A 144179-nucleotide genomic window follows, 5' to 3' on the forward strand; every position below is an offset into this window, starting at 1 on the left:
AAATGATTTGTGCTATCAAATTTTAGTGAACGACAATTTGAAAACGTTTAACTTTTAGAAAGAATGTCATTTGATTTGAAATGCAGTGAACAAAAACGATGAGCATATTATTGTGTAAGTGAAAAGTCAAACCTTTTCAAAGAGATTTGTGCCAAAGCAATGACAGATTTGTTTTCGTAATTGGAATTCAACATTTCAAATATTCATATTCTGAGTAATAATTAGATTATTTAATGAAGCTGACCTTGCAGTAGTTGCATTTTAAATGCTTATGCTGCACTAAATAATCAGATATTTGTGAGTATTTACAATGGGAAATAATTGGATCCTGACTTTTATTCGCATCAGACACATGATAGATTGCAAAACCTTAAAGTACAGGAGGAGGCCATTGGCCACTGTGTGTGCATCAGTTCCAGGAATGTCTCCCAAGCCCCTCCCATTTGCCAGCCCTATCTCTGCATCCTGTTAAATTCATATTTCCAAATGCATATCCGGTTCTATTTTTTAATGTTCATCCACATCTCTCCCAGGCAGTTCCATTCCAAATCCTAACAACTCTCTCAATAAAGAAGTGTTTCCTTATTTCATTCCTGGCTCTTTTGCTGACAAGCTTGAAATTAGAACTCCTTGATGCTGTAATGCCAACTAACGGAAACAGAGTATTCCTGTTTTACTCTACAACGTTTTTTCATACTTTTGAGCACTGCAATAAGTTCACATATTTGTCTGTTCTGATCAAGCAAAAATAATCCTTGCAAGAACTGTTACAAGCACTACATCGGAAAAACAGTCAGAAAACTAGCCACCTGGATACATGAACAACAACTGGCCAGAAGAAAAAGACATGACCCACTATCACTAGTATCCTTACTTAGAGATGAGGAAGTACACGATATAGACTGGGTCTGCATATCCATCTAGGACAAGCCAAACAGAGACACGCACGAGAATTCCTAGAAAAATAGCATTCCAACCTGAACTCTATCAACAAACATATCGATTTTGATTCCATCGAACACTCCCTGACAAAAAGAACTGGCCATAAAATCACCAATACTGGAAATTACATCACTGACTCAAGGAAACCTAAACACATAAATAGCAAATGGGACATAATACCAGCACTTCACCGAAGGCTCACTGATAATGTTCCCTAGTACAGTGATGAACCATCTGAAAATGAACTCTCCAACTCAGCGAGCAAACTGACATCCAGAAGAAGCGCAATTTCTCTCATCCTCCCTTTAACTAAATACTTCATTCCACTTGTCATTCCGATTATTTTAAGGTTATTTGCATTCTTTTGCAAAGTAATATAGTGTCTTTCTGTGTGTGTTTGAATGTGTGTGTGTATATGATAGAGAGAGAGAGACAGCGAGCGAGAAAGAGAAAGAATAATCCTCTGTAATCCCTGGATTACTCCCCGTGCCATGTGGAAAAGAGACAAGGATGAGGAAGACACTAAAGCTTAACATGTTGTTAAAAATCTAGTTCAGGGGTGAGAGTTCCAGATTGTTGTATCATTGGGATCTCTTCCAGGACAGGTGGGGACCTGCAGAAAAAAGACACATTGTATCTTAACTGTACAAGCACCATCATCCTTGTGGGGATGTTTTCTAGTACAAGTCAGATGGATTTGAATAAACCAGGAGAGTGAGAACCAAAGCAGAATATCAGGAACTGAGCAGAAGGTTAGGTGAATAGGACATCAGGCACGGCCAGTCTAATGACCATGCCGAGAGAAGGAATCAAAACAGTGAGTTGGGAGTTGGAATAAATTATAGAGAGGAGGCGCAGGTTTTTCAGAGATTAACAAGTAAGGATGGAGAGTGTGGGGGATGTGAGGAGTGAGGTGTGTGGGATCAGGGAGACAGTGCACAAGAAAATGTTAAATGGGAAAGAGGTTGGCTGGGAAATTCCATGATAAACGACTGGCAGCAAAACACAGGAAATCTTGCTGCTTGTAAAAGTGAATACCTGGGAAAGAATTTATTATGCTTCAGATAAAGAACACCCTTATTGCTAGAGGTCTGTATTATAATGGAGGAAAAACTGTCTTCATATTATGACTGTAGCTTTACTAATGGTTGCATACAGCTAGAATAGTGTCAGTGTTGTTGTTAGACAGCATCCACTGAGAATATGAATTCCACTGGATGGTCCCAGAGATGGCTGGGCTGCCTTTGGTTGAGTGAGTGCTGAAGATGCATGATATGATGCTGGTTTGTAATATAACCACTTACTGAGTACAGTCAAAGGAACAAAGCAGCAACTGCCATTGTCAATTGTTTCAGAATATTCCAGAGTGTTCATGGCTGCCACTGCAAAGAATCATGCAATGAAAAACAGGCCTATCACGTCTGTGCCAGCAAGTGCATATCCAAAGACATTTTAACCGTTTGTGAGGTTACCTGCCTCAACCAACCATCGAGACAAAGCATTCCAGATTCATACCATCCTCTCAGTTCGAAACACATTCCACAAATCCTCTCTCAATCCCCTGACATTCACTTTAAAAGTGTGTCTCTTTGTTTTTGATCCTTTGACGAAGGAAAACAGCTGCTGTCTGTTCATCCCCTCCATACCCCATTTGCTCTTGTGCAGCTGTACCATATTCCCTCCTTAACTTTCCCTGCTGCAAAGAAAAAAGGAGCAAATTTAGCCCTCCTCTTTCATACTCACTTTTGAGTACTCACTTGTCTTGTTACTTCTGACTTGCATCTTCCCAAATTATCGGTGTTAAATTTCATCAGGCCATTGATCTGGCTATCTGAATAATCTGTTTCTGTTCTTCTGTAGCCTAACACCTCCCTCCTGACTGTGATCCACCCAGCCCATCTTTGTGTCATCCACAACATTGATCACCATTTCACTGCTCCCCACCTCCACATTCTCACAATCGTCATTTCTGAATATCACAAACAACCAGTGATTTCCTTCCTGTTCGCCAGATATTATTTAGATGATGATTGGACAATTACAGTCTCTTGCTTTTCCTATTTTGGTGAATTTATGAGTGATGTAGTTAACGCATTTTATGAGGGATCCACTATTAACATTTTCGACACAGATTTGAATTCACCTTTTACACTCCGCCCCTCTGCATGTTTTGTTTATAAACATTGTAAATAATTTAGGATAAACTAGGATTTGGCATTTTGCGTTAGAACATTAGCATTTTGCGTGGCACTGTTCTTTGTAACATTCCCTGCAAGAGCCAGAGCTGAAGAAATTTTTCATCTGCAGGATGGACATGCACTCATTCATTGTTTGTTTTAATCAGCGAGTGTGATGAGGATAAATATTCAAATAAATTCTATATTATGGGCAAACTGCAGAAGATCAAATCATATTCTCATATCCACCTTGAATTGGAAGCAAATATATACTGTAAAAATAAAATCAAAAATATTGAAACACCACCGTAGGGGAGAAAGAAACATGTCTTCTGTACTTGATGGAGATATAGAAATATATAGTACATGTACAACCTGAACAAGAATCAAGTGATAGAAGAGAAAGTACAAGAAATCCTTTCTTAATTTTGAATGGAAACCAGATCCCGATTTTCTTGTACAGTGATGTTTTCTCATCCAATCTCACTTCCTCAAAAGCAAGCTTTTCCCTGTCACTAAAACTTCATCTGCCTTTCTTCCTCCTCTGTCCTACTCTTTTCTTACAGTCCTACTTCCCTTGCATTGCCCCTCCTGCTGCTACATTCTCTTCCACTGATGATCTCCCTTCACACTCTTCTTCTGCCACTCCCACTGTAAGTTACACCAATTCCCCAGTTACTCCCACTTTCTCTGGCTATTCCTTCCCCATTTTGCTTTCCAACTGGGTTGATGGGAGCTGCTGGCTTTTGGGCTGCTATTGAGCATCAGTGAATGATGAAATTGAGATGATCAATGTCCAATAGGAACTGACAATAGTTGTTTCTGTCACTGTCTGATGCACCGTAAACAGGGTGGTTTTGTTCCCCATGGTACAGAGTGGAGTGTCTTTCTGTCTCTCTGTCACAGCGCTTAACCAAACAGCCTCATCACAAATAGGACAAACCTCTCCTCACAGTCAGAAATCCATGCATCAGTTTTACCTTAAACATTGTGAGTAGAGTGAGCACATTGTTCTAACAGGCTGTGTACTGGCCTTTTATTCTTTATTCATTTAACTGATCTTCCAATATCAGTTGAGGTGAGATCAGAGTAACTTGCATTGCATTAAAGTAGTATTTGACTCCTGTGACATCAGAGATCCTGAGTAAACTGTGGTCACTGGGAATCGCAGGAGATTTTGCGCTGGTAATTTCCTCACTAAACAATAACACCTTCCCCAGAGCTATTGGGAATGCCAAATAAACTCTGCCCTTGCTAGTGCCTTCCAAAACCATTGATAATTTTTTCTTGTTAATAACATCAAGACTTATTATATTTTAAAGTTTGGTCTAAAGTGTCCGAAAAAAAAAGACCTTGCTGCTTGAGTGTCACTCCATTGAAATAAGGATGTTACAATAAGTATACCTACCCAATTATAGTCAATCATTTACTTTCTGAGGTCTGATCGTGCGATATCAGTACCACTGAGATCAACGTTTTCTCTGTCCAGCAGAATCGCATTATATTGTCTAAAGACTGCACCACTCTACAATTCTAATTTATTCACCGGCTCATTCGTCATGCTAAACAGATGCACTGGTCACACAATTTGCAACAAGGTAGAGATGCCCTTGACCCTCTGGAACCTTCCTCCCCTCTCATACCTGCCCACTGACTCCATGCCCTCCCCCAGCTCCACCTCCTATCGTTTATTCACCGTCCCTCCTTAACTTCCACTCTCTGATGCTGAATGTTCTGTACTCAGCAAATATCTGAACATTACCTCTCTGTGCCCCCACTTGAAGGAATTTTAGGCATGACATTTAGTTGAGCTCTTCCACTGCGTTCGCCTCAGTGCCCATTTCTTTCAGCAATATTCCTCTCCCTGTTCCAAATACGCCGTTACCCAGCTCCAACACTCTCCCTCCACCTGGACTCCTCCCTCTGGCCTTTACCTGAACTAAATCGGTTCGTTGATAAATCTCAACTTGACATTGGTTGTCGTAATTTCTCTGCACTTGCCTCACCAAATCCATACTATCAATGTCCGAACAGCCTATACTCCATGTGCTTAGGTCCAACTCTGACTGTGTTATTCAGCCTGTGCTGACAAGGGTGGTGCTGCTATAGTCTGGTGGACTGACCTCGACATTGCAAAGGTTGAACGCCCACTCTCAGGTACTGCCTCTAATCTCCCCCTCGACCATGACCCTACCATGCCACATCAGGCAATTGTATCAACTATGATAACTGACCACATTTCATCTGGAGATTTCTGCCCCACTCGCCCCACGCCCCTAACTGCCCCCGAGCTGATAATCCTCTGATAGCAGAGCTCGCTTCTATCTCCTCTCAAAAGTTCACAAACAGAACAGCCCAGGCAGACCCATTGCTTCAGCCTCCTCCTGCTACACGGCGGAAGTGCACGGATACACACTTGGGCCCCAGTTATGCCTGTTTCTTCCTGGGGAACATCGACCATTCCCTGTTCCAGTTCTACTCGAGCACCCATCCACAAATCTTTGTCCGATACACAGATGATATCATCGCTGCTGCATCTCTCTCTTGTCCGGAATTTGAAAAGTTCACCAATTTCACTTGGAATTTGAAACTCTCCATCACTTTCACCTGGTCGATCTCTGGCTCCTTACTTCCTTTCCTCAACATTCTTGCTTCCATTTCTGGGGATAGCCAGGCAACTGATATCCAGTATTAACCCACCGACTCCCACAGGTTCCTGGAGTATTCATCCTCACATCTGGTTTCCTGTTGTAGACTCAATTCCATTCCCCCAGTTCCTCAATCTCCACCGCATTGCTTCTGATGATACTAAATTCAACAAGGAAGCCTTTGAAATGTCCACCTTGTTCCTCAATCAAGGGATTCCCCATCACTGTTGACAACAGGGTCCTCAACTGAGTCTGATCCATCTCCTGCACTTCTAGCCTGCCCCTCCCCTTCCCTCTCGCAACGGAGTTTCCCTTGCACTTGCCTACTATCCCAGCAGCATTCACATGCAGAGGATCATCAGCCCACATTTCCCCCACCTTCAGCGAGATGCCCCACCTGCACATATTCACCTCTCCTCCCTTGTCCACCTTCTAGAGGGATTATTCCCTCCAGGATACACTGGTCTACTCTTTATTCACTCCCACCACAGGTCCACTTCACTTTCCCCTGCCGGAGGTATGACACATTCCCATTTAGATTAGATTACTTACAGTGTGGAAACAGGCCCTTCGGGCCAACAAGTCCACACCGCCCCGCCGAAGCGTAACCCACCCATACCCCTAGATCTACATCTACCCCTAACCTAACACTACGGGCAATTTAGCATGGCCAATTCACCTGACCTGCACATCTTTGGACTGTGGGAGGAAACCGGAGCACCCGGAGGAAACCCACGCAGACACGGGGAGAACGTGCAAACTCCACACAGTCAGTCGCCTGAGGCGGGAATTGAACCCGGGTCTCTGGTGCTGTGAGGCAGCAGTGCTAACCACTGTGCCACCGTGCCGCCCATTTACCTCCCTCCTCATCAGTATCAAAGGGCCCAACTATACCTTCGAGGTGAAGCAGCACCTTACCAACATTTCCCACAATCCAGTCTACCTCATGCGCTGCTCACAATGTGGTCTCCTCTACATTGGGGAAATGAAGGGTAGACTGGGTGACCGCTTCACAGAACATCCAAGTTGGACCGCTGCAGATGACTCTGAGCTTTCAGTTGCCTGCCAGTTTAACAGCCCATCCTGTTTCCTGACCAATATCGCTGTGTCAGGCTTGCTGCAGTGTTCCAGGCAAATTCAACGCAAGCTAAAAGAACTACACCTCATTTTCCATGTGCGGACTCTGCAGTCCTTTAGACTCAAAATCAAGTTCAATAATTTTTGGGCCTGAAATCCCCAAAGTCCTAGCCCCCTATCCATACACCAGGCCGAGTTGTCACATAGCCTTCCATTACTCACACCCTATTGTTAGCTACTAACAGTCTCCATTAAGAGCTATCCAGTCTCTTCTGCATATAAAACAACATTTTCCGTGTTACGATCAGTTCTGAGGAAGGGGCACTGGACCTGAAACGTTAACTCTGATTTCTTTCCACAGATGCTCCCAGACCTGCTGAGCGTTTACAGCAACTTCTGTTTTGTTTCAACATTTTCATCGCAAGGTCTCACAATGCAATACGTCATCGATATTTAGAGCCCTGTCAAACATAGGAACTTTGTAATTTCTCATTTAAAATCAATAACAAATTACTCGAGATTCAACTAAGATAACAGCTTTGCTGCTATCATTCAGATCAGACACTTTGTCACAGTTCAGAAAGAAGAAAGAAATCAAAAGAGCTGGAGCGAAACTCAGTAAATCTGGCAACATCTGAACAGAGATGCAAAAAATTAACCTTTGATTCTAATAGGACTTTTCAGAACAGTGTCACATCATATTACATATGTTAATTGTGCTGCTCTCTGCAGACACATCCTCACGTTTTTTGTTTATCCAGGATTTTCTGTTTGCATTTCATGTTTCCATTATCACTTTATTGCATGTTTCTTGACAGGTCTACATGTTGACCTTGGTAATGTTTGGACAATGTGGTACTTTCCTGTTTCTATTACTGTTGGTGTGTCTGTGATACCTGAATTACAGCCGAAATCTGTCTCTTCTTTAAGATCAAAAGTAAAAAGAAAATCTCAACATCTTGTAAATCTCAGGAAATCTATTTTGTTTGACAATACATTTTAGAGGCAGCTGAACTTCATGAAATAATAGCAATAGATTTTTGATGATGGAACACTTGTGTCCTTCATTGAACAAGCTTGTCTCCCCAATCTCCAAAAGCTTTCAATGCATAACATAGAATTATTACAGCAAAGGTGGTGAAAACTCAGCCCATTGTCTTTTCCAGTTTGGAATGAGCGATATTTCTACAGTCATTCTCTTGTATTGTCACCACACCCCTGTACAGTTTGTTTTTAGCATCTGCTTTTAATTGCAAGCATCCTGCCAGATATGAACAACATGATCAATCTCAAACAAAAACAGACGTTGGAGGGAAAGCTCAGCAGGTCTAGCCGTATCTGTGAAGAGACATCAAAGTTAATGCTTCAGATGCGGTGACACTACTCAATCTGTATTCCCAATGATGAAATGGTGTGTATATATAATATAGTTCACTTTATCACATTTACAATTATCCGGTTCAGTTCACATTGTCATTGAGCATTACATATCCCAAGCGTTGGCTCGTTCCTTGTTGTGAACTATATTTAATTCTATCTGACGTTAAGAGTGATGATGACTGGGGAATATCATTGTACTCCCCATGCAGTCTCCACAGCCACTATCCCCATTCCGCCCGATCTACTCGGTAAGTCTGACTTATTAATTCATAAGTCTTAATGAATAAGTTCACTTTTGGTTTTGGGCTGAGGGGAAAAAAGGTGAAAAATTATTGCTTTACAGCAAATAAAACTGCATTAAGATGTTTGTCAATTTGTATAAATTAATTACTGAAGCATATTCTATATGGAAGGTCCAACGTTTCTTTATTAGAGCAGTGAGAGGACCATTCAGAGAAGTCCACACTTCCTGTCTATGTTCAGGGCAATTGTGCCCAGTGACAGTCTGTTGGCTGGGGTTTGTTCCCGTGAAGGAGAGATCAGCACAGTAACAACATCCTGACTGTGTTTCTTTATTTTGTGGAGGGGCAGAGATTCCGGGTATGATGACGACAGCATTGCAAACGTACATCAAGGCAGAGTATTCTAGCCTGCGATCAGAAAACTTCCATCATTCTCCCTCACAACTGACTTCACTCGAGGAATTGGCGATGGGAGATGTGACCAATAGCCAGCAATGTCAGAATCCAGTCCAGTCCAGTCCAGTTATATTGTGAACTGAATGTGCTGTATTGAAAGCTAGACCTGTTTGCTCAGTGACCGCAATTGATGTCAGTCTCCATACATTGTAACTGTGCCCTATTGGTGAGGGGCTTCACTCAGTGCGCTGTCCCAGCCGAGGAGCCAATGCATCAGCTTCAACAGTAACAGAGATCAGCAGCTGGAGAGACGTGGAGAGGACTGATCTGAATCTGCGAATAATGGACTGGATAATTACACAAATGGAGAGGAGGCTTTCCTTGGGTCTTTACAACATTTCCCTCTGTCGGAAATGTTTACCTTATCGGATATTAGTGGTGCTGATTGGGCGGAGTGGAGAGTGTGTTACTCCTGGTGGAGGAGCGACGCTCCGAAATCTAGTGCGCTTCCAATTAAACCTGTTGGACTATAACCTGGTGTTGTGTGATTTTTAACTTTGTACACCCCGGTCTAACAGCGGCGTCTCCAAATCATAACCTATTCTCGCTATTGTTGGTGATCTCTACCTCTGTCCATTCATTAAGCCCATAAACAATTTTGAACTTCATTGCAATTTCTATTATCTATATTTGCCAATGAAAAAAACTTTTATCTTCAATTTCAATTGCAGTTTCCATTCATCTGAATTGCAGACCACTCCCTTACAAACATCTGAGAACAAAACTGTGCACAACCTCGAGATCTCTTATTGCCCTGAACTGATTTATGTATCTTGTTCTCTCTGTCACGAACCCTGTCCACTACCAGGTCATAATATCCCCAGTCTTCATCTCTGCGTCAGTGCTGTGGCTGAACAAACCATTGTCTGCTCGTTGGTAAAATTCAGACTTTATGTTTCAAGCTCTCTTCTGGCCACTTTTCCAGTTACAAGTATTTCAATCACAAAATTGTTCTTGTCTCAGACGTTCCTTCATGATTAGGACAATGTATCAGAGTAGGAATGTCGCTGGATGTAATTCAGGAGCAAAGCTTATTAAACGAAAGACATTGTTTCAAGCGATTTGTTTCAAGTCCTACCACAGCTGATGGCAGAACTAAATAAAAATAATAAGAATTGGAATAAAAGTGAATTTCACGAAAAACAACTATAAAACCATATCTTGTCTGAACATCTTCCTGTTTCACTGATGACCTTCGGTAAAGAAATCTAATGTTACTACCCATCTGGGTTAAGTGTGACTTCAGACCCATATCAATGTGCTTGACTTTCTATTGGCTTGTGGAATGTCGTCAGAGTCAGGACAATTAGTGATGCTTAACAAATGTTGCCCTGGGCAGAGATGCCGACTTCCCATGGAATAAAAAATTTGAAGGTTAAACAAATTTGAAAGATGCTGGAGATCTGAAATTGCATAAATAATGCAAGAAAAAGATCAGAAAGTTCTGGGAAGCTTTTCTGAACTGAAAGCAGCTGGAAAATAGTGTGAACAATGCTGGTGACAGGGAAGTCAGCTTTGAAGGGCAGGAGGAGTGAGTTGAATCGATAGAGAGAGAGATAGAAGACAAAGAGCAAACAAAGGGAATGATGATCAGCTGGGGTGGAAATAAAATGTGAGAATCACCTCATTTATTTTTAACTTTTCAAATCTTCCTGAATATCACGCCCATGCTGCTACACGTATCCCCCGCTTTTAAAAAATTCGCATTTTGCCATTTCTTTTTCCGAAAATCCTCCATTACGTCCTGTTTTCACTAATCAAAAGAAATCCGAAGAGGATTTTCACTTTTAACAAGAAACGTAAATTTTCCCCACATAAATTAATGATACCTCACTTTATGCCATATCAGCTTATGAAAGGCTTTGTCGGAACACTTTACTTTCAGATACCGAGGGCAATCTCTATCTATCTAAGATCATGTTTAAAGCGATTTGATCCAACCTGTCTGTGTTCCCTGAGTGTCGGCATGTTTATTAATGGGATATAGGTATCGCTGGGTGGGCCAGCATTAGTTCACTGTTTTGATTGCCCTTGAGAAGACCTTGAGCCTCACAGGGCACTTACACAGAGTGAGGCGGACAAGGTGACAGCAACACAGGAGCAGTGCGATTCAAGATCGAATTTAGCAAGATTAATATTATTTGAAAAGTTAGAGATGTCAATTCGCCAGTGTAATTAGGGTGGGGAAGAAGGTGTTCCTGAGCATTCTGGTCCATGTTTTCAAGTCTCTGTATCTTCTCCCTTTTGGAAGAGGTTGTGGGAGATCATTACCAGTTTGGGAGAGATATTTGATGTTGCCAGCCATTCGCTGACCATGAGAAGTATAAATGGATGGAAGGTTGTCCTCCATGATAGTATGGGCTGTGCACAAAACCGTCTGTAGTTTCTTATGGTCCTGGGAAGAGCAGTTACCGTCACACTATTATGCACGTGAATAGAATGCTTTCAGTTGCCAGTATGCAGAGCACTGGGAGAAGGCAGTTCCAAAATATTTAGATGTAACAATTGGTTGTTAAATGGATATCTACATTCTGGTTGCTGTTTTGACAACAATTGAAATTTAACCAATAAATTTAAATTATGTTTAAGATACCAAAACATAATTGAATTTATTGTATTGCCAACATCCAACCAAAGAGCCATCACATGCTTCAAAAGAATAGAGAAGCCATCACCATCACAACGAGAGAGAAAGAGATGGACACGTAGAAGGAGAGAGAGAACACAGCGAGGCAAACAGAAGGACAGTCAGTAAAACAGAGAAAGGAAACAAAATAAGAAACAAACATTCACAAGAACAGGGAGAAGGGGAGATAGTAAGTTATGGGAAAGAAACAGAAGAGAGATAAAAGGATAATACTAGGAAACAGACAGTGTGAGAGAAATAGTGAGATACAAAGCACACAGGGAGTGGGGATGGGGTCACAGTGTGCTGGGGGTGGTGAATGGGAGGTTCTGGGGCTGTGGACCAGAGACAGGTGGAAGTGAGCACTGTAGTAACTGGGGGAAGGGAGGTGAGGATTTACTTTGACCTTTACCAAGAAATGCAGACAAAGCATAGTAAACAATGATGTACAGAACAATGGCTCTAAAATATGTTTGAGAGCCATGCAGGTTACGATGCACAGGGCGTGTGCGAGGCGAGATCAGCAGGAACAAGATCAGCATTATCTGAGAATAGGGAGTCCACTCATCAGTCTAATAACAGTCAGGAAGAAACTGTTCCTGAACCAGCTGCTCAGTGATTTCAAGGTTTTGTACCTTTTAGTCTGAGGGAAGAGGTTGGAGGAGACCATTACTGGGGTCTGATGGGTCATTGCTAATCTTATAACAAAGAACATTCCAGCACAGAAACAGGCCATTCGGTGGTCCGAGCCTGCGCCGATCCAAATCCTCTATCTAAACCTGTCGCCTATTTTCTAAGGATCTCTATCCCTTTGTTCCCAGCCCATTCATGTTTCTTTCCAGAAACATCTTAAAATAAACCACTGGTCACAGTTCTCCATTTTGAGAAACTCCCTCCCCTTACTATTCTCTGCCTCCTGTTGCCCAGCCAGTTCTTTATCCACCAGCTCGTGCATCATGTGACTTCACTTTCGACATACCTCGACCATGGGGAAACATACCAAACGCCTTCCTGAAGACCACAACATGACATCTACATTGCCTCCTTCGTCAATCAACTTTGTCACTTCCTCAAAGAAATCTATTGATTTGGTAAGACATGACCTTCTCTGCACAAAACCATGTTACCTATCACTGATAAGACTATTTTCATTCAAATAAGAATAATTCCAATCTCTGGACCCTGTTTTTGTGGAGTTTATTTACAATCTCCCCGTGTCTGCATTGGGAGAATTAACTCTTTTCTCTCTCCACAGTATGTTTCTATGTTTGTTTCAGGTTTCTGCCATCTGCAGTATATTTACTTGTATTTGATGGAGAATTGATGCAAATATGACGGGTTTATTGTAAAAGTGGCACTGGTGCTCGGGCTCCCCGAGTACATGGGAATCTTGCCCAGCTACTGATGTGAGTGCATGTCTCTGATTACCTACTCCGTCTCTCTCGAGCCCTGAGTCCATCCGTTATTGCATGCAGCCTTTCACCGAGCCATCCCGGGGTTCCCCAAACCCCATCGCCTGGCACTGGATGCTCCCTATGCAAGGGGCGCACAAAGACACTGGGCACTTTCTGACACGCTAGGGATCTGGGGTAAAGCCCCAGCCATTAAAAAAGGAACAGAATAGCCAAAATCCAATTGAACAGCAAAGCAAACAGGCTGAATGACAGCCATCTGTTATGACATTTTCAGGTCTTTTAGACTAATTTCTGTTTATCCACGTCCATCTACAATAGATACTCCATATGTATACCTTGTCACACAGGTTTGGTGAAGGTGTAAGATATCAGATCCTATGGTCATTGCGACTGATTCGTTGGGCTCCACTTTCATAGTTAATGAGATCACACTAAGTTTTTATTGTCAAGTCTATCCATTTCAAAGTAAAGATCGTGCCGGAGTTATGCTGAAAGGATTTTTGAATGTTGGAGAGAATAGATTATGCCACGTGCCAGTGAAGTTAGGAATAGGAAGGCAGTATAGTTAAAAACATGGCCAAAGAGCTGGTAGGGTAGGCAGCACTTGCAATATGTGGATCATTGGGATTCCCGGGTCAGTAGGATATAGACAGGAAGGACTGGATGCATCTGAACTGGCAGCAATCTCCGATATGTGGGTCATTGGGAATCCTGGGTCAGTATGAAATACACAAGAAGGACGGGATGGACGTGAACTGGCAGCAATCTCCTGGCAGGCAGGTTTGTTATTGTCACTCAGGAGGGTTTAAACTAGTGTGGGGGGGGGGTGGTGGTAGGGGGGGAGTACGTCCACAAGCACATGACTGAAGAGTAGGTGGCGACTAATCCCAGTACAGCTAAGACCAGCAACAAACTGGCAGTGTGGAGTGAACACAATGGGACTGGCAGTCGGAAGTATGCTGATTTTAATATGAGCAGTATGACAGGCAAGACAGATGAGCTTGGAGTTTGGAGTTTGAATGAGTATATATAACTATGATATAACTATTACAGAGATTTGGTTGAGAGAGGGAACAGAAAACTGTCAATCCAATGGGTCAAGAGAGAGTTGAAGAATGTGCATTGAGAGGTTGGAGACTGTTGTTTGAAGCATAATAATTATCCAGTAGTTTATTGGAATTGGACAGTGTGTGATGAAATGTTCATATAGAAGGGACAATGGAGGAAACAGAAATTGTCTGTTTGCAATATTTTCTGCTTTACTGACAGTCTTTTCTAATCTCCTAATACCAGAGAATAGACAACGAGAATTTACATCAGGGAAACACAAACCAAATATCAGGTCAGGATCTGATGGAGTTGGGCTGAAGTGTTTTTATTTCAATGGAAGAATTATTATGGTTAAGACCGATGAACTGACAGCCTGAATCCGTGCATTGGACTATAATGTTGCAGCTTTACAGAGACTTGGTTGAGAGAGGGAAAGAACTGGCCATTTAACATTCCACGGTTTCATTGTTTTATGCGAGATGGAGAGGAAGGTAAAAGAGGTGGACGAGGTGTTTTAATAATCGGGAGAATGCTACATCTGTACTTGAAGAGGACATACAGGAGGGACTATCCACTGCAGCAATATGGTTAAAGCTCAAAAATAAGATGGCTGCAAGCACTGCGTTACTATAATCCCTCCAACAGCCACGGAGGGTTTGAGGAAGAGAAATGTACGTCGATTAAGGAAAGGTGTATTAAAAACAGAGTGGTCATAGTAAGTGACTTTAATATCTCCAATAATGACTGGGAGCCCCTTGGAGCAAGAGGCTTCGACGGGGCAGAATTTATTAACTGCAACAGTTTGTGGATTGTCCAACCAGAGGAAGCGCCAGACTGGATCTCGTATCGGCTAATGAGCCTGGCCAGGTGACTGACCTTTCAGTGGGACATAATTTTAGAAACAGTGGTAACAGCTCCTTCAGATTTAAGATAGTTACGAACATGGATAAGTCAGGACATTGTGTGAAGCTACTGAATTGGCGGAAGGCAAATTACGTGAGCATCAGGCAGAGCTAGGCCGTCTCAATTGGGAGGAGCTGCTATCAGGCAAAGCCACATTTTGTTTTTTTTATGGGGAAATCAAAATTTTGTATGTGGGATCTGCTTGTTAAATCCTGACAGCATAATCATCTGGTGATCGTCCTCCCGCCTGCACGAATTTCAATCTATTTTGTTTGAACAGATATTTCAAGGCCACTGCACAACAGGCAACAGGAAGAGATAAAGGATGATTCTGCACTGTGTCCTTCGCAGAACCAGCTTGTCTCTCCAGGCACCTGATGTCTTTATTGTGCTGAAGTCTTCATTGTGGTTCAGAGAGCTTCAGAATTAGTAGAGCACTGAACGAAGCCGTTTAGCCAATTGTACAACGATGAGCTCTCCAACATCACAATTTGAAAACAGAGTGAACTGTGTGTGCGTGAGAGAGAGAAAAATTAACAGAGAAAAAGGAAGTGAAGAGAGATAAAAGGAATGGAGGGAAAATGGAGCGACAGAGTGAGTGAGAGCAAGGGGTGTCAGACGAGTATGAAGTTAGATCAGAAGACAGCATGAGGACAAACATACAGAAATTTTATTTAGAAATTCCCACAGACTGCAAGCCCTTTGTCTGGTGCCGTACCCTGTGAGCACTATGCTGTCATCCCAGATCATTTATCGGCAATAATTTCACAGAACCGGGTTGCTGACTGCTGAACAAGTTCCAAAATAACAATAGATTGGTTCCAGGGAGAAGGTGAATTAATTTAAGAATTCTGGGCCAACTAGACAATGTGTGAGACAGGGCGAGAGAGTCTCAGTGAGGTGGATCACTGACTGGGGGGAAATCAGTACCTCAGCTGTGGGTCAAATAATGACCAATAAAGCTTGAATACCTCGTCCGTGGTTTTGTAATTCACATTTCAATTCATATAGCTCCACATCGTAAGTGAATTTTAACAGACTTGTCTCTTTGTATTTTTCATGTTTTGGTATGTGCTGAAACGCTTGTTTTTTGTCCCAGTATTTTGTGTTGAATAAACACATTTTATTGTTGTGGTTCTGTTCGCCAAGCTGGGAATTTATGTTGCAGACGTTTTGTCCCCTGTCTCAGTGATATCCTCAGTGCTTGGGAGCATCCTGTGAAGCGCGTCTGTGATCTTTCCTCCAGCATTTATAGTGGTTTGAATCTGCCGCTTCCGGTTGTCAGTTCCAGCTGTCCATTGCAGTGGTCAGTATATTGGGTCCAGGTCGATGTGCTTATTGTTTGAATCTGTGGATGAGTGCCATTCCTCTAGGAATTCCCTGGCTGTTCTCTGTTTGGCTTGACCTATAATAGTCGTGTTCTCCCAGTCGAATTCATGTTGCTTGTTATCTGTGTGTGTGGCCACTAAGGATAGCTGGTCGTGTCGTTTCGTGGCGAGTTGGTGTTCATGGATGCGGATCATTAGCTGTCTTCCTGTTTGTCCTATGTAGTGTTTTGTGCAGTCTTTCCATGGGGTTTTGTACACTACATTGGTTTTGCTCATGCTGGGTATCGGGTCCTTCGTCCTGGTGAGTTGTCTGAGAGTGGCTGTTGGTTTGTGTGTTGTTATGAGTCCTAGTGGTCGCAGTAGTCTGGCTGTCAGTTCAGAAATGTTTTTTATGTATGGTAGTGTGGCTAGTCCTTTGGGTTGCGGAATGTCCTCGTTCCGTTGTCTTTCCCCTAGGCATCTGTTGTTGAAATTGCACTGGATCATCAACGCCACACTCTCAGGAATCCGATTCACTACAGAGGAAGAAAAGGGCAACCAACTCCCATTCCTAGACGTGATGGTACAGAGAACACCGAACGGAGAATTCACCACAAAGGTTTACAGGAAAGCCACACACACAGACCAAATCCTGAACTACGAAAGCAACCACCCCAACACACACAAAATAAGTTGCATCAAGACACTATTCAAAAGGGTCAGAACACACTGCAGTACACCAGAACTGCAAAAAGAGGAAGAGGAACACTTATACAAGGTATTCGCCAAAAACGGATGCCCCCGCAATTTCATCAACAGATGTCTAAGGGAAAGACAATGGAACGACGACATGTCACGACCCAAAGGACTAGCCACACTACCATACATCAAGAGCATTTCCGAACTGACAGCCAGACTACTGCGAACACTCGAACTCATAACAGCACACAAACCAACAGCCACTCTCAGACAACAACTCACCAGAACGAAGGACCCGATACCCAGCATGAGCAAAACCAATGTAGTGTACAAAACCCCATGCAAAGACTGCACAAAACACTACGTAGGACAAAGAGGAAGACAGCTAACGATCCGCATCCATGAACACCAACTAGCCATGAAACGACACGACCAGCTATCCTGAGTAGCCACACACACAGATGACAAGCAACATGAATTCGAATGGGACAACACTACTATTATAGGACAAACCAAACAGAGAGCAGCCAGGGAATTCCAAGAGGCATGGCACTCATCCACAGATTCAATCAATAAGCACATCGACCTGGACCCAATATACCGACCACTGCAATGGACAGCTGGAACTGACAACCGGAAGCGACAGATTCAAACCACTATAAATGCCGAAGGAAACATCACAGAAGCGCTTCACAGGAGGCTCCAAAGCACTGAGAATGTCACCTGGAGAGGCGATGAAACGTCTGCAACACAAATTCCCAGCTCGGCGAACAGAAATACAACAATGAGCACCCGAGCTACAAATCTTCTCACAAACTTTAAACACATTTTATTACTGAGGAAGAAATAACCTGTTCTGATGGGACAGTCTTCGTGTGAACCGTGCTGGGACCAGAGTCCAAGAGAATCCTAACCAAGGATGTCGACAGAGCTTTAAACTGATTAGGAGTGTGTGTGTGTGTGCGCGCTGGGTAGGGGTTTCCTTATAGGGTTTAATAAGAAAAGAGGAGGTAAGAGCACAGAGCTCAAGAGAGGTTATTAAAATCTTCAGCATAGACGCAAATAGAACAGATTGTATGGGAAGTGTAAGCAATCAAACTTCAATCACACTGAACAAACAAATGGTAATAGAAGAGGGAACGTTAACACAAGATTGAAGGGTTATATCTGAATGCGAGCAGTATAAGGAATAGGGCATACGAGCTTGTGGCATAGATTGAAATTGGTAGGTATGACGCAATGGGCATTACAGAGAAGTGGCTGCAAGGGGATCAGGATATTCAAGGACATATATCGTATCGAAAAGATCGAGACAGTGGATTTACATTATTAATAAGAAATGAAATTTAATCAACAATAAGAAAGAAAGTAAGGTCAGATAGTGTGGAATCTGCATGGTAGAATTGAGGAACCACAAAGGTAAGACAACCACAGTTGGAGACTTGCACAGGCCTCCAAAGAGTAGTCAGGAGCTGGGGCACAAGATACACCAGGATATAGAAAAGATCTGTAGGAAAGACATCGTTACAGTGATCATGGGGGATTTCAATATGCAAGTGGAATGGGAAACCAAGTTGGTAGTGAATCGCAAGAAAAGGAATTTGAGGAATATCTAAGGGATGGCCTTTTGGAGCATCATGTGGTGGAGCCCACTCGGGAACAGATGACACTGGATTTAATGACGCAGGCTAGACAAGGGAGCTTAAGGTGAAGGAAAACTTCAGAAGCATTGATCAGAACATGGTTGAATTTATTCTGAAATTTGAGAGAGAAGATAGAATCAGAGATAACAGTCTTTCAGCTGAATAAAGGCAACTGGAGAGGCATAAGGGAGAAGCTGGGTAGAATTGACCTGGACAGGCGTCTAGCCGGAAAGACAGGGTAACAGCAATGGCTGGAGATTCCATGATAATTTAAAAGACACTGCAGAGATGCGTGCTGAGTAATAGAGGTATGGTACAGGGAGGATGAGGCAACCAGGGCTGACAAGGGAAGTCAGGGATTGCATATAAGCAAAAGAGCAAGCAGAGTGAAGGGCAGTGGGGAACTGGAGAATTGAGGCCAACAGAAGACAAGAAAAAATAAATAAGGAGGGAGAACATTAAGTATGGGGCTAAGCTAACCAGTAATATAAAGGAAACTGTAAGAGATTCTTTCGATATATAAAATGCAAAAGAGACATAAATGTGAATATGGACCACTGGGAAATGATGCTGGAGAGACAGTAGTGGGAAGGAAAGGCATGGGTGAGGAATTTTGCATCAGTCTTCATGGTGGAATACACGAGTCATTTCCCAAGAATTGAAGAGAGTGAGAGGGAAGTCCTAAATACAGTGGCCATCACCAAGAAGAACATGTTAGAAAACGGATGGCCTGAATGTGGATAACTCACCTGGACCAGATGGATTACACCCCAGCCTTGTAAGGGAGATCGCTGAAGAGTTAGTACAAGCGAAAGTGGTAATCTTTCAGGAATGACTAAAATCAGGAAAGGGCCAAGTGGCTGTATAATTGCTAACATGACACCCGGTTTAATAAGGGAGTTAGGCAGAAGATGGAAAACTGCAGACTGATTTGCAGACTTGGTTGTGGGTAACATCATGGAATTAATCGTGAAGAATGGGATTTCTGAATACTTGGAGGTCTTTGGTAAAATAGGACAGAGTCAGCATGGTTTCATCAAGGGGAGGTCATGCCTGACAAACCTGCTAGAATACATTGAGGGAGTAATGTGCAGATTTGATGAAGGAGAACCAATAGATGTTATCCATCTGCACCTCAAGAATCCTTTGACAAGGTGTCATGCATGAGGCTATTGAGAAAGATATGCGTCCATGGTGTTAGAGGCAAGGTGGAAGTTGAAGTTTGGCTGTCTGACAGAAAGCAGAGAGTGTGGATTAAAGTGTCCTTCTCAGGATGGCAGCCAGTGACAAGTGGTGTTCCACAAGACTCAGTTTTGGGACCACAACTTTTCACTTTGTGCATTCATTATCTATATGACGGAACTGAGGGCATTCGGGTTAAGCTTTCAAACTGTGCAAAGATAGATATAGGGACAGGTAGCATTGAAGAGGTGGTTTGGCTGCAGGAGGGTGCTCTGGCGCATCTCCTCAACTGCCCAAAACTCCGGCCTTGAGCTTCACCCTTCCATCTACAACTAGTTAGAACCTCTCTGGTGCATGCCTTCCATCCCACCAACCTCAGTATACAACGCATCATCCTCCGCCATTTCTGCCACCAACAGTCAGACCCCACCACCAGAGATATACTTCCCTCCCTACCCCTATCATCATACTGCTGAGACCATTCCCTCACAGCTCCCTCATCAGGTCCACGCAACCCCAACAAGCCACCTTCCACTCCCAGCACTTTCCCTTGCCACTACAACAGGTACGAAACCTGTGCCAACACCTCCCTCCTCACCTCCACCCAAGGCCCCAAAGGATCCTTCCACATCAGCCAGATAGCATCCTGTGCATCCAAATACCTCTTCTAGTGTGTCCATTGCTCCTGGTCTCCACTACATTGGCGAGACAAGACGTCAACTTGCAGAACAGTTCAGGGAACACTCTCAGACACACACACCCAACAACCCCCCTGACCTGTGGCTAAATACTTCAACTCCCCCTCTGACTCGGCCAAGGCTTTGCAGGTTTGTGGCCTCATCCACTGTCAAATTCTAGCCACCTGACGTCTGAAGGAAGAACGCATCATCTTCTGCCTTGGGACCCTTCCAACACACGGTATCAAGGACAATCTTACCAGTTTCCTCATCTCCCCTCCACCTTATCCCAGATCAAACCCTCCAACTCAGAACCGCCCTCTTGAACTGTCCTAGCTGTCCATCTTCCTTCCCATCTAGCCACTCCACCTTCCACTCTGAACTATCACCATCACAACCCACCTTCATCTAGCTGTCACCTTCCAAGCGACCTTCCTCCCAGCACCAGCCCCTCCCATTTATCTCTCTGGCACCTTCCGCCCACCCCACATTCCTGATGAAGGCTTTATGCCTGAAACGTCAAATCTCCTGCTCCTCGGATGCTTCCTGCCAGGCTGTACTTTTCTATGACCACACTTTTTGACTCTGATCTCCAGCATCTGCGGTCCTCACTTTCACCTGCTGAAGGATTTTCACAGGTTCGGAGAGTGAACAAAGAAGTGGCCGAGGTAGTACAATGTGGAAAAGTGTGGAAAAGCATTTTACCAGGATGAATAGAGGCATAGACTATTTTATAAATAGCAAGCAAATTCAGAAATCTGAAGTGAAAAAGACTAGGGCATTCTAGTCCAGGAGTCTTGAAAGGTAAACTTGCAGTTTGTCAGTAGTTAGGCAGGCAAATACAATGATGGCATTTATTTCAAGAAGGCTTCAATATAAAACCAGGGATGTACTTCTAAGGCTCTACAAGGCTTTGGTCAGGCTCCATTTGGATTATTGTGCGCAGCTTTGGGTCCCATATCTCAGGAAGGATGTACTGGTCCTGGACCGTTTTCAGACGAGATTCACAAGAATGGTGCCAGGAATGAAAAGCTTAACATATGAAGAATATTTGAGGGCTCTGGGTCTGTATTTGATAGAGTTCAGAAAGATGTTAGGAGGTCTAATTGAAACTTACAGAATACTGCATGCCGTGGGACAGAGTGGATTTTGGGAAGAGATATCCAATGGTAGGAGAGACGAGTACCCAAAGGGACAGAGTAAAGAGAAGATCTTTTCAAACAGAGATAAAGAGAAACATCTCCAGCCAGACAGTGGTGAATCTATGGAATTCACTGCCACAGAAGTCACCGAGGGCTGTCGAGTCCAGATCATTGAGTACATTTAAGAGTGAGACAGATAGTTTCTTGACTGTAAAGGGGATCAAGGATTACAGGTAGAAAGCGGGAGAATGGGGTTGAGAAGCTAAACAGCCATCATTGAATGGTGGAGCAGGCTCAAGGGGCCTAATGTCCAAATATCTGCTCCAATGTCTTCTGGTTGTATGGTTAATATTGGCTCTCCTCATTCCTCATTGGAGCTGTATCCTGAAATTTGATCTTCAAATTTACAAAGAGTAACGTTTCACTAGTGATGAGTGGGAAATATCATGTTTCCTCACTCCAGTCTCAGCAGCCATGTCCCCAATATCATAATCACACTGCAATTGAAATCCAATGGAAAATAATCACAGTTGATTGACATCGATAACATTAACATCATGACCCTCACCTGCTCTCTCTGATTCTCGAATAACCATCTGAATTGTGTGTCACGTCATATTCTCTGTTACCATATCCATGTCATTTGTCTGTTATAACTCATGTAATCGGAGGCACATTTTCCTGTCAGATTCTGGACTAGAAAAGTTCTCTCCATATTTTACTGACATTATAATCACTGATCAGTAGTTACAGATTGTATGTTTCCATTTATAAACGTAGAAACTTGTTTATGTTCTGACAATCCTTTGTCATTATTACCATATCCAAGGCAGATTGAATGATTGCACGCAATCAATCTACCATCTCCAATATTCCGTTCCTCAGTCTCTCCCACATATCTCATGCCAAATGTATAAATTTTATACGTTCTTTAGAATTTTAATAAAATCAATGTTAAATTGAAAGGGGTTAACTGGAGCTATTTGTTCAGTGACTGTGATTAATGTCAATCTCCGTGGATCCTAATTATCCCAGTGGAGCGTTTCCATCATTGAATGATAAATGGGCTCTTTTCAGCGTGTTATCCCATAGTATGAGTTGGAGCATCGCTGACAGTACTAACACGGATCATCAGCTCGAGAGAGAGGGGGAGTAGAGATCAGAATCTGAGAACATTAGACTGGAGCGTTACAATAATGGTTCAGAATGGGAGGACCTTGGATTGAAATGTTCTAATAGTGGATCAGAATCAAAGATTAGTAAACTGGAATGGTACAACAATGGATCAGAATCTGAGAATATTAGACTGGAATATTACAATAACAGTCAGGAGTTTATCCTTGGGTCTTTACTACCTTTCTCAGCCTTGGATATCATTAGCATCACGGATCCAGGATATCCTTTGGATTATTCAAGGTGGTTACTATCCCATCCTCGCTATAGTTGGTGTACCTGGTAAGTCATTATATTTGTCTACTAAACTGGGTTGAACTGAATTTCTGCTCATGATATATAAAATTTGAAAATTGCAAGACAATGTCTTCAGTTACAAACAAAACCTCCTTTCCTTATATTAATCAGTGTCAAACTACTATTTCTAAATTACTCACTGATATGCAAGAAGGAACCAGACTGTTCTCAAACTCCATAACCCATTTTGTCCTTCACAAATTTACATCCCCATCTCCTCCCCACGCACGAATCCTGTCCAATATCGCCGTCATGATACTCCAGTCCCGTCTCAGTCTCATTGCAACTTCTGAATAAACCAGAATTTATGCCTTTGTTTAACAGTTTCAAGTTCCTTCTAACCATATGTCCATCACTAAAAAAATTGCTCTGCGGATGTTTAACTTGTTCTCTGTACATACGGGACGGCAGTGTATGGTGTTCAAGACTCATACTCTAGAGCCACAGAATAATAGTCTGTTGAAATCTCATGAGGGAAATTAAAAGCAACAATTTTCATTTGCCACTAAAGCCCATCTGTTTGCCCCAAGTCCTTAAGCGAAGTCAATGGGTCATTCTTCTCTAGTCAGGTTTCAGTGTGATTTCTGTGAGGAACATGTGGGTGTTCTGCACCTTTAACAGAATTAAAAGCCAGCAATAACTACCTGACAGCACCAAGTCTTCGAAAAATAGATTTAATGTAACATTTGGTCGATTAGTTTATTTTCTCAAGACAAAAACAAATTCAGCCAAACTGTTTAAGTTATAACCCAAAGTGCCCACCTCCAATCAAGTGTGAATTTAGTGTATTGATAATCGTAAAAGCCAATGACACAGTCCAATGGTTTGGGGGTACAAGACCGCGGGAAATTGACAGTTGAGAGGAGATCTGCCAAGTTACCAGCATGCAAAGACTGCCTGAAAAATAGTTTTCCTCTCGGTAACTTTATTGATTAGTAACTTGGAAAAGCAGAATCTCAAAGAAGAAAAGAAGAACGGAATATGGAGAAGAACCGACAGCTTCTCGGTTTTGAGATAAGAAGTTTTGTTTTGTAAATCTTAATTAGGAGTCTAATCGAACTAATATAGTGGGGGGGGGGGGAGATAAAATATTGCTTAGAGGAAGAAGCTGTAAATATTCATTCATCTATTATTCCCTATTATGCTTTAAGAAATAAAGTTGTTAATTTTTACTTCAAATAGTTATGGATTCTAGAATTATCATGGATTACTGCAGTGGATAAATCATTTCCCTGTTGTTGGTTTTACATTAAGCTGGAGAATGTATCCTGTGTTGTAACACTACAATCCCACAGGAATGTGCTTTTCTCTTTACTGTCCTGTGGAACAGCTGAACCAAACATTCAGTTCAAGATCGGCATAACATGCTGCCCCGACCAGCACTGCATACATCCTGTGAGAGAAGAACAGAAGTAAAGATAGCTCCCTTCCTATGTCTGTTTCCCGTATTTGTACAGCTTATTTCTATTCAGGTCGGTGTCATTCCCTATTTTAGGTGTATTCAATCTCATTGAAATTCTCCTGAGAGTGATGCACATCTCCTACGCATCTCTGGTGTTGGCTTTATTGATGCTGACGTACAGATGTAAGGGAGTTATAAATTCCATGTCAGTCATAGTGCATAGAGAAAGAATGGCTTTTTGTGGCACAGGAAAGAAACGGCGATGTCTAAGTGAGAGAAAATGATTATTGCGATCATCCCCGAGAGTGTTGTTGAGGCAGTATTTGGTGTACTGTGGATAGACTTTCTCTCAAGTTTCAACAGACTAATCCCTGGGATGATGGCACCATGATCAGAGAGTGAAGCTCAGTGAGAGAATAAGAGATGATTGTATTGAACCTGAAGGGGGATGGACAGTCACTCATGATGTTCTAAACAGGCACTGATACGATGATAAATTCCATGGGTTTTATTAACTCAGGTTAAGTGATTCTCAATAGGTTAAGAGCCTCCGAGGACATTCCCCTCATCCCACCCCCACTCCATATGTTGATTGAGAGAGACAGAGGGTCAGTCTTTGAATTAATTCTCCCCACATTAATACAGTGCATTTAGGGTGTGATCCTGCATTAAACGTCATGTTATCCACAATCCCGACAACAGCCACAATACCTTCATTCTAAAACAGTTAACTATTCCCACCAGCTTCTGACATCCATGGAGGACATGGGTCTGTCTTCTCAGAGATGGAAGATGCCTCTCTGAGATTTCAGACAAAGCATCTGGCTACCTTCCTCACTGGCAGCAAACCATATTAAAGTTTCAAGTGTCCCACAGGTAATGGAGCCATGAAGAACATCGTGGATCCAACTCAGAGTGCATTCTCTGCTCCATTGATTTGTCAGGTTGGAGCATCAATGGCACCCTCCTGTTCCTGTATAAGTGTCCCGAGGGGCTGAATGGTCTCCTCCATGTCCCATGGAACAGGTTCATGGGCCGGACTTGGCCCTGCCTGTTCCTGTTTAACAGCTTGATGTGGTAATCAGACCTCTTCTCTTCCTGTGGAACAGGCAGGAGGATTGAATCGGCTATTCCTCTCTTTGTTCAGTAGTTTCGATGGGCTGAATGGCTTCCACATATCTGTTTCTAATGTGCCTGAGATGCTGAATGAGCTCTTCATTTAACTGTGGAAATGTAGAGTGTCTGGCATTGCTGTTACATGAATGTTACTGACACTTTAACAGCACAAACCTGAATGCTGTCCAAGTCTTACTGCACATGGACACAGACTGTTTCAGGAGCTGAGGTGTGGCACATTGTTGTGAACATTGGGTGGTCTTCAGTGACGATCGCCATTTCTGATCTTATGAAGGTGTTTGTTTTCCGGCAGCTACCCTGAGGATCTCCTGCAGAGATGTCCCAGGACTGAAAGGATTGTCGGTCACCGACCATAAACATCTTTCTTTGTGCTCTGAAAGACCCCAAACCAGTGGGGTGGGTATACCTAATTCCCATTAATCTCAAATAAGTAGGTGGTCCTGATGTCATCCACAGTAAAATGCTACCGTGTCATCAAGGCCATTCACTCTTTCCTGAGCCCCTGTGTTCACCTCTTGTTCACATCAATATATGATGGTGTCTGTGTTGGGAATGTTTTCCTCTCATAGAGGGTAATCAATGCCAGGAACTATCTTGGCTAGATAGTGAGGGGAGTTACATCACGGAAAGTATTCAAAGAGGTGGTACATGAATTTTTTGGCCTGTCAGAGTGCTAAAGGGTGTGAAGAATTGGACATTAAAGACCAGTTATTGATAACAGTAAGTCAGCCATGATGGTATACAATAGGTTGATCATCCGAGTCACCTAATCTTGCTTCTTATGTTCTCATATTCTGTAATTATAAAGTTAATAATTGTAATTTTCCTGAACGTTCTGTTATTGAATGTTGCAGTCACAGAGAGTAAAGTATTTTGTGAGTAATCTCAGGGTGAGGTATGGGGGCTGTATTCACAGTGAATCTGAGTCTCCAACATCACCAACAAATGAAGCACAAATTGCAGAGAGGAGATACTCTGTAAAGAGACCAGAGCTGTCTTTCGAAACCAGCCTAGTTTTCCAAATAACATTTTCCAACCCACACCAAACCGTGTGTGACAGTCTTGAGGATGACATCCTGTGTTCTGGTGGACCAGGTATTTGGAGCAGGTGGCCTCCATCTGCTAATATCAGGAGCTATGAGGAGCTGAATAGAACATAGGCACATAGGACTGAGCGGCAGGAGTGGGCTATTAGACACTTTGTCACCGCTTCACCACTCACAAATTCCATGGGTGATGTGCATGTGGTCTCAAAAGCATTTTTCTGTCTGTATGCCATTTGTCTGCATTCACTTGTCTGTCAAATGTCACCAAATATAATTTTGAATAAATGCAAGCATCCAGCACCACAAACTTCTGGGGAAGGGAATTTCCACTTGAACAGCCCTTTGAAAATTTCTCATTTGTGTTTCAACCAATGTTGGAAGGTCACTCCGTCCTTTTCCAGTCCCACTCCTCCACTGGTTACACCAATCTTAAATGGAACCATTTTTGTGATGTGACCAATGATGTAGGTCTCAGAGTAGGTCATTTACTAGAAAAGTGTGAGACACAGAACGTTGGACTCATAACAAATGGTAAAATGATAGAGTGCCCCAAACGTTATTCTGCCTTTGAAGTTATTCTGCTCACACAAGTTACTGGTAGTGGGGTTTCACTCTGGAACAGTTGAATTTGGCTGAATTCCCTTTGTTTCAGGCAGTGGAGAGATTCTAGTGAATTCTCACCAGAAATCCTTCACAAGTGGTAAAGATAACACAGGGATTTTATGGTCTCACACTTTGCTATCGGATGGAACAACGTAAGAGAGAGAGATCAATAGGCTGCTGCTTCTCAGGCGGGGGACATTTTTCTCCCTCTCTGTGTTGAAACATACGATAATGTCAACTGAACACCAAACTGGACCAGGTGTGCTCTTCTGGAACATTCTCTGGAAAACCCGATTATAGATTATATGCAAGTGCATTTGTTTCAATCGCAAAAAAGTCCCCACTTTATAATTTGAAGACATGCTTACATGTGTCTGTGTAATTTGTAAATATTGGTAGGTGTCTTCATAGTATGTGTGTTAATATAAATGCATCTTTTTCTTAAAATTTATTCTCTAGCTTTAGTCTCCCTGACAAGAGATAATGTGCATCCAGTTGATACACTCTTCAGAACGTCATGGATGGTTGAATTCTATTTCTCAGCTAAGATCAAAACTGATAATCCCCGATAACAAAAGGCCGGCATTCCAGGAATGAGTAAAGGGAAACCTCTTTGAAAATCTTCGAAAAGAATTAAATCCTTTCATTTTAGTTTCGGGGATCAAAACAGCACACAGTGCATCAAATGTGGTCACAGCAATGCCCTCGTACCGATGCAGTTAAACATTCCTGCGATTAACCCTGATACCTTTTGCCAAAAACAGCATCATTCCACTTACCTTCCAAATCACTTGCTGCATCTGCAGACTGAATTCATATGATTCATGTCCCAGGAACATAGAAACCGCCTGAATCACAGAGTTCTGCAAGCTCTCTGCATTTACGTTGTTTACCATTGTTTTATTCTTCATGCCAAAATACACAATCTACCTTATGCTATTTCTGCTGAAGGTTTGCTCACTAACCTTCCCTGTCTGTTACACATTGCAGACTCACTACCTTCATTTGATGACACATTAAATAACCATCTTGGATTACGAGCTAATTGAGCTCCAAACAATTCCCTCCCCTTCCTCCAGATCTTGGATACAAATTGTTGATCATTGATGACCCTACAGTGATCTCTGAGGCACTCCATCAGTTACAGCTTTGCAGCCTGAAAATAAACATTTGTCTCTACTCTCTATTTCCTGTTAGCGACTGATCTTTGCTGGACAGGAGAGTCAATGTTCCCTGCTCCTGGGTAGCCGTTCAGGCGGGTTGAATGGCCTCCTGCTGGGCTGTGTAATGTACTCAACGAGCTGAATGACTTCATTCTATATTGCTGTGCATTTCCTTAGAGTGACAGAATGGTCTCCTCCTGTCTCATTGTATCGATCCTGTCTGATTGAATGGGGTGGTCCCCTACCATGTAATAGCCTCGAGGGTGGATTGAGGGAAAAACACACGGGGTAGGGGTAACAGTTGGTCATTTGCCTGCACCATTCAGAATGCTCATGGCTGATCCGAGTGTGTCTGTCCATCCGTCTCCTGTCTGTTCCCAATAAACATTGACTCTCCTGCCCAACACAGATCAGTCGAGCGCAGACTTATACACTTAATGGCAAGGTCCTCGGGAGTGTAGCTGAACAAAGAAACCTTGGAGTGTAGCTTCATACCTCTTTGAAAGTGGAGTCGCAGGTAGATAGGATAGTGAAGAAGGCGTTTGGTATGCTTTCCTTTACTGGTCGAGTATTGAGTACAGGAGTTGGGAGGTCATGTTGCTGCTGTACAGGACATTGTTGAGGCCATTGTTGGAATATTGCGTGCAATTCTGTTCTCGCTCCTATCAGAAAGATGTTGTGAAGCTTGAACGAGTTCAGAAAAGATTTACGAAGATTTTACCAGGGTTAGAGGATTTTAGCTACAGGAAGAGGCTGAACAGGCTGGGGCTGTTTTAAATGGAGCATCGGAGGCTGAGGGGTGACTTTATAGAGGTTTACAAAATCATGAGGGGCATGGATAACTTAAATAGGCAAAGTCTTTTCCCTTGTGTCGGGGAGTCCAGAACTAGAGGGAATAGGTTTAGGATGAGAGGGGAAAGATACAAAAGAGACCTAAGGGGCAACAGTTTTCACCCAGTGGGTGTACTTCTATGGAATGAGCTGCCAGAGGAAGTGGTGGAGGCTGGGACAATTGCAACATATGAGAGGCATTTGGGATGGGTATACGAATTGGAAGGGTTTGGAGGTGTATGGGCCAGTTGCCGGCAGGGGGGACTAGATTGGGTTGAGATATCTGGTCGGCATGGGCGGGTTGGACTGAAAAGTCTGTTTCCATGCTGCACATCTCTATGACTCTATAAACGAGTCTTCACTACTCCCTGAGGATGAGGACACCACAGGTAGCACAACACTAAAGTGAAAGGTACGTCCTTATTTCTTTGTGGAACCTGTTATTTTAAAACTTTGTTAACTGAACATCAAATCACCACCTCTTTGCAGATATAAAGGCAGAATAATTAGGAATAAACATAAACCATTCCGGACTCCAAACCTGTCCCACATTCCCACTGAACCTTTCCAATCGAATATGTATAAAACCCAGTCTCTGCTGCTGTCACAGGAAGAGAATACATGTTAGCATAGCACCACATGAAAAAAAGGAGCAGAATGAGGCCATTCGGCCCATCTAGTCTGATCTGCCATTCAATAATTTCTTTTCTTTTCCTCAACCTCATTCTCCTGCCTTCCCCCAAGAATCCTTGATCCCGTTATAAAACAAAAACTTATCAATTTGTATCTGTGTCGACGTGTGCATATGTTTGTCCATCTGCTTGTCATCTGGGTATTTGTGCTTCTACGTTTGTCTTTCTGTGTATCAGCCTGTGTGTTTTTATCTATGTTTGTGTCTATTTGTGTGTGACTCTATATGTCTGCGTGTGTTTCTACGTGTGTGTATGTCTATTCCCTTGTATGTATTGTGTTTGTTCGTATAATGGGGTGATACCAATAATTCTGTGTATTTCTGTGTCTGCATCTCTGTGCAGTGAGGTAACTGTATTTGGGGGTGGGGGGCGTGGGAGTTAAAGGACTGTCGTTTGAAATGCCAATGTGTTTACAGTGAGAATTGTCTTTCACTGAGCACTGCTCTTTAATCGGTCAGTGGGACATGGATGTTTCAGAAATTTCACGCGAGGCATCCCAGTCCGCTTCATCTTGTACTAGGTTCCTCCCACATGGCGGGTGTGGGGGAGGGGTGAGGGAATGGATATTGGGCACTCCACCACCCGGCTTGGCCATTTCTGTCCTATTCCAGACTTTTTCTCTTGGAATAGAAGAAAGGGATGGATGGAGTGAGGGCAGGAGTGGATGGCCTTGCAGTTAGTGCTGGTGGAGGTGTATCTGGGAGGAATTGTGAGTCGTCTGGAATGAGACAGTCGACAGTTTTGAATCCATATAGTATTATTAATGTGTGGGCGTATTGCTAAGGTGACGGAAAAAGTGTGGGAAGGAAGTTGCTGAATTCAATAGTGAGTGAGGTAGTGGCTAAGCCTTATTTGGAGATAGAGCATGAGGATTTTCTAGGGATAGATGCTATAACAAATATACAGAGAGGGTGACGGAGCAGAGAGAATTTGGTGACCATTATCCTGAGACAGCCGGGAGGATATTGATGCTTGTCCTGTATTGATGGAGATATCTTTAGATCATCTCAGCGTCAAGGTGAGCCTCCCCGAATGTCCTTTCCAAGTCTGTCACTAATAATGACACAGACCTCTCCCTCCCAGTCTACGGAATCAGTTTATGTAGAACTTACAAAGAGCAAGGCACAGCAAATATTGGTGTGTTATATATCGGTTGCAGAAAATCTGAACATCATATGCTCTGGGAATTGATATGCAAGTATCAAGGATACTGCAGTTTTGTAGGATGTTCTCAAATTGCATCTAAACTGTATTAACTAAGTGACTGCTTATGCTGTGCAAAATAAATTCTGTACGTGTATGTGAGGTGGGTTGAAGAGTATGTTGTGAAGCAAACTATAGAGCAGTTTATTTTGGGTTTGTTGTGTGATCAGAAGGAAGAGTTAATGACCTTGCTCTGAATCAGCTTTGAAGGAACAGAGACATTAATAAGGTGCAGTTTACACGGTGTCTGCATGAATATAGAATGCTTGAACGTTCTGGTTAAAAATCATGGTAGCCTGGAGGCTAAAGGGTCAAGTTCCCTCCAGTGAATTGGGAAAGTACAATATAACATACAGTGGGAGGCAAGCCATGTTTGTTGGAGTCAGAGAGTCAGGCAACACAGAGACAGGCCCTTCAGCCCAAACACGTCCATTCCGACCAAACTGTCCATCCACGCTAACCCCATTTCCCTGCTGTTGTCCTGTATCTTTCTAATCCTTTCCTGTACATGTATTTGTACAAATGCCTTTTAAATGTTGCGAATGTGCCCGCCTCAAACTCTTCCACTGGCACATTATTCCATATGCGTATCACCCCTGTGTGAAAAGCATTTGGTCCTCAGGTTCCCTTTTATTGTTTCCCCTCTGACATTAAACTGATGCCCTCTTGTCCGTGATTGCCTAACCCTGGAAAAAGGAACTGAGTGCATTCACTCTGTCCGTCCTTCCCATGATCTTATACACTTCTCTCAGATTCCCCCTCAGCCTCATACATCTTAAGTAAAAAGTCCTAACTTGTCCAACCTCTCCCAATAACTCAAACCATTGAGATATTTGCAACATTCTTGGAAATTTCTTCTGCACTCTTTCCAGTTTAATACCATCCTTCCCATAGCAAAGTGAACACAGTTGAACATAACGCTCCCAGTATGGCCTCACCAACATCCTGTATAATTGCAACGTAAATATACACTGATGAAAGCCAGTGTGCCAAAAGCTTTCTTCACTGCCCTGTCTACCTCTGAATCAAATTTCAGAGAACCATGCACATGAATTCCAAGGTCCCTCTGTTCCACTACACTCCTTAGGACCCAACCATTCAACATGAAATTCCTACCTTGATTTGACTTTCTTAAATGCAAGAACTTACACTGATCTATATTAACATCCATTTGCCATTTCTCAGCCACTTCTCCAGCTGATCAAGGTACTGCTGTATTTTCTGAAATTTCTGATAACCTTCCTCAGTCTCCATGACGCTGCCTATTTTAATGTTGTCTTCAAACTTACAAATCTGCCTGTTCATTCTCATCTAAACCACAGATATATGTAATATGTAGTGGGCGAAGCAGTAACCCGTGAGGCTTTCCATTAATCACAGGCCTCCAGGCTGACAAGCATACTTCCACTATTACCCTCTGCTTCCCACCAACAAGGCAATTTTGCATCTAATTTGGCAGCTCCTCCCCAATTTCATGCGATCTAACCTTCCAGAGCAGTGTACCATGTGGAACCTTATTGAAGGCCTTACTGGAATCCATAAAGACGACATACACCATCCTGCCCTCCTCAACGTTGCTAGTCACTTAATCAAAGAATTCGAACAAATTTGTGAGCCATGATCTCTCATGCACAAAGCCGTGCTGAGTTTGATGTTGGGCTTTTCCCCTAAATGTTGGTTTTCCTGTTCCTCGGATGCTGCTTGCTCCGCTGTGCTTTTCCAGCACCACTCTAATCTTGCTCCTAATCACACCCTGTCTTTCCAAATGCATTTATAACTTATCTCTCAGAACCTGTTCAAGTAAATTACCTACAACAGATTTTACATTTACTGGTCTATAGCTCCCGCGTTTTTCTTTGTAGCCCTTCTTGAGTAAGGACACAGCATTCGCTGTCCCCCAGTCCTTCGTGACTTCGCCCGTTGGCCAGCGATGATGCAAAAATATCAGCCAGTGCTCCGGCAATTCCTTCTATGTCCTCCTGCAGTGTTCCTGAATATATATGGTCAGGACGAGGAAATTTATAGAAATATTGCAAAGTCTTTTTATTTCAGGTACAAACACCAAAGAAAGGAAAAGTGACACAATGATGTTGAACATAACAAATTCGAAAATGTATTAATCATAGGAAATGCCTTCAGATGAATTTCAGTCATTGTGGAATCCTGAGAATTCTCAGAAATTCACGATCCAGAAACAAGGATCATGAAACTGATAAGGAAATCAAAAATAGAACATGAATGCTCACAAACAGGAACAAACACACTGCAGAAATCTACAATGTGTATTTCAAAGGAAACAAAGTAAAAGCAAGGTCAAATATGGAAATTGGTAATTGGGAGAGGAGAGTTTATTGTGAAGAACAGGGAAATGGCCAAGAAAATAATCAGCTGCTTTGTATCTCTCTTCAAGGAGGAAGATCCATAAAATCAGCCAGTAATACCAAGTGATCATGTAGCGCTTGTGCAACTGAAGACAAAAAGTCAATTTATATCAGTAACAAGGTAGTATTTGAAAGTGTAACTGGATTGAGCATTGCTCAGCCTGACAAACCTGAAGTACTTCATATTAAAATGTCAGACATAACTCATCAACAGAAGTATTAATTGCACTGTCGACGACTGTGTATTATTTTCCTGTGTATTCTGCAGAGGCCGGAAGCCATTCCGGATAAATGGAAGTTAGTAAACGTAGTCCAAGCACTATAGATTAATAGAAGGGATCCAAGCATCTATGAAGGGAAGAAGACATAGTTTGGAGAATTGCCGAACAATTAACTTGACATCTGCAGGGAAACTGTTGTAATCTATTATGCAGCATGTGATAATGGATATTTAGAAATTAATAGGATCAATGGAGAGAATCCACATGTATTTCTGGCAGACGTCTAACTCGATGTGCTATTAGTTGTTAGACCCCATCTACCACCCCCTGAGAAAAGGAACAGAAAGTGACTTCGCCACAGGAAGTGATATCAACAATCCAAAGAAACCCTTAAAAAGAAAGCAGGAATGTGTAGCATCACTTCGCCAGAGGTCCACTGAAGATGTTACCTAGTAAGGTAAGGAAACGTCGGGAAATGAACCTGCCAGCTCAGCGAGCGAACCTACATCCATTATGTACAGTATTGGTGACCCAATCTGAGAAAAAATATACTGACCACAATAAAATTGCAATGGACGTTGTCCAGATTAATCTCACAGATGGCGGGATTGTTGGATGAGGAAACTCGGCCTATGTTCTCCAGTGTTTCAAAGAATGAGAAGTGGGTCACAGTGAGATTTACAAAATTCACAAAACATATAACAAATGGGAAATTAACAGGACGCTTCCCTGGCTCCCCAATCCAAATTCAAGGCAAATAATGGCAAGATAAGGGATTGGCCACTTAAGACTGTAACTTTGAGGAAATTCATCACTCGGTGAGAACTGCCTAAAACAGGGTCATAGAAACCTGCTGGCAATGTAAGATTAAGGAAAATCTCCAGATATTCTGCAAATGTGTCAAGCAGAAATGAATAACAAGGGAACAGATACGAGTCATTAATGACTTGCCAAGTTGCATCCAAATCAACTTCGTGTTAGGAGACAGAGGGTAGTGGTTGAAGGCTGTTTGTGTGACTCGAGACTGATGTCCAATGGTGTATCACAGGGATCAGTGCTGTGATTCGGAGATGTTGGTGTTGGACTGGGGTGAACAAACCTAAAAATCACATAACACCAAATTATAGTCCAGCAGGTTTATTCAGAAGCACGAGCTTTCAAAGCACACAACCACCTCATGAAGAAGCAGCGCTTCGAAGTTAGTGCCTCCAAATACACCGGTTTTAGTATAACCTGGTGTTGTGTGATCGTTATCCTTATTATTTGGGGTATTCATAAATGATGCAGCTGTGAATATAGGCGGGGGTGCTGGGAGTGTGACAACTAATTTTGTGTTTGATACAAAGATTGGCCGGGTGGTTGGCAGTGAGGAGGAAGGTCTTATGTTGCAGCAAGATACAGATGGAATGGTCAGATGGGCAGAGCAATGGCAGATGGAATGTAACCTTAATAAATATGATATGATACACTTTGGAAGAAGGAACTGGACATGGAGTACTCAATGAATGGCAGCACACGAGGAAGCTCAGAGGGTGTTTCTCCACACTTCCCTGAATATGACTAAATGCGTTAATGCACAATTTTGAAAAAACATAAGGGACTGTAAACGTAATCTTTATTCATCAAGGCATAGATTATAAGAGCTATGCAGAACTTTGGTTTGGCCAAGATGGAGTACTGTGTGTAGTTCTGGGAACCACATTACGGGAAGGATCTGATTGTAGTGGAAGGGGCTCAGAGGAGATTCACCAGGATGTTCCCAGGGATGGAACATATCAGCTATGGAGAGAGGCTGGATAACCTCAGGTTGTTTAGTTTGGAGCAGAGGAGGCTGAGGCGGCCGTGATTCAGAAGGATAGGATTCTAAGGGACATGGACAGGGTGGATAGACAACAGCTGTTCTTTTTAGTCAAAGGGCCATGAACAATGCAGCACATTTTAAAGTGAAGGGAATTGAGGTTTGTTTTTCATCCAGAGGGTGTTGGGGTCAGGAATGTCCTTCCTGAGAGAAGTTGTCATGGTAACTTCACAACCATTAGAAAATACACGGCTGTGCACTTGAAATGCCATAAGATTAACTGCTACGGGACTTGTGTCGGAAAATGGGACTAATGTAGACAGTGCTGTATTGTTGATGGGACAAAGTCTGTGCTTCTGTGTTTGTATGGCTGTGGAAGGTCAATCATTGAGTAGTTTAAGATACGAATTGATGGGTTTCTGAAGAGTATATTAACAAGGGTTTAAGATTGAACTTGTAATATCTTATGAAAATATGTCAGTGGCAAAATTAAGTGGACAAATGTGCAGCTTTCTTACAGTCTGATAGCAGTGAATTGAGGACTGGGAAAAGGCAGAACTATGGAGCAAATACTTTAGTTATGTCTTCACAGAAGAAAACAAAACAAAAAAGAAAACTTCCCAACAATCCTAGTGAACATTAGTCTGTTGAGAAAAAAGGAATAGAATGACATTTGCAACCAAACACTCTTAGAGGAAGTATTGGAACTGAAAGTAATGAGCACAGATAAAGTTAACCGAGATTGATCAAATGGGAATCATAATTAAGAAAGTGACGTTTAGCATAATTATGGAGAAGCAATCAATGCAATATAATTGCATTTTCAGAAAGATTTTTGAGAAAGCCCAAAGCCTATTATGCAAATTCAAATCCTCTGGGACTGGGACTAATATGGTTTTAGAATGGGAGAGCGGGCAGGAAGCAGTGACTAGGAATAAAACAATGGGTTTATTTGAAAGGAAGGCTTGAAGAATATAGCAAGGATAGGGGTTTGGGCTCCAGCTATTCCCAATACACAACATATATTTTGTTGAGTGGATCAAATTTAGTATTTCCAAGTTTGCTGATGGCACTAAACAATATCGGATTGTGAGTGGGTGCGCTGGATGTCCAAAAAACTGCAAGGTGATTCCGACAAGTGGAGTGTCTGGGTAAATACATGGCAGATGGAGAGCAATGAGGGGTGGGGGATATGGTCTATGGGGGATATGTGTTATTGTGACCTTTGATGGTAAAAACAGAACGGGAGCCTATCATTTGAAAAGGGATTGTTTGAAAAATGTTGATCTATAAAGGAACTTAAGCTGCATTTTTGTTTCCTTCTGTGCAACCCTCCGAAGTCAGTGTAGGGCAATGAGATCTGAATTGAGAAGTCAATACTGGGATTGGCAATGGCACGCTGACCAGTATACACAGACCCAACACGTGGGGAGGTGTAGCATTGAAAAGGATCTGGATCTCCCTGTGCACTGGTCACAGAAAGCAATTTTGCAGGAGCAGAAAACAGATAGGCAGATAAATAGTGTTTTCACCTTCATTTCAGGGGGATTTGAATCCAGGAGTAAGGGTGTTTTACTGCAGCTGAGCAGGGCCTTGGTGAGACCTCATCTCGCACATTGTGCAGTATGTTATGCAGTTTTGGTCTCCTTACCCAATAAAGGAGAAACCTGACATTGAGGGAGAGCAGTAAAGGATAACCAGACTGATCTCTGGGATGATAGGCTTGTTGTGGAGCAGAGTTTGGGGCGGCTATGCCTGTATTCCATGGGCTTTAGGAAAATGAGTGGCGATCTCAGTGAAACATATAAAACTCTGTTAGGGCGAGTCAGATTGGAAACAGGGGTGACAATTCCCCTGGCTGGGACTTCAAAACAAGGGGCCACAGTATTATGTACAGAGAGGCCACTCTGCATTGAGATGTGAATAAATGTCTGCACTCAGATACTGGTGAACCTGGGGTACTATCTCACAGTTAAGGCTGTGGAAACCAAGGCACTGAATATAAATATGCATTTCTGGAAACTAAAGGGATAGGGAGACAGCAGGGTATTGTATGAAGATAGAGGATCAGATACCATTACAGGTTGTTCTCCAATAACGTGGTAGCTGCGTTCCTGTGCATCACTGTGTTGCAGAAAATCATGCAATATTAATAATGTGGTCTATGGGGAAAAGAGGATAATGGGCGAACTGCAAAATATCAGTAAAAAACAAAAATTAAAGTTAGTCTAACACACACTAGCACAGTCTAATTAAACCTTTAAATCATATATTGTAATGAAATAGTGTTAATAATGACAATTCAGTCACTGGCTACATCCCTGTACCTTTCACCAAGCTCTTCACCAGAAAGCGCTCAGGACTGACTGACCACGTGATGCCAACATGGAATTCCAGTTCTCCTGAAGATTCTCCCCCGGTTTGAAATAAAGTTCCTTCTAATTGGAGAGAGCAATTCCCTGTTTCAAGCTCAGGTTCAAAGCTTGCAGAGCGGATTACATTCCTGTTTTAGCTGAACACTCAGAGGGTGCATTTGGCAGACAGAGGATCCTGAAGCTGGGTTTTGTTGTACAGATGGTGCCTGGCAAGGAATCGCGTCATAGTGAGCGGGAGCTCACTTTATAGAAAAAAGGTGCACAATTCACGAATCGCATTGCAGTCAAATCACGTTGAATAAACACGCGTTATCAGAGAAATGCCTGTATATTGAATCGAGGAGCAAGATTGATGGACTGAAGGTCTACAACAGTTCTTATTTTATATTTCACAATGTTTAAACATATTAATAGATATGAACACTGTGTTGGGAAAACTGCTTTGAGGAGATTTTCTCAATGAAGTAGAATGGGGAAGGCTCAATGTGTTGAATGACCTACTCCTTTCCCGATGTTTCTGTGCAGCCTGTGGGAAAGCTCTGTAAATATTGTCACAAGCTCTCAGATGTGAGGAAGGAGGACTCTTCAGGGTCAATAGGACTGTGATTCCCGTTCCCTTTTCTGATATCGAGGCTGGTGCCGGTTATTCTGTCTGTTTATTTCCTTTAAGACCTCGGAGCAGTGTGATACAATTGAGTGTCTTGCTTGGCCATTTCAGGGACCATTGAAGACTTTATCACATGTCTATGTGACTGGAGTCACTTTTAGGCCAAACAAGAAAAGCACGGGAGATTCACTTCCTGAAAGTACGTTGGGGAATGAGATCGAAGTTTACAATCAACATTGGATGCAAGGTCATTGTTACAATCACCAGATTCTAGATCTTGATATTTTATTAATTGTTTTTAACTTCCACCAGCTGCCAGAGCATTATCCTGTATTGGATTAGTAATCCAGTGACATTTCCACATCAGCACCATCGCCACATAAGAACCTATCAGAAACCACAATGGGCGGGTTATTTCTGGACTGCTTGACAGCTCTGTCAAAAAGAACTCCCACCAATGTGATTATCGTGAAGGGACTGAGGGGGTGGTAAATGGTCAGAATGTAATTATTCACCTATTAGGGGACCAGACATAGTTGAGTAATTTTCCACATTGCTGAAAATGTGTTGCTGAAAATGTGATGCAGTCGTCAGGCAGCATCCAAGGAGCAGGAGAATTGACGTTTCATGCATGAGCCCTTCTTATCCTGCTCCTTGGATGCTGCCTGACCTGCTGCGCTTTTCCAGCAACACATTTTCGGCTCTGATCTCCAGCATCTCCAGTCCTCACTTTCTCCTCGATAAATTTCCACATTGCCAGGGAGTTGTCAGAGTTGGAGCTGGAATGAAACAGCTTCCCGAGGGCCACGGGTTGTTGTGCAGCATAAGTCTTCAGTCCTATTGTAGGAATGGTGTCAGGGTCCATTGTCTTTGTCGTATCTACTGTGTTCAGCGGTTTCTTCATGTCTCATGCAGCGAATCGAATTGGTTGAACACCGCCATCTATGATTCTGTGGATATCATGGCGAGGATGAGGTGGATCAATCCTTTAACACCTCTGGCTGAGGATAGTGCAGATACTAAATCCTTGTCTTTTTCACTGATGTGCCAGGCTGTTCCATTATTTAGGATGGGGATATTTCTGATGTCCTCTCCTCCAGTAAGTTTTGTAATAGTACATCGACATTTATGTCTGGATGTGGCAGGATTGCAGAGCTTAGATCTGATCTGTTGGTCTTGGGATCATTTTGTCCTCTCTATCAGATGTTAGTTCTGCTGTTTGGAATGAAACCATTCAAGTGTGGTAGCTGTAATGGGTTGTGATCAGCTTTAGGTACACATGGTTCTGACCGTGGCAAGTTCACCCACTCTCGTCACTGAACCATTGCTCGGCTTGATGATAATGGTAGACTGATGGAATATCCTGGGGAAAATGTTACAGATTATGTTTGAATACAATCCTGCTTCTGTTGCTGCTGTTGTCTACAGCATCACATGAAAGCCCAGTTTGAGTTGTAATATCAGCAATTCAATTCTACTGTCTGTCCCCCAGTTAACATCGAGACCCAGTCACCCATCAGCCGTGTACTCAGTGACCGCACCTGGTTTCTGATGCAGTAATATTTCCATTTTCATATTCTCATTCTGCTGAGGGTTCTCCTTGGTGCCATGCTTCCAATTTGTTACATTACTCAAACCCTTTAATATATTCATCTGAATCTTTTCCTTGCTCGTCATGCCATCTGCGTTTGAATTGAATGTGTTTCCCTCTAGTTTTCTCCCTGACCATGATTAAGAGGTCTGTGGTGTCAGTGATATCAGCCTTATGCAGTTTCTGAGCGAATGAATGTGTACACTTCAGTTCCCAGTGTAGGGCGCTCCGTGTTGGACAGGGCGTTTGAGCAGCTTTCAAACACGTCATTGGAACTTGTTCAAAAACAGAAATTCCTGAAGAAATAAAGCAGCTCTGGTGGCATCTTCTGTAGTGAATGCAGAGTTAATCTTTCGAGTCCAGTGGCCCTCTACAAAGCCCGCAGTTTCTTCAGCAATTTTTGCATTTATTTTATATTTATTTCCAGTATCCATAGTTATTTGTTTCATTCAAAATTTGTGCTGTGCCTATTCGTTTCTGAAGAACCTCAGCAGGTCTGGCAGCATCTGCAGAGACAGAGAAACTGAGTTCGCATAACAAGACCAATGTGACTTGTTCTGAACTGAAAAGGGTTGGCTTTTTAATCCCTTGCGGAGATGGGGGATGGGTGACTTGGAAAAGAGGGCGTGGCAAAAGATAAACGGGCTATTAGCAGTGGTGAACGAGAAGATGATGCAAAATGGGTTTAAATTAAGATGTGAATGGGGGAAAGGGGTTCTCTCTCGTTGAGTGTAAGATAAAGAAGACACAACCACACAAGGCCATAGGGAGAACAGGAGAGAGAATGTTGTATTATATAGATCTCGATGTATACGTTTTCACAGTTTCCATCATCACTGCCTTCACACTATGGAATTCAGATGCTTGACCTCTTATTAGCACGAGTAAGAGTTTCATGCTGCCTTAGTTTTGTAACATAGAGCAAAACTAACAGTATGAAGTTTGGGCTGTTATCTACACCTGTCATTTTTAATATTCTTTCAAATTTGCAGTGCTTATCGTTAAACGTTTGATCTTGAAGTTAGTATCAGATGGAGTGTATGAGTTTGAGGAGTGGCATTCTAGAAGTTTATAATATCATGGGAGGCATGGGTAGAGTGAATAGCGAAGGTCTTTTATGTTGGATCGGGGATTTCAAACACAGATGCATAGCTTTAAGGTGGAAGGGGGGAAACTTGAAAGGGACAAAGGGACAACTTTTTTTACACAGAGTGTGATGTATGTATAGAATGAACTGCCAGAAAAACAGTGGGAGATGCAAGTACATATTTCAAAGACATTTAGACCAACATATGAATGGGAAACGTTTAGAGGCATATGGGCCAAGTGCAAGCAGATGGGATTATTATAATTTAGAAAACCTGGTCAGCATGGACAAGTTGGACCAAAGGGTCTGTTTGAGCACGATATAACTGTATGAATGTAGAAATTGACGAAAATGTACGAAAAGATATGATGTAACAAATTGGTAAGAAATATAAAAACAAGGATCATGAGCTTTTCTGTCAACATTTAAAAAAAGCTTGAAGATGTGTGTGTGAGCTGAGGGGGAAGTGAAGTGAGGAAAGTACATTGAGGCCATTAGGGGGGTGTGACTGGAGAACTGGCCAAAGGGAACAGGCAGATAACTTACAGTAGTAATTTAAATCACTCCTCATGAGGAAAGTACTGTAACCATGTCAATGGTATAAACAAAATGGTAACAGGAGGGAAGTTATTGAACTGTCTCTAACAGAAGGTACAAGGTATTTACCTACCAGGTAAGAATAAGGGTAGGCAGGTCATCAGTAATTCATAGTTAATTTTAAAAGAAGTGGTCACAGAGTGACTAGTGACATTGTGTGAAATATTTCATAACTCTTTGGATTACAGGAGTGTTCCATTGAAACTGGAGATCCTCCAATGTGGTGCCTATCTTCAAGAAAGTAATGAGACAGAAGGCAGGAACAATTTAGCCTAACCATTATTGGTGGGAATCTGCTAGAGCTTGTTATTAAGGAAGGAATTGCAGGGCAGTTCGAAAAGCTTAATGCAGAGTTGGCATGGTTTTGTGAAGGGGAAACTATTTTTGCTCTGTAACAACATACAAATACTTTTTTGGAGATCCCTGAGAAGGTCAAGATTAGAGTCATGCTGGAAAAGCACAGCAAGGCAGGCAGCATCCAAGGAGCAGGAAAATCAATGTTTCGGGCAGGAGCCGTTCATCAGGAATTCCTGAGAAAGTGACAAGCAGATTTGATAAAGGGCACTGGTCAACATGAGACTTTCCAGAAAGTTTTCACAAGGTATCACAAAATAAATGTTCTGACACAAGACAGAGGCTTGTAGTATGATGAATAATATATTTGCATGGGATAATGGTTGCTTTCTCTCCTTGCACCATTATCCCTGATTCACCTGTCTATGGAAAATCAGACAAAGCCAGCCTCGATATAATATAATGATTCAGCCATCCCAAACTTCTGGGAAGGGGAATATCCACTTGAGTGAAATCCGACTTTGTGAATTTTTCCTCACTCCGGTTCTGACTGATGTTGGAGGTTGTCACTGTTTCCTTTTCTCGTCCCACTACTCCACTGTTCACAACAAATTTTAAATGGAACCGGGTCGGTGATATGACCGATGATAAAGGTCTCAGACGGGGTCAGGTTCAGTGATAGGAACAAGTCAGGCAGATTTCTTTCGTCAGCCGAAGGTAACTAATAGGGCTAACGGAGCAGCGTGATAGATTTGTGGTAAACACTGCTACCTCATATCAGCAAGGAGCTCAGCTCAATTCCAACCTCGTCCAACACTCTATGTGGAGTTTGAACATTCTTCCCGTGTCTGTGTGGGTTTCTTCCCAGTTCTCCAGTTTCCTCCCACAGTTCAAAGATGTGCAGCATAGTTTGATTGGCCATGCTAAATTACCGATTAGTCAGTTTATTTTTGTTTTCTCAGGGTGTAGTGAGTCTTTGGAACACTCTTCCCTGCAGACCATTCGAGGCAGAGATATTGAGTATTTTTGAGGCAAGGTTCATGAATCACAAAGGAGTCAAGGATTCTCGAGGAGTGGGCAGCAATGTGCAGTGTTGGGAAAATGTAGACAGTGGTACTGAATGGCACGGCTTCAGAATATGCAGGAATTAAATGAAATGATAACATCAATAAGGTTTTACCGGGAAAACAAGATGGCAGCGATCTGAAAGGTCAGCTTTGCTGATCTCTGTACCACAATAATGCTCTACCCCACCCCACCACAGTCATTGACTTACAATTGAACACTAAAAGAGCTACAGAATCCTCACTAATGCCATTTTGTCAAGTGAAAATGACAAAATATGGGAAAGGATCGAGTAAGTCCCAACACGCAGCGCACCTGTCAGAAGCTTTCAGTATGTCTGTGGCCGCACCTGTAACACCCTCTGCTCATTTAATGGACCGAGTCACTCACCAGGACTTGGTCACCGAGTTCACCAAGTTACGGGAAATGACTGAAACCATGATTGAAGACAAATTCAGCGGGAGGATAGAACCAGTCTCAGCAGTGTTCCACAAAGATGAACAGCAACTTGAAAGCCTTGGAAACAGAACGGATGAGGTCGAGAACCAAACTGTAGGGGGAGAGACTGTGATCGATTCCTTTAAGGAGCGGATCCTCACCTTTGCAAAACAGGTCCGTAACTTAGCTGAACAAGGTGACGTCCTCGAGAACAGGGACAGGATGAAGAATGTTCACATAATCGGTCTGGTGGACCGGACATAGAGTGATCAGTCAGTGAGTTTTTTTTTGCGAGAACTGGCTGCAAAGATTCCTTCACAACAAAGCTGAAGAGGGACGGGTGAAGAGTGAGACAGTTCATCGGGTTACGGTGCGCGGGTCATACTCCGACCAACGCCCTCACCCTGTCCTTGTGCTATTACATTGGTGCAAGGACAAACAAAGACTTAGGGAAGCCTCCAGAACACAGGGAAGAGACCCGAAGAGGGCTCCAGGATTATGTTCTTCCAGGTCTTTTCAGCGGCAGTGATTCAGAAAATAAAATCTTTCGATGATAACAAGAGAAGATGAAGGGAACTTGAGATTCAGTATTCCTTAATGAACTCAGCGGTGCTCCGTATGCACTAGTGGATCTTTCAATAGATCCACTAACTCTCCAGAGGTTGTGAAAACTTTGTGGGCACTTTAAAGTAGGCTGGATGCGTTAATGGAAAGCGATAACCTTGTTTCTCTTTTTTAAAAGAAAGTTTGATGGCAGTTTCTGGTATTAAGCAGTGTTAAATTATAGACCGGCCTGGATAGAGTACATACTTTTAACTCCTTCATTAGTATTAATGCTCGTTTTTCTCTTGCTTAGTTTGTGTGTTGGGTTGGCTCAAGCTGGACGGAGTTATGAAGGTGATCGTGATGACTGAATGCCTACCTAAGGGCAGTTCAGTCCCGATGTTTGTAATTAATTGCCCTGGATGCAGTATTGATAATGGGGCAGAAGATAGAGATTTGTGACGTGAAAATGCTCCCAGTCGACGGGGGGTAAATGCCCCTCCTGAGTGCCATTGGCACTTTGTATCTTTTTTTGTATTTGTATGTATTTAGTTTTGGAACGTTTTGAGAGCTTATTAGTTGTAGTAGCTTTAGGTTGTATGTTTTTTTAGGCTCTATGATTCTGTTTTCATTGGTGCTCAGCGATTTGCAATTCGAGTTCTTCCTCTCTGGATTTCAAATATTGTTTCAGTGTATAATGGCAAATGTCGTGCTTAAATGGTGTATCTGGAACATTAAGGGGAGCCATTCGCCAGTTAAGAAAAAGGAGAGGGTGGATATTGTCGTATTGCAGAGATGCACTTTGATGACAAGGAACATTTGACATTACAGCAAGGTGGGTTTGATCGGGTTTATTTCTCATCTTTTAACACTAGGAATAAGAGAGAAACCATACTGGTGAGGAAGAATCTTTCATTTAAATTAGTAGATTGTATTAGATACCCACGGGAGGATTATAACCCTCAAAGAGATATGGGGAACAAAGCAGTAGTTTGAATGTTTATTGTCCCCGGTTCACTGCCGGAAATTCCTGATAGATGCTTTTTTCCAAATTAAGTAACCTTTCTTCACAGCACAACATTGTAGGAGGAGATTTCAATTGTCTTTTGCACCCACAGTGGACAGTATGCCCAAAGGCTCCAAGCACCATCTTTCCAATCTAAGCAATTAGTGGATTTTTGTGTGGAACTGGGGCTGGTGGATGTATGGAGGCAGATCCACCTCATAAACAGGGATTTTATTTTCTTCTTTAACCCGCAGAAATGCCACACTAGTGTTGATGTCTTCCTCACCTTGCAGCAATCTTCAATTCAGTGGTGTTCTGGACAATTGGGAATATTACCATTTCTGACCATGCAGTGGCATACTTATTGGTTAAGATCAAGGGAAATATAGCAGGTTCAAGACACTGGCTAATCCCTTTATTCTTAAGGATATTAAGTACATTGAGTATTTCTGTAATGAATTCAGATCTTTCTTAGCCATTAATTCAGATTCAACCAGTAACACACCCATTCTATGGGAATTGCTAAGGCTTATGCCAAAGGAACAATTCCTTAGGATGCGGCAGAAGCTGGAGCAGGAACGCTTGCTCCAGGCACTGTTGAAGGCAGCCGAGAGGGCACACTGTGATAGACCCTCGGTGGCTCGGCTGTGGAGAATCACAACGCTTCGGTTTGCAGTGAATTCCATGCTCACACAGACAGCCAAGCACGAACTTACATTTGCAAAACAAAACCGGGCAAGAAGTTAGCCTATCTTGCGATGAAAAAGAGAGCCCCAATGCCATTACATAATTAGGGAAGGTACTGGGACCCTTTCCTGCGATCCCATAAAAATTAAAACTGCATTTCGGAGATTTTACTCTGAATTATATCAGATTGAGCATTATGAGGATAGATGGATTAAGCTGGAATCTTTCTTCAAGAACTTGGACCTTCCAGGGGTAACCCCCGAATAAGAGTCTTGCCTTCATTCATCACTGTCAGTGCTGGAGGGTGTAAAGCAGCTTCCAGGCGGAAAGGCGCCCGGTCCTGACAGATGTCCACGTGTGTTTTATGAGGAATTTATAAACCTGTTGTCAGAGCCGATGCTTACTATGTTCGTCACTCACACAGTCACAACTGCATCCCACCATCCTTAAGAGAGGCTCACATCTCTCTTATTCTTAAGAAAAGGAAGACACCGAAAGATTGTGCTTCCTATAGGCCCATCTCACTTCGAAATGTTGATTTCAAAATTCTGTCTGAGTCCCTTACATTCAGGATAGAAACTATTTATCCTTCCATTGTCAAGGTATACCAAACCATCTTATAAAAGGCTGCAGATATTCCAACAATGTTAGGAGATTACTCAATATGATCCAAGCGTGTCAACAGCAAATTAAGCAGGTTTTCATGATCTCTTTTGATGCAGGGAAGACATTTGCTTGGGTTGAGTAGCTGTATCTCTTCTATACGTTAGAATGGTTTGGTCTCAGCAAAGTTTTTATCAAGTGGGTGAGGGTCCTTGAAAGTGACCCTCTGTGTGCGATCCTGTAAAATTAATATTTCGAGAGGTAGTCAACAAGGTTGTTTACGCCAGTGTTGTTTACGATAGTGATTGAGCAACTGGCGAAGGGCATCTGCAGGGACCCCAACATATCTGCCCAAGAAGTGGGATAGAAGTCACGTAAGATTACATTGTCTGCAGATGATTGTCTTAAATTTTTGTTAAATCCCATAGTTTTGGTCCCTCACCTCATGCAATGCATCAGTTCGTTTGGTGCGTTTTCCGGCAATATCATTGATTTTACAAAGTTAGAGGCCATGCCTCTGGGCGAACTCAGGGAAATACCTGATGCCATGGGAGAATCCTGATTTCCTTTTCAATGGTCCCGGGGTAATGGGGATGCTCCCTATTTAGGTATATTCATTAATCCTATCTTTGAACTTACATTTAACGTGGGATTTGTCCATTTGTTTGACAAAATTAAACAAGACCTTCGAAGATGGGAGACACTTCCAATATCCTGGCTGGGTTAGATAGCTCTTATTAACATGAATTCCCTCCCTTGTTTGCTATACCCCGTGAGACTGCTTTCTTTGATGTTTCCCAGACAGATATTTAGGAGACTAAATGGATGGTGTAGCTCTGATTTGTCACCATAAGTGACCCCTTATCAAGTTAACCAAATTTCAACGACCCCACAGTTTGTGGGGAGTAGATCTCCCGGATATTAAAAGCTATCAATTAAGCTCTTCTTTACCCGATATTAGTGAGGCTTCGGCATCAATATGGTTAGATATTGAATCTTCTCAGGCAAAGTACTCCCTTAGTAGTCTGCTACTCATAGACAAAATGAGGACAGTTACGAAGTATTACCATTTCCCAATAAATATCAATAATTTTAAAGTCGGGACTGTAATGTGTCCGATCGAGGGCAATATAGCCAAACGCCATTTCTTACCCCAAAACGTGGTGTACCATGTTTCCGACGGGGAATACTGGATTCCATGTTTAAACTATGGACAACCAGTTGGTGTATCTTGCTTGGATGATTTATCTGAGGGAGAAACAATGATGTCTTTTGATCAAAATAAGTCGTAACTATAGACTACCGAGTAGAGATCTCTTCTGTTTTCTTTTCATCAGATCAGAGATGTTATTCAGAAAAGAACCACGCTTTTAACAGACCCGTACAGATCCGATACAGAAAAGAGGGTGCTTATTGCTAAGAACACACTCTCTGTCAGTACCCTTTATCATTTGTTCCAGAGTGACCCCTTAGACGAGACTTTGTGCCTTTATGAGGTCTGCAAACAATTTTGGGGGTTCAGATCTCTTCGGACACAGGGGAGGATATTTGTGAAAGTACAAGAAGTATTTCAATCTGTAAGAAGACTTTTGCCCTGAAGTTGAAGATTCATCATAGAGTCTATCTGGCCCCAGACACTCTCTCAAAATTCAAGATGGAGTATGTCTTAAATACAAAATGACTATGGACACTCTTACTCATTGCTTGTTGACCATCCACCGGCGCTATAGGAGCGGTGTGTTCACTGGGATGGACAGGATATTGCGGACAGAATTGGAGATGGTTCAGGTTTCCCTTTTCCTGGGCCTGCCCAGTCTACCTTACTCAGATGTGCATAGGAAAAAATACTTCAATACCCTCACTCTCTGAGTTCAGAAAAAAAAAAGTTCTGTTGAGTTGGGTGTCTGAAAACCCCCTGGGTCTATTGGTTTGTCGTAACCTTGTCATGGAGCATAGCCCTTTGGACTTTTTAAAAGGTATTTTGCACCATACAATAGAGGATTTTTATTCGACATGACAGCCCTTTTTGAATTACCAAGGTACAGGCTAATATAGCTATGACGAAATTGACTAATGAATCTAATGTCCAGAGAGGAAGAATTACGAACAAATGAACGTGTATTAATTAACGCTCTTGAAGGTTGAGAGCTATAGTTTTGTTACAATGAGTTCCAGTATTCGTTTTTTATTTTTTATTTTTCTTCGGCCCGTTGATTTACCTTTTCTTATATACATGCACATGGGTGTAATTGTGTTCAATTTGCATTACTTTTTGAGTTGGGTACTTATTTGTTCATTGTAGCATTAAACTAATTTTCTCTGAATAAAAATATTTTTGAAAAAATTAAAATGTTAACATGGATAGAATGGAGTCCCAAAGGACCACTTTCTCATCAGTGGGACCACAAATTATGGTTTATCTTAAGGGTCATCACACCTCGGGTGACAGGATGATGTTGAGAGGGTGTGCCCTTCGTCGCAACCTCTGTCTGTGTGGGGAATTGAACATGCGCTGTTGGCTTTCCTCTGCATCACAAGCCATCCATCCAGCCAACAGATTGCGAGACTGTGTAACTGCTATAAACAGAAATAGCCAAAGTCAATGTAAAATATAAACTTTGATAAGAAGGAAAAAAAACGTACAATTCAGATAACGGTCAAGATAGTTGCTGAGGGGGAAAAATCTCCGCTGGAAATTGTACGTTATAACGAGAGAGTTGATTGGATGCTATCTTTGGTTGAATAAGTTGAACCAAGTGAAATAACCGGAATTACTAATTGTGATTGGATGTCGATAACTATACAATATGAGTACATTTTTGATTGGTCTCTGTGAAGCATGCTAACCATTGTATGAAAGTAAAAAGCTGATGGAACATATTTTTTGGAGTGTTGGTCCCCATGGGAAATGCCTCCCAAACACATGCTTGAAAAAACCCAGGGTAGAAAGTGCGTGAGTGTCGTCTGGTTTGTGACAGGAAACCAGGGGGCTGAATGATTGAAAGTTCCTGCAACGTGAAGCTCAGGAGACAGTCAGATCACCCCCGATCTTATTAAATGGTACAGCACATTTGAAGGGCTCAATGGACTCAATGTGAATTTTAATTGCATATGATTTTAAAGAAACACTGTTCCTTCACCTAATGTTTTACACACTGGGGCACTGTCATTTTCCTGAAACTGGGAATTATTTGGAATATTATCTGGAACATTCCATAATCAACATTCTCTGGAGAATTCTACAATCTGTGGATTTATTACAAAGGAAAGAGACACAGAGGGGGGAGGGGGTGGGGGCGTGCTGTATGCAAGAGTGAGTGGTGGAGCATGAGCCTTGTTCGGATGTCGGTGCTGGAACAGACATACATTGAGTGTGAGGGACCAACAGCATACGATGCCCCTTATCCTCACAGAGTTGGGAATGTTATCTATGTTTGTCCTGTAGTGCTGGTCATTGCTACTGATCTCAGATACTGCACTGAGCTGGGTGGTGAGCTCAGCTCATGCTTGGTGGGTCTGGTGGTACTAGGGAAGAGATGTACTAAACCATCCGACAGGATATCTGTGACTCTGTTGACAAACCGTGGGGTAATTGACCCTTATCTGCTATGCTCTGGGTAAAACGTACATGGCAGCTCCAAACTGAGGAAAGCTCAATCGAGTGCCCATTGTCCTTTTAAAGATGGCACGAGTGCCAGCGATAATGGAATATCCAGTGGCATCTGGGAGATAGTGAGTACCTCCAGCCAAAGTGGGTGGAAGAATCGGGTTAACATTGAATGAGAGTGACACCATGGGTTAGGGTTGGTAGTTAATGAGGTGAGTTCGGTAAGATAGCACCAGAAAACTAGTTTGGCCTCGTGCAAAGAATCCCCCTGTCACACTCAATGGAAATCACTCAAAGATAAATTATTGTTCGTTTCAGACGGATAAGTTGAACACTCTGCTGACCCCATTCACATTTACAGAGCTGCAGAACAAATCCTCATCCAAAACTCTCCATCTTCTGAACTCACACCGATATTCTGTTCACCATCATTCCTGGTAATACTGGCGTATTTTACTGGATGCTATCGAAATGTCTATATCTCAGCATTCTGAAACATGTGAGCACATCCTTCCATGATATTGTTGCTCAATCTCACCCTCTCTGTCTATAACCAAAACCACTTTCATTTACAGTCATGCACAGAGACAGGACCTTCAGCCAAAACTGGTCCATACCAATCAAAATGTCTGTCCACATTAACCGCAATTCCCTGCACTTGGCCCATATTCTTCTCTGCCTTTCCAATTCATATATTGTTCAAACAAAGTGCAGCGAGGTTTTGTGACATCAAGGAAGGCTTCAGGAAAGATCTCGCTGAATCTACCATTCATCTCACCCCAGCAATCAGATTACACAGAAACAATTTGACTAGAGATTATAAACAAGAAGTACAAGCAAACACTGGTGGGAGATGTGTATGGAAGTCAATACTGCAGGGAAAAAATGTACGTTCTAAACAGGAGATTAGATAGACAAGCGTTTGCAGGCAAAACCCGACGGGTCTGGTACTATTTGAAGGAAGAAAGTCGGAAGTTTGACCCTCGAATAGCATAGCAGGTTAGGGCACATCCAAGGAGCAGGAAAGTCTATGTTTCGGTCATCAGCCTTTCATCAGGAATTTACTTCAGAATTCACTTTTTCCTAATCCTCTGTAGGAAGAGAGTGAGTCAACATTTTTAATTTGGGATTTCTTCATCAGAACAGCTTTTGTTTTTGATCTCTAGTATATGCAGCTCTTTGTTTTATTTTAGATCAGCAATTATCTTGCATGTTGCAGTATTAATGAACAACTTGATCTGGGAAGAGGGGAAGGGGTGAGGGCAAAGATCAGGCAATGTGTCAGTCACAGCTTAAGGCCCTGTGGAGGTAAAGGAAGGCTTGTTGGAAGCACCACATTGGAATTCGGCATCATTTGAACAGATGTGACAGATTCAGAGAAAGTGGGAGGATGCAGTTTCTCGCGCAGCTGGTCATTGAGTGTCACAGTGGATAGCAATACTGCCTTACAGCATCAATTACCTGGGTTCGATTTCACCCTTTGGTGACATTCTGTGCGGTGTTTGCACGCTCTCCTTGTGTGTGAGTGAGTTTCCTCTGGGTGTTTGGTTTTCCTCTCACAGCCAAAAATGTCCAGTTTAGATTCAGTGACCTCAATAAATTGTTCCGCTGTATCCAGGGATGTGCAGGTTCGTTGGATTGTCTGTGGAAAATTTAGAGTTACCGGGGTAACGTTTCAGTTTGTTGCTCGGGATGTTATCAGGAGGGTCATTGTGGGCTCGGTGGGCCAAATGGCCTGGTTCCACACTGCAGGGCTTCTTTAATTTGTATGTACCTGTCTGTGTTTGAAAACACTTCCCAGGATGCTACCTATAAGTGCTAACACAATTTGCCTCAACAAAATATTACACCTTCCGTTTCTATCTTTAATGTGAATGTCTCTGTCCATCTGATTCTTTCCCTGGCCTTGGTTTTTCGTTGTGTATTGTATCGAATGCTGGCATCATGAATTTCAGAAATAATGTAATGGTGTGTGTCAGGCTATTGTTCACTTCCCGTTGTGTCCCATGTGTTACTCCATGGACAGGGGAGGGTGTGCTGTGCTGTTGTTACTTCCTGGTGTGTGCCTTAAGGTGCTTCATGAAGAGGTGCGTGTGTATTCAGGGCAGCTGTTCACTTCCCGGTGTGCCCCATGTCGTGCTCCATGTTGGACAGCGGTGTCTGTGCTGGGCTGTTGTTCACTTGCTGGTGTGTCCCATGTGGTGCTCCACAGACAGGGGGTTGTGTTTCGGGTTATTGCTCACTTCCCAGTGCGTACCAAGTTGTGCTCCATGTTGGACAGGGAGTTTCAGCATCTTTGACTCATGTCTTTAAAATTTGGTCGGTGCCTGTCTACTGAACGCCTGTGTTTGCCCCTTTCAGCTGATCACGTGGTCAGAAACACGAGGAGGACCCTGACCCTGAGGTAGATAAAGGAGTAGATATCTCACTTTTAGTGGAGGAAAGTCTGATTGTCTCCTGTTATTGAAAAGTTAGTGGAGGGGATGGGGATGGGGATGGTTTGCTGGAGGTTGTGCTGTGAGCTACCTCAGACGTTCATGGAGACCTGAGGATTTGGTGACCCAACTCTGGATGGAGCATGTGGACTGTAGTTACAGCATCTGGGTCTGTAACATGAACAACAAATAGAGCAGAGGCTGCAGAGCATGGACGCTCTGAAACCACGGACTGGGTGTGTGTGGGGAAAGGGATCTGCTAAATCTGTCTGGTCTTAAAGTAGCACAGACTCTCACTCTCATCCTTAAACATACACGCACACACACCCTCTTTCACTCACACACATGGAAAGAAGCATACACACCCTCTCTCTCTCACTCGCACGCCACCCCCATCCTCCCCCCACCCCCCGCCACATACACACTCCGATTCTCTCGCACAGACACACCTATAAATCTGGGGGGGGCTAATTTGCGTTTGCAGTTTTATATTTGATGGAGAGATTGTATTTTGTTCAAAACAACATTCAATTTGTACGCAGCCAATCATGTGGCATTTTATAAAGTCTTGCAGTGGAAATAAAACCAGTATGATTCCAGGGTGAAAAAAGTCGGACTCCACACAAGACCTTCCATGGTTTATGCAGGGAAGGTCACATCTTAGCAAACGTAATAGAATTCTTTGAGGAATGAAAAAGTTGATAGTGGAGAAAGGGATGTAGATGTCATGTACATGGACTTCAGTAAGGCGTTTGATGAGATAGACTGATGGAGAAGGTGAAGTCGCAGAAGTCCATGGTGTACTAGCTAGATGGATTAGAGAACTGCTGGGCAACAGGAAACAGAGTGTAGTAATGGAAGGGAGTTTCTCAAAATGGACAATTGTTCTGTGTGGTGTTTCACAGGATCCGTGCTGGGACCACTGTTTGTTGTGATATACTGCATGATCTGAAGGAAGGTATAGGTGGTCTGATTAGCAAGTTTGCAGATGACACTAAGATTGGTAGAGTAGCAGAAAGTTGAGTGGACTGTCAGAGAACACAGCTGAATGTAAATAGATTGGAGAGTTGGGTGGCGAAAAGGAAGATGTGAGGTGATGCATTTTGGAAGATCCAATTCGAGAACTAATTGTGCAGTAACTGGAAAAAGCCCTGGGGAAAATTGATGTGCAGAGAGATCTGGGTGTTCAGGTCCATTGTTCGCTGAAAGTGGCAGGTCGATAGAATGATCAAGAAGGGAAACAGCACACTTCCTTCCTGCATTCTAACAATTTAAGAAGTGGAGAACCACAGACCAGTTAACCCGTCACCAACAGGAGGGAATCTGTTGGAATCTATTGCGTACAAGTGTAGGTAGGCCATATTACAGTTGTATATGACTTTGGTTCGGTCACATTCGGAATACTGCAGACAGTTCTCGTTGCCACATTACTGAAAGGTTCTGAATGCTTTGGAAAGAGGGCAGAGGATTTTCACCAGAATGTTGCCTATTATGGTGAGAACGACATATAAAGAGAAATTTGGTAAATTAAGATTAATTTAATTAGAAAGATGAAGGTTGAGGGAGGACTTGATTGAGGTCTACAGAATCTTGAGAGATGTAAACAGGGTGGATAGCAAGAAGCTTATTCCCAGAGTGGGGGACTCAGTTACTAGGGGTCAAGAATTCAAGATGAAAGGGGAAACCTTTATTGGAGATATGCTCGAAAAGTTCTTTGCGCAGAGGCTGGTGGGTGGCTGGAATGCGTTGCCAGCTGAGGTAGTAGAGGTGGGGACGATAGCGTCATTTAATGTGAGGAAGCAGAGGTATCCAGATCCTTAGAAAATAGGCGACAGATTTAGATAGAGGATCTGGATCGACACAGGCTTGGAGGGCTGAAGGGCCTGTTCCTGCCCTGTGATTTTCTTTGTTAATTGTAAATACTGGCGAAAAGCGTCTGTTGATACTTGAAAGGAAAATGAAATCAAGATCAAATGTGACACAGCGTATGTCTGGATACAATAATTTATTGTAGAGAACAGAAAAATGACAAGGAGACGAAACAGTTAATTGCATCTGTCTTCAAAGATGACTTCCAGAAAATCTCCCACAAATACCAGGTCACCACGGGATCTTTGTAACTAAAGACTAAAATAATTCATATACAGTTATGAAGTTGTATTTGGAAACAGAACTGGGATGAGGATTGATCAGTCTGACAGACGGGATATAATTCAAACTGAAATTTCAGAGAAAACAGCAATACACATGTTGATTACAATAGGGACAACTGTACTTTTCTGTATTCACTTCAGACGGTTATAAATGCCTTCAAATGATTAACGAAGGGAAGGAGTGGGAGAGTGGAGGACTACAGGCCAGTTAGTTGTTATCCGCAGTAGGGAATCTGTTTCAACCTATTTTAACGAAGATCTTTTTGGACACTGAGAAAGTAATAGCAAATTTCAAGTGAATTGTTCTGCACTTATGAAAGGGAAGTTACAATTTACAAAGTTTTTCTTGAAGATATCTCTTGTATTTGTAAATAATGGCAAATCAGTGAATATGGTACAGTCAGATATTCAGGACGAGTTTTAATTAGCACACGCAGTAAGTTAGCAGAAAACATTAAAGCAAAGTGTATTGGAAGGAACATATGCAAACAGGGGAAGGTAAGCACTGGAGAAACTATTGGAGAACATAGGTGGTGGTAGAAGGTTGTGTGTGTGACTGCAGCCCGGTGTACGCTGGTGTGCCACAGGTTTCAGTGCTGTCTCCCTTCAAACGCCTTCATTTAAAGGGAATCCGAATACAGATGAAGAATCAACTCGACTCAAAGTGTTAACTTCATCTCTCTTTGCGGACGCTGTCTGACTCACTGTGATCTATAGCATGTGTTGGTCTCAGTGCAGATTCTGCTTCTGCAGTGATTTGCTCCTACTAGAGGTAAAGTAATTCTGCACGAGTAACACAGAGATTTGGGGAGACTGTACCTGTACAATTTTGATGTCGTGATCTAAGTAAAATAAACTGATCACATATATTGAATGGGCTTTCTCCAGATTAATTCCTCAGATGGCACAATGGACTGCTGAGGAGACTTGGTCTGAGATCAAGGTGGAAATTTGTGTTTGAAACTGGAGACGCTGATTGATTGTTATATGAGAATTTCACGTCTGTTTTACTTGGGAAAAGGAGGAGGCAGATACAGAACTCAAGAAGATGGACTGGGAAGCTCTTGAACAGATTGATGTAAGATGTGAGCAGGGATTGATGTATTGGCTGGTATAAAATTGGACCAATCCCCAAGTCCAGATCAGTTACATCTCAGGCTGCTGTTGGAGACAAGGGATGAAAGGCGCTGATGCAAATTTTTAAATAGAATCTGGTCACAGGTGAGGTGTCCGAGGACTGGAGAACACCCTTTATAGGAAGGGTTGTAGAGATAGAACAGGTAACTATACACCAGTGTGTTTCAGATCAGTGTTAAAGAAAGTTTTGCACAAGATAGGTGGTGTTAGAAGGCTGTTTGTGTTACTGGAGACCGGTGTCCCCGGTATACCAGAGTGATCAGTGCTGTGTCCCTTATTACTTGTGGTATTCATAAATGGTGCAGGTGTGGATGTAGAGGGGGAGTGGGAGTGTGATAAGTAAGTCTGTGTTTGATACAAAGATTGACCGGGTGATTGGCAGTGAGGAGGAAGGTCTTATGTGACAGTAAGATACAGATGGAATGGTCAGATGGGTGGATCAATGGCAGATGGAATGTAACTCTGATAACTGAGGTGATGCACTTTGGCAGAAGGAACTAAATGGGGAATACGCAATGAATTGTAGCACACAAGAAAGATCATAGGGAGCTTTTCCACACATTCTTGAATGTGACGTGGGAGAATAAAAGGTTACGTAAGAAGTCAATGGAAGCAGTAGGCATAACCTTTACTCATCGAGGCATAGATTACAAGATCGATGTAGCACTTTGTTGAGGCCAATATGGAATACTATGTGGAGTTCTGGGAGCCACATTACAGGAAGGATGTGATTATTCTGGAGGGGGTGAAGAGATTCACCTGGATGTTTCCAATGATGGAGCATGTCAGCTATGGAGAGAGGCTGAATAAGCTCGGATTGTTTAGTTTGAATGAGAGAAGGCTGAGGGGGACGTGATTCAGAAGGATAAGATTAGAGGGACATGGACAGGGTAGATAGACAGTAGCTGTTCCTTTTAGTCAAATGGCCAAGAACAGGGGAGCACACGTTTAAAGGGAAGGATTTGAGGTTCAGAGATGATTCGGGGATTGTTTTTCACCCAGAGGGTCATGGAATCTGGAATGGACTTCCGAAGGTGGGGCAGTTATCACGGGTAATCTCACAACCATTAAAAATTATTTGGACGAGCACTTGAAGTGTCATACCATTCATGGCTACGGGACTGATGTAGGAAATTTGGAATAATATAAATCGTGCTGTATTTTTGATGGTACAGAGTCTATGCTTCTGTGATTGTATGTCTGTGGAAGGTCAATCATTGAACAGCTTAAGACAGCAACTAATGGGCTTTGGAAGAGTACATTAACAAGCGTGAAATGTAAAATCTTCTCAACGTACAATATACCAAGGTGAAATGTTGGAGAAGATAATTGTAGCTTCCTTACAATCCAAAACCAACGAATGGAGAAGAGGAAAATGGCAGACTACGAAGCATCTACTTCAGTCTGCCTTCATGATAGGATATTAAAAAAATGCTTCCAAACAATTTGAGGTCTACTGAGAAAGAAAGGAAATACAAAAAATCACTAACTAAGCAGTTTTGGAGAAAGTATTTGTACTGAAATCAGATAAATCCCCATGGAATGATAATCTATATCTCTGATTCCTAAAGAAGGTGGCCATGGGAATAATGGATACTCTGCTTTCCGTGTTCCAAATTCCAGGTGATTGAATTGACAGATTTGATAGCAGCAAATGGAATCCCAATATTTCTAAAGGAGGCAGGGATACAGCAGGAAATTACCGTCTGCTTAGTACCAGAGAAGCAATCAGGACAATACAAGAGTCTATTAGAAAGAACGCTTTGCCAGGGAACTTTGAGAATTATGTTAATTTGAAAGTAATGAACATGGATCAAGTCAATACCAAATTATTAATGGAGAATAATATTGAAGATTCCGACTGCGAAATAAATTATGGCGAAGCAATAGATGCAGTGAATTTGAATTTTCAGAAACATTTTTGATGATGTCCCAAGTGTAGTGTTGTGACAATGCTACTCCTTTAACAAGGTTATGCTGTCTTTGTTTTTCTTTCATAGCAGTCTGAAAAGCAGCGAATCCAAAGATTCTGGGTTTGACAACTTGGGAATGCTTTCAAGTTGAAAATTAAAACACGTACAATGAGGAGCGAGCTATGCTAGATCCGGTCCTGTGTAATGAGACAGGAATAATTAATGACCTCTTAGTTAGGAATCAACTTGGAAGGAATGATGACAGGATGGTTGAATTTAAAACACAGATGGAGAGTGAAGATAAAATTTAATACCATGGTTCTGTGCTAAAACGAAGGAGACTACAACAGAATGGAGGGAGGACTTGGCAAAAGTAGACTGGAAACACATACTTTATGAGAGTTGACGAGCAGTGGAGGATTTTCAAAGGATTTTTTCAAAGTCCTAAGCAAAAATATATTCAGTGAAAAGGAAAGACTCTCAGAAAAGGGGCAGTCTGCCGTGGGTGTCTAAGCAAATACGCAAGGCTATCAAATTGATAGAGATGGAATGCAAAGTGGTCAAGAACAGCAGGAACCTAGAAGATTGGGAAAAGATTAAAGATCAACAGAAAGCCACGAAAAAAGCTATAAAGAAAAGTAAGATAGAACACGAGAAAAAAAAAGCTAGGACAGAATATGAAGACAGATAGCAGATGATTCCCTAAATATATAACATTAAAATGAGTGGCTAACTTCAATGTTGGTCCTTGAGAGGATAAGAAGGAGCATTTAGTTACAGGATATGATGAAATGGCTGAGGCATTGAACAGGTATTTTGTATCAGTCTTCATAGTGAACGACACTAATAACATGCCAGTGATCGACGAAGAGATTAAGATTCTAGATGAGAGTGGTGTTGGTAAAGCACAGCAGTTCAGGCCGTATCTGAGGAGCAGTAAAATCGACGTTTCGAGCAAAAGCCTTTCATCAGGAATGCTCTGAACTGTTGTGCTTACCAGCACCACTCTAGAATCTGGTTTCCAGCATCTGCAGTCCTTCATTTTAACAAAGAGATGAAGGTAGGTGAGGACTTGTGAACAATCATTATTACAGAGGAGGTAGCATTGGGCAAGCTAATCGAGTAATGGAGATAAGGTTAGACGAATCCCCTGGCCCTGATGTAATGTATCCCAGGGTACTAAAAAGATAGCAGGAGAAATAACAAGTGCACTTGTGGTAATTTTCTACAATTTGCTGAACTCTGGGGTCGTCCCAGCAGATTGGAAAACAGCAAATGGGACGCCATTGTTTAAAAAGGCAGGTAGAAAAAAGTTGGGGAATTATAAACCAGTTAGCTTAATCTGAGTAGTGGGGAAGATGCCTTGACTGTATTATCAAGGAAGAAATAGCAAGGCATTTTGATAGAAAACGGCCCATTGCACAGATGTAGCAAGGATGCATGAAGGGCAGATCATGCTTAACAATCTTTTGGAAATCTACGAAGACATTACGAGCAAGATAGACAACGAGGCAGCAGTGGATCTGGTGTATCTAGCTTTCAAAAAGGCTTTGACAGGGTGCCACATCGTAGGCTGCTGCATAAGATAAAGATGGATGGCGTTACGGCTGAAGTATTAACATGGATAAAAGATTAGTTGACAAACGGGAAGCAAAGAGTGGGTATAAATGAGTGCTATCCTGGCTGGCAATCAGTGCTGAGTGGTGTGCCTCAGGGATCAGTGTTGGGGTTGCAATTCTTCACAATTTATATAGATGATGTGGAGTTGGGAGCATGCGTAGTTGGTCAAAGTTTGCAGATGGCACGAAGATGAGTGGCAGAGCAAAGTTTGAGAGTACTGTGAAACTTTGCAGAGGAAAATAGTTACATTGCATGAATGGGTATAGGTCTGGCAGATGGAATACAATGTTAAATATGAAGTAATCTATTTTGTTAGGAGTACCAGTAAAAAGGATTATTACTTGAATTGTAAAAAAGCTACACAATGTGCAGAGGGACCTGGCTGTCCTTGTGCATGAATCACAGAAGGTTGATCTGCAGGTACATAAAATAATTAGGAACGTAAATGGTATTTTGTTCTTCATTGCAAAAGGGGTTGAATTTAAAAGCAGGAAGATTATGTTACAGCTGTACAGGGTGCTGGTGAGGTCATACCTGGAGTATTGTGAGCATGTTTGGCCTCCTTACTTGCAAAGCAATGTACTGGCAGTGGAGGTTATGCAGAGGAGATTCACTCTGGTGAATCTGGAGTTGAGGGGGTTGTCTTATGAGCAGAGACAGAGTAGATCAGCATTATATTCATTGGAATTTAGAAGAATGAGGGGAGGATCTTATAGAAACATAAACAATATTATGAAGGGAAGAGGTCAGAAAAAAGTAGAGAGGATGGTTCCACTGTCAGGTGGAGCTAGGACAAGATGGAATAACCTCAATATTAGAGGGAGCAGATTTAGGATTGAATTGAGAAAGAACCTTTTCACCCAGAGGCTTGTAATTCTATGGAATTCCCTGCCCAGTGAAGTAGTTGACGCTACTTCAGTAAATGTTTTTCGAGCTGAGATAGATATGTTTTGAACAATCAAGTAAATAAAGGATACGGTCAGAGTGCGGGTAAGTGGACATGAGTCCACGAGTCGATCAGCCTTGATGTTACAGAATGGCTGAGCAAGTTAGAAGGACCAGATGGCCTACTCCTGCTCCTCGTCCTTCTGTTCTTATGAAAGGGGCGTGGCCAGTTCTCTCAGCGCAGACCCTCTGCTTTAATTTGTTTGGACTGATTTTTCACAGACTGGCTGTTTACTGAAAGCAGGCAGCCAGTTGTGAAGCTATCAGGCCAAAGAAGAAGGTCCATGCTGATCCCCCCGCCCCCTCTCTCTGATATCTCTCCTGGAAGAAACTGGGTTTGATTTTTCCTTTCGAATTTTCCATGGGGTGTTTATGGCGATTGTTTCAAGTACTTCGAACAACACCTTAGATTATTTAGATACAGATTACTTACAGTGTGGAAACAGGCCCTTTGGCCCAACAAGTCCACACCAACCCCCCAAAGAGCAACCCATCCAGATCCATTTGTCTACATTTACCCCTTCGCTCTGCACAATTGAGCATGGCCAATTCAGCTAACCGGCGCATTTTTGGACTGTGCGAGGAAACCGGAGCACCCGCAGGAAACCCGCGGAGAATTTGCAAACTCCACACAAACAGTTGCCTGAGGCAGTAATTGAATTCGGGTCCCTGGCGCTGTGAGGCAGCAGTGCTAACCACTTTGCCACGGTACCACCCAATGGCTTTCAACCAATTTCAGATTCTCGGTTGAGAAATGGAGTGCTACTGAAGACCAGAAAGCTTCACCTGGACGATTAGCTGAGTAGCCAACTTTTAATATTTTTTAATATTTATTTATAAAACTTTAAAATGAGAAAAGCTGGGAAAAGTCACTTTAGTTCTCCCTACTGTGGAACTAGTAGCATGGAAATGGCTTTTAATTGGCTGTCTCTTGGTATTGTCATCCCTAATCATGTCACACAGTAATGCCCCACATCTATGTAGGCTGAATTGAAAGTCAGTTCTTGGTCTTCCCATGTACCCACTCCTTATGAATTTAATTTGCTTACATCATTAAGTTAGGATAATCTGTTGGGTTTTCGGATAGGTTGTTATTCTGCATGCTATTCTCTTCTGTTGGTGTTTCATTCCGTAACCTTGAAAACAAATTCTGTTTTATTTAAAACTAAGTGGCTTGACAAGCTGCGTCACTCCTGGAATATCTTCCTTACACCTGCTTAAGGCAACAAGCAAAGTTTGAGTCTGTACTACTTCCTTGAAACGACTTGAGGTGGTCAGTCCTGCCCCATAACAGTGTGCCACAGTGAGATCTAATATACTGGCCTGGGTTGGGAATGGTAGAGAGCTGAAAGACAAAGTGAGTCAGAATAAACAGCTCCTTTTTTGGGATGGAAAGCAATTACGAACAGGATGATCACGGAATTGATGTTTGGCACCCATCTATTCAAGAAGCAGATTAAACATCTGCTCAAGGGTACTAAATGAAATCTTTCAAAATCTGCTGATGGCACCAAACTGAGAATTGATTGGGTGAGGCGGATGTAAAGAAGTTCAAGGTAATTGAGACACGTGGAGGGAATGGGCAAATACGTGGCAGATGAACAGCAATGTGGATGGACGTAACATTGAATATTTTGGTTGGAAAAATATAATATCAGGCTAGCATTTCAAAAGGAATAGAAGTGAAAATGTTGATCTGTGAAGATACTAACGTGCATACTTTTGTTGACCTCTTCACCGAACTCTGAGGTCCATTCACGGCAGTGAATTCTGAAGCCAGATGTCAATACTGGGATTGGAATTGGAACGCTGCCCAGTCTACATAGACCCACCAAGTGAGGATATGTAACATTGAAAAGGACCTGGATCTCCCTGTACACCAGTCACTCAAAGCATTGTTGGAGCAACTGAAAGCAGTTAGGAAGGTAAATGATGTGTTGACCTTCATTTCCGGGGAATTTGAGTCCAGGCATGAGGGTATCTTATTACAGCTCTCCTTGACCTTAGTGAGACCCCATTTCGAACATTGTGCAGCATTGTCTGCAGTTTTGGTCTCCTTACCTAATAAAGGACAAACCTGACATTGAGGGAGAGCAGTAAAGAATGACAAGACTGATCTCTGGGATGACAAACTTGTTGTGGGAACAGAGTTTGGGGAGACTGAGTCTGTATTCCATGAGATTTAGGAAAATGTGCGGAGATCTCAGTGAGATATATAATACTCTGACAGGGCGAGATATATTGGAAACAGGGATGATAATTCACCTGGCTGGGACGTCTAAAACAAGCGGCCACAGTATTAGGAAGAGTCAGGGCACTCTGCATTGAGATGAGAATAAATGTCTGCACTCACAGACTGGTGAATCTGGGAATTCTATGCTACACAAGCCTGTGGAAGGCAAGGCACTGAATTTCGTTAAGTATTTCTTGACACTAAAGGGACAAGGTTGCAGCAGAGGTTTGGTGTGGGGAGAAAGGATCAACCATCGTTATATTGAATGGGAAAGCAAAATTGATGGACTGAAGTTCCTAATTCATATTGTTCCAATAATTAATCACTTCAAAGGATATACAGTATGCAGTGTTTGTGAAAAACAATTGAAGATATGTTCGACCAAAAACTAGAATGTGGGAGGCTCAACGTGTTGAATGTCCTACTCCTTTCCTACTGTTTCTGTGCAGTCTGTGGGAAAACTCTGTATATGTGTCACAAACTCTCAGCTGTTAGGAAGGAGGCATCTGCTGGATCAACTGGACTGTGTTTCCCATTACCTTTTCTGATACCGAGACTGGTGCTGGGTGTTCTGTCCAATTTTATTCATTAAGGGCTCGGAACAGTTTGATACAATAGAATGTCTTGCTTGGCATTTTAGAGACCGTTGAAGAGATTGCTACATGTCTGTCGTCTGGAGGCACTTTTCGGCCAGAATAGGAAAGCAGGGGAGATTCACTTCCTGAAATTACATTGGGAAGGCAATTGGTGTTTGCAATCGACATTGGCTTCAAGGTCACTGTTACTGACAGCAGATTTTCGATTTCGATATCTTATTAGTTGATGTTAACTTCCACCAGCTGCCAGACCATTAGCCTGGTCGGGATTGGTAATCCAGTGACATTTCCACAACAGCACCATCTCCACATGGGGACCAATCGGAAACCACACTGAGCAGATATTTTTTGTGCTGCTTGACAGCTGTGTCAAAAATAACTCACACCATTTTGTCTATCGTGATGGGACTGAGGGGGTGGTAAATGGTCAGATTGTAATTATTCTTCTCTTAAGGGATTGGACATAGTTGAGGAATTTTCCACGTTGTCAGGGAGATGTCAGAGTTGGAGCTAGAATGAAACAGTTTCCCCAGGGACACGGCTTGTTATGCAGCACAAGTCTTCAGTCCTATTGCAGAAATGGTGTCAGGGCCCATTGCCTTTTTCGTACCGACTGTGTTTCTTCATGTGAGGTGCAGCGAATCAAATTGGTTGGAGACTGGCATCTGTGATTCTGTGGGCATCATCGAAGGAACACTTCTGGCTGAGGATGGTGCAGACATTGCAGACTGTCTTTTACACTGATGTGCAGCAAAGTTCCATTCTTTCGGGGAATGGCAAAGTAATAACCTAGTGGTATTGAGCTGTTAGTCTAGCGACCCAGGCAATGCTCATGTGATCTGAGTTCGAATACTGCCACAGCAAATGGTGGAATTCAAATCCAATAAATATTTGGAACTAAGAGTCTAATGATGATCGTGAAACAGTTGCTGATTGTGTGGGAAACCCATCTTGTTCGCAGATGCCCTTTCGGGAAAGAAACTGCCATTCATTCCTGCTCTGGCCTACTTGTACCTCCAGACCCACAGCAATGTGTTTGACTCTTAACTACCCTCTGGGCAATAAATGATGACCTACCCAGCGACACAAGCCGCTTCTTTCGTCAGTTGTTTCATAGTTCAACTCCATTTCTAACTGGCTGTGGCAGGACTGCAGAGCTTCGATCTGATCTGTTTGCTTTGTATTCATTTCGTCCTCTCTATCAGATGTTAGTCCTGTTGTTTGCAATGTATGTGAGTAGTCAAGTGTGGTAGCTTTAAATGGGTTGTCATCAGTTTTAGGTCCACACGGTTCTGACCCTGGTATGTTCACCTACACTCGTGACTGAAACATCATTCAGGTTAATGGGAATAATAGACTGAGGAATTATCCTGGGCAAAAAGTTACAGATTGTGACTCAGTACAATTCTCCTTCTGCCCAACTGTGATCTACACTATTACATGAATTCCCGGGTTTGAGCTGCAACTTCTGCAATGCAATTCTGCTGTCTGTCGCCCAATTCATACCGAGACCCATTGACCCGTACCCTGTGAGCTACTCTGATTTCTGATGTGGTCGCACTTCCATTTTCGTATTCTCATTCCTCTGAGCGTTTGTTTATTGTGTCACACATCTTACTTGTAATTATTTTCAAAATGCCAAAACATATTCCGTGAGGTATCACCATGGCTCAGTGTTTAGTGCTGCTGCCTCACAGCGCTAGGGACCCAGGTTCGATTCCATCCTCTAGCGACTGTCTTTATGGAGCTAGCGCATTCTCCCTGTGGGATTCTTCTGAGTGCTTTGGTTCCCTCCCACAAACCAAAAATTTGCAGGTTAGGTGCATTAGTCAGGGGTAAATATAGGATAAGAAAATGGGTGTGCTTTGTTTACTCTTCAGAGGATCAGTGTGAACTTGTTGGGCTGAAGGACCTGCTCCATACTCTAGCGATTCTAATTCTAACATTCATCTGAATGTTTTCCCTTGCAGTTGTGCCACTTTCGGTGTTTAAATTGAATGTGCTTCACTCTGCTTCTCTCCATGACTTTCATTAAGAACTCTGTAGTGTCAATGATTCCAGTCGTATGTAGTTTCAGAACCAAGATATTTGTGCATCTTTTGTTATTTTACACTTCCCAGTGTACAGTAATCCAAGTGGTGGATTAGTGGTGCTGGAAGAGCACAGCAGTTCAGGCAGCATCCAACGAGCAGCGAAATCAACGTTTCGGGCAAAAGTAATCCAAGTGGGTCAGGACATTTGAGCAGCTTTGACGTACATCTTTGAACATGTTCAAAACCAGAAATTTCAGGAGAAACTCAGCAGGTCTGGCAGCATCTGTGCAGACAGAGAAACAGAGATAGCGTTTCAAGTCCAGCGTGGCCCTTGTTCAGAACTGAAAAGGGCTGCTTAATGCCTTGGCAAAAGTGGACGAGCGATGATAGGAAACAGAGCATGTGGAGGTGCAATGGCACAGAGGAATGGGCTTTTAATTGTGGTGAAAAAGAAACAGATGTAAAATTGGTGTAAATTAAAGTGTAGATGGCAGACATGGGTTGTCTCTATTGAGTGCAGGATAAACAAGACACAGATGAGATCATTGGGAGGCCAGGAAGTAGAACACATGAAAAATGGAGGACAGCCATAATGGAGTCAGGCTGTGAATTTGGAATTGTATATTAACTCCTGCAGGCTGTAATACATCAAAGTGTAAAGTGAGGTGTTACTCGAGCTTGGGTGGTGTTTCATTGGAACATTTCAGCAGCTCAGGACCGAAATCTTAGGATGAGCGCAAGGTCGGTTATTGAAATGGGAAGCAATGAGAGGCTCAGGGTTATTCCTACAGAGTGAAAGTGGTCCTCGAACAAGTCTCTGTTTGGTCTCCCCAATGTAAAGGAGACAGCATTGTGAGCAGCAATGACAGGAGACCGGATTGAAAGAGTAAAAGTGAAATGCTACTTCAGCTGGAAGGTGTGTTTGGGGTCTTGGACAGTGGAGATGGAAGAGGTGAATGGGCATGTGTTGCAGCTTCTGTAATTGGATGGGAAGGTGTCATGGAGAGTTGGGAAGTGTTCGGGATGATGGAGGGTGTTACAGAAGAAATGGTCTCTGTGAAATGCTGTCAGTGGTCGCGAGAGGAAGATGTGTTTGATAGTGCTGTGCCATTGGAGATGGTGGAATGTGGATTCTAGTACAGTAGAAGTGAGGACGAGGGGAGGTCTATCATTGTTCTGGTAAGGAGGGGACGGAGTGAAGGCAGAAGCGCGGGAGATGCGATAGTCACAGCTGAAGGTCCTGTCCACCGGAATTAGCGGATTTCTGATTTGAAGGAAAAGGAGGTCACATCACAGGCAGTTCACTGGAAGGTGGTGTCATCAAACGTAAACAACAGATACGGAGAAACTGGGAGAATGGAGTCAGCCTCCGCTGATCATGTGTACAGCTACATGCAGAAGTCCCCCCGAATGATTGAAAAGAACCAGACATCTAAATTGATGCTTTCTGTCTCACATCTGATCTGAAGCGGGATGTGGAAGTAGACCCAGAGGAACGTCAGTGGGTAACCTGGGCAGACATTCAAGCAGATATCTAATAACGCTCAGAAATTGTTGTTTCTGTTCAAAAAGAAGGACTCGATTAGAAGACGTACCACCCATGGTTGACAAGGATACTATGATGAGCATTAGTGTAGGGCCAGATTTAGGATGTTTATTTCAGGGAGCAGAAGCAGATGCTGGGCATGACTTTCAACTGTGCTTCCTGAATGCCCCCCCCCCCCGGCCCCCCAGAAACCCCTGTCATTGCTGTTCCATCCTTTTCCCTGCTCCTCTCCCCTTCCTGATTCCAGGTTCTCCATCTCAAAATACAGAGCACATTCTCTCACATTATGGTCCCTTCCCACTTCACCTGAAGCTCTTTGATCCCTGCACTGGCATCAATCTGCGTTTTGTGCTTCCACCTTGCCTCTGGTCTGAGTCTGGCCTGGCCTCTTCATTCATGCTGTCTTAGACCTCCCACTCACATCACACTCCGGAGTGTTTCATTCTTGGAGTAAACCGTATTGAAAACACTATTCTCCCTTTGCACTGAATTCACATTGTGATCCCAAATCCAAAAAGTACACCCAGCCTTCATCTCACTATGCTAAAGGTGCATGCTGACCGTATGGTATAAGAATTCCTTTTTTTTACATAGAACTGGCCAAAGATACGTTTTTCCTGTAGAGATCATCACCCCCTTTTAACAAAGGAATTTGTTTGCTTGACGTCTTATTCGCACTCGTAAGAGTTGCAAGCTGCCTTAGTATTGTAACATGGAGAAAAACAAATCACATTATGAAGTTTGGGCAGAGTGTTGTTTTCCTGTCATTTTTAATACCCTTACAAATTTGCAGTGCTTATCTTTAAATGCTTGCTCTTGAATCTAGAATCAGATGGAGTTTTAATATCATGGGAGGCATGGATCGGGAGAATAGCCAAAGTCTTTTTGAGAGGATAGGAGTGTCCAAACATAGATGACGTCGCTTTATGGTTAAAAGGAGGAAATTTAAAAGGGACAAATGGACAACGTTTTCACACAGAGGGTAATTTGCTTAAGGAATGAGCTGCCAGAGGAAGATGCAAGTACAGCTACAACATTCAAAAGACGTTTGGATAAACATATAAATGGGAAATGTTCAGAAGCATATGGGCCAAATGCAAGCAGATGAGACTAGTTTAGTTTGGAAAGACTGGTCAGCATGGACAAGTTGGACCAAAGGGTTTGGTTGTGCACGATATGACTTTATGAATCGAGAAAGCAAGGAAAAAGGGGAAGAAAGGATATGATGTAAGAAAACTGGCAATAAATATAAAAGCAAGCAGTGCAAGCTTTTCTGTGTATATAAAGAAATTCAAGATGAATGTATGCCCTTTGGTAGAAATGAAGTCAGGAGGACGTTTGGAGTGTATGCCTAGACGGAACAGAAAGATAATTTACACCAAAATTTTATATCATTCCTCACATTAGAAGGCACTGTAAGTATTTCAATGATATAATCAAAATAGCAATAGGAGGGAAGTTTTTGAACTGCCTCTAACAAAAGGAACAAGGCTTTTTAATAAACAGATAAGAGTAAGGGTACGCAGGCCAGCAGTAATCCACAGTTGGTTTTAAAAGCGGCGGTTACAGAGTGACTGGTGTTCCTGTGAGAAATATTTCATAACTCCTTGGATTGCAGGAATGTTCCAGTGAAACTGGAGACCCTACAATGTGACTCCTCTTTTCAAGAAAACAGTGAGACTGAAAACAGTAACCATTTAGCCTCAACATTATTGTTGGGAATCTGCTCGAGTCTATTCTTAAGGAAGGAATTGCAGGGCATTTAGAAAGCCTCACGCACAGTCAACATGGTTTTGTCAAAGGCGATCTATATTTTGCCTGTAAAATCATGCAAAGTTTTTTTTCTGGAGATCCCTCAGAATGTAACAAGCGGACATGATAAAGGGAATCTCGTAGATACGAGGCTTTCTCGAGATTATTCACAAGGTTTCACGAAATAAAACTTGCTACACAAGACAGAAGCTCATAATTTGACAGCTAAAATATTAACATGGGATGACGGTTGGTTAACACATAGAAATCGGACTGTCAGGGTTAATGGATCTTCCTGATGAAATATATCTGTATCGCAAAAATCAGTCCAATGCATAATTTAGTTACAATCTATACTGAAAGCCGGAGCTGAGTGCAATATATATCCGAGTTTGAGGATGACACTGAGAACCAAAAGGCTGGCTGTTACTTAATGGAGAGGACACCCACAAAAGGAACAGTGCAAAGGGATGGGATTGTTTTTGTGTCTGAAACATAACGTCAGCATGCTGATGCAGCAAGTAACTAAGTTGGTTCATTAGTCGGGTTCCTAGAATGAAAGGGATTAATTATAGAGTACATCTAAAATGGTGAGGCATTTATTCATTGTACTTGAATTGAATGTGGATGATATTACTGAAATGGACAAGATACAGATGGGGCTTGACAAGGTAGCTTTTGAGAATGTGGATCAATTCCAGGGCAGAGAGTCGAACTCCCGGTTGTCGATACAGAATAAGGGTTATTCATTTCAAACTGAGATGCAAAGAAATATCTTCTTTCAGAAGATAGTGAATGCCTGGAATTCCCTAACCCAGAGGTTGTGGAGACTGCGTCACTGAATGTATTTACAGACTGGCTGGATTGGGTTTGACATATCAGCAAGTTGAGGGATACAAGGGGTTAGCGGGAAAGTGGAGTTGAGCCCTGAAGTAGATCAGCCATGTTAATATTAAATGACAGTGCAGGATTGAGGGGCCGATTAGTCTGCTCCTGTTTCTATTTCTTACATTCTTATGTTATTCTTCTGGAAAGTAGTTGGTTATTTTCCTGAAAATAGTGTTGTACAATGTTGCATTAAGGGAGAGCAGAGATTTATTTGAGCCAACGCTGGATGCGGGTACAGGGCTGTATTCACAGTGAATCTGGATCTGTAATATGATCCACATCTGGAGCAGAAGATACAGAGACGGGAAGCCTGAAAAGAGAGATTGGGGTGCGGGTCAATACCTGGCTCAGCCTGGATTTTCCAATTACATTCCCAAACTACATCTAACCATCGGGGTGGCCTCAATCTGCCCCTGTGTAGCAGGTCCGAAGGGCTGAATGGAACATCAGAACATAAGGCTGAGGGACACGAGTGGGACGTTCGGCCCTTTGACACTATTCCTTCAGTTAATAAGGTCGTGGCTCATCTCATTGTGGTCCCAGCTGCACTTTTCTCTCCATGCAGCATTATCCCTGATTCACCTGTCTATGGAAAATCAGATGAAGCCAGCCTCGATATAATATAAAGCTTAAGCGATCCCATACTTCTGGGAAGGAGAATTCCTACGTGAATAAATTCTCACTTTGTGAATTTCTCCTCACTCCGGTTCTGATGAGGTTGGAGGGTGTCACTGTTTCCTTTTCTGGTCCCACTCCTTCACTACCCACATCACATTTTAAATGTGACCAGATTGGTGATATGGCCGATGATAAAATTCTTAGACTCGGTCTGGTTCAGTGATAAGAACAAGTCAAGCAGATTTCTTTAGTCAGACACAAGTAATGTGTATAACTAATGGAGGAGCATGGTTGATCTGTGTTTCACACTGCTGCCTCACATCTCCAAGGAGCTGGGTTCAATTCCAACCTCGGGCGTCCTGTATGTGGAGTTTGAACATTCTCCCTGTGCCTGTGTGGGTTTCCTCCCAGTGTTCCAGTTTCCTTCCACAGACCAAAAATGTGCAGATAGAGTGGATTGTCCATGCTAATTTGCCCATAGTGCTCAGGGATATGTATGTTAGATGAGTTAATCTTGCGAAATGCATGGTTACATGGATAGGATTGGGGGCAGGTCTGGCTGGGCTGCTGTTCGGTGGGTCAGTGTGGATTTGATGGGTAGAATGCCCACTGTTGAGGTTCTAGAACAATGGCAAGAAGTTTGGACTATACAAATACACAGTCGATATCTACCTGATACACTCTGCTGAAGGTTTTGTATGTTTCAGTAAGATCACCTCTCTTTCTATGAGTAACCATAATATAAGGCCTTCATCCTGGAATACATGAAGTGAAACATCGCTGAACTGCTTCCAATATAATTATATCCAACCTCAGGGAAATAGACAAAAATTAACCTCACACCCCAGGTGAGGCAATTTTTTTTTGTTTTCTCAGTGCTATGAGTTTTTGGAACTCTCTTCCCCGCAGACCATTGGAGGCAGAGATGTTGAATATCGTTGAGGCACAGACGGAAGATTCATAAGTAACAACAGAGTCAAGGATATTCAGGGAATGGGCTGGAATGTACAGCATGGGGAAATATTGACAATCGTACAAAATGACACTGCTTCACAACATCCGGCAAAACGAGATGGTAATCTAGAAAACATTTTAAAATGCTAACAGTGATAGAACAGAGTTCCAAGGGACCATAAGACTGCTCTGTCATTAGAGAGAGACCACTTGCGGTCGTTTAAGCTGAGGGTCACCGCGCCTCGGGTGATGGGTTGAGGGTGAGACAGCGTCCCCATCAGTCAGTGTGGTGAATTGAACCGGCGCTGTTGGACTCCATCTTCATCGCAAACCAGCAGTCCAGCCAACTGAGTGGGAGACAGTGTAACTGTTACAGACATAAACAGTCACAGACAAAGGGCAAGAGAAACTTTCATAACAAGGAAAAAGGTACAATTCAGATAACAGTCAAAATAACGACTGAGGGTAAAAACGTCATCTGCTAGAAATTGTATTTTATAATGAGACAAGTATTTCAAATCTGTCTTTGGCTGAATACGGTAAGGTGAGAAACTGAAATAACCAGAATTATGAAGTGTGATTGGATATCGATAACCATAAAATCCGTGTAGATTTTTGATCGCTCTGTGTAAAATGTGCTTACCATTACATAGATGGAGAAAGCTGATGGAATATATTGTTGGGAGAGTGCGTCCCCTTGGGAAATGCCCTCAAGCAGGCGCTTGAAGAAAACTGGGGTAAAAGTGCCTGAGTGTTGTCTGCTCAGTGAGAGGAACCCAGGGGATTCCTGGAGATTGAAAGCAATTATTTGGAAAATACTTTAAAAAGGTTGGCTTCATTTCGAATGCCAGAAAACCATGTTGAAGTAACACTTATGTACTATGAGTAATTAAGTCATGTGGATCAATTTGGAGCAGTCTATCTGTGCAGCCCCTGCTCCATTTGTTTGCAACGTTAAAACATCTCTAACCCTTTCCTGTTCCTGTGTTAGTGGCTTGAGAAGCTTAATGACCTCTTCCTGTTCCATTTTAATGACACTGGGAGTAAAATGGTCTCTTTCTGATCCTTTGCAAGTGGGTGTGGGAGTGAGCAGATTCCTTCTTTTCCTGTTTTATGGGCAGGAGGGACTGAATGGGCTATCCCTCTTTTTGCTCAGTAGTTTTGATGGGCTGAATGGCTTTCTCATATTCTTGTGAAACCAGATTGAAGTGCTCAATGTGCTCCTCGTTTTACTGTGGAAATGTACAGTGCTGTAACGTGAATGTTACCCAGATTTTAATAGCACAACCTTGAATGTTGTCCAGGTCTACTTGCACATGGACACAGACTGCTTCAAGAGCTGAAGAGGGACAACGTGTTCTAAACATTATGTAAACTTCAGTGAATATCCCCACTTCTGCTCAGTTTTGACTCAATGGGCTGAACGGCCTCCTTCCAAACTGCAGGATTCCCCGCTGACAAACAGAAGATGCCTGGGCTGAGGGAGCTACCTTGTAGACCTCCTGCAGAGATGCCCCATGGCCGAGATGATTGATGCCCACCAATGGTAATCATCTTCTCTTGTGTCGTGAATGACTCCAAATAGTGGAGAGGTCACAATCGATTCTCATTAAGTGTGATTTTCCTCAGGGTCCTTGATCTCATCCTCAGGCAAATACTGCCTTGAGTTCAGGACCAGTCTCTCTTACCTGAGCCCATGTGTTCCCTCTATTGCTCGTATCATTGGGTCATGATGTAGAAGCAGAGAATGCTTTCTTCAAATAGAGGGTAGTGAATGTGAGGAATTCTCTTACACAGAGAGTTCGGGGAGCGAGATCACTGAAAGGGACCGGTGGTGTTCCGCAGGGAGCAGCTCTCGGACCCCTACTCTTTATTATTTCTATAAATGACTTGGATGGGGGTGTGGACTAGTGGGTTAGCAAATTTGCCAATGACACAAAGGTTGTTGGAGTGGTACAGAATGTGGAGGGCTTTTGTAGGTTGCAACGGGACATTGACAGGATGCAGAGCTGGGCTGAGAAGTGGCAGATGGAATTCAAACTGGAAAAGTGTGAAGGGAATCCCACTGCAAACTCGAATGTGAATGCAGAATACATGGTTAAAGACAGAATTCTTGGCAGTGTGGAGGAACAGCACGACCTTGAGGTCCGTGTCCACAGATACCTTAAATATGCTCCCCAAGTTGATGGTGTTTTTAAGAAGGCATATGGTGTGTTGGCTTTTATTAGCAGGGGGTTTGAGATTAAGAGCCGTGAGGTTATGCTGAAGCTCTACAGAACCTTGGATAGACCACACTTGGAATATTGTGTTCAGTTATGCTCACCCCATTATCGGATGGATGGGGATGCTTTAGACCAGAAATTTACCAAGATGCTGCCTGGACTGGAGGGCAAGTTTTATGAAGAAAGCTTGAGGGAGCAAGGGCTTTTCTCATTGGAGGAAAGAAAGATGACAAGTGACTTGACAGAGGTGTGCAAGATGATGAGAGGCATAGACAGAGTGAATAGCTAGCGACTAGGGCAGAAATATCTATCATAAGGGGTCATAATTTTAAGGTAATTGGAGGAAGGTTTAGGGGAGATATCAGAGGTAGGTTCTTTAGACAGAGAGTGGTGGGTGTGTGGAATGCACTGCCAACAGTGGAAGTAGAGTCAATTACGTGAGGGAAACTTAAGAGAATCTTGGATAGGCATATGGAAGAACGTGAACGGAAGCATGCAGGATAGTCTGATCATAGAATAGGATAAACGGGTGGTACAACATCGAGAGTCAAATGTCCTGTACTGTGCTCTAATGTTCTTTGTTCTGTGTTCGATGGAAGTGCTCATAGAGGTTGGAGAGGGATTTTGATGTATCAGAGAGGTGAGGGCTATGAAGCCATGATCTTAGTGAAAGGCAAGGCAGGCTTGGGAGGTGAACGACCTGCCTTTTTTTCTGATATTCTCACATTCTGTTATTGGAAAATTAGATTAGATTAGTTTAGATTAGATTAGATTAGATTAGATTAGATTAGATTAGATTAGATAAAATGAGATTGCTTACAGGAAGGTACCTTGAAGGTCTGTTATGGCATGTTGCAGTCAAGGAGCCCAGAGGACTTTGTGATCCATCTCTGGGTAAGGTATGGGGGCTGTATTCACAGTGAATCTGGGTCTACCAACAAATGGAGCACAAGTTGCAGAGAGGGGAAGCTCTTTAAAGAGAAATGACGGACCGCTTTCATATCCAGCCTGGGATTTCCAATTACATTTTCCAAATCTCCCAAACCGTGTGTGACAGTCATGAGAGAGTGAATGTTCTCCTCTGTTTCTGTGCACCAGGTGATAGCAGTAAGTGGCCTCCAACTGCTCAGATCCAGCAGGTTTGAGTGTCTGAATGGAACACAGAAACATGGGACTGAGGAGTAGGAGTGGGTCATGAGATACTTTGAGCCTTCTCCACCAGGCACTATATTTGTGGCTGATCAGGTTTGGTCTCACCCCCACTTTCCTGTCTGTATCCCATTAGCCATGACGCAGTCTCTGTGAAATATTTAACTCACTCAGCTGTGAATACTTGCAATCAGAGAGGCACCACAAACTTCTGGCGAAGAGAATTCCCATTCAAAAGCCCTTTTAGCATTTTTCCTCATCCCTGTGATAGAATAGGAGAGTCATGCAGCATGGAAACACATCCTTTTGTCCAAATTCTCCATGCCGATGAGGCGTCTTAACCTGACCTAGTCCAAATGCCAGCATTTGGTCCATATCCCTCTGAACCATTTCTGTTTATGTATCTATCCAGATATATTTTAAACGTGTAATTGTACCCGCTTTCACCACAGCACATTCCGTGCACCCACCAGTCTCTGCATGAAAACGTTTCCCCTCAGGTTCCATCTAAAACTTTCCCCTGTCATCTTCAACCTCTGCCGTCTAGTTTTGGAAGTCCCTGCAATGGGAAAAAAAAGATGTTGGCCATTGAGACTATAAATGGCCCTCAGGATTTTATAAGCCTCTGTCATGTCACTATTCAGAGTCCAACACTCCAGGGGGACAAACCCCAACCTGTTCATCCTCTCCTGCAGCTCAATTCCTCAGGTTCCAGAAAATCCTTGTAAATTTTTTCTGCACCCTCTCAAGCTTAGCAACATCCATCCTTTAGCAGTGCCAACTGAATTGTATGCATTATTCTTAACGTGGCTTCACCAACGTCCTGTAGAAGCGTAATATGCGACTCCATCTCCTATACTCAATGTTCTGACTGAACATTAAAACTCTGTCTACCTGCTACTCCACTTTCAAGGAACTATGATCCTGCATCCGTAAGTCTCTTTGTTTAGAAACATTCCCCAGGGTACCACCCTGCTTTAACTTTCCAAAATGCAAAACCTCACAAATGTCTGCATTAAATTCTATCTGCCAGTCCTTGGCCCTTTGTTTGTCAAGGGTGCCGTTGTGCCCTGAAATAATCATCACTGTCCACTGCCCCTTTTTTTTATGTTACCTGTAAACCTACTAACCATACCTCCGATAATCACATACAATTTGTGTATATATATGATGAAAAGCATTGAGCTCAGCACTGATTCTTTCAGCACACCCCGGCCCACAGGCCTACAGTCTGGAAAACAACGCATTACCTTCAATCCAATGTTGTATACAATTGGTTAGCCTTTCCTGAATTTCATATGACCTAACCTTAGTATTCTGTCTACGATGAGGAACCTTATTAAAGGCCTTGCTGAAGTCTGTGTGAACAATGTATACCACAGTGCCTTCCTCAATCTTCTTCGTCACTTTTTCAAAATACCAATCACATTAATGAGACATGATTTCCATCGTACAAAGCCATGTTGACTATTCCTAATAAGTCCTCCTGTTTCTAAATGCATGTAAATCCTATCCATCAGAATTCCCTCCAACAATCTCCTCCACACGGGCATTAGGCTGACTGAGTCGATAATTTCTTGAGTTTTGAATCGATGTTCCCTTTTCTTGTCCCACTCGTCCACTAGCCACAAAAAAAATAATTATAACTAGATTGGTGATATGGCCAATGATATAGTTCTCAAAGTGTGTCAGGGTCAGTGTTAGGAACAAGTCAGACAGTTTTCTTTAATCTGTTAAAACAACACGTATATGACTAAAGCAAAGTTGCTCAAACTATGATGGAAAGAAGAATTACGAGTGGATATTGCAAATATGTACATTGGTATTTCCCTTTGAAAAATACTACAGAACACACACACACACACTGATGGATATCCACCTGAAAAGGAAAAGCTCTGCAAAGTTATATTGAAAGAACGTTGTCCAAGTATGATTCGAACTCATGACGGAAGGAACAATGAGAGTTTGACCCAAATGCTATTCTACTTATGGAGTCATCAAATCCTACAGCATGGAGAGAGGCCCTTTGGCCCAAACTGGTCCATGCTGTCACAAATATCCATTCACATTAACCTTTTTTCCTAGCACATGTCACTTGTTGTCCTTTCCTGTCCATGTAATTGCCCAAATACCGTTTAAATAATGTTAATACAAATGCTTCAACCCCTTCCGCTGACAGCTCATTCACTTTATGTACCACTCTCTGTGTAAAACAGTTTCCATCAGTTTCCCTTTTATTCCTTCCCATCTCATCTTAAACTGATGCTCTCGAGCCCTCAATTCCCCAACTCTGGGAAAAAAGGTTCAGTCCATTCACCCTATCCATGCCTCTCATAATCTTGTACACTTCTATAAAATCCCCCTCAATCTCCTATGGTCTAAAGAAAAAAAAGTTCTCGCTTGTCCAACCTCTTACATAGAACATAGAACAAAGAAGAATACAGCGCAGTACAGGCCCTTCGGCCGTCGATGTTGCGCCGATCAAAGCCCACCTAACCGACACTAACCCACAATCCTCCATATACCTATCCAATGCCTGCTTAAATACCCATAAAGAGGGAGAGTCCACTACTGCTACAGGCAGGGCATTCCATGAACTTACAACTCGCTGAGTGAAGAACCTACCCCTAACATCAGTCCTATATCTGCCCCCCCCCCTTAATTTAATGCTATGCCCCCTTGTAATCGCTGACTCCATACGTGGAAAAAGGTTCTCACTGTCAACCCTATCTAACCCCCTAATCATCTTGTACACCTCTATCAAGTCACCCCTAAACCTTCTTTTCTCCAATGAAAACAACCCCAAGTGCCTCAGCCTTTCCTCATAGGATCTTCCTACCATACCAGGCAACATCCTGGTAAACTTCCTCTGCACCCGTTCCAGTGCCTCCACATCCTTCCTATAGTATGGCGACCAAAACTGCACACAATATTCCAGATGCGGCCGCACCAGAGTCTTATATAACTGCAGCATGACCTCAGGACTCCGGAATTCAATTCCTCTACCAATAAAAGCCAGTACGCCATATGCCTTCTTCACTGCACTATTTACCTGGGTGGCAACTTTCAGAGATCTGTGTACATGGACACCAAGATCCCTCTGCTCTTCCACACTACCAAGTAGTCTACCATTAGCCCAGTACCCCATCTTTTTGTTACTCTTACCAAAGTGAATCACCTCACACTTAGCTACATTGAACTCCATTTGCCACCTTTCTGCCCAGCTCTGCAGCTTCTCTATATCCCGCTGGGACCTGCCATATCCTTCCTCACTGTCGACAACTCCTCCGACTTTCGTATCATCCGCAAACTTGCTCACCCAACTTTCTAACCCTTCCTCCAGGTCATTTATAAAAATGACAAACAGCAATGGTCCCAAAACAGATCCTTGTGGAACATCGCTAGTGACGGCACTCCAAGATGAACCTATGCCATCAACTACTGCCCTCTGTCTTCTTCCAGCCAGCCAGTTCCTAATCCAAACCTCCAACTCACCCTCAATGCCATATCTCTGTATTTTCTGCAGTAGCCTACCATGGGGGACCTTATCAAACGCCTTACTAAAATCCATATATACCACATCTACCACTTTCCCCTCATCTACCTCCTTAGTCACCTTCTCAAAGAATTCAATAAGGTTTGTGAGGCACGACCTGCCCTTCACAAAACCATGCTGACTATCCTTGATCACATCATTGTTATCCAGATGTGCATAAATCCTATGCCTTACAATTCTCTCTAAGACTTTGCCCACAACAGAAGTGAGACTCACTGGCCTATAGTTACTATGATTATCCCTACTCCCCTTCTTGAACAAGGGAACCACGTTTGCTAGCCTCCAGTCCTCTGGCACTACTCCTGTCGACAAAGAGGACACAAAAATCAAGGCCAATGGCTCTGCAATCTCCTCCCTTGCTTCCCGCAGAATCCTAGGATAAATGCCATCAGGCCCAGGGGACTTATCTATTTTCACCCTTGCCAGAATTTCCAACACCTCTTCTCTACATATCTCAAAGTCATCCATTCTACTTATTCGTGCCTCAGTATTCATATCGACAACAATGTCCTGTTCCTGAGTGAATACTGACGAAAAGTATTCATTCAGTGCCTCCCCAATCACTTCAGCCTCCACACGCAACTTCCCATTACTATCCTTAAATTCTTCCTATAATTCATACAATTGAGTCCTGGCAACATCTTTGTAAATTCCGTCTGCACACATTTCAGTTTAAAAACATCCCTCTGATCGCAACGTGACCAAAACTGAACACAACACTACAAGTGCAGTCTCACCGACATCCTGTATAACTGCAACATAACTTACCAACTTCTCTCCTCCATGTCCTGACCGTTTACTGCCTGTGAGCCAAAAGCCTTCTTCACTGCCCATGTCTCCCTGGGACTCCACTTTCAGAGAACGGTGGACCTGAACTTCATGGTCCCTCTACTCAACGACACTGCTTAAGGCCTTACCATTCACCATGAAACACCTACATTGATTTAAGTTTGCAAAAAATATTCCTCAGCCCATTTCTCCAGTTGCAATTTCTGATAAGCTTCCTCACTGTCCACAATACCACCAATTTTAGTGCCACCTTCAAACTTACTAATCATGCCTTATACATTCTGAAGAATATCATTGAAATAGATAATAAACAACAATGGGCCCAGCACTGATCACTGAGGCATTTCATGTGTTACAGGCCTCCAGTCGGAGAGCATCCTTCCACTATAACCCTCTGTTTACTACCATCAAGCCAATTGTGCAGTCAATTTGTCAGCTCCCTCTGGATTCCATGTGTTTCTAACCATCCAGACCAACCTATCAAGAGTAATCTTGTCAAAGGCCTTACTGAAAATCATACAGACTATGTCTACCGCGCTACCCTCATCAACATTCCTGGTCGCTTCATCAAATAACTCAAGCAAATTTGTGAGGTATGATCTCCCACTCACAAAGTCATGCAATCGTTCCAGTCTAAAAACAACTATTAATAATAATTATTAAAATAAATAACAACAAGCAATAATAAATAATAGTAAAATGACATTTTCAATGGACAATAAATTATCCATGGTTTGTGGCGTTGGAACCTGCATCATTGGTGAAGGGCAGAATAGATTTTGTGGAGAAAGTGAGGACTGCAGATGCTGGAGTTCAGAGCTGAAAACGTGTTGCTGGAAAAGTGCAGAAGGTCAGGCATCATCCAAGGAGCAGGAGAATCGACCTTTCGGAATGTGCCCTTCTTCAGGGAGGGCTTCAGATGATTCCTGAAGAAGGGCTCCTGCCCGAAAAGTCGATTCTCCTGCTCCTTGGATGCTGCCTGACCTGCTGCGCTTTTCCAGCAACACAATCCAAAGATGAACAGGTTAGGTGAATTGGCCACCGCCTTCTGTGCATTAGTTAGGGGTAAATATAGATTATGGGCATGGGACTGGGTGGGTTGCTATTCAGAGGGCCGGTGTGGCCTTGTTGGGCCAAATGGCCTGTTTCTATACTGTAGGAAATTGAAAAAAAATAAACTATTTCGAATCAAACCCTGTGTTTCCAAACGTGTGCATATCTTATCCCTCAGAATCTTCTCAAGTAACCTATCGACTCCAGATGTTAGGCTTCCTGGTCTATATTTCCCAGATTGTTCTTTGCTTCCCTTCCTGAATAATGGCACAACATTTGCTACACTTCAATATTCTGGAACCTAACCTGCGACTAACGATGATACAAAAATATCACGCAGGTCCCCATAGTTTCTTCTGTAGCCTCTTGCAGCATTCTTGGATGCATCTGTTTAGGACCAGGAGATTTATCCACCTTCATACATTCTAATGCATCCAACACGTCCTCTCCTGTGATATTGACTAATCCCAAGATATCACCACGACCTTTGTTAACCTCTCAAGTCTTCATGTATTTCTCCACAGTAAAGGCAGAGGAGAAATATTCATTGAAAATCTCACACATTTCCTATGGTTCTAGACATGCATGTCCACTTTGGACCTTGAGGGGTCATATTCTCATGTAGTTATTCATTTAACTTTAATATGCTTAAAGAACCTCTCTGGATTCACCCTAATCTTCTCAGACAATGCTATCGTGTGCGCCCTTTTCGCCCTTCTGATTTCCTGCTTCAGTAAACTCCTGTATTCCCTGTACACCACCAGGGATTCCCTTGATCCCAGCTGCATGGATCTCATCCACACCTCCTTTTTGCCTGTCAAAGGCTCAATATCTCCTGACATCCAGGGTTCCCTCTTCCTGCCAACCTTGCCTTTTACGCTCACAGGGACATATAGACCTTGAACTCCACCCATTTCACTTTTCAAGGTCCCTTCGCCTGCAAACAAACTCCTCCAACCAACCCATACAAACTCCTCTCTAATTCCATAAAAATCCGCTTTCCCCCAATTTAGAAATTGAACATGCGGGCCAGTTTTTTCTTTCTCCATAAGTATTTTAAATCTATGGTCACTGGTCCCAGCGTGCTCCCCCACTGTCACCTCAGTCACCTGTCCTGCCCTATTTCTTAGAGTAGGTCAAGTTTTACCCCTTCCCGAATTGCACCCTCTACATACTGCTTGAGGAAACGTTTCTGAACACACATAATAGATACACCCCATCTCAGTCCTTAATTCTATGTAATTCTCAGTCAATGTTAGGAAAATTAAAATCTCCGACTATGGCAATCCTATTGGCCCTGCAAGTCTCCCCAATCTCTCGACGTATTTTAATTATTCTAATTCCCTTTTACTATTAGGGGGCCTATAGTACCACCCAAATAATATCATCAACCCTTTTTTATTTCTTAGCTTCCCCCACAAATCCTCACTGGATGATCCATCAGTTATATTATCTCTAATTACTGCTGTGGTACTTGCCTTAATCAAAAATGAAACCCCCACACCTCCTTCCACCATCTCTGTCTCGCATAAAGCACCTGTACCTTGGTACATTAAGCTGCCAGTCCTGTCCCTCCCTTAGCCATGTTTCTGTAATGGCTATAATATCGCAGTCCCACGTACCTCTCCACGCACTGAGCTCATCGGTCTTACCTGTCAGCCATCTTGCATTGAGATAGATGCAATTTGATCCAGCAGGCATTCCTTGCTCCATGTCGTGTTCCTGCCTAACCTTTCTCTGCAATTTACTGTTTGTGATAACGGTATCTCCTTCCAGCCTCGCACTTGCAACCCTGCTGTTGAGGATCCCACGCAGTCCCCCACGCCAGCCAATCTAGTTGAAACCCGCCATTGTAGCTCTTGCAAACCTGCCAGCCAGGATATTAGTCCCCTTCCAATTCAGGTATAACCCGTCCTTCCTGAACATTTCATCTCTGCCCCACAAAAGATCCGAATGATCTAAAACTCTGAATCCCTCCTCCTGGACCAATTATTTCGCCACGCATTCCTCTGCCATGTCCGCCTGTTCTTACCCTCACTAGCATGGAACACTGGAAGTAAACCGGATATTACCACTGTCGTGGTCCTGTCTTTTACCCTTTTTCCTCGCTCTCTATAATCACTCTGCATGACCTCATCACTACTTCTATCTGTGTCATTTGTACCAATGTGCACAATGACTTCTGGCTGCTCCCCCACCCCGGTGGGAACGTTCTGCAGCCGCTCTGAGACATCCTGGACCCTGGCACGGAGAAGGCTATACATCATCTTGGATTCCCATTTGCAGCCATAGAATCTCATGCCTGATCCCCTCACATATCGAGTCTGAATAATTACTTCTGAAGTTATTCATCTCGCATAACCTTCTGACAATGGGATTTCTTCATGAAACAGTTGGATTTGGCTGAATTACTTTGGGGAGATTCCAATGAATCAGCATCAGGAATCCTCCATGAGTGGAAAAGACGACGAGGCTTTTTTTCACTCCCACACAGTGCTGTGTTGAGCGGCAGGGAAACAAAAAAGGAGCAATAGACTGTTCCTTCACAGATAGGCTGCATTTTTCTATCTGTCAGTTAAATCAGTAACGTTATCAGGCCCCAAACGGGACCATGTGAGCTCTCCTTGAATATTGTCCGAACTATATGACTCCATCACATTCTCGACTCCAGGTCAGTGCATTATTGCTGTTGTCATACACCGAATCAATTCATTAACAATAAATAGCCCTACTTGTTTTGAAGATGTGTTAATATGTGCCTGCATAATATAAACATAAGCGTTTGATGACTTCACAATATTTGTGTTAAGGTGAATATGTTTAATTCTTAAACAAATACAGAAATTGCAGAAAAAGCTCAGCCTGTTTGGCATCAGATATGAAGAGAAATCATGTTCAATTTTTCTTTCGAATGACTTTTCCTTTGATCCTGAATTATTCTTAAATTATTTCCCCAATTTTATTCTCCCACATAAGAAGATATATCCATCCGGTATTCACCAACTACACTCTTCTCAAGATGTTATATGGTCAATAAAACATCTCTGATTCTCATGTTGAACTGTTCCTTCTTCGTAACATAATGCCTTCATCCCAAGAATGAGTAAAGAGAAAAATCTTTGAAACGTTTCGAAAGCAATTTTGTTTTTATCAGTTAAGGCAATTAAATCGACACATATTACATCAGATGTGATCTCAGCAATGCCCTGTACTGATGCAAAAAACATCGCTAAGATCAAACACAACACCCCTTACATGAAACAGAATAATTCCATTTACTTCCAAATCACTAGCTGCATCTTCAGAGTAAGTTGGTGTGATTCATGTCCTAAGACACACAGATCCCTCTGTACCACTCTGTTCTGCATTCTCCTTACATTTAAATAATTTTCTGCTCTTTTGTCTTTTCCCCAAAACAGAAAATTCCCATCACAGAAATTTGGACTTTTTTTCTGCTGAAGGTTTGCTCAAAACTGCCCTCTGTCTGTATGCCATTGCTTGATGCTCTGCCCCTCCCCTGTCTGTATCCCATTGCAGACGCTCTTCCTTCCCCTGTCTCTATCCCATTTCAGATGCTCTGCCCTCCCCCTTCTGTATCCCATTGCAGATGCTCTGCCCTTCCCCTATCTGTATTTCATTGCAGATGCTCTTCCCTCCCCCTGTCTGTGTTTCATTCGAGAGACGCTCTGTCTCCATTTGACATCTTATTGATTGACTATCCTGATGTATGAGCAAACTGAGATCCATCCTCTCCATCCAGTTCATTGGTGTGGATTATAATTTGTTGATGACCTCACACAGATCCCTGAAGAATTCCACTAGTTACAGCTTTCCAAACACAAATTGAATAATGATCTCTACGCTGTATTTCCTGACGCTGCCCAAGGCACCCCTGCTCCTGCGTAACAGCTTGGGATGGTTATATGGCATCCTCCTGTGCTGTGTAATTTACTGAAATGATTTGAATACTTCATTCTATTCCTGTCTAACCCCATGGAGGTTCATTATGGCCACCCCCTGCTGTATTATCACGATGCCGACTGGCTGAATGGTATCTTTTTCTCCCTCTATAACAGCCTTGGGGGTGAATTGACAGAGCAACGGATGAGGTAGGAGCAGCAGTTGGCCATTCGCCCCCTCCAACTTGCTGCTCAGTTTAGAAACATCATGGCTGGTCTGATTGTAACTGAATACCGCTTTCCTGTCAGTTCCCAAAAACATTGACCCTCCTGTCCATCAATAGTCAGTCAATATCAACCTTGAATATCCTCAATGACCCAGACTTCACTGTTCCCGGGGGATGAGAATGCCACAGATCACATCATCCAAAGGAGAAAGGAGCAACGTTATCTCAAATGGAAATGGGAGAACCCTTTCATTTTAAAATGTGTTAACCTTACAGCAAGTCACCTACTCTTTTCAGGAACAAGGGCACAGCAAATAGGAACAAACATATACCATTCAGCCCCTCAAACGTATCCCATAGTCCCATTGATTGTTCAGTCAAGTATTTATCAAACTTAGCTTCTACTGCACCCTTGGAAAATAATCATGACACCTTAAGGCCACAGAGCATAAGAAATTGGATAAAGGCTATTTGGCCCATCAAGTCTACTTTGCTATTTGATTCTGTCAGGTGTGTTTCTCAACACATCTTTCCCGCCTTCTCACTGTAACTCTCGATCGTTGTTTTAATCTAACCTTTGTCTTAAAGACATAGTTACATCGGTTTCTCTGTATGTGTGTGTGAGATTGCGTGTGTGTTTCTGTGTCTATCTGTTTAATGGCAGGAGACAGGCTGGTGGTGGATGGTTGGTTTTTGAAATGGAAGCCTGTGAGCAGCGATGATCCAGAGGCAAAATTGTTGGGTCCTCTTTTGTTTGTCATTTATATAAATGATTTAGATGGGAGTTATAGAAGGCATATTTCAAACATTTGAGGATGACATCAAGTTTATTGTACAGTGGACAGTGTTTGCATATTGGTGAACAACTAAAGATGACAAAGAGACCTTCATTAATTAAATCAATGATTCATAGAGATGTACAATAGGGAAACAGACCCTTCAACTCTTTCATGCCATCCGATTATTCAAAATTAATCCACTCCCATTTGCCAGCATTTGGCCCATATCTCAATAATCATAAAGCCTTTTAAATGTTGTAATTGTTCCAGCCTCCACCAGTTTCTCTGGGAGTTTATTCCATAGAAGCACCACCCTCTGCAGGAAAAAGAAGTTGATCTTCATTGTCTTTCAAATATTTCTCTTCTCACCTTAATCCTATGCCTTCTAGTTTTAGACTCTCCTACCTTGGGGGGAAGGAACCTTGACCACTCACCCTATCCATGGCCCTCATAATTTTATAAACCTCTAGAAAGTGTAAATGTGACTCCAATCAAGACGGTTGGCTGTGCTTTCAGTCATCCTGGGTCTATAGTCTCAAATTCAGTAGTGGAACCTCTTCCTTCTCCATCAAGGCACGATTCCAAAAAAGTTTAATCAACTTGTTCAGATATTTTATGGAACAGCTCTGTGGGATTTGGAACTAGAATTTGCGGCGCAGTGATAGGGACACTACCATTATTCAGCATGAGCCCCTAAAGCTGCAACATGATGCGCCTGTGTGTTTGTTCATCAGCCTGTTGTAACATGCTGTGACACAACTCCACAGGACATGACTACACTCCACCTTCTCCAGAGATAGGGGCACTATAAGACATTCATGGACTGGAATCGAATCCAGAGCTCCGGCGCAGAAACTTGGGCACCATCCATTAAACAAGGCCTAAATCATGCCCAGATTTCGGGTCATATATGAAGTGTATGGATTTATTATATTCTGGTTAACATTACCAAAACATGCAGGGGACATTTCTAATTGAAATAAAGTACAAGTTATTAGCCTCAACTAAAGGATGTTGAGTGCATTCGCTATGCCATTGAGATAATCAATGAACATCTTCAATTGCCTTTGGCTATGATTTCTGGTTTAAATGTCTTTTACCAGTAGTCTGCTATATTAGGGAAAGAAATCCTGCAGACACACTCTGCACTATGAAGGATCTCGAGTAGATATTAATACTGAACACCAGAGAGGAGAAAGGAGCACAATTCTGGGCCCAAAACACCGGTCACTATTTCAAATCTCTATCATGTGCCTTCCCTCCTTCGAAAATCATTCATTGATACAAGGCAACTGTTTCCTTTCCAGCTTTTGCTTCCCGACTCCTCCCTCTGCCTGCATAAGGCAAACCAAGCTCTGGGTCTTTGGGAAACTCAAGGCTGGTGTTTGTAGGCCTTCTGGAGAGGGGAGTGTCGTTTTAATCCGAAGGGGGAGTGTGAGGGGGCAGTAATATCATTCACTGGGCTGGGGTGTGGCAGATGGAGTTTAACATCGATGCATGTGAGGCATTGCATTCTGAAAAAAACAAACAAGGGGAGAGCTTAGACAATTAATGGTGGGCTTTGGCAGTTATATAGATAAGAGGGACCCAGGGGCGCAGGTATAATTCTTTGAAGTTGGTGTCGTAAGGTGTTTAAGGTTACTTCATTGCTCATATATTTGTGGTTAGAAGTTGGGAAGTCATGCTGAGATTGTGCAGGATATTGATGCAGCCTCTTTTGAAGTCCTGTGTGCAGTTCTGTTTTCGGAAGGAGATTATTAAGATGGAGATGGGTGAGAAGAGATTACCAGGATGTTACCAGTAACACCTCATCTTCTGCCTCGGAAGCTACAAACACACGGCATGAACATTGGATTCACTGGTTTACAAATCTCCCCTGGCCAACCCAGATCCCAGATCCAACCCTCGGACTCACATCTGCCCTCTGGAGGAGACTTAATGTCCATCTTCCTTCCCACCACCTGCTCCACACTCCCCACCGATCTATCACTATCACCTCCGACCTTCACTCACCTCTCACTGATCTTTCCCCCAGCATCACCCCATCGCCCATTTTCTCTTAGCCCCTTCTCCCTCCCCAGTCCTGAAGAAAGGTCCTGCCTGAAACGTCGATTCTTTTGCTCCTCGGGTGTTGCCTGGCTTACTGTGCATTTTCCTCCGCCATGCTTTACCTGCACTGAATTATCCAATATCTGCAGTCCCCATTATCTCTTAGGTACAATTCTCTTTTAACATAGCCATGTCACAGTCTGCTATAACCGCACGTAGTCTTACGGATATTATCTTTTCAGATCATGGACGATAAAAGTTCTCTCAATGTCTTCCTGATATTGCAGTGCCTGATCAGTAGATAGAGAACATATGTTTCAATTTATAAACGGAGAAGCATGCTTATATTCTGATAAACCTTTGGCATTGCTCCCATATCCAAGGCAGATTGAATGCTTACACATGATTAATCTACCAGACACATTTGTTCCCTCAGTCACCCCCACATATCCCATCCAGAATATGTAAATTTTAATCATAAATTTGAATTTTAATAATCAGTATTGAATTGAAATGGGTTAACGGGAGGTATTTGTTCAACGACTGTGATTGATGTCAGTCTCCGTGCATCCTAAATGTGTCACTGGAGGGCTTACCTCTTCTATTAATTAGGGACTCGGTTCAATGTGTTATCTCATAGTATCAGCGGGAGCATCACTGACAGCACTAACAGGCATCAGCAGACCTAGAGAGAGGGAGAGGAGAGATCAGAATCTGAGAACATTAGACTGGAATGTTCCAACAATGGATCAGAATCTGAGAACATTCGACTGAAATGTTCCAGCAATGGACAGGAGTTTATCCGAGGGTCTGTACTGTCTCTCTTGGCCTTGGATCTCATTTGCTTTGCGGATCTATGATGTACTGATGGTTATTCAAGTTGGTTACTATCCCATCCTCGCTAAGTTGGTGTTCCTGGTAATTCATTCTATCTGTTCATTAAGCCAGGTTGGACTGAATTGCTGCACATATTATTTAAAATTTAGAAAGGTGGATGTCAACATTTTCAATTCCAACGAAATATTCCATTCCTCACAAATTGTATCGAGCAAATTACTCATGACAAATTACTCACCAAGTTGTGAGGAGAACCAGACTATTCTGAAACTCCATAATCCTTCTAGCCCTGCACAGATCTACATTTCTAAATCCTCCCACTCACTAATCCTGTCCAATACCACCATCATGATATCCGCGACTCCTCCCCTGCCTCAGTGCATCTTCTGAATAAACCACCAATTGTGCCTTTGTTAAATCTGGATACAATTTATCAAGTCCCTTGTAACCACATGTCAATTCCAGAATAATTGCTCTTGAGTATGTTGGACTTGTTTACTGCACAGATTCTGTCAGACGGGCAGACACTGCATGCTACTTAAATCATTGACACATAATCGAGAGGCACAGAATAATAATCTGGTGATATCTCATGAACGACATTGATGTAATCGAACTGAAAATATCATCATTTGTGAGAAAAGGCCCATGTGCTTGCTCCATGTCCTTCAGAGAAGCCAATGCGTTATCCTTCCCCAGTCATGTCTGGGCAAACCCCCAGCAATATGTTTTACTCTTAACTGTCCTGTGGAACAGCTGAACCAGTCACTCAGTTCAAGCTCAGCATAACATGCTGGCCTTGTCAGGACTACACACATCCCGTGACAGAAGAACAAAAGTAAAGTTAGCTCCCTTCCTCTGCCTGTTTTCCTTATTCCTACACTTCATTTCCATTCAGGTAGGTGTCCATTCCCTGTTTCAAGTGCAATCATTCTGACTGAGTCTCTACCCAAGAGTGATGTTCATCTCCACGGGCACCACTGGTACTGGCTGTACTGATGCTGACAGACAGATGTAAGGAACTTTTAAATTCCACAACAGTGGCAGCGCATAGTGAAAGAATGGGTTTTTATGTCACTAGAACGATATGGAGACCAATAAGTGAGGGAAATGAATTATTGTGATCATCACTGAGAGTGTAGTTGAGGCAGTATTTACGGTATTATAGACAGATGTTTCTCCTTTAAAAGGAATTATCTCATTGCAATAGAGGCTGTGTAAAGGAATTTCATGGGACTAATCCCTGGGCTGATGGTAAAAGACGAGGAAGTGAAGGTTAATCTGTAGCACTGCCAGACAATAAGAGGTCATTGCATTGAAACTTGATGGTGATGGACAATCACTCGTTATATTCTACACAGACACTGAGAAGGTGATAATTTCCATGGTTTGTATTTTTTATTTTACTCGGGATGCATGATTCTGGGTATTTAAGTGCCTCTGTGGATAACACCTTCAGTCATATCCAGCCTTGATATTAGGGTCAATCCATCTTACCTAAGCAGGTCAGTTAAACACTTTTGTTAATGTTAATACGTGATGGTATCTGCGTGGAGAGTATTTTATTCTCATAGAGGGTAGTGAATGTTAGGAATTCTCAGGTTTAGAAAGTTAGGGGAGCAATATCACTCCAAGTATTTAAAAAGGAGGTAGATGGATTTTTGACCTGTCATAGAGCTGAGGGGTGTGAAGAAGTGCGCATTAAAGAAGAGTTAATGCCAACAGTAGTTCATCCATGATAGCATACAATGGTGTGAGCATCATTGTATACTCCTCTTTTTATGTTTTCATATTCTTTCTTTGGAAAGTTAATGGTTTTAATTATCCTGGAAATGTTGTTATTGAATGTTGAGGACAATGAGAGAAAAGAATTTTGTGAGCCATCTCTGGGAGAGGTATGGGCTGGATATTCACATGAATCTGGGTCTACAACATGACCAACAAATGAAACACCATTTGCAGAGAGAAGACACTCTTTAAAGCGGTGGGAGACCACTTTCATACACAGCTTGGATTTCCCATCACATTTTCCAACCCACAGCAAACCACACAGTGTTGAGGGACTGAATGATATCCTGTAATACTGCGAACCAGGTAGTTGGAGCAAGTGGTCTCCATCTGCTCCTATACAAGTGGTTTGAAGGACTGATTCTAACATAGGAACAGAGAACTGAGGAGCAGGAGTGGGTCATTATACACTTTGTCCAATCGACTGGATAATAAGATCAGGGCTGATCTGATTGTGGTCTGCGCAGCACTTTTCAGTCTGTCCACAATTTTCCTCCATTTACATGTCTGTCAAATGTTGCAAAACACAACTTTGAATAAATACAAGCATCCAGGCACAATACTAGGAAAGTGCACAAAGTCAAAATACACAGGCAGCACAATTCTGGAAGGCAACAGGCATTTATCTATCAGTCTTGTTCCCATCCAATTAATTCTGTAGTTTATCATTTTAGATTTGTTCATGTAATGTGGGTGTTGTTGATCGGCCAACATTTATGGACCATGTCTAATTACGCTGAAAGTGGTGGTGTTGAGCTGCCATCTTGAGCTGAATCATCTGGGGAAGAGAATTCCCATTTGAACAGCCCGTGTGAATTTCTCATTTCTGCTCCAACAAATGTTGGAGGGTCGTTGTGTCCTTATCCAGCCCCACTTCTCCACTGGTTACAACAGGTTTGAAGTGTCTCTAGCCCAGTGTCTCGAAAAATGTGAGACACAGAGTCACACACGTACAGACACATACACAATCGCACATGTCTGAAGACGAAAAAGAATAGGAAAAGATTTCCAGAGTTTCATAGTAGTTGAACTCATTTCAAATGGAAAAGAGATAATGCATCCCAACTGATAGTCTGTCTCCGAATTATTCTACTCAACAAGCTGCTGGTATGGGACTTCTTCCTGGAACAGTTGGATTTATCAGAATTTCCTTTCCTTCAATCAGTGGAGCGATTCCCATGAATCCTCAACAGGAATGCTCCAAGTTTGTTGAAGGTGACTCACAGATTTTTTACTCTCACATTTTCCTGCCAGAAGGGACAAAGTGAGAGAGGGGGCAATAGACTGTGGCTTAAGACCATAAGATCATCGGATATAGGAACAGAATTAGGCCATTCAGCCCATTGAGTCTGATCCACTATTCAATTATGGCTGACAAGCTTCTCAAAATCTTTGTCCTGCATTCTCCCTGTAATCCTTGATCCCTTTGATACTCAAGAAGCTAACTACCTCGATCTAAAATATACACAATGACCTGACCTCCACTGCCTTCTGTGAAAATGAATTCCATAGATTCTCCACTCTCTGGCTGAAGACATTTCCCCTTACCTCCGTAATAAAAGGATCTCTCTTTACTGTAAGGTTGTATCCTTGGGTCCGAGAGTCTCCTACCAATCGAAGTCTTAGCAACATCCGTCCTGTGCAGGCCATTTAGTATTCTGTATGTTTCAATTAGATTCCCCCACATCCCTCTGAACTCCATCAAGAACAGACCCAGAATCCTCAAACGTTCTCATATGTTAACCTTTTCATTACTGAGACCATTCCCGTGTACCTCCTGTGAAGCCATTTCAAGGTCAGCACATCCTTCCTGAGATATGAGGCTCGGAACAGCGCACACTATTCCAAATATGGTTTGACAAGAGCCTTATAGAGCCTCAGAAGTACGTCCCTGCTTTTATATTCAAATCCTTTCCAAATAAATTCCATCAGTGCATTTGCTTTCCTAACTACTGACTCAACCTGCAAGTTTACATTGAGAGAATCCTGGAGTAGAACTCCCAAGTCCCTTTGCACTTCAGACAACTGAATTTTCTCGGTAGTCCATGTTTTTATTCTTCCTAACAAAGTGCATGTTGCCACAATTTCCCACTTTGACTCCATCTGCCATTTCTTTGCTCATTATCCTAACCTATCCAAATCCTTCGTGAGCCTCCCTGCCTCTTCGGTGTTACCTGTCCCTATACCTATCTTTGTATCATCTTCAAACGTAGATAGAAAGCCTTCAGATCCTTCATCTGGATCGTTAATGTATAGAGTGAAAAGTTGTGGTCCCAACACTGAGCCTTATGGAACACCACTTGTCACCGACTGTCAACCTGAGAGGGACATGTTTATCGACACTCTTTGCTTTCTGCTAGACAGACAAACTTCTATCTATGCTAGCACCTTGCCTCTAACACCATGGACCCCTGCCTTATTCAGTAGCCTCCTGTCGGCACATTGTCAAAGATCTTCTGGAAGTCCTGGTGGATGAAATCCATTGGTTCTCCTTGTTCTAAGCTGATTGTTAAATCCTCAAGGTTTTCTAGCAGATTTTCCAGGCATGACCTCCTCTTGATGAAACCATGCTAACTTTGTCCTACTTTACCATCCACATCCAACTATTCATAAATCTCATCCTTCACAATGGATTCCAGGATCTTACGTACAGCCAAGTTTAGATTAGTCCGTCTGTATTTTTCCGTTTTTTGCTTTACTCCCTTTTTAAACAGGCGTATCACGTTAGCGAATTTCCAGTCCTGTGGAAATCTCCCTGATTCGAGACATTGTTGAAAGATCACCACCAACGCCTCCACTGTCTCATCAGCTATCTACCTTAGAAATCTGGAGTGGAGTCCATCTGGTCCAGGTGATTTACTTACCTTCAGGCCATTCAGTTTTCCCAACACCTTCTCCTAGGTGATGGCCACCATATCAGGTCTGTCCACTAAATCTTTTCAATGTTTGGGATATTACTCGTGTTTTCAACCATGAAGACTGACACAAAGTAATTTTTCAGTTCCTCAGCCATTTCCTTGTTCCACATTACAATCTCTCCTGTGACAATTTCTATCGATCAGATGCCCATTTTTGCCTCTCGTTTGCCCTTTATTTATCAAAAGAAGCTCTTACAGTCTTTCTTTACATGACTGGCTTACTTACCCTCATATTTAACTTTCTCACTCATTATTTTTTTTTCTCTCTGTTGGTCTTTGCAAGTGTTACGATATGGGGGTGAACTCCTCTGTTAATTAAACCAAACACCCAGGAGAGCTCACCGCACCTCACAATTTATTAGAATATGAGCGACAGCGAACTCCCAAATTCCACTATTTAAAAAAATAGCGCCAATTTATTTTTCACTGTAAAAGTGAACATTACACCACAACTTTAACCAACCCACCCCCCACAACTGCCCCCAAAACTCTAACATTATCTTGTTTCAATAAGACACTTATGAAGATTACATCAACTTAATTTCAAAACCACACAGCCACGGCCGTCCTCTGCGTTGTTACTCTCCTGGCTGCTGAATTCCCTGGGTCGTCGTATTTCTGTTTACTGTGAATAGGTTTCATATGAAAAAATATATATGATTAGTGAGTATTTCCTAATATCTTACGGAGCAAGATGGTTGATCCCCAGGCTTCTTCTGTCTCGAAGGCATCTGCTCTCTCCCTAATTTTCCAAATGTTCGCATTTTTATGTCCCCAGCATCAAATTGTCTCACTGGTTCAATGTTGGCAAAACAATAAATTCAATCTCGATTTGCTTTCAGTAACAGAGAGAGTGAAGGAAAGAGAGTGTTGCATGCAAAGGTGAGAGTAGTGTAGCAAGAGCCTTGTTCGGGGGTAGGTGCTGGAACAGATATACAGAGAGTGTGAGGGAGTAGAGAGAATAGGGAGACATTTGCCCCAGGCCGAATGGGGAAGGTTATTTTTGCTTGTCCTGTATAGATGTGCATTTCTTCAGATCATCTCAGCATCGTGGTGAGCCTCCCCAGTGTCTTGTCAACGTCTATCACTAATAACACCACACACCACATCCCTCAGCTTCTTCGGAATCAGTTTGTATGTAACTTTCAAACAACAAGGAGGAACACACATTGGTGCCTTACATATCTAAACCAAAACTGTTGTGCAACTTTGTGCATCCGATTCTCTGGAAATTAGATATGCAAATATCGTGGGTGCTGCAGTAATATTGGATGATCTAAAGTTGCATCTAAACTGCGTTAACTAAATGATTGCTAATGCTGTGAAAAATACATTTCATAAGTGTATATGAGGTAGGCTGAAGAGTGTGTTGTGAACCAAAGTAGAGAGCAGGTTATTTCGGGCGTGGTGTTGTGTGGTCAGAAGGACTAATTACTTACCGTGCTCTGAGGCAGCTATTGGGCAATCGTGACATTAATATGTTGTATTTTACATGGTGCCTGCAAGCAATATAGAATTTTTGAACATTACACTCAAATATCATGGAAACCCGAAGGCTAGAGGGTCAAGTGAATTGGAAAAATACAATATGACATTTAGTGTGAGATAAACATTGGCTGTTAGTGATAGAAATACTGTAAAGTCTGCAAAATACGTACATATCACTAAGTTACAAACACCAGCGAAAGGGAAGGTGACTCATTAATAGTTTACATCAGAAATTAAATGATTGCATTAAATCTAAGGAAGCAGCTTCAGAAGAATTACAGATATTGTGGAAACCTGAACATTCTGAGAGATTTACTTTTCTGAAAATAAGGAAGGAGAAAGTGATAAGGAAATCAAAAAGAACATGAATACAAACAAACAGGAAACACAAAGTCTGCTTACATCTACGATTCATGTAACAAAGTTTATGAATTAGTGTATAATCCAAAGTAAGGCCAAATGTGGAAATTTTTAAGGTCTAGGAGAAGTTATTGTTGGGAACAAGGAAATGGCATAGAGACTAACCAGCTACTTTGCATCTGTCGTCATGGAGAAAGCGCCAGGAAACCTCCGTGTAAAGTGATCACATGGGACTTGTGGAACTAAAGACATAAAGTCCATTCATATCAGCAACAAGGTAGTACTTGAAAATGGAGCTAGATTAATTTTTGCTAAGTCTGATGGGCCAGATGTACTTCATATCAAGTTGTCAGAAATAAAACAGCATACTATTTGATCTGTCGGTGACTGTATTTTATTTTCTTGCAAATCCTGCAAAGGCCATAGCCATTGTTGATATCTGAAAGGTAGTAAACATGATCCATCTATATACACAGGGAAGAAGAGATAATGTGGAGGACTGCAGAGCAATTAATTTGACATATGTAGGGAAAGAGTTGGAATCCATTATATCAGAAGTGATATTGGGTACTTAGAAATGAACAGCAAAATTGCAAGAATAACAATGCATTTCTGTCAGAGAAATCATGCCTGAGAAAATTCGGAATGATTTGAAGTTGTTTCTTGCAGCATAGACCACGGACAACCAGTGGAAGTAGTGTATTTGGATTTTCAGAAGTCTGGGCGGGAAACATTTCTGGCTGTAACAGCTGCTCCTTTTTTGAGGTATTTTAGGTGTTGGAGGTGATTTCCTCGAATTCCAGAAGCAGCAATTACTGTTTTGTATGCTCTTGCATTGTTTTGGAACTTTGGGAAAAAAGGTCAAACAAACAGCAGTTTTAAGAGGGAACAGAACGGACAAAGGAAGCACATGGTGAGGGCAAGAAACTGATAGGACAGCGTACCTGCACAGTTACTGCCTTTGCTGTTTGAATTCATGTATCGCTGGATATTGGAGTGCCTCTAGGAAAATTAACAAACAGTGAAATTTACAACTAGTTTGGAGGAACTGTTTGAGCAAAGTTCCCAGCCAGATAGTGGATTGTTTTAACTGTGTCCGACATAAAGTCTGCAGAGGTGAGTAGAGTGGGTTATTCCTTAATTATATATTTTTGAGATATGTCTCTTGATTAATCTTAAAATATAAGCCATAAATATTAATATAGCCTTGGGCAGTGTTTTGTAGAGGAATGAGACACTTTTCTTTTTCTTGGTCTGTAGATTGTGAAGGAGCACAAATGGCCTTAGTAGAATCATATGCGCTTTTTGTCAGATGTGGGAGTTTAAGGAGGATTTAAGGGTTACTTCGGATTATATCTGCAATAAATGCTTCTGCTTGTGAATCCCATCAGATCGAATGGATCGGATGGAGAGACAGTTTAAGACAATGAAGAATTGGTAACAGCAACAGTATGTGATGGATGGCAGTCATAGGAAGGAGGGATACAGTGACATATACAGTTACATAGATGGGTTAACTCCAAGAAAGACAAGAGAGTTAAGTAGCTAGTGCAGGACTCTTCTGTGGTTGTCCCCATTTCAAACAAATATGCTGTTTTGGAAAATGTAGCGGGTGTTGGATTCACATGGAACGTAGCACAAACAGACAAGTTTGTGGTATGGAGAGTGGCTCTAATGCAACAAGGGATACGTTGGATTCCACGTGGTCAATTGTGTTAGGGGACTTGCTAGTCTGAGGTACAGAGAGACGGTTCTGTGGCCAGCAGAGAAATAAGTAGATTGGTGTGTTGTTTCCCTGGTACCAAGATCAAGGATATCTCAGAAAGGGTGCAGAATGTTCTCACGGGGGAGAGGGGCCAGCAAGAGGTCATTGTCCAAATTGGAACCAACAACATAGGAAGGGAAAGGTTTGGACGGATTATGGACGGAGATTGCATGGTGATAGGCAGAAATTTTAAAAAGAGGTTCTTGAGAGTAATAATATCTGGAATACTCCTGGCGCTACGAGCTAGTGAGGGCAGGAATAGAGGGATAGAGCAGATGAATGCATGGCTGTGGAGCTGGTGTATGGGAGAAGGATTCACATTTTTGGATCACTGGAATCTCTTTTGGGGTAGAAGGAACCTGTACCAGAAGAAGTGATTGTATCTAAATTGGAAGGGGACGAATATACTGACATGGAGATTTGCGAGAGCTGCTCGGGAGGATTTAAACTAGGAAAGGGGGGGGTGCAGGGAGATAGTGAGGAAACAGATCAATCTGAGATTGGTACAATTGAGAACAGAAATGAGTCAAACAGTCAGGGCGGGCAGGGACAAAGTAGTACTAATTAATTAAACTGCATTTATTTCAATGCAAAGTGGCCGAACAGGGAAGGCAGATGAACTCAGGGCATGGTTAGGAACATGGGAGTGGGATATCATAGCAGTTACAGAAACATGGCTCATGGATGAGCAAGGCTGGCAGCTAAATGTTCCAGGATACAAATGCTTCAGGAAAGATAGAAAGGAAGGCAGGACAGGAGGGGGTGTGGAGTTTTTTTTTATGAGGGATAGCATTACAGCTGTACTGAGGGAGGATATTCCTGGAAATACATCCAGGGAAGTTATTTGGGTAGAACTGAGAAATAAGAACGGGATGATCGCCTTATTGGGATTGTATTATAGACCCCTCAATAGTCAGAGGGAAATTGAGAAACAAACTTGTAAGGAGATCTCAACTATCTGGAAGAAAGTAGGGTGATTATGTTAGGAGATTTTAACTTTCCAAACATAGACTGGGACTGCTATAGCATTAAGAATCTAGATGGAGAGGAATATATTCAGTGTGTACAAGAAAATTTTCTGATTCAGTATGTAGATGAACCTACTAGAGAAGGTGCAAAACTTGACCAACTCTGGGGAAATAAGGCAGGGCACGTGACTGAGGTGTCAGTGGAGGTGCACTTTGGGGCCAGCTACCATAATACTATTAGATTTAAGATAATTATGGAAAAGGATAGACCAGATCTTAAAGTTGAAGTTCTAAGTTGGAGAAAGGCCAATTTTGACAGTATTTGGCAAGAACTTTCAAAACCTGATTGGGGTCAGATTTTCACAGGTAAACGGACGGCTGGATAATGGGAAGCCTTCAGAAATGAGATAACAAGAATCCAGAGAAAGTATATTCCTGTTTGGATGAAAAGAAAGGCTGGTAGTATAGGGATTGCTGACTAACTGAAGGGTTTGATTAATAAAAAGAAGGAAGCATATGTCAGGTATAGACAGGATAGATCGAGTGAATCCTTCGAAGAGTATAAAGGCAGTAGGAGTATACTTAAGAGGGAAATCAGGAAGGCAAAAAGGGGACATGAGATAGCTTTAGCAAGTAGAATTATGGAGACTGCAAAGGGTTTTTACAAATACATTAAGGACAAAATCATAACTAGGGAGAGAATAGAACCCCTCAAAGATCAGCAAGGCAGCCCTTGTGTGGAACTGCAGGAAATGGGGGAGATACTAAACGATTATTTTGCATCAGTATTTACTGTGGAAACGGATATGGAAGATATAGAATGTCAGGAAATAGATGGTTACACGTTGAAAAATGTCCATATTCCAGAGGAGGAAGTGTTGGATGTCTTGAAACGTGTAAAAGTGGGTAAATCCCCAGGACCCGAACAGGTGTACCATAGAACTCTGTGGGAAGCCAGAGAAGTGATTGCTAGGCTTCTTGCTGAGACATTTGTACCGTTGATAGTCACAGGAGAGGTGGCAGAAATCTGGAATTTGGCAAACGTGGTGCCACTGTTTAAGAAGGGTGGCACAGACAAACCATGGAACTATAGGCCAGTGAGCCTGACGTCGGTGGTGAGCAAGTTATTGAAGGGAATCCTGAAGGACAGGATGTACATGGAGTTGGAAAGACAAGGACTGATTAGGGATAGTCAACATGGCTTTAACCGTGGGAAATCATATCTCACGATCTTGATTGAGTTTTTTGAAGAAGTCACGAAGAGGGCAGAGCGGTAGATGTATTCTATATGGACTTCAGTAACGCGTTCGACAAGATTCTCCATGGAAGACTGGTTAGCAAGTTTAGTTCTCACGGAACACAGCGACAACTGGCCACTTGGATACAGAACTGGCTCAAAGGTTGAAGACAGAGGGTGGATGTGGCGGGTTATTTTTTAGACTGGAGGCCTGTGACCAGTGGAGTACCACAAGGATCAGTGCTGGTTCCTCAATTTTTTATCATTTACGTAAATGATTTGGATGTGAGCGTAAGAGGTATTGTTAGTTAGTTTGCAGATGACAACAAAATTGGAAGTGTAGTGGACAGCGAAGAGGTTTACCTCAGAGTACAACAGGATCTTGATCAGATGGGCCAATGGGCTGAGAAGTGGCAGATGGAGTTTAATTGAAATAAATGCGAGGTGCTGCATTTTGGGAAAGCAAATTTTAGCAGGACTTCTACACTTAATGGCAATGTCCTGGGTGTGTTGCTGAACAAAGAGACCTTGGAGTGCACGTTCATGTTTCCTTGAAAGTGGAGTCGCCGGTAGGGAGGATAGTTAAGCCGGTGCTTTCATTTATGAGTTAGAGTATTGAGTATTGGAGATGGGAGGTCATGTTGTAAATGTAGGGGACACTGGTTAGGCCACTGTTGGAATATTGCGTGGAATTCTGGTCTCCTTCCTATCGGAAATATGTTGTGAAAATTGAAAGGGTTCAGGAAAGATTTACAAGTATGTTGACAGGGTTGGAGGATTTGAGGTATAAGGAGAGGCTGTACAGGCTGGGGCTGTTTTCCCTTGAGCGTTGGAGGCTGAGGGGTGACCTTCTAGAGATGTACAAAATTGTGAAGGGCATGGAGAGGATAAATAGAGAAAGCCTTTTCCCTGGCGTCGGGGAGTCCAGAACTAAAGGGCATAGGTTTAGGCTGTGAAGCGAAGGATGTTGGGTGGCACAGTGGTTAGCAATGCTACCTCCCAACGCCACGAGACTCGGGTTCAATTCCCGCCTCAGGCTGCGTGGACTTTGCACATTCTCCCTATGTCGGCGTAAGTTTCCTCCCACAATCCAAAAATGTGCAGGCTAGGTGAATTGGCTATGTTAATTTGCCTGCACTGTTAGGTTAAGGGGTAAATGTAGGAGGAAGGATGTGGGTGGTTTGCGCTTTGGCGGGTTGGTGTGGACTTGTTTCTACACTTCAAAAAATCTAAACGTGAAAGAGACCTAAGGAGAAACTTTTTCACACATACGGTGGTACGTGTATGGAATGAGCTGCCAGAGGATATGATGGAGGCTGGTACAATTGCAGCATTTAAAAGATATTTGGATGGTTATATGAATAGGAAGTGTTTGGAGGGATATGGGTCGGATGCGGGCAGGTGGGAATAGATTGGGTTGGGATAGAAAACTGGCTAACCGGTCGAAGGCAGAGAGTATTCAGCCTGGAGCCCAGTTACAAGTGGAGTTCCGCAGGGATCAGTTCTGGGTCCTCTGCTGTTTGTAATTTTTATTAATGACTTAGATGAGGGAGTCGAAGAGTGGGTCAGTAAATTTGCAGATGATACAAAGATAGGTGGAGTTGTGGACAGTGAGGAGGGCTGTTGTCGGCTGCAGAGGGACTTAGATATGATGCAGAGCTGGGCTGAGGAGTGGCAGATGGAGTTCAACCCTGCCAAGTGTGAGGTTGTCCATTTTGGATGAACAAATAAGAATGCGGAATACAGGGTTAATGGTAGGGTTCTTAGTCAGGTGGAGGAACAGAGGGATCTTGGGGTCTATGTACATAGATCTTTGAAGGTTGCCACTCAGGTGGATAGAGTTTATAAGAAGGCCTATGGAGTATTATCGTTCATTAGCAGAGGGATTGAATTCAAGAGTCGTGAAGTGATGTTGCAGCTGTACAGGACTTTGGTTAGGCCACAGTTGGAGTACTGTGTGCAGTTCTGGTCGCCTCACTTTAGGAAAGATGTGGAAGCTTTGGAGAGGGTGCAGAGAAGATTTACCAGGATGTTGCCTGGAATGGAGAGTAGGTCGTACGAGGATAGGTTGAGAGTTCTCGGCCTTTTCTCGTTGGAACGGCGAAGGATGAGGGGTGACTTGATAGAGGTTTATAAGATGATCAGAGGAATAGATAGAGTAGACAGTCAGAAACTTTTTCCCCGGGTACAACAGAGTGTTACAAGAGGACATAAATTTAAGGTGAAGGGTGGAAGGTATAGGGGAGATGTCAGGGGTGGGTTCTTTACCCAGAGAGTGGTGGGGGCATGGAATGCGCTGCCCGTGGGAGTGGTAGAGTCAGAATCATTGGTGACCTTTAAGCGGCATTTGGATAGGTACATGGATGGGTGCTTAATCTAGGTTAGAAGTTCGGCACAACATCGTGGGCCGAAGGGCCTGTTCTGTGCTGTATTGTTCTATGTTCTATGTTCTATGAGATTTGCTAGACATGGACGGATTGGACTAAAGGGTCTGTTTCCATGCTGTACATCTCTATGCCTCGATAACTCACAGGGTGAGTTCGTAAATGCAATTAGTGTGAATGGTATTTGGAGCAATACATGTAATTGGAAAGTTAAAGTTAGATTGGAGTTTGTTGAAAGGGATTGGAATATGGAGATATAGACATCATGAAGCAGTTGCATAGTGTGTTGGTTGGACTGTACCTGAGGTATTGAGTGCAGTGTCGGTGACCTAATCTAAGAAAGATTACACTGATCACAGAGGACGTGCAATGGACATTCTCCAGATTAATTCCTGAGATGACAAGATTTTCTGATGGGGAGATTTGTCCTGCGACCTCTCCAGTTTCAAAGCATGAGAGGTGATCTCAGTGAAATTTCAAAACTCTATGATTCATTTGATGAGGTGGAAATAAACAGGATGTTTCTCGAGCTGTCTACTCTATATTTAAGGCAAATTATGACAGGATAAGGGATATGCCATTTAAGACCGTAAAAAGGAGGAAATTCTTCCCTTGGAGGGGACTGACTAACACAGGGGCGTGGAAGCCTGTTGGCAGGGCAAGATTAAGGAGAATCCCCAGATATTCTTCACGTATATCAAGTGGAACAGAGCAACCAGGGAACATGTAGGGCCGATTAGTGACTTGGCAAGTTGCATCCCAACTCAACTTCATGGTAGAAGGCTGTTTGTGTGACTGGAGCCAATTTCCCCGGTGTACACGGTAGAGATCAGTGCTGTGTACCGTATTATTTGTGGTATTCATAAGTGATGTGAATGTGAAGTGGGTAGGGGGAGTGTGATAAGTAAGTTTGTGTTTGACAGAAAGATTGGCCGTGTGGTTGGCAGTGAGGAGGGAGGTCTTATATTACAGGAAGATACAGATAGAATGGTCAGATGGACAGAACAATGGCAAATGGAATATAACTGTGATAAATATAAGGTGATACACTTTGGAAGAAGGAACCAGACAGGGGAGGACTCAAAGAACGGCATCACACTAGGAAGCTCAGAGCGTGCTTCTCCACACATCCCTGAATGTGACTGGATATGATAATTGATGAGTTCAGCATGACTGTAGATAAAGCCTTTATTCATTGACCCAAAGATTATCTGAATTTTATATCGCACTTCGGTAAGGCCAAATGAAATATTGTGTGCAGTTCTGCGAGCCGCATTACAGGAAGGATGTGATTGTACTGGATGAGATACAGAAGAGATTCACCAGCATGTTCCCTGGGATGGACCATATGAGCTGTGGAGAGAGGCTGGGTAAGCTTGAGTTATTTATTTTGAAGCAGAAGAAGTTGAGTGGATAAGTAATTCAGGTTTAAGATTACAAGGGGCATTGACAGGGTGAATAGACAACAACTTTTTTTTTAGTCAAAGTGTCAACTTCCATACAGTCAGAAACCAGGGAATGGAGAATGGAGAACAGAGAAACATGACACAACTACTTCACTTCTGCCTTCTCAGATAAATACATAAACAAAGCCTTCCCAGCAATAGGAGAAAACCTGAGTCTGATGAGAAAATGATGTGGAATGAAAGTAGTAAATAAACTAATTTGGAGAAATTATTGGAACTGAAAATAATGGGCATAGGAAAAAATCAACACACATTGATGAAATTGGAAACATATTTGATAAACTGACTGGTAGATTAATTACAGAAAAAAAGCAATAGAGGCACTGAACTTGGATTTTCAGCAAGAATTTTAATAGAGTCTCAAGCCTCGTGTGCAAAGTAAAAGCACATGGGATGGGGGTAATATATGAACATGGTGTTAAAATGGGAGTGTGGACAGGAAACAATGAGGAGGAATAAATGGATGGGTTTCAGTTTGGAAGGCTCATGAGGCATCGCAATGATTGGTGCTGGGGCGCCAGATATTCACAATACATCTCAAACATCTTGTTGAGGGAATCAAATGCAAAGTTTCCAAGTCTGCTGACGGAAGTAGGATTTTGAAAGTGAGGAGGATGTGAAAAAAACTTCAAGGTGATTGAAACAAATGGAGTGAATGAGCAAACATGTGGCAGATGAAGAGCAGTGTGGATAGATGTGATGTTGTCTACTTTGTTGGGAAACACTAAAATTCCAGCCAACCATTGGAAAAGGGAGTGGTTGAGAAATGTCAATCTATGAAGGGAACTGCACTTTTCTTCTGTTATTGTTTGGACAGACAAAAAAGTTCCATGCAGGGCAGTGAGTTCTGAAGACAGAAGTCAATTCAGGGAATACATTGGCACACAGATCAGTTTACACAGGCCCACCAAGTGGGTATCTGTAACATTGAAAAGGATCTGGGACCTCACTGTACATCAGTCACTGAAAGCAAGATTGCAGGAGCAGAAAGCAGTCAGGAAGATAAATGAGGTGTTGACCCTCATTTCAGGTGGACTTGAGTCCAGGAGTAAGGGTATCTTAGTGCAGCTGTACAGGCTCTTGATGAGACCTCAACTCAAACATTGTGCAGTGTTGTGTGCAGTTTTGGTCTCCGTACCTAATAAAAGACAAACCGGACATTGAGGGAGATCAGCGAAGGATGACCAGTCTGATCTCTGGGATGACAGACTTTTTGTGGGAGCAGAGTTTGGGGCGACTGAGCCTGTATTCCATATGGTTTAGGAAAATGAGTTGAGATCTCAGTGAGATATATAAAACACTGACAGGGTTAGGTAGATTGGAAGCAGCGATGATAATTCCCGTGGCTGGGAAGTCTAAAACAAGAGGCCACAGTATTAGGTACAGACAGGTCACATTGCATTTAGATACGTATAAATGTCTGCACTCAGAGACTGGTGAACCTGGGAATCCTCTCTCACATAAGGCTGTGGAAGACAGGCACTAAAGACTAATAAGGATGTCTAGACACCGAAAGGATGGGGGAGAGAGCAGGAGTATGGTGTAGAAATAAAGGATCAGCCATCATTATATTGAATTGGATAGCAAACTCGACAGACCAAAGGGACTGCCGCAGTTCCTATTTTATAGCTTCACAATGTTAATCACATTAAGGGATGTGCACAGTGTGTGGGGAAAGTGCATTGAGGAGATGTTCAAACATTAACTAGAGTGGGGCAGGCTCAATATGCTTTATGGCCTATTACATTCCCGATGTTTCTGTGCGGTTTGTGGGAAAGCTCTGTAAATGTTGTCACAAGTTCACAGATGTTAGGATCAGGTCTCTGCAGGGTCAACAGGACTGTGTTTCCCGTTCCCTTTTCCAATACCGAGGATGGGCTGAGTGTTCTGTCCGGTTTTATCCTTTAAGACGTAGGAGCAGTTTGATACAATAGAGTGTCTTGCTTTGCCGATTCAGAGACCATTGAAGAGTTTATCACATGTCTGTGTGTCTGGAGTCACTTTTAGGACAGACCAGGAAAGCACGGGCGATGCACTTCTTGAAAGTACATTGGAAAAGCAAATTGGTGTTACAATTGACATTGACTTCAAGGTCACTGTTACTGACGCCAGATTTTAGATCTCGATATTTTATTAATTGTTCTTAACTTCCACCAGCTGCCAGAGCATTAGTCTGGTCTGGATTATTAATCCAGTGACTTTTCCAAAACAGCACCAAGTCCACATGGGGACCTATCAGAAACCACACAGAACAAGTTACTTCTGTGCTGGTTGACAGCTCTATCAAAAGACAGGGCCCATTGCGTTTGTCATATCTACCGTGTTCAGCTGTTTCTTCACTTCACGTGCAGCAAGTCGAATTGGTTGAAGACTGATTTGTGATTCTGTGGGCATCATGATGACAGTGAGTTGAGAATAGAATTTATGCAATCCTTCAAAATAAACAATGAGGGGTATGACTAAAAATAGCACAGCCCCGAACTTTGGAATGCATTATAGAAAGATCCTAAGGCCTAGAGATAACAACAATCGTTAAACATCCGAAACAAATAAGAACCTCGAGCTGTCCCTGGGAGTGTCCATCATTGATCGGTTGTTTTACAAGAATGGTTCTGCAGAAGGGGAGTGGAGGGTACACTGACAAGGTTGTGTATGATCATTGCAACACAGAACGTATAAAAATACTGTCTTTTTACTGTAAACTCGAAGTGTGTCATTGATTTGCCTTCTGATCTGAGCTAAAGATTAAGGAAATGATTGTCTTCTCATGTCAAAGCCAGATTCGAGAAAGATCCTTTGGTATTCTCCAAGCATTAACCAGGTTTTGCTTGAATTAAAGTCCATTCCGTGCCTGAGTCCTGTCTGCCTCCAGAGTCTTTGTCTCTAGCTGGGGAATCTCGCTCCTACAATAAGCAAGGACATACAGATCATCGGGTAAAGGAAAAACTTAGACTGAGGCATAAAGGCTACACAAGAAAGGGCATGCAATAGGCAATATCAATGTGAGCAAGATCAGCATAATTTGAAGTTAGAGAGTCCATTCCACAGTTTAATAATGGCTGGGAAGATGCTGTTCAGGAGCTGCTGGTTTGTGTGTTCAAGCTTCTGTATTGTCTCCATGATGGAAGAGATTGTAGGAGATCCAGGGTTCGATGGGTCTTTGATCATGTTGTCAGCCTTTCCGCGGCAGTGAGCTGTGTAAATGGAGACAATGGACAGGACGTTGGTTTCCGTGATGGCATGGGCTGTGCACACAACCTTCTGTCATTTCTCTTACTGTCCTGGGCAGGGCTGTGGCCACACCAGGTCATTATGCACACAGATAGTTTGCTGTCAGTGGTGCATTTATAGACATTGGTGAGGGTCCTTGTGGACATGTCAAATGTCCTGAGCTGCCAGCGAAAGAAGAGGCGTTGTTGTGCCATCTCGGCTGTCACATCTACATGGGAGGTCGGTTATCGTCACTCCGAGCAACTTAATGCTTTCCACCCTTTCAACTTCAGTTCCATCGATGCAGATGGGGGCATGTTCTCCTCATTTCTTTCTGAAGTCATTGATCAGTTGGTTAGTTCTGCCGACGTTGAAAGAGAGGTTGGTCTCAGTGCAGCGCATCACCAAGTCCTCTATTTCCGTTCTGTATTTTGACTTGCCATCATTATATATCTGTCCTACTCTGATGGTGTCATCAGTGAACACGTAGATAGCATTCGTTCAAAGTTTGGCAATACAGTCGTGGGTGTACAGGGAGTATAGTAGGGGGCTGAGGACACATCCTTTGGGATTTCAGTGTCGAATGTTATCATGGAAGAGACACACTTACCTATTTTCACTGATTGTGTACTGTGGGTCAGAAAGATGAGGATCCAATTTCAGAGGGTGGAGCCAAGACGAAGGTCAGGGAGTTTGGTGATCAGTCTGAAGGGAATAATGGTGTTGAAGGTGAACCTATAGTCAATGAGCAGGAATCTGACTTGGGTGTCCTTGTTGTCCAGATGTTCCAGGGATATGGCACCGCTCTGGACCCATTCCACTGGTAGGAAAATTGTAGGGGATCAAGGCAGGCTGGGAGACTGGAACTGATGTGGACCATGACTAGACTCTCGAAGAACTTCACTCCCCACAGTCTCCTGCGCTTTAAAGAGAAATGTTCCAGCTTATCCAACCTCTCTCTATGACTCAGACCCTTGAGTCCTTGCAACATCCTTGTAAAGTTTCAGTTTAATACCATCCTTCCTATGGCAAGGTGACCAAAACTGAACACAATGCTGAACTTGAACATATTTGGAACTGTAAGTTTTACTCTGCTGCCAATTATTATGCTGCTGTGATATTGTTTTATTTTTTGTGTTATTCTGAAACCTTATTATTCATTGAATCCTCTGACGGCAATCCCCTCGGGTGAACGCCCTCCTGACTGCTTGAATTTGATTCAATCTATTTTATTTGGACTGATATTTTGAGGCCGCTGTTATCAGAGAACAGGAAGAGATGATGGATGATTATGCAGTGTGTGTCCTTTACTTGACCAGCTTGTCTCTCCAGGCACCTAAAGCTTTTATTGTGGGTCAGAGTACCTCAGAATCGTTACATCTCAGAAGGAAGCTATTTAGCCCATTGTAGGTCCATGTACATAGAACATTACAGCTCAGTACCTACAACATCCTTCAGCACTGCCGACAGATCCACCGACCTTACTGTCAACCATAAATTTACTAACTCATCCTTCTATACTATCATTAAAGTAATTTCCAAAAGGACAAACAACAGTTACTCCAAAGCAGATCCTTGCAGTATACCTCTAGCAACTAAACTCCAGGATGAACATTCCTCATCAACTACCACCTTCGGTCTGCTTTCAGCTAGCCGATTTGTGATCCAAACGCTAAATCGGCCACAATTCCATGTCTCCATATTTTCTGGGAGAAAGTAAAGACTGCAGATGTTTGAGATCAGGGTCGAGAGTGTGGCGCTGGAAACGCACAGCAGGTCAGGCAACATCCGAGGAGCGAGGAGAAAATGAAGACTGCAGATGCTGCAGACCAGAAAACTGATTCCTGATGAAGGGCTTACAAGAGAAACATCAACTTGCATGCATCTTGGACGCTGCCTCATCTGTTCTGCTTTTCCAACACCACACTCTCCATATTTCCTTCAATAGCCTACCATGGGGGACATTATCAAACGCTTCACTGAAATCCACATACCTCACTTTACCCTCATCCACCTGTTTGGTCACCTTCTCAATGAACTCGGTAAGATTTGTGAGGCATGACATACCCTTCACAAAACCTTGTTGACTATTCCAAATCAAATGTTTCCTTTCTAGATGATAGTAAATCCTATCTCTTATAATCTTTTCCAACACTTTACCCACAACCAAAGTAAACCTGGTATATAATTACCAGGGTTGTCTCTTCTCCATTTCTTGCGCAAAAGGACAACATTTGCTGTCCTCCAGTCTTCTGGCACTATTCCTGCAGACAATGGCGATGTAAAAATCCGAACAGATTGTTTTGTAAACTCCTTCCTAGCTTCTCAGAGAATCCTAGGATAAATCTCATCTGGCCCAGGGGCATGTCTATTTTCACATTCTCCAGAACTGCTAACATCTCCACATTACGAACTTCAATCCCATCTAGTCTAATAGCCTGTATCTCAGTATTGGCCTCGACAGCATTTTCTTTATCCATTGTGAATACTGTTTCAAATATTGATTTACAGCCTGTCCTATCTCCTCAGACTCCACACACAACTTAACACTACTGTCCTTAATTGTCACTAATCTCCATTTGGTAATTCTATTATTCGTGACATACTGATAGAAAGATTGAGGGTTTTCCTACTTGCCAAAGACTTCTCATGCTCTCTCCTGGCTATTCTTAGCTCTTTTTTTAAGTCCTTCCAGGCTGACTTGTAACTGTCAAGTATCCGAACTGAGCTTTCACGTTTCATCTTTACATAAGCCTCCTTCTTAATCTTGACAAAAGAGTCAACTTCTTCAGTAAACCACAGCAGCCTCAAGCGACCACTACCTCCTTTCCGAACAGATATAGCCTTATCAAGGACACAGTAGCTGTTCCTTGAAAAAGCTCCACACTTAAATTGTACCCATCCTCTGTAGTTTCCTTCCCCATCCTATGTATCCTAAAACCTTTCCTGATCGCATCATATTTGCCTTTCCCCCAGCTAAACCTCTCGCCCTGCAGTATAGACCTGTCCCTTTCCATCGCTAAGGTAAACATAACTGAATTGTGGTCACTATCAGCAAAGTGTTCACTTACCTCCAAATCTAATACCTGGTCTGGTTCATTACTCAGTACCAAATCCAATTTGGCCTCGGCCCTTGTTCGCCAATCTACATACTGTGTCAGGAAACCATTCTGCACACATTGGACAAAAACTGACCCACATAAAGTTAGTGAACTGCAGCACTTCCAGTCAATATTTGGAATGTTAAATTCTTCAATAACAACTACTCTGTTACTTTCGCTCCTATCCAGTATCATCTTTGTAATCCTTTCCTCTACATCTCTGGATCTTTTCAGAGGGCAATAGAGAACTTTCAGCAGAGTGACCTCTCTGTTTTTGTTTCTAACCTCTTCCCATACGACCTCACTAGATGAGTCATTATCAAGCATCCTTTCTACCAACGTAATGCTGTCTTTGATTTTCAATGACACCTCACCCTCCCCCACCCCAACCCCCACCCCCGCCCCACTGTTAGTACCTTCCTTGTTCTTATTGAATCATCTAAACCCCGGACCCTACAACGATCAGTCCTTTCCCTGCTCTATCTATTTCTCCAAAATGGCCAAAACATCAAGCTGTACAACAGCACAATTTGGAAACAGGGAGTGATTGGAGGGATTTTAAATGAGTGTGAGTTGGATAGATCAGAAGACAGCATGAGGGGAGATAGACAGGAACGGACAGAAAATGGAAGTTTTATTTAGAAATTCTCACGGATTGCAAGGCCTTTATCTATTGCCATACCGTTTGAGCACTGTGCGGATACTGGCTGTGGTCCCAGAGCATTTATCGCCAATAATATCACAGAGCTGAGTTGCTGACAGTTAATCAGAGTCCAAAAGGCCAAGTGATTTTTTTTCTCTACAGTGAGAAGGTGATTTAATTTAAATAGACTGGGTGAACAACAGCATGAACTGAGAACCCCCTCAATACTGAGATACTGCGTTAGAGAATCTCAATGAGGTGGATCACTGACAGAGGGGAAATCAGCATCTCAGCTGTGGGCCAAATAATGATTGATAAAGATTACACACTACTTCCATGGTTTTGTAATACACATTTCAATTTTTGTAGCTCAATATCATGAGTGTATCTTATTTCTTTGTAATTCGCATAGTTTAGCACGGACAGAAAATTATTTTGTCCCTGTATTTTGTGTTCAATAAACAGATTTTACTCCTCATTCCTCACTTTAGATGTATCCTTGAATCTGTTCTTCACATGAGTTATAAAGAGTAACATTCCAATGCTGATGACTGGGGAATATTATTGTCCCTTCCTCCAGTCTGAACTGCCATGTCTCACAATTCTCTCTGTTTCCTGTCTCCTCCACAATGCCATAATCACACTGTAATTGAAGTCCAGTAAATGACATTTCATCACAGTTCACTAACATCGATAACATCAATAGCACAGGCCTCATCTGCCTCTCTCTAAACCTGGAGTAACAATCTGAATTGCATTTGTCACGTTCAATTCTCTGTTAACATATCCATGCTACTTGTCTGTTACAACCCCACGTTTCTCAGACACACATTCGTCTCAGATCACGAACTATAAAAATTGTCTCAATGTTTAATTGAAATTATGATGCTTGATCAATAGTTCCAGGATGTATGTTTCCATTTATAATCAGAGACGCATGTTTACGTTCTGATATACTTATGGCATTACTCCTGCATCCAAGACAGATTGAATGGTTACACTCAATTTATCCACCGGCCTCAAGATTTGTTCCATCAGTCACCCTCACATAGCCCATCCAGAAAATGACAGTTTGAATCATTGTTTTGAATTTGAATAAAACAATACTGAATTAAAATGCGTTGGCTGGAGCTATTTGTTCAGTGACTGAGATTGATGTCAGTCTCCGTGGATCCGAGATGTGTCACTGGAGGGTTTGCCTCTTCTATTAATTAAGGACTCGGTTCAATGTGTTATCCCAGTATGGGCGGGAGCATCAATGACTGGACTAACAAGGATCAGTAGCTCGAGAGTCAGGGGGAGGAGAGATCAGAATCTGAGGACATTAGACTGGAATGTTCCATTAATGGATCAGAATCTGAGAACCTTAGACTGGAATATTACAACAGACAGGAGTTTATCCGAGGGTCTTTTCTACCTTTCTCAGCCTTGGATATCATTAGCATCACGGATCGAAGATATCCTTTGGATTTTTTAAGGTGGTTACTATCCGATCCTCTCTATAGTTGGTGTTCCTGGTAAGTCATTCCATCTGACCTATAAACTGAATTGAACTGAATTGCTGTTCAGATTCAAATTTTAAAATTTGGAAGTCATCATTTTCAGATCCAGTCAAAAATTTTATTCGTTACTGATTATAACTAGCAAATTACTCAATTCATAACTTACTCAACAATACGCGAGGAGAAACCAGACTGTTCCTAATCTCCATGATCTTTTTTCTTCATTCATATTTACATTTCTACATATTCTCCCCACTCACTAATCCTGCTCAAGGCCACTCTCAGGATATTTCAGTCACCTTCTCAGCCTCAGTGCAACTGCTGAATAATCCATCGTTTGTGCCTTTGGTAGATCCAGATATAACCGTTTCAATTCCCTTCTAACTATGCTTACGTCACAAAATATCTGCACTTGAGCTGGTTAATTTGTCCTCTCCACAGAATCTGTCAGATGGATAGACAGTGCATGATGGTCAAGTCATTGACTCATAATCAAACGGCACAGAATAATAATCTTTTGGTATCTCATGAAGGAAGTTGATGGAATGCAAATGAAGTTATCACCACTAGTTTTCAACAGAAGCATATATATTTGCTTTAGAGAAGGCAATGGGTTATCCTTCCATGATCAGGACTCTGTGTGACTGCAAACCCACAGCAATGTGGTTTACTCTTTATTATCCTGTCAACAGCTGAATCAGCCACTCAGTTCAAGATCAGCATAACATGCTGGCCTGACCAGGGCTGCACACATCCCGTGAGGGAAGAACAAAAGGAAAGATAGCTCCCTTTCTCTGCCTGATTTCCATTCTCCTGTAAGGCATTTCCATTCAGATAGGTGACCATTCCCTGTTTCAAGTGAATACTTTTTGATTGAGTCTCCCTCTGAACGTGATATACATCTCCATCGGCACCTCTGGTGATGACTGACGCACTGATGCAAGAAACTTCAAAATTCCACATCATTCGCAGTGCAGAGAGAAGGAATGGATTTTTATACCACAGGAAAGAAGCTGAGACAGCTAAGTGAGGGAACAGAATTATTATGATCAACCCGAGAGTGTTGTTGAGATAATGGTTGAAGTATTGTGCACAGATTTTCTCTCCTCTATAAGGAATAATCCTCTTGGCAGAAAGAGTATAAAGGAGTTTCACCAGACTCATTGTTGGGATGATTGTACCATCGGGAGTGCATGAGGATTAATCTGTAGCGCTTTGAAGAATAAGAGGTGATTGCATTGAAACTTAAGGTGATGGACAGTCACTCATTATATCCCAAACAGAACTAATACGGTGATAAATTCCATGTTTTTTTTAACTTGGTTTACATAATTCTCAATGGCTTAAAAGACTCTGAGAATGTTCCTCTCAGTCCACGGCACTCCCCATTTCGATTGAGAGAGAGCAGAGCCAGTCTTTAACTGAACTCTTCCAACATTAATACAGTGCATTTGGTGTGTGATCATACATAGAACTTCACGTTATCCACCATCGCGACAGGAGCCACAATATCTTCATTCTAAAACAGTTAACTATCCCCACCAGCTTCTGACCCCCACAGAGAACATGGGTCTGTCTTCTTGGAGATGGAAGATGCCTCCTTGAGGCTTGGCACAAAACATTTAATTCCTTCCTCACTGCCGGAAATACACGTTAAAGTATAATTTGTTCCACAGGCAATGGAGCCACGAGGAGCAATGTGAGCAGTCTATGAGTGCAGTCTCTGCTCTATTCGTTTTCCAGGTTGGAGCATCAATGACACCCTCCTATTCCTGTATAATTGTCTCGAGGGGTGAATGGTCTCCTCCTGGTTCCATAGAACAGGTTTAGGGGTCTTACTGGACTCTGTCTGTTCCTGTTTAACAGCTCAATGTACTGACCAGACGCCTCCTCTTCCTGTGGAACAGGCAGGAGGATTGAATGGGCTGTCCCTCTTCTTGATCAGTCATTTCGATGGGCTGAATAGTTTCCACATATCCGGATGTAACCAGCTTGAGGTGCTGAATGAGCTCCTCTTTTAACTGTGGAAATGTGCAGTGCTTGGCCGTTCTCTTACATGAATGTTACCGACACTTTAACAGCACAAAGGTGAATGTTGTTTCGGTCTTGCTGAATATGGACACAGGCCTGTTAAGGAGCTGAGTGGGGCCAAAATGTTCTGAATATTGTGTGATCTTCAGTGATCACTCCGCTTCTGATCTTGGGATAGATGGGGGGCGTCGGGAATGGGGACACATAGACGTTGACGAAGGAGCTGAAGATGTTTGTGCTGAGGGAGTTAATCTGAGGATCTCCTGAAGAGATGTCCCGGGACTGAGAGGATTGTTGGCCATCAACCACAAACAACTTCCTTTGTGATCTGAAAGACCCCAACCAGTGAGGAGGTTAGACCTGATTCTCATTAAGCTCAAAAAATTAGGTGGTCGCGATGACATCCGCAGTCAACTACTGCCTTGATCTCAAAGCCATTCACTCTTTCCTGAGCCCCTGTGTTCACCTCTTGTTCAAATCAATCGGTGACGGTGTATGTGTAGAGAGTGCTTTCCTCTCACAGAGGGTAATCAAAGTTAGTAATTATCTGGACTAGAGAGTTAGGGGAGCTACATCACTGAAAGTAGTTAAAGAGGTGATACATGAATCTTTGACCTGTCAGAGAGCTGTGGAGTGTGAAGAACTGGGCATTATGGAGGAGTTAATGCGAACAGTAGATCAGCCATGATCATATACAATGGCTTGACCATCCGAATTACCTATTCCTGTTCCCTATGTTTTCATTTTCTGTAATTTCAAAGTAAACGGCTGTAATTTTCCTGGATGTACTGTATTTGTATGTTGTAATCAGAGAGAGCAAAGCGTTTTTGAGTCATCTCTGAGTGAGGTATGGAGCTTTATTCATAACGAATCGTGGTCTAGACGAAGACCAACAAATGCAGCACAAGGTGTAGAGAGGGGGCACTCTGTAAACAGACCAGAGGCGTCTTTCAAAACCAGCCTGAATTTCCAAATAACATTTTCCAATCCATCCCAATATGAGTGTGCCAGTTGTGAGGGATTAAATGAAATCCTGTGTTACTGTGGAGCATTGGCCCCCGTCTGCACCTTGCAGGAGCTGTGAGAGGCTGAATGCACCATAGTAACACGGGACCGTGGAGCAAGAGTGGGTCATCAGACACTTTGTCACGGCTCTAACATGCACTATGATCTAATTAAGGTCTCAGCAGCACTTTTCTGTCAGTTCCATTTCCCTACATTCATTTGTCTTTCAAATGTCTTACACAGACAACTTTGAATAAATGGAAATATCCAAGCATCACAATCTTCTGTGGAAGGGAATTCACACCTTAAAAACCTTTTGAGAACCTCTTGTTTGTGTTCTGACCAATGTTGGAGGGTCACACATGTCTTTTCCCAGTCCTCTATTGGTGAAAGCAAATTTTAAAAGTAACCAGTTGAGTGCTGTGTCCAATGATATAGGTATCGGACTGGGTAATTTTCTAGAAAAATCTGAGACACAGAAAGTTGAACTGTGATCAAATGGTAAAATGATAGAGTGTCTCAAATATGTTTCTGACTTTGAATTTATTCTGCTCACACTAATGTCTGGGAATGCGTATTTCTTCCCGGAACAGTTGGATTTGGATTTGTCTGAATTCCCTTTGCTTCGAGCTGTACAGAGAATCCTTTGAATCCTCATCAGGAATCCTCAACGAGTGGTAAAGATGACTGAGGGATTTTCTGCTCTTACACCTTATTTTCAGGCAGAGCAAAGTAAGAGAGAGAGACCAATTGGCTGCTGCTTCTGAAGCAAGTAATATTTTTCTCCGTCTCTGTGTGGAAAAATACAAGAATGTCAACTCTACACCAAACTGGACCATGTGCACTCTCCATGTACATTCTCTGGAATGGATGATAATAGACTGTATGCTGTATGCAGCATCATTGCTGTTGTTGTGCACAGTGCCTTTCATTAGCAAATGAAAATAATGTGCCCGTTTTATGATTTGATGAGATGCTTATATGCATCTGCGTAATTTTAAAAAATGGGTTGATATCTTCATAATACTTCTGTTAATACCAATGCATCTCATTCAAAAAAAACCTAGCTTTAGTCTTCTTAACAAGAGAAAATATGGATCCAGCTGAAAGACTTCTCTGAAAATCATGGTTCAGTAAGATTTCTCATCTAAGATCTAAACAGATAATCCCCGATAACAAAAGGCCTTCATTTCAGGAATGAGTAAAGGGAAGCATCTTTGAACATCTTTGAAAGGAATTGAATCCTTTTTTTTAGTTTAGAGGATCAGAACTGCACCCAGTGTATCTGATGTGGTCTCAGCAATCCTTGCACAGATACAGTGAAATATTCCTAATTAAACCTAATACCCGTTGCCACAAACAGCATCATTCCACTTACCTTCCGAACCACTTGCTGCGTCTGCAGACAGACTTCATATGATTCATGCACCAAGAATATGAAAAACATCTGCATCACAGCGTTCTGCAATCTCTCTCCATTTAAATTGTTCCCGACTGCAATGGACAACTCACATTATATTATTACTGCTGAGGGTATGCTCACTAACCTTCCCTGTCTACATCATAATGCAGATTCACTCCCTCCATTTGAAGATCTATTGAATGATCATTTTGGTGTACAAGGTAGTTCAGCTTTGATCCATTCAGTCCCTTCATCCAGATATTTTCTATAGATTATTGATCATTGATGACCCTACAGTGATCTCTGAGTCAAAACTAGTTACAGTTTTATTTTAAAAAATCATATGTCACTACTGTCTATTTCCTGTTAGTGAGCAGCATCCCTGTTCCTGTGCAGCAGTTCAGGCGGGTTGAATGGCCTCATTCTGGGCTGTGTCATGTACTCAACGAGCTGAATTACTTCATCCTATATTCCTGTGTAATTCCTTAGAGGGGCAGAATGGTCTCCTCCCATCTCATTGTAACGATCCAGTCTGGCTGAATGGGATGGTCCTCTACCCTGTAATCGCACTGAGGGATGGATTGGGGTAGGGTCAGCAGTATATCTCTGTAACTGCTGTGAGGTGTGGATTGAGGGAACAACACATGAGGTAGGGATAGCAGTATATCTCTGTAACAGCATCGATGAATGGATTAAGGGAACAACACATGGGATAAGGGCAGCAGTCTATCTCTGTAATAGCCGGGAGCGTGGATTGAGGGAACAACACATGCGATCGGGGCAGCAGTATATTCCTGTAATGGCCGGGAGGGTGGATTGAGGGAACAACAGATTGGAAAGGGACAGCAGTTGGCCATTCGGCTGCACCATTCAGAATGCTCATGGCTGATCCGAGTGTGTCTGACCATCCGTCTCCTGTCTGTTCCCAATAAACATTGACTCTCCTGTCCGGCAAAGATCAGTCAAGCTCAAACTAAAATATCTAAATTAACCGAGTCTTCACTGCTCCCTGAGGATGAGGACACCACAGATCGCACAAAAGTAAGGGGAAAGGGACATCCTTCTTTCATTGTGGGATACATTTTTTAAAAACTGTGTTAACCTCATATCAAATCACTGCCCCTTTTCGGATAAAGTGGTACAATAACTAGGAATAGACATTAACCATTCTGCCCTCCAATCTTTTCCCACATTGCCACTGACTTTTTCAAATCAAATATGTTGCTTCTGCTGTCTCGGGAAGAGAATACCTGATAGTATAACACCACACGAGCATTAAAAAAGGAGCAGAATTAGACCATTTGGTTCATCAAGTCTGATATACCATTCAGTCATTTCTAATATGTTCCTCAACATCATTCTCCTACCTTCTCCCTAGAATCCTTGATCTCCTTATAAATGAAAAACTTATTTATTCGTGTCTTAATGGCACTCGTGTCTGTGTCTTAATGTGCATTTATGTGTCTGTGTGTCTATTTGCTTGCTATTTTTGTATTTGTGTGACTATGTCTGTCTGTCTTTGTATCAGCCTGTGTGTTTCTATCTGTGTTTGTGTCCATTTGTGCGTGACTGTTTACGTCTTTGTGTGCTTCTCCGTGTGTGCATGCTTATCTCCTTGTATGTATTGTGTATGTTAGTATATTGGGGTATTTACCAATACATCTGTGTATTTCAATGTCTGCATCTCTGTGCAATGGGGTATCTGTTCTTCTGCGAGTGAGAGAAATGAGGTTGGAACTGACAGCAGGTTTGAATTGAGAATTGCTCTTTACTGAACACTGCTCCTTATTCGGTTGGTGGGACGTGGATGTTTCAGAACCTCCACACAAGGTCTCTTGCTCCTCTCCGGAGCTCTCCAGGACCCTCCGCACAAATCAGGGTAGGGGTATGAGGGAACGGATATTCGGCCCTCCACCACCCGGGTTGGCCCTTTATGTCCCATTCCAGGCTGCTTCTCGTGGAATGGGAGAAAGGGAGGGAATGAGTGAGGGTGGGAGTGGATGGCCCTGCTGTTAGTGCTGTGGTATGTGAGGTGTGACGTGGTGAGGTGGCCGGAGGGAGTCTGCCCATAGTGTTGTATCCATGTCGTGCTATTAGTGTGTGGGACTATTACATCAGGGCCACAAAACGTGGGGGAGGGAAGGTGCTGAATTCAACAGTGAGTGTGGCCGTACTTGAGCCTTATTTGGAGATAGAGTGTGAGTCTTGGACGAGGGTCGGTGCTATAAGAGACATACAGTGAGTGTGAGGGAACAGTGAGAATATACGGTGACACTTATCCTGACAGAGCGGGGTGGATATTGATGCTTGTCCTGTATTGCTGGACCTGTCTTCAGATCATCTCAGCATCGAGGTGAGCCTCCCCGAATGTCTTATCCAAGTCTTTCACTAATAGCGACACAGGCCCTGTCCCTCAGATTCCACAGAATGGGTTTGGGTGGGTCTTACAAATAGCAAGGAGAACCAAACTTGTTGTGTTATATATCTGAACCAAAACTGTCGCGCAAATATTTTGCATCATATGCTCTGGAAATTATATATGCAACTATATGCAAAGGGAAGCTATGACATACTGATATTATCGTTGGGCTCTTAACCCAGAGACCCAGGTAATGTTCTGGGGACATGGTTTCAAATCCTGCCATGGCAGATTGTGGAATTTGAATTCAATAAGTATCTGGAATCAAGGGTTTATGATGATCAGGAATCCATTCCTGATTGTTGGAAAAACTCATCTGGTTCACTAATGTCCTTTAGGGAAGGAAACGGCTGTTCTTATCTGGTCTGGCCTGCATGTCACTCCAGATCCAAGGCAACGCTGTTGACTCATAACTGCCGTCTGGTATGGCCAGTAAATGCTAGGTATCCAGCTAAGCCCTCATCCTGTGAATGAGTAACAAATACTCGTGGGTTCTGCAGTAATAATGGATGGTGTCAAGTTGCATCGAAACTGAGTTGACTAAGTGACTGCTAATGTTGTGAAAAATAAATTCCATAAGTGAATATCAGATAGGTTGAAGAGTATGTTGTGAACCAAACTAGAGAGCAGATCATTTCGGATTTGGTGTTGTGGGATACTGATTAAGGATGATCAGCCATGATCATATTGAATGGTGGTGCAAGCTCGAAGGCCAGAATGACGTACTCCTGCACCTATTGTCTCTTGTCTCTTGTCTATTGTGTAGTCGGAAGGACTAATTACTAACCTTGCTCTGAAGCAGCTTTGGAGGAATAGTGACATTAATATGTTGTATTTTACACGGCGTCTGCATTCAATGTGCAATGTTTGAACATTCTGGTCAAACATCATGGAAGCCCAGAGGTTAGAGTGTCAAGTTCGCTCCAGTGAATTGGGAAAATACAATATAACATTCAGTAGGAGAACAATGGTTGTTAGACCCATATAGTCTTATAGTACGGCGACAGGTCATTCGGCTCAAACTGGTCCATTCCAAACAAAATGTCCATTCAGACTAACCCCATTTCCCTGCCATTTCCCTGTATCCTTCTAATCCTTTTCTACCTGTGTATTTGTCCAAATGTATTTTAAATTTTGTGAATGTACCCGTCTCAAACACTTCTGCTGGCAGCTCATCCCATATGCATACCACCCTGTGTTTAAAAGAAATTGCCCCTCAGGTTCCTTTTTACTCTTTCCCCTCTGACGTTAAATTGATGCCCTCTAGACCGTGATTGCCCAATCCTAGGGAAAAAAAGACTGAGTGAATCGATGCCACCCATCATCTTATACACTACTATCAGATCCCCCTCAGCCTCATGCATTCTAAAGTTAAAAAAATCCTAGCTTGTTCAACCTCTCACTATAACTCAGACCATTGAGTCTTGGCAACATCCTTGTAAATTTCTTCTGCACTCTTTCCAGTTTAATAACATCCTTCCTCGAGCAAAGTGAACAAAACTGAACATGACGCTACAAGTGTGGACTCGCCAACATCTTGTATAACTGCAACATAACTCCCTAATTTCGATACTCAGTGCTCTAACTGATGAAGGCCAGTGAGTCAAAAGCCTTTTTCAGTGCCTTGTCTACCTAGGACTCCACTTACAGAAAACGGTGCACCTGAATTCCAACGTCACTCTGTTCCACTGCAATCCTTAAGGCCCTGCCAGTCACCATGAAACTCCTGCCTTGATTTGATTTTCTAAAATGCAAGAACTTACACTTATCTGAATTAAATTCCATTTGCCATTTCTCGGCCCAATTCCCCACCTGATAAAGGTACTGCTGTAATTTCTGAAATTTCTGATAACCTTCCTCGCTGTCCACTATACCACCTATTTTAGTGTCACCTTGAAACTTACAAATCATGCCTGTACATTCTCATCTAAATCATAGATATATGTAATATATGAATATATGGTCGCAGCACCGACCCCTGAGGCATTCCACTCATCACAGGCCTCCAGGCTGACAAGCATCCTTCCACGATTACACTCTTCCTCCAATCATCAATCCAATTTTCGACCTAATTTGCCAGCTCCCCCTCAATTCCATAAGATCTAACCTTCCAGAGCAGCGTACCATGGGGAACCTTATTGAAGGCCTTACTGTAATCCATATAGACTATATATACAACCATGCCCTTACCCAAGTTACTGGTCACTTCATCAAAGCGCTCTAGCAAATGTGTGAGCCATAATCCCCCATTCACAAGGCCCTGTCTTTCCAAATGCATGTATATCTTCTCCCTCAGAATCTCCTCAAGTAACTTACCTGCTACAGATTTTAGGTTTACTGGTCTATAGTTCCCCGGTTTTTTCTTTGTAGCCCTTCTTGAATAAGGGCACAGCATTCACTACCTTCCAGTCCTCCAGGACTTCACCCGTTGGCTACTGATGATGCAAAAGTACCATCCACGGCCCCCGCTATTTCTTTCCTGTCCTCCTGCAGTGTTCCTGAATATATCTGGTCAGTACCAGGAGATTTATAGAAATACTACAAAGTCTGAAAAATATCTTTATTTATTTCAGGTAAAACACCCAAGAGTGAGAAAGTGAGTTAACAATGATTAGCATAATAAATTAAGATTATATTAATCACAGGAAGTGACTTCAGAAGAATTCCACACATTGTGGAATCCTGAGAATTCTCAGAAATTTACGATCCAGAAAAGCAGGGCCATGAAACGGGTAAGGAAATCAAAAAGGGCACATGCATGCAAACAAACAGGAACACAAAGACTGCATAAATCTATGGTCTATATTTCAAAGGAAAGAGAGAAGCATAGTAAAATGTGGAAATCTGCAATCAGGAGAGACGAGCTTATTATGGATAACTGGGAAATGGCCAAGCAAATAACCAGTTACCTCGCATCTGTCTTCATGGAGGAAGATCCAGAAAATCACCCAGAATTACAATGTCATTATTTAGGACTTATGGATCAAAAGACAAAAAGTCAATTTATATCAGTATCAAGGCTCTACTTGAACATGCAGCTGGATTGAGCATTGCTAACCTTGACAAACCAGATGTACTTCATACCGAAATCTTCAGAACTAAACCACTAATAGAAGTATTAGTTGCATTGTCGATGACTGTGTTCTATTACCCAGTGCATTCTGCATCGTCTGGAAGCCGTTGCAGATAAATGGACATTAGTAAACGTGATCCAAGCACTATAGATGAACGGTAGTGATTCAAGCATCTACAAAGGGAAGAAGAGATCGTGTGGAGAACTACAGACCAATTAACTTGACATTTGTGGGGTTACTGTTGGAATCTATTATATAGGATGTGATATTCGTTTTTTAGAAATTAACAGCAACATTGGAGAGAATCAGTATGCATTTCTGAAAGGGAAATCATACTTGACAAGCTTTGGAATTGTTTGAAGTTGATTCCTACAGCATAGATAATGGGGAACCATTACAATTGGCATATTTTAGATTATCAGAAGGCTTTCTATAAGAACTCACGCAATGAGTTCATAAATGCAATGAATGTGAAGGGTATTTGCAGGAATATATGCAAGTGGTAAGTTAAAGTTTGGATTGCCTTGCTTTAAGGGAGTCAGAATATAGATGTAAAGACATTTTGGAGCAGTTTAACAGCGTGTTGGTGAGTTCTGTACCTGGAATATTGAGTACACTTTTGGTCACCAAATCTGAGAAAGAATATACCGACCCAGAGGAAGTTCAATGGACATTCTCCAGATTAATCCCTCAATTGGTGAGTTTGTGTTTTGAGGAAACTCGGCCTGTGTTCTCTAGAGTTTCAAAGAATTAGAGAATTGTCACTGTGAAATGCATAAAATTCACAAAACATGTGACAAGTTGGAAATTAACAGGATGTTTCTCCGGCTGCCTAATACACAATCAAGGGAAATAATGGCAGGATAAAGGAGAGACCATTTAAGGCTGCAATAAGGAGGGAATTCTGCACGTGTTGGGGACTAACTAACACAGGGGCATGGAAATCTGCTGACAGGGCAAGATTAGGGAGAATTCCCAGATATTCTACAAGTGTGTCCAGCGGAACACAATAACCAGGGAACATGTAGGTCTCATTAGTGACTTGCCAAATTGCATCCAAATGAAGTTTAGTGGTAGGAGACACAAGGTGGTGGTTGACTGCTTGTGTGACTGGAGGCCAGTGTCCAATGGTATACCACAGGGATCAGTGCTGTATCTCTTATTGTTTGTGATTCGGAGGTGCTGGTGTTGGACTGGGTGGACAATGCTGTAAATCTCATAACACCAGGTTAAATCCAACAGGTTTATTCAGCGGCACTAGCTTTCGAAGTGCTGCTTCTTCATCAAAGCGCACAATCACCTGATGAAGAAGTAGTGCTTCAAAAGCTAGTGCCTCTGAATAAACCTGTTGGACTGTAACCTGATGTTGTGTGATGTTCAACTTGAATATTTGTGGTAATCATAAATGATGAAGCTGTGAATATGGATGAGAGGTGGGAAGTGTGAGAAGTAAGTTTCTGTTTGATACACAGATTGGCTGTTGGCTGGCATTGAGGAGGACGGCCTTAAGTTACGGGAAGATACAGATGGATTGGTCATCTGGGAAGATCAATGACTGATGGAATGTAACCCTGATAAATAGGAGGGGATACACTTTGGAAGAAGGAACCAGACAGGAGAGGACTCAATGAATGGTAGCACACTAGGAAGGTCAGAGGGTGCTTCTCCACACATCCCTGAATGTGAGTGGACAGGTCCATACACAATTTGGGAAAGTATAAGGGACTGTAAACATTGAGGCGCAGATTATAAGAGCTATGCGGAACTTTGGTGAGGCCAAGATGGAATACTGTGTATAGTTCCGGGGAACATATTACAGGAAGGATGTGACTGCATGGGAGGTTTTGCAGAGGGGATTCACCAGAATGTTCCCTGGGATGGAGCATATCAGCTATGGAGAGAGGCTGGATAAGCTTGAGTTGTTTAGTTTGGAGGAGAGGAGGCTGAGGGGGACGTGATTCTGAAGGATAGGATTACGAGGAGCAAGGACAGGGTGGATGGGCAGCAGTTGTTCCTTTTAGTCAAGGGGGCACACTTTTAAAGTGAAGGGTTTGCGGTTTAGTGAGGATTTGAGGATTGCTTTTCAGCCAGTGTGTATTGGAGTCTGAAGTACACGTCTTGAGAGGGGAGATATCATGGCAAAGTCAAAATTATTAGAAAATACACGGTCGTGCTCTTGAAATGCCTTAAGATTCACGGCTCGGCGTATTGTGTCGGAAAGTGGGCCTTATGTAGACCATGCCGTATTTCTGATAGTACAGAGTCTTTGCTTCTGTGATTGTATGGCTGTAGAAGGCCATTCAGTGAGTACCTTAAAATAGGATTTGATAGGTTTCTGAAGAATATCTTAACAAAGTTTATAAGACAGAACTTGTGATATTTTCTGAAAATATGTTAATGGCAAAATTAAGAGAAAGAAATGTGCAGCTTTCTTACAGTTTGATGTCAGATAATTGAGGACCGGGAAATGGTCGAACAATGGAACAAAAGTTTCAGTTATGCGTTCACAGAGGAAAACAAAATAAAAAAGAAAACTTCCTAGCAATACTAGGGATCTTTAGTCTGGTGAGAAAAAGGGAATAGAATGAAATTAACAACAAAACAGTTTAGAGAAAGTATCGGAATGTAATTAATGTACATAGACAAAGTCAACAGAGATTTATGAAATGGGAATCATATTTGAGAAAGTGGCTTTTAGCAACATTATGGAGAAGGTATCAATGTAATACGAGGGGAATCTCAGAAAGATTTTTGATAAAGCCCCAAGCCTATTGTGCGAATTCGAATCCTGAGGGACTCGGTCTAACGTATGGTCATGGTTTTAGAATGGGAGAGCTGTCAGGAAACAGTGCGCAGGAATAAAACAACATATTTTTTAAAATGGAAGTCGAGGAGGATATAGCAAGGATCGTGTCCTGGGCCCCAGCTATTCCCAATATACATCATATATTTGGTTGACGGGCTCAAATGCAATATTCCCAAGTCTGCTGACAGCACTAAACGATGTCAGCATGTGAGTTGTGAGGAAGATGTAAAAAAGCTACAAAGTGACTGAAACAAGGGAAATTACTTGGAAAATACGTGGCAGATGGAGATTAATGGGAGAGATGAGATGTTGTGTACTTTGATGGAAACAATAGAATGGCAGCCTCTCATTTGAAAAGGGAATGTTTGAAGTATGTTGTTCTATAAAGGAACTTCAGCTGCATTTTCGTTTATTTCCGTGCAGCCCTCTGAGAACATGTGACAGTGAATCTGAAGCCAGAAGTCAATACTGGGAATGGCATTGACACGCTGACCAGTGTATATAGACCCAGCAAGTGGGGAGCTGTAACATTGAAAAGAATCTGGATCACCTTGTACACCAGTCACTAAAGCAATATTGTAGGAGCAGTAAACATTTAGACAGATAAATGATGTATTCACCTTCATTTCATGGGAATTGAGTGCAGGAGTAAGAGTATCCTACTGCAGCTGTACAGGGCCTTGGTGAGACCCCATCTCGAACATTGTACAGTATTGTGTGCAGTTTTGGTCTCCTTACCCAGTAAAGGACAAACCTGACATTGAGGGAGAGCAGGGAAGGATGACCAGACTGATCTCTGGGATGACGGGCTTGTTGTGGGAGCAGAGTTTTGGGCGACTGGACCTGTATTCCATGGGATTTAGGAAACTGAGTGGTGATCAGGGTGAAATATATAAAACTCTGACAGGGCGAGACAGATTGGAAGTTGGCTTGGACGCCTGAAACAAGGGGCCACAGCATTAAGTACAGACAGGCCACTTTGCATTGAGATGAGAATATATGTCTTCACTCAGAGACTGGCGAACCAGGAGTACTCTCTCCCAGCTCGGGCTGTGGAAACCTAGGCACAGAATATAAATAAGGATTTCTGGAAATTAAAAGGATAGGGAGAGAGCGGAGTATCTTGTGAAGATAGAAGATCAGCTATCAATCCAGGTTGTTCTCCAATAACTCAGTCGCTGTGTTCCTGTGCAACACCGTGTTGTGCAAAATCGTGCAATATTAATAATGGGGTCTATGGGAAAAAGAGGGTAAGGGGCGAACCCCCAAAAATATTAGTAAAGCCAAAAATTTAATTTAGGCTAACACACATACTAGTCCCATATTGTAATAGAACAGTGCTGTAAATGTAACACTTTCAAAATACAGGTCACTGACTACAGCAGTGTACCTTTCACCACACTCTTCACCAGAAAGCGCGTGAGGCTGACTGACCACGTCATGTCGATGGGGAGATTCCAGTTCTCCTCAAGAATCTCCCCACAGTTTGAAATAAAGTTCTTTCGAAATGGATACTACAATTCCCCGTTTCAGGCTCATTTTCAAGGCTTCCCGAGCGGATTACATTCCTGTTTTAGCTGAACACATTGTTGTACATTTTGCAGACAGAGGATCCTGAGGCTGGGCTTTGCTGTTCAGTTGGTTCCCGGCAAGGAATTGCGTCACAGTGAACGGGAATTCACTTTATGGAAAAAGGTTCACAAATTACAGTGCAACCAAATTGTATTTAATCAGCACGCGTTATCTGAGAACTGCCTGTATATTGAATAGAGGAGCAAAATTGATGGGCTGAAGGGACTACAGCAGTTCTCACTTTATATTTCACAATGTTTAAACATATTAAGGGATATGAATATTGTATGGGTAAAACTGCATTAAGGAGATGTTCGACCATTAACTTGCACAGAGAAAGCTCGATGTGTTGTGTGACGTACTCATTTCCCGAAGTTCCTGTACAGTTTGTGGGAAAGCTCAGTAAGTGTTGTAACAAACCGTCAGACATTAGGAAGGAGGTCTCTGCAGGGTCAACAGGACTATGTTTCCCGTTCCCTTTTCCGACACCAAAGTTGGAGCCAGGTGTTCTCTCCGGGTATATTCTTTAAGAGTTCGGAGCAGTTGATACAATTGAGTGTCTTGCTTGGCCGTTTCAGGGACTATTGAAGAGTTTATCACATGGCTGTGTGTCTGGAGTCACTTTTAGGCCAGACCAGGAAAACACGGGAGATTCACTTCGTGAAAGTACATTGGGGAAGGAAATCGATGTTTACAATCAACATTGGACACAAGATCACTGTTACTGACACCAGATTTTAGATCTTGATATGTTAATAATTGTTTTTATCTTCCCCCAGCTGCCCAAGCATGAGCCTGGTCTGTATTAGTAATCCAATGACAATTCCAAGACCGCATCATCTCCACATGGAGACCTATCTGAAACCACACTGAGCTGGTTATTTCTGTGCTACTTGACAGCTCTGTCAAATAGAAGCCCCACCAATTTGACTGTCGTGATGGGACTGATGGGGTGGTAATTGGTCAGATTGTATTTATTCCCCTCTTAGGAAACTGGACATAGCTGAGTAATTTTCCACGTTGCCAGGGAGATGTCAGAGTTGGAGCTGGAATGAAACAGCTTCCCCAGTGACACGGCTTATTGTACCGCACAAGTCTTCAGTCCCATTGCAGGAATGGGGTCAGGGCCCATTGCCTTTGTTGTATCTACTGTGTTCAGCGGTTTCTTCATGTCACGTGCAGCGGATCGAATTGGTTGAAGACTGGCATCTGTGATTCTGTGGGCATCATGATACGGTAAGTTGGAACATCCACTCAACACGTCTGGTTGAGGATAGTGCAGACACCACATACTTGACTTTTACACTGATGTACAGGACTGTTCCATTATTTAGGATGGGGATATTTGTGGAGTCCTCTCCCCCAGTAAGTTGTTTAATGGTCCATCGACATTTATGCTTGGATTTGGCAGGATGACAGTGCTTCGATCTGATTTGTTACTCGTGGTATAATTTCTGCCTCTGTACCAGATGTTAGTTCTGCTGTTTTGAGAGAAACCAGCCAATTGCGGTAGCTTTAATGGGTTTTCATCATATAAAGGTACACATGGTATTGACCCTGGCATGTTCACCCACACTCGTCACTGAACGTCGGCTTGAGGGTAATGGTGGACTGAGACATTATCCTGGGGGAAAGGTTACAGATTGTCATTGAATACAATTCTGCTTCTGCTGTTGCTGCTGTGACCTACAGCATCAGATGATAACCCAGTTTTAGCTGCAATATCTACAATTCAATTCTACTGACTGTCCCCCAGTTCACACCGAGACCCATTCACCCATCAGCACTGTATTCAGTGACCTACTCTGGTTTCTGATGCGGCAACCCTTCCATTTTCATATTCTCATTCTGCAGTAATTCTTTCCTTGGTGTCACGCCTCCAATTTGTTACTTTAACTCAATCAATTTTAGGTACTAATCTAAATCTTTTCCTTTCAGTAATGCCATCTTCTGTATTTGAAGTGAATGTGTTTCCTTCTGTTTTTCTCCCTGACCATAATTCAGAGCACTGCAGTGTCAGTGATGCCAGCCTTATGCAGTTTCAGAGTCAAGGAACTTGTCACCATGTGTTATCGTTCAGTTCCCAGTGTACGGCGCTCCATGTTGGACAGGATGTTTGGGCATCTTTGACATTCGTCGTTGGAAATTGTTCAAAAACAGAAATTGCTGAAGAAATTGCTGAAGATGTTGCAGCATTTTATGAAGTGAATGCAGATATAAACTTTCAGGTCCAGTGAACCTTCTAAAAAGCTCCCGGTTTCTCTAGCAATTTTTGATATTTTTATTTCCAGTATCGATCGTTATTTTGTAATTGAAAATATGTTCTGTGCCACTATTCATTTCTGGAGAAACTCAGCAGGTCTGTCAGCATCTGCAGGGACAGAGAAACAGGATTAGTGTTTCAAGTCTAGTATGACACTTCTTCAGAACTCAAAATGATTGGAAAATGTGCTTTAAATCCCTAGCCAGAGTTGGGGAATGGGTGACAGGGGAAAGAGGGTGTGGCAAAAGATCAAAGAAGATTCTGTGAAATGAGTTTAAATTAAGATGCGATGGGGAAAGGGGTTCTCTCTATTGAGTGCAAGATAAGGAAGACACAAGCACACAAGGTCATTGGGAGGCCAGGAGGGGGAATGTTGACTATGTTTTATTATATAGATCTGGCCAGAGTGACGTTTTCATTGTCGAGATCATCACCCCCGTTAGACAAATAAATTCAGGTGCGTGACTTGTTATTGGCACTAAATAAGCGTTTCATGCTGCCTCAGTATTGTAATAAGGAGAAAAACAAATAATAGTATGAAGTTTTGACTGAGTATTGTTTTACTGTCATGTTTAATATCGTTTCAAATTTGCAGCGCTTATCTTTAAATGCTTGTTCTTGAAGTTAGTATCAGATGGAGTGTAGAAGGTTGTGGGCTGACATTATAGAAGTTTATGAAATCAAGAGAGGTACGCATCGGGTGAATAGCCAAGGGCTTTTCCACAGGAGGGGAGAGTTCAACCATAGAAGGCATAGGTTTAAGGTGAAAGGGGGAAGATTTAAAAGGGACGCAGTGGCAGTGTTTTTATACAGAGTGGTACGGGTATAGAATGAGCTTTCAGAGGAAGAGTGGTCGATGCCAGTACAGCTATAAGATTTAAAACTCATTTGGACAAACATACAAATGGGAAACATTTGGAGGCCTATGGGCCAAATGAAAGCAGATGGGGCTAGTTTAGATTGGAAAACCTGGCCAGCATGGACATTAAGAAAAGCTTCACGCAGTGTAAATGTGGGTTTGTGAAAAAGAAATTATATTTTGCCCTGTAAGATCATGCAAAGATTTCTGGAGATGCCTGAAAATATAACAAGCGGACTTGATAAAGGGGATCTAGTAGAAAGAGGCTTTTCAGAGATTTTCCGTAGGGTATTACAAAATAAAAGATCTTACTCAAGCCAGAAGCTTGTAGGATGATGGATAATGTATTAACATACGATGATGACTGGTTAACACATAGAAATCGGAGAGTCAGGATTAATGGATCTTTATGATAAAGGTGTATCTGCTGGAGCACCACACATATCAGTCCGATGGCATCAATTATTGCAATCTATACTGACAGCCTGAAGGAGGGAGCTGAGTGCAATATACATCCGAGTTAGCTGCAATATCTAAAGTTCAATTCTACTGACTGTCCCCCAGTTCACACCGAGACCCATTCACCCATCAGCCCTGTATTCAGTGACCTACTCTGGTTTCTGATGCGGCAACCCTTCCATTCAGCCCATTGACACTACTCCACCAGTAAAACACTGAGAACCAAAAGGCTGGCTGTTATTTAATGGAGAGGACTTCCAGAAAATTTGGAGTACAAAGTGATTGGAGTCATCCTGAGTATGAAACATAACGTCAGCATGCTGATGCAGCAAGTAACTAGGGTGGATCATTAACCGGCTTCCAGAGATGAAAGGGTTGAGTTATTCAGAATCTCTATAATGGTGAGGTGATTATTCATTGGGGTTTAAATGAATTAAGAGTGATACTGTTGAAATATACAAGATACAAAGCGGGCTTGAGAAGGTAGATGTTGAGAAGTTGCTCCCATTCCTGGGCAGAATGTCGAACTCGAGGATATAGATACCGAATAAGGAACATTGATTTCAATCTGAGATGCAAAGTGATGCCTTCTCTCAGAAGGTAGTGAATATCTGGAATTCCATAACCCAGAGAGGTGTGGAGAGATACAGGAGTCAGCATGAAAGTGGAGTTGAGCCCTGGAGTAGATCAGCCACGTTATTATTTTATGACAGGGCTAGCTTGAGGGGGCGAATGACCTACTTCTGTTCCTATTTATTAATTTCACATGTTACGCTATTGGAAACTAACAGGTTATTTTCCTGGAAGTCATGTTGCACAATGTTGCATTCAGGGACAACAGATGATTTGTTTCAGTTAACTGTAGGTGGGGGATAGGGGCTGTATACCCAGCGTATCTAAGTCTGTAACATGACCCACATCTGGAGCAGAGGTTACAGAGTGGGGAAGCCTAAAAGAAAGCTTGGGGGTGGCGGTGGGCTCCTGACCCAGCCTGGATTTTGCAAGTAGTTTTCCGAAACTACACCTCACCATCGGAGTGGCCTCGATGTGCCTTTGTGTAGCAGGTCTGAAGGGTTGAACGTAACAGCAGAACATGGCGCTGAGGGACCTGAGTGGGCCATTCAGCCAATTGACACTACTCCACCAGGAAAGAAGATTGTGGTTCATCTCATTGTGTTCCCAGCTGCACTTTGCTCCCGATGCACCACTATCCCTGATGCACCTGTTTGCGGAAAATCATTTTATATTATATCGAAGCCAGCCTCGATATAGTATAAAGATTAAGCCATCCCAAACTTCCGGGAAAGAGAATTTCCACTGGAATAAATTCCCACTTGGTGAATTTCCCCGAATTCCTGCTCTGACTGAGGTTGGAGGGTGTCACTGTTTCATTTTTATCCCACTCCTCCACTGCTCCCAACAAATTTAAAATTTAGCTTAAAAATGTGTTGCTGGAAAAGCGCAGCAGGCCAGGCAGCATCAAAGGAGCAGGAGAATGAACATTTCGATCATATGCCCTTCTTCAGCAATGAGGAGGGTGTGCCAAGCAGGCTACGATAAAAGGTAGGGAGGAGGGACTTGTGGGGAGGGGCGTTGGGAATACGATAGGTGGAAGGAAGTTAAAGTGAAGGTGATAGGCCGGAGAGGGGTGGGGTGGAGAGGTCGGGAAGATGATTGCAGCTCAAGAAGGCGGTGCTGAGTCTGAGGGACTGGGAAAAGGTGGGGAGAGGGGAAATGAAGAAGCTGGAGAAATCTGCATTCATCCCTTGTGGTTGGAAGGTTCCTAGGCGGAAGATGAGGTGCTCTTCCTCCAGGCGTCGTGTTGCCACCGTCTTGTGATGGAGGACGCCAAGGACCTGCATGTCTTTGGCAGAGTGAAAGGGGTATTTAAAGTGTTCAGCCACACTGCGGTTGGGTTGGTTGGTGCAGGTGTCCCAGAAGTTTTCTCTGAAACGTTCTGCAAGTTGGCGGCCTGTCTCCCCAATTTAGAGGAGGCCATATTGGGTGCAGCGGATGCAGGAAATGATGTGTGTGGAGGTGCAGGTGAATTTCTGACGGATATGGAAGGATCCCTTGGGGCCTTGGAGGGAAGTGAGGGGGGAGGTGTGTGCGCATGTTTTGCATTTCTTGCAGTTACACGGGAAGGTGCCGGGGGTGTGGATCTGACGAGGGAGTCGCGGAGGGAGTGGTCTTTCCACAACACTGATAGGAGTGGGGAAGGAAATATATCCTTGGTGGTGGGATCTGTTTGGAGGTGGCGGAAATGACGAAGGATGATACGTTGGACATGGAGGTTGGTGGGGTGGTAGGTGAGGACCAGTGGGGTTCTGTCCTTTTGGTGATTGGAGCGACGGGGTTCACGGGCGGAGGAGCGGGATGTGGAGGAGATGCGGTGGAGAGCATCGCCAACCACGTCTGAGGGGAAATTGCGGTCTTTGAAGAAGGAGGCCATCTGGGTTGTTCAGTATTGGAATTGGTCTCCCTGGGAGCAAATGCAGCGGAGGGAAAGGAATTAGGAACATGCGATGGCATTTTTACAGGGGGCAGGGTGGGAGGAGGTGTAATCTAGGTAGCTGTGGGTATCATTCGGTTTATAGTAAACATTCGTGTTGAGTCGGTCGTCTGAGATAGAAATGGAGAGGTCTAGGAAGGGGAGAGAGGTGTCTGAGACTTTCCAGGTAAATTTGAGGTCGGGTGGAAGGTGTTAGCAAATTTGATGAACTATTCTCCTAGCAAACTTTAAATGTAACCAGGTTGGTGATATGGCCGATCATAAAGTTCTCAGACTGCATCAGGTTCAGTGACAGGAACAAGTCAGGCAGATTTCTTTAGTCAGCCACAAATAACTAATAGAACTGACGGGTGTGCATGGTGGATATCTGGTTAGCACTGCTCCCTCCCATCATCAAGGAGCTGCGTTCAATATAACCTCAGGCGACGCTATGTGTGGAGTTTGAGCATTCTCTCTGCAGATTTCTGTGTGGGTTTCCTCCCAATGCTCCAACAGTCCAAAGATCCGCAGCTTAGAGTGGATTGGCCATGCTAAATTGCCCTTCATGCCCAGGGATGTGTAGGTTAGGTAGGTTAGTCATGGGAAATGCAGGATTACTTGGATAGGGTAGGGGGGCAGGTCCGGTGGATGCTGTTTGGAGGGTCAGTGTGGAGTTGATGAATGGGATGCCCTGCTTCCACACTGTAGAGATTCTGTGAAAATGGCAAGAAATTTGGTCTATACCCAGTGGGTATCTATCTGATCCACTCTCATCTCGGTCTTGAACGTTTCAATAAGATCATCTCTCTTTCCAAGTGTGACCTGTTAAATCCTTCATAATATAAGGTACTCATTCCTGGAATGCGTGAAGTGAAACATCGCCGAACTGCTTCTAACGTAATTATATTCTTTCTCAGAGAAGGAGACATAGAAAAAATAATCTCACACTCAGATCTTGAGTTTTATTTTTTTTTCTCTCAGTGTTGTGGTTCTTTGTAACTCTTTTCCCCACAGAGCATTGTAGGCAGAGATATTGAATAATTTTGAGGAACAGACAGAAGGTTCATAAATAACAACGGTGTCGAGGATTATCAGGGATTGGCAGTAATATGCGGTATGGGGGTAAATGTTGACAGCGGTACCAAATGACACTGCTCCAGAACATCCAGGAATATAATTCAAAACGAAATGGTAATATCGATAAAATGTTAAGGGGGAAGCCCAGATGGTGGCGATCTGGAAGGTCTGTTTTAATGGGGTCTGCATCAGAGCACAGGCAAAGTGGTTCTCTAACCGACCCCATCCCAGCCAGTTACTTAACATTCAACACTAAAAAGAGCAATAGAATCTTTACTAATCCCGTTTCGTCAAGTGGAAATGACAAAACATGGGAAAGCATCGATCAAGTCACAACATTCAGTGTGCCCGTCAGAAGCATCGAGCAGGCCTGAGGCTGTAGCTGCAACCCACTCTGCTCGTTCCATGGACCCAGTTACTCACCAGGCCTTGGTCACTGTAGGGGGTAGTGTAATTTTTAAACGGTTAGCTGCCTTTTAGTCTTTTCTACCTCATAGTAAACACAAGCAGACACTCGAAACTGTTGCCGGACTTCCCCCATGTTTATATGAATGAAATAGTTGTAACAGCTTTCCTCGATAGTTGAGAGACCGCCCTTAACCACAGTTGTACAACATCATCCATATAAGGGAAGAACGGGAAGCTCAAACACTGATTGGCCAAGTGAATAACAAAATAATCGCAGGCACCAGAACCCAAATAGGGAAAACAGTGGGGAATCCGAGCACTCGTTGGTCAAGACAGCAGTAGTAGACCCAGCCCACATATACATGTATATAATGCTGGAGATTACAATGCTTGTGTGTGTGTACCTTTGGGAACAACACCCGACTTTGCAAAGTTGAATGAAAAAGTTTTGTACAGACTCCTCCGTGTCTTTGTTCCTGGGAAGGGAAATAAAAGTGCCGTAGATGGGGCCGGACAGCCACCTATCTCGCACAATTGGGGGCTCCTCCGGGATGAAAGAATTATTGCCGGGGGGGGGGCAGTCTCTTCGGCTCACGGATCAAGCCTGATTACAACAAAGACGCGTCTAGTATATATTTATACTTCTCACTGATCAGCTTGGTCCGTCGGCCGTCGGCCAAGAGACGATGTGACCCGGCTCATTTAAAAATAATTTTGAATCCTGGAAAAGGAACACACGGACGAGTGCTGGGACGACCGGTTAGTGACTATACACGGGGGTACACACATTTAAAAAGGCCAGACAACTCCGTGCACGGATCAAGGTAAGAGATTCTTTTGTTCTTCCTTGTTGGCCGCGTGGTTTTGACGGTCATCTGTGAAAACGCTTTGGGCGTTTAAGACCAGGACCGAAGATAAACCACGGGAAATTGTGGTTTTGACGGTCATCTGTGAAAACGCTTTGGGCGTTTAAGACCAGGACCGAAGATAGACCACGGGAAATCAGACTTCTAGATTTACTAAGGAAAAGTCAGGGAAGACTGCAAATGGGAAAGAAGTACCCCCCGATAGTCCATTAGGTCGGAAGTTAAGTCTATGGACGGACAGTAGCAGAACGAAGGGCTTAAAGAAAGAGACCATGATAAAATATTGTTGTTTTATATGGACCAAAGAACCTATCCGCGCCCCCTCGGTAGTTTGGCCCGAGTATGGGTCTGATGAAGACTGGGTGTGCCAAATCCTAAATGTATATGTTAACAGAAAACAACCGTTTGACCCAGAGGAGAGCAAATACGCCGCCGCCTGGTTGGCGGGCGACGGCAAGAGTCCCACGCGTCTCTATCCTCTGATTCCCCAAACAGACCCGAGGAAGCCCCAGAAGTCTTGGGACATCCTCACCGACGGTTTGCCACCGTCTGCCCCGCCCCCGTATATACCACCCGCGCACGACCAGGCGTCCAGCGCGGACCTCCCTCCTGCGACAGATAATTCCGAGTCCCAGCAGGCTACGACCAGTGAGGAAGGGACTGCTGGGGGGGGCACAGGAGGGGGCGCAGAACTCACCCCAGGCACTAGGAAATCAGTCCGACTCGAGATGCAGAAAGGTCGAGAAGAGGGATTGAGAGCTGGGAGGAGTGACAATATTGAACAGCTGAACCCCTTACGAGAGGTGCCGTTTGGGATCGAACGGACCGGTTTCGTAGTACAACCTTTAAATTCTGGGGATATTCGGCAACTCCGTAATGAACTACCCCGTCTACTGGACGACCCCGTCAGTGTGGGAATACAACTGGACCAATTTCTGGGGCCCAGTATATACACATGGGCTGAACTGCAGGCCATGATGAGAATACTATTTAATTACGATGCAATTGTTATGATCCGGAATAGTGCAATGGCCATTTGGGATAGGGAGCATCAGGACGGCCGTCAGCGTGGAGAGCAGAAATACCCCTTAGAGGACCCCCGGTGGGATCATAACGACGCGGGGGGACGAGCCAATATGACAGACTTCAGAAGCCCTATAATCAGGGGGATCCAAACCAGCGTGCCCAAACAGCGGAATTTAGCGAAAGCATTCGAAGATGGACAGAAAAAGGATGAATCCCTGAGTGAGTTTTTAGACCGTTTGCGGGAGTCCATGCGAAAGTATTCAGGTTTAGACCCCGATGGGGAAATAGGCAAGGGCATGCTTAAGGTGCACTTTGTGACTAAGTCATGGCCTGACATTCAGAAGAAATTACAGAAAGTGGAGGATTGGGCTGAAAAGGATGTTGCAGAATTATTACGGGAAGCACAGAAGATGTACGTTCAGAGGGATGTAATAAGGGAGAAACATAAGACAAAAATGATGGTGGCAGCCGTACGGGAAGCTTGTAAGTCCACCGGAATGGGGGAGGGAGATTATGGGGTGGAAAGAGGAACGTCGAAGAAAAGTTGGAGAGGGAGAGAAGCAAGACGGGGCAGAAGTGAGAGAGGAGGATCTTATGGAATTGAGCGCCCTCAGAAGGCCGGATGTTACCATTGCGGGAAACTGGGACACTTCAAAAGGGATTGTCCCGAGTTTAAAAGGGAAAGAGAAGGGATGTATGAAATGGAGTGTGAACAAATGGATTAGGGAAGTCAGGGGAGGATCGGAACACAGGCCTACCAAGAACCCCTGGTAAATTTACGGGTGGGCCCATTTAGACAAGATGTTACCTTCTTAGTTGACACAGGCGCTGGCAGGTCCTCAATTCCCCTCCATCCGAGGGGGGTTGGCTTCCAAGCTAAAACATTAAACATTTCAGGAGTTAAGGGTGGGGTTTTTAGTGCGAGAATATTCGAACCACAACCCTTGCGGCTGGAGGAGGAGGAACTCCAGGTGGAACTCCTTCACCTCCCCCATCTTCGCTATGGGTTGTTGGGACGGGATTTGATAGTCCGTTTCGGATTGCGAATAGAAGTGGGAGAAGAGGAAGAATTAGCCGTTACCATGTCATACCTTAGTGAGTCCCGATTGACAGAGATAGACCCTAGGGTTTGGGTCGCCAAAGGGAACCGGGGGGGACTCGCAATTCGACCTGTGGAGGTAAAATTAAAGCCCCAGATCCCCGACGTCAGAGTGCGCCAATACCCCATCTCTTGGGAAGGGAGGCAGGGCCTGAAGACAGTTATGGAAGACCTAATAAAAGATGGATTGGTAGAGCCCTGTATGTCACGATACAATTCCCCAATCCTGCTGGTCCGGAAGTCGGATGGGAGCTACCGAATGGTCCAAGACCTAAGGGAGGTAAATAAAATTGTCCAAGTACGGCACCCTGTGGTACCGAACCCATACACTATTCTGGGGCGAATCCCCCCGGACCACGGCTGGTTTAGTGTTATAGACTTAAAGGATGCCTTCTGGGCGTGTCCCCTGGACAAGGACAGTAGGGATCTTTTTGCTTTTGAATGGGAGGATCCTGATACTGGCAGAAAACAACAGTACTGGTGGACCGTGCTCCCCCAAGGATTCACTGAGTCCCCGACTCTGTTCGGGCAGATTCTGGAACAATTATTGGAGGGACTAACCTTGTCCCCATCCCTTAAGCTTATACAATATGTGGACGATCTCCTTTTATCCGGACCGGCGGAGGAGGACGTCCTACTTGGGACTAATGCCCTGTTAAATTACCTAGCTGAGAAGGGGTTAAGAGTGAGTCAGAAGAAGCTCCAATATGTCGATAAAGAGGTTAAGTACCTGGGACACTTGATAAGCCAGGGACAGAAACGAATAAGTCCGGAATGAGTGCGGGCAATAATCGAACTAGGCCTCCTAACGACCAAAAGGGAGTTGCGGAAGTTCTTGGGACTCTTAGGCTATTGTCGGTTAAGGATAGACGACTATGCCCCCCTTACTAAAGACTTGTACCTAAAACTCATTGAGGAGGCACCCAACAGAATAAGATGGGAGGAAGAGGAGAAAAAGTTAATTGAAATCCTAAAAGGAAAATTGATGGCTGCACCTGTTTTAAGCTTGCCGGATTTTAGTAAGACATTTCGTCTCTTTGTGAACTCCAGAAAGGGAACCGCTCTTGGAGTATTGACCCAGGATTGGGGGGGAAAAAGGAAGCCCGTGGCTTTCCTGTCAAAAATTCTGGATCCAGTCTCCCGAGGGTGGCCGGAGTGTGTCCAAGCGGTGGCAGCCACGGCAAAGCTGGTAGAGGAAAGCAGGAAGTTGACTTTCGGGGCCCCCTTGACAGTCACTACTCCCCACCAGGTTAGAGCTATCCTGAATCAGAAGGCCGGGAGGTGGCTGACTGACTCAAGGATTCTGAAATATGAAGCCATATTGTTAGACCGAGAAGACCTCCGAATAGAAGTCGGGGGCTGCCAGAACCCGGCGGACTTTCTTTGGAAAGGGGAAGGGGAGGAGGAACTGGAACACTGCTGTTCAGACATAATAGAGTACCAGAGTAAAGTGAGGGAAGATCTGAGGGATACCCCCTTACATGCAGGAAGGCGGTGGTACATTGACGGGTCCTCTCGAGTGATAGATGGGAAGAGACACAACGGGTATGCAGTCATTAGTGAGACTGGTTGGGAATTAGTGGAAAGTGGACGGCTACCGAATGCCTGGTCCGCACAAACGTGCGAATTGCACGCCTTGCACCGGGCCCTGAGGAATTTAAAGGGAATAGCCGGGACAATCTACAGTGACTCTAAGTATGCCTTTGGGGTAGTACACACCTTTGGGAAGATCTGGAAAGAAAGGGGAATGATAAATAGTAGAGGAAAGGAGTTGGTCCACGAGGAACTAGTAGCCATGATCTTGGAGGATTTGTTGCTGCCACAAGAGATTGCTGTAGTACATGTGAAAGGGCACCAGAAAGACGATAAAATAGAGACCCTGGGGAATCAATTGGCAGATGAACAGGCAAAATTGGCCGGGATGGGGAAGGAAGTAATAAACTGCCTGGTAAGGATTCCCCAGATATCCGAAATTACCGAAGTGCCCACGTTTACTGACAAAGAAGGAACTCTTCTTGCGTCTCTGGGGGGTACAAAGGATAGGGAAGGCAAGTGGACCTTACCCGATGGCCGCCAGCTACTAAATCGACCATTGACGCGGGACATTATTGCCCGTCTACACCAGGGTGGTCACTGGGGCGCCCAGGCACTGTGTGATGCCTTCCTGCGCCGATATGCTCACACTGGTCTCTACACGGTAGCTAAGCAGGTCACAGGAGATTGCATAACATGTCGAAAGATTAACAAAAGGGGGCTGCGGCAGCATGCAAGACAAGGGGGTAGGAGTCCGGCCTATAGGCCGTTTGAGTATGTCCAGGTAGATTACACTGAGCTCCCCCCCATAGGTCGCCTGAAGTATCTATTAGTAGTGGTAGATCACCTGACAGGATGGGTGGAAGCTTTCCCCACTACCACGGCAACGGCAACTCAGGTTAGCAAGATTCTACTCGAGCAAATCATCCCACGATTTGGGCTACCCCGCGCTATTGACTCTGACCAGGGAAGCCACTTCACCTCGACCGTCCTCCAGAATGTAGTGCAAGCAATGGGGATTGACTGGGATTTGCACACCCCCTGGCATCCCCCCTCCTCGGGCAAGGTCGAAAGAATGAACCATACTGGGTATTAGAGTTGGGGGCCAGGCAGGATGGAGGGGGATGCAGCTGTGCTGCACGTATATCACGGTCATTGAAGCTGAGTCTGGGGGCTCATCCACCACTGATAAGCAGGAAAAGATTAGAATAATTGAGGTGACGGATTTGGAAAAGACCTTTGAAATAGAAACGGGATACAGGGAGGCAAATACCTGGATGGAATGGGTCAAATATACTGTGAGGAGCATGAAAAAGAGTGATTGCTACGCATGCACGAGTGCCCGCCCTAACCCTCAGGTGGTCCCATTCCCGCTGGGATGGGAGAAACACCCACGAGCCATGGACTGCATGATAAGGCTGTACCAGGACCGAGAGGCCTGGAACGACCCCACTTGTCGACCCTTGAGTTTGAAGTTTCCCCCCGTCAGGTCTGAGGGGGCGCCCCGCCCGCCATCATTCTCAGGGGTAACGGGTACGCACCAGGCCATGCGTCTCTCGGACGGGACTACAGTGGGACGACGATGTGGGGACATTTGACAAGTGCAGCGGATCAATTCGGCTGGTCAATGAAACTACCGGGGGCGGGAATTACTCCCACTTTCATGTGCCTAGGGCAGACCTCTGGTGGTACTGTGGTGGGAGGGTTCTGCGACCGACCCTGCCCCAAAAATGGACGGGCACTTGTGCAATCGTTCAATTGGCCATCCCATTCACTCTGGTATTCGAAAAACAAGAGCGACCCCGTTCTAGTGGAAGAACTGAGAGAGCTTTGGAGACCTCTTTCGATGATAACATATATTTAGATGCCATCGGGGTCCCCAGGGGTGTTCCTGACGAATACAAGGCTAGGAACCAGATAGCGGCGGGTTTTGAGTCGTCACTGTTCTGGTGGGTGACCATCAATAAGAACGTGGATTGGATTAATTATATTTACTACAATCAGCAGAGGTTCATTAATTATACCCGGGATGCAGTGAAAGGAATAGCAGAACAACTGGACGCCACTAGTAGGATGGCGTGGGAAAATAGGTTGGCGTTAGACAAGATGTTGGCAGAGAAGGGGGGTGTTTGTGTCATGATAGGTACTCAGTGCTGCACTTTCATCCCCAACAACACCGCCCCTGATGGGTCCATCACCCGCGCCCTGGATGGACTCACCACATTGGCGGACGAACTGGCCGAAAACTCGGGCATCGACTCTGGCCTCACGGACTGGTTGGAAGCTTGGTTCGGTAAATGGACGGGGGTGGTCGTTCCCTTTCTTGTCTCATGTATAGTGGTGGCAGGGGTACTCACTGCCCTTGGGTGTTGCGTTATTCCCTGTGTCCGGGGATTAACTCAACGACTGATCGAAACCGCCCTTACTAAGAAGGATGTTCCCTATGGGCACGTTGAACGAATAAATCTCGAGATGGAACAACGTGAATCCCTCTTGGGCGGGGGTAGTATTAGAGAAGGGCAGTTTGATGAACAAGCTCGGGAGTTATTAAATGCCCTGGAGAAGAAACTTACAGTTGAAAAATTACAGGCCGTAAGAAAAGACACGGGGGAATTGTAGGGGGTAGTGTAATTTTTAAACGGTTAGCTGCCTTTTAGTCTTTTCTCCCTCATAGTAAACACAAGCAGACACTCGAAACTGTTGCCGGACCTCCCCCACGTTTATATGAATGAAACAGTTGGAACAGCTTTCCTCGATAGTTGAGAGGCCGCCCTTAACCACAGTTGTACAACATCATCCATATAAGGGAAGAATGGGAAGCTCAAACACTGATTGGCCAAGTGAATGATAAAAGAATCGCAGGCACCAGAACCCAAAAAAGGAAAACAGTGGGGAATCCGAGCACTCGTTGGTCAAGGCAGCAGTAGTAAACCCAGCCCACATATACATGTATATAATGTGTGGAGATTACTATGCTTGTGTGTGTGTACCTTTGGGAACAGCACCCGACTTTGCAAAGTTGAATGAAAAGTTTTGGACTGACTCCTCCGTGTCTTTGTTCCTGGGAAGGGAAATAAAAAGTGCCGTAGATGGGGCTGGACAGCCACTTATCTCGCACAACTCCACCTTCTCCAGAGATAGGGGCACTATCAGACATTCATGGACTGGAATCGTATCCAGAGCTCCGGCGCAGAAACTTGGGCACCATCCATTAAACAAGGCCTAAATCATGCCCAGATATCGGGTCATATTTGAAGTGTGTGGATTTATTAAATTCTGGTTAACATTACCAAATTATACAGGAGACATTTCTAATTGAAAAAAAAAGTACAAGTTATTAGTCTCAACGAAAGGATGTTGAGTGCATTCGCTGTGTCATTGAGATAACGAAAGAACATCTTCAATTGCTTGCCTATGATTTCTGGTTTAAATGGTTATTGCCAGTAGTCTGCTATATTCGGGAAAGAAATCCTGCAGACACACTCTGCACTATTAATGATCTCGAGTAGATATCAATACTGAACACCAGAGAGGAGAAAGGAGCACAATTCTGGGCCCAAAATACTTGTCACTATTTCAAATCTCAATCATGTGGCTTCCCTCGTCCTAACATCATTCATTGATACAAGGCAACTGTTTCCTTTCCAGATTTTGGTTATGGACTCCTCACTCTGCCTGTACAAGGCAAACCAAGCACTGGGTCTTTGGGAAACTCAAGGTTGGTGTCTGTAGGCCTTCTGGAGAGGGGATTGTCGTTTAATCCAATGGGGGAGTGTGAGGGGGCAGTAATATCCCTCACTGGGCTGAGGTATGGCAGATGGAGTTTAACATGGATACATGTGAGGCATTGCATTTTGAAAAAAACAAACAAGGGGAGGACTTATACAATTAATGCTGGGCTTTGGTAGTTACATAGAAAAGAGGGACCCAGGGGCGCAGGTATAATCCTTTGAAGTTGTGGCGTAGGGTGTTTAAGGTTACTTCATTGCTCATACCTTTGAGGTGAGAAGTTGGGAAGTCATGCTGAGATTGTGCAGGATATTGATACAGCCTCTTCTGAAGTACTGTGTGCAGTTCTGTTATAGGAAGGAGATTATTAAGCCGGAGATGGTTGAGAATAGTTTACCAGGATGTTACCAGTAACACCTCATCTTCTGCCTCGGAAGCCCCAAAAACACGGCATGAACATTGGATTCACTGGTTTACAAATCCCTCCTGGCCAACCCAGATCCTAGATCCAACCCCCGGACTCACATCTGCACTCTCGAGGAGACTTAATGTCCATCTTCCTTCCCACCATCTGCTCCACACTCCCCACCGATCTATCACTATCACCGCCTATCTTCACTCACCTATCACTGATCTTTCCTCCAGCATCACCCCATCGCCCATTTTCTGTTAGCCCCTTCTCCCTCCCCAGTCCTGAAGAAAGGTCCTGCCTGAAACGTCGACTCTCTTGCTCCTCGGATGTTGCCTGGCTTACTGTGTATTTTCCACCGCCATGCTTTACCTGCACTGAATTATCCAATATCTGCAGTCACCATTATCTCTTAGGTACAATTCCCTTTTAATATAGCCATGTCGCAGTCTGTTATAACCGCATGTGGTCTTAGGGATATTTTCTTCTCAGATCATGGACGATAAAAGTTCTCTCAATGTCTTCCTGATATTGCAGTGCCTGATCAGTAGATACAGAACGTATGTTTCAATTCATAAATGAAGAAGCACGCTTATATTCTGATAAACCTTTGGCATCGCTCCCATATCCAAGGCAGATTGAATGCTTACACACGATTGACCTACCAGACCCAACATTTGTTCCCTCAGTCACCTCCACATATATCATCTAGAATATGTAAATTTTTAATCATAATTTGGAATTTTAATAAAAGACAGTGAAATGAAATGGGTTAACGGGAGGTATTTGTTCAGTGACTATGATTGATGTCAGTCCCCGTGCATCCTAAATATGTCACTGGAGGACTTTCCTCTTCTATTAATTAGGGACTCGGTTCAATGTGTTATCTCATAGTATCAGTGGGAGCATCACCGACAGCAGTAACAGGCATCAGCAGATCCAGAGACAGGGGGAGGAGAGATCAGAATCTGAGAACATTAGACTGGAATGTTCCAACAATGGATCAGAATCTGAGACCATGAGCCTGAAATGTTCCAGCAATGGACAGGAGTTTATCCGAGGGTCTTTACTCTCTTTCTCGGCCTTGGATCTCATTAGTTTTGCGGATCTATGATGTACTGATGGTTATTCAAGCTGGTTACTATCCCATCCTCGCTAATTTGGTGTTCCTGGTAATTCATTCTATCTGTTCATTAAGCCAGGTTGGACTGAATTGCTGCACATATTATTTAAAATTTAGAAAGGTGGATGTCAACATTTTCAATTCCAATGAAATATTCCATTCCTCACAAATTGTATCGAGCAAATTACTCATGACAAATTACTCACCAAATTGTGAGGAGAACCAGATTGTTCTCAAACTCCATAATCCTTCTAGCCCTGCACAGATCTACATTTCTATATCCTCCCACTCACTAATCCTGTCCAATACCACCATCATGATATCCGCGACTCCTCCTCTGCCTCAGTGCATCTTCTGAATAAACCATCAATTGTGCCTTTGTTAAATCTGGATACAATTTATCAAGTCCTTTTTAACCACATGTCAATTACAGAATAATTGCTCTTGAGTATGTTGAACTTGTTTACTGCACAGATTCTGTCAGACGGGCAGATGCTGCATGCTGCTTAAGACATTGACATATAATCTAGAGGCACAGAATAATAATCTGTTGATACCTCATGAACGAAATTGATGTTATTGGACTGAAACTAACCTCATTTGTGAGAAAAGGCCCATCTGCTTGCTTCATGTCCTTCAGAGAAGCCAAAGCGTTATCCTCCCCAGTCATGTCTGGGCAAACCCACAGCAATATGTTTTACTCTTGACTGTCCTGTGGAACAGCTGAACCAGTCACTCAATTCAATCTCAGCATAACATTCTGGCCTGACCATGGCTGCACACCTCCCGTGAGAGACGAACAAAAGTAAAGTTAGCTCCCTTCCTCTGCCTGTTTTCCTTATTCCTACACTTCATTTCCATTCAGGTAGGTGACCATTCCCTATTTCAAGTGCAATCTTTCTGACCGAGTCTCTCCCCAAGAGTGATGTTCATTTCCACGGGCACCTCTGGTGCTGGCTTTACTGATGCTGACAGACAGATGTAAGGAACTTTTAAATTCCACAACAGTGGCAGTGCATAGAGAAGGAATGGGTTTTTATGTCATAATAAAGATACGGAGACCAGTAGGTGAGGGAAAGGAATTATTGTGATCATCACTGAGAGTGCAGTTGAGCCCATATTCGGGGTATTATGGACAGATTTTTCTCCATTAAAAGGAATTATCTCATTACACTAGAGGTTGTACAAAGGAATTTTATGAGACTAATCCCTGGGCTGGTGGTAAAAGACGAGTGAGTGAAGGTTAATCTGTAGCACAGTCAACGAATAACAGGTTTATGCATTGAAACTTGATGGTGATGGACAATCACTCGTTATATTCTACACAGACACTGAGAAGGTGATGAATTCCATGGCTTGTATTTTTATTTTTACTCGGGATGCATGATTCTGGGTATTTAAGCGCCTCTGTCGATAAAATCTTCAGTCATATCCAGCCTTGATATTAGGGTCAATCCCTCTTACCTGAGCAGGTCAGTTAAACACTTTTGTTAATGTTAATACGTGATGGTGTCTGTGTGGAGAGTATTTTCTTCTCATAGAGGGTAGTGAATGTTAGGAATTCTCGGTCTAAAAAGTTAGGGGAGCTATATCACTCCAAGTATTTAAAAAGGAGACAGATGGATTTTTGACCTGTCATAGAGCTGAGGGGTGTGAAGAATTGCGCATTAAAGAAGAGTTAATGCCAACAATAGGTTAGCCATGATAGCATACAATGGTTTGAGCATCCAAATTACCTCTTCCTGTTTCTTATGTTCTCATATTCTGTCTTTGGAATGTTAATGGTTTTAATTTTCCTGGAAATTTTCCTATTGAATGTTGAGGACAATGAGAGAAAAGAATTTTATGAGCCGTCTCTGGGAGAGGTATGGGCTGGATATTCACATGGATCTGGGTCTACAACATGACCAACAAATGAAACACCACTTGCAGAGAGGAGACACTCTTTAAAGCGGTGGGAGACCACTTTCATACACAGCTTGGATTTCCCATCACATTTTCCAACTCACAGCAAACCACACAGTGTTTAGGGACTGAATGATATCCTGTAATACTGCGAACCAGGTATTTGGAGCAAGTGGTCTCTATCTGCTCCTATATAAGTGGTTTTAAGGACTGATTCTAACATCGGAACAGAGAACTGAGGAGCAAGAGTGGGTCATTAGACACTTTGTCCTTGCTCGACCAGACAATAAGATCATGGCTGATCTGATTGTGGTCTGCGCAGCACTTTTCAGTCTGTCCACAATTTTCCTACATTCACATGTCTGTCAAATGTTCCAAAACACAACTTTGAATAAAT

This window comes from Chiloscyllium punctatum, chromosome 31 (genome assembly GCF_047496795.1).
Source record: "Chiloscyllium punctatum isolate Juve2018m chromosome 31, sChiPun1.3, whole genome shotgun sequence".
Classification (NCBI taxonomy): Eukaryota; Metazoa; Chordata; class Chondrichthyes; order Orectolobiformes; family Hemiscylliidae; genus Chiloscyllium; species Chiloscyllium punctatum.